This window comes from Mesoplodon bidens, assembly GCF_964165515.1.
Source record: "Mesoplodon bidens genome assembly, chromosome: 2".
In the NCBI taxonomy this organism is placed as follows: domain Eukaryota; kingdom Metazoa; phylum Chordata; class Mammalia; order Artiodactyla; family Ziphiidae; genus Mesoplodon; species Mesoplodon bidens.
Genome location: NC_138177.1, coordinates 89,158,029 through 89,286,576, shown reverse-complemented (window position 1 = coordinate 89,286,576; position 128,548 = coordinate 89,158,029). Strand labels below are relative to the sequence as shown.

Here is a 128,548-nt window from a genome sequence, read left to right as displayed (position 1 = left end):
TAAAATTCAGGGCTCCTCACTTACACAGTCCCCTTATAAGACCCTGTACCTAATTCTTTTCCTTAAAAAATGCCTCCAAAGTTATGTAAGCTTCAGCCCCCCCATACCTGTACCCATCTCTGAAGTTGTCTCCATGTGTTCTGATTTAACAATGTATCTGTTAATATTGTTCAGAAGTAATACCGTTTCTATTTTGTTAAATTGGTCCCAAACAATGTTGATGTTTTCAGTGCAATTCTGTGAGGTTTTATCCATGCACATAAATCCAAATTTAAGACAAACTTCACATTGCCTAATCAGAGATTTAACCTTTTTTTTTTAACTGTTTCCTGAATCTGATAACTTTATAGTTATAAAAAGTTAATCTCTTATGATGGGGAAATATCTTGAAGTTAAATATTTGAATATAAAGAATTTAAAAGAACTGTTGACCCTATAGTTTTATAAATTTTTCAAGGTGTTTTTTATTGCCTACCATGTGCTAGGATCTGTTTTAGGTATTTGGGATACATCAGTGAAAACCAAGATCTCTTCCTTTGTGGAATTACATAAAACCTCAACAAGACTCAGCCTTCCCCTTCCCCTTTTTCCTTTACCCACAATTCCACCATTAGATGGGGAAGGCATCCACATGGGTTCCCAGCCTGGTGTGTGTGGGTAGGAGCTGGGGGTGTGGCCTAGTGCTGGAAGTCATCCTACACTTGGGATGGGGAGGGCATCCACGCAGGGGAGGGATGGCAATGGTGGATTGGGTAGGAACAGGAAACTTGATTAAATAAGCAGAAATATTAAGGATAATGGAAGCCAGCTTTCTCATTTTTAGAGGAGATGTTACACATCAGAAATGGAAAAGACTAGAATAAACTCTGGTATTGGGTTTGAATATAAGGGGTGTTGGGTTGGTGTGAACTCATGAATTTCAACATAAAGAAATACAGGGGAGCACTATCTACTAAGTGAGCCGTGGAGCAGCAGTTCCCCTCTTCCTCCAGTGCAGTGCATACACCTAGCATCCAGATTCAGGCACTACATTCTCCACTTAAAGGAGCCAGGAGTCTTTGGAGAAATGGCTGATTCCATGGCTGGGCAGGAAAAGTACAAGATGAGCAAGAAAGCAAGGAAGTACTCAAATAATTGCATGTCACAAGGACACAGAAACCAGCCTTAAGGGACTTACTGGGCAAATCTGGAACAATCTGAGCGTCCAAATAATGGCTTATAAATCAATGAATAAAAGAAAACTATGAGTCTATACTGATATGAATGAATGAATAGTTTAATGAAGAATGGGATATGTAAGTAATTTCAAAGTACCTCTCCATAAAATATTTTTTAAGTACAATGGGAAAAAGAGGAGTTTTAAAATGGAGAAGCCTGTCAGAGTTCACCTTAAGTGAACAAAATGGGAGAAATCTAAGTCTTCCACCACTTGATAGGATGCACTGAGAAGAATACAGCATCCCTTCTGTGATATTTCTGCCAAAGATGCAAAACCTGAATGTAATCATGAGGAAGTATAAGATAAATCCAAATTGAAAATTGTTATTTTACAAAATAACAGGCCGATAATCTTCAAAAGTGCCAAGGCTACCAAGGTCAAAGAACAAAGAACTGAAGACATACATTAACTGAACGAACTGAAGTGGATCATTTTGCTATCAAGAACGTTATTAGAACAGTTGGTGAAACTAGTCTGAGGACTATGTGGTAGTAACGTCATTGTTAATTTCCTGATGAAGTATTGGGGTGATGGGTCATCAGGTCAACGACTCTCAGATGGGTTAGGAGAAGATTATAATGTACTAACGTTTTTGTAAGTTTGATTATTGCAAAGATTTTAAAAAAAATTTAATAGTTCCAAAATCAAAAAAAAAATCAGACTTTGGCTTTATCGATTTAGAAAATGTTTTAAATCTGTTTGCTCCATTTAGGAACGTCTTAGACCAGATAGTACTAATAAAGGTATTAAGCCTTCTGGGTTAGCAAAGGAAAAGAAAGCAACAGAAAAACTATATTTTACACGCCTGCACAAAACAAAGTATTTCACTTGACAAGCTCAATGAAAGTAATACGTAGACCTGGATGGTTCAACAGGAAGGTGGGGATAAGGGGTGCGGCTCCACTCCGAAGTGCTCCCTGAACAGAATCTTACCTGCCAAATAACTTCTGAATGTGGGAAATCCCAGAGAAGTCTGAATTTTAAAAGAATGTACAATAAGAATTGACATCACTGCTTAACTGGTTGTGAAACCCTGAGTTAGAGCAGGCATCAGCAAACTATAGCCCTCCCATTGTTACCAAGTCCAAGCTCACTCTACTTGCCACATGACAGGCCAGTAAATCGAGAGAGAAGGTGTTGAGGCAAGGAATAGCGACTTTATTTGGAAATCCAGCAGACCGAGAAGATGGTGGACTAGGGTCCCCAAAAAACCATCGTATCGGGGTCTCGATGCCAGTTTCTTTTGTAGAACAGGGGGAGGAGGTGAGGAAGTAAGGTAAAAAGACCATTTATCTTGCAAAATAGGAGGGGATGGGGACTTACTGGTGGTCCAGTGGTAAAGAATCCACCTTACAGTGCAAGGGACTCGGGTTAGATCCCTGCTCAGGGAACTAAGATCCCACATGCTGCAGGGCAACTAAGCCTGTGTGCCACAACTACTGAGCTCACGTGCCTCAACTAGAGAGCCTGTGTGCCACAAACTATAGAGCCCACACGCTCTGGAGCCTGTGTGCCACAACTAGAGAGAAGCCCGCGTGCCGCAACAAAGAGCCTGCATGCCGCAACTAAGACCTGACACAGCCAAAAATAAATAAATAAATCTTTTTAAAAAAATAGGAGCGGGTGTGTTAATTTCTTCTTTTATGCAGCCATTCACAGGTGGGCAGGGTCAATGTCTCTCTATGAGCTGAACAAAAGCCTTTTAGTTTAACAGGCAGAGGGGCATCGTTCCCTGTGTCAGGCCATTATGTATGCTTACAGCTATAGACTGTAATTTGATTACAATATCAAAAGCAACAAAAAGCAAAGCTTAAAGTAAAAGAAACAGATCCAACATGGAGTCAGAATGGGCTCTTCCCTGTTACACCATGAGCCAAATCTGGCCCACTGCCTGTGTTTGCACATCTCACAAGCTAAGAATAGTTTTTACATTTTAAAATGGTTTTTAAAAATCATGACTAATATTTGTGACTTGTGAAAATTATATGAAATTTAAATTTCAGTGTCCATAAATGAAGTTTTGTACACAAGCCACCCTGATTCATTTATGTAATGTCTATGACTGCTTTCATTCCACAATGGCAGAGTTGAGTAGGTGCAACCACATGGCCCACAAAGTCCAAACTGGCCCTTAACAGAAGAAGTTTGCTGACCCCAGGCATAAAGGTTGTGTTAGGTATAAAGGGAAAGGTGTCCAAAGGCATTTGATTTGCATTCTATTAGGTAAGAAGAGGAAGTCTCAGAGGAGAAAGTGAGAAGGAAAGCATTGGAAAGTAAAGAATATCAAAGAGTATTCTAGTCTAAGTAGCACATGCTAAATCCACCTGCATCCTGGCTAGGAGTCACTCTGGGATTAGCAAACCTCAGCAAACTGATAAAGCAATTTAAAAATACTTTAGGGCTTCCCTGGTGGCGCAGTGGTTGAGAGTCCGCCTGCCGATGCAGGGGACACGGGTTCGTGCCCCGGTCTGGGAAGATCCCACATGCCGCAGAGCGGCTAGGCCCGTGAGCCATGGCTGCTGAGCCTGCGCATCCGGAGCCTGTGCTCTGCAAGGGGAGAGGCCACAACAGTGAGAGGCCCGCCTACCGCAAAAAAAAAAAAAAAAAAAAAATACTTTAAAATTTATGATTCCAATTTAGAGTCTGTAATCAATTTAGACTTAATAATCAATTTTAAGTTACAATCAATTTTTTGTATATATACAGTATTGGAAGCTCTACATTATTGGAACTTTTAATAATGGCATTTTGTTTATTTTATTTGTTTTATTGTTTTTGTTTGTTCTCCACTGCAACCACCAGATGGCGAGTTTTCTCACAATCGTTGTCACACAGGGTCTCTGGCCAACAAAGGATAATAAAATACAGGTTCACACTCCCTTCTCTGAAACTCCTGTGTTTTGAAATTGAGAACATTTCAGATTTTTAGGAAATACACAAATATACAATTTATTATGTTACACCTATTCTGGGGCTGCGGAGCAGCATTCCATAATCAAACATGTTGATATTTTTTAAGTTTATTAATACAGAGTAAGGGATAAATACAGACTAACAATAGCCTCCCGTCAGTTAGATCAGGTTTTGCTGCCAAATTAATTTGTGCCAAACTTTAGGGGAAGACTTTTTGATTTTTAGTATTCTTTTAATTTTGGAGTTGTAGATAAAGGTTTGTAGATCTAGAATAAGAATAACAGTGTTTGCTGTGTAAGTGGCTTCATTTAAAATGCTTTACATAATTAGCATACTTGAGATCACCTCACAATAACCCCATGGGATAGGTACGACCTTTATCGCCATTTTATGGATAGGGAAATTGAGACAGTGAGGTGAAGTAACTTGCCCAAGAGTATACAACTCCTAAATTGGTGGAGCTGAAATTAACCCAGGCAGTCTGGCTCCAGGGTTCATGCTTGTCTCTAGGTACTACCAATTCTAGGAAACAGCCCCAAACCAGGATTCTAGTATCAGTCATATGCTGGGCTGGTTAAAAATAGAGATTCCTAGATCCTGTCTCAGACCTACTGAAACAAACTCTCAGGGCTATAAGGAAGTCAAATATCTCTCCAGAGTCACAGTGCAGTTGATAGGTAGAGCTAGGATTTGACCTTGGTCTTTCTGGCTTCCTGTGGCCCTTCTCTGGAGTCACCGTGGGACTCCCCAAGGGTACTTTCAGGCAGTAATACCCTGGTACTCATATCTCAGCAGAAGAAACTTAGCATGGGCATGAAGACCCAAACTGCAGGTGCCATGACTTCCCTAATACTTCCTGAATGCAAGCCCTGAACACCTAAGGAACCTGCTGCATCCTAGTGCACCAGCCTCTGCTTCTCGAAGCTAGAGCCAAATTGGGGCAGAGTTACCTACTCTTGGGGCCCCAAAGATTCACTGATGAACATTTGGGCCCTTGTGCTCTGGTTGTTTTTAAGTCACGAAAGTTACCACACATTTCATTACTGATTCCTCTATTTCAGTGCTTAAACACCAAACAAAATGCCCTTCTCTTCAATGATTCTCTTGCCTTTGTATTTCTATCTGGGCAAATTACTTCCCAAGGGCCATTTAGAAGTGTTTTTTAGTCAGTGGAAGTGTGATTCGGAGCTAAAGGTCAACTGAGAAGCCTTCTCTGAGGTGCACTAGCTCTCACTGCTTGCTCTTACGCAAATTTGTCAACAGAGGTGATTGGTTTGTGTAAACTTGTTTTCAAGGAAAGACTAATTTATCTCAAGTGTAATGGTAAGATATGAGAAGGAGAAACCTCTCACACATACAATGGGGAGCAAACCAGCACTTGCGGCTTTTTCCTATCTGTGCTGTGGGTTTCCTAATGTCCAGCAAACAAGCTCTTTGCTCTTTTCTAATTTTCCTCTCAAAATCAAATGAAACAGGGACTTCCCTGCTGGTCCAGTAGCTAAGATCCACACTCCCAATACAGGACGCCCGGGTTTGATCCCTGGTCAGGGAACTAGATCCCACATGCTGCAAGTAAGAGTTCACATGCTGCAACTAAGACCTGGCACAGCCAAATAAATAAATAAATTTTAAAAATTAAAAATAATAAAAGCACCTTTTAAAAAATCAGATGAAGGGGCTTCCCTGGTGGCACAGTGGTTGAGAGTCTGCTTGCCGATGCAGGGGACACAGTTTCGTGCCCCGGGCCGGGAGGATTCCACATGCCGCGGGGCAGCTGAGCCCGTGAGCCATGGCCACTGGGCCTGCGCATCCGGAGCCTGTGCTCCACAACGGGAGAGGCCACAGCAGTGAGAGGCCCGCGTATCGCAAAAAAAACCAAAACATGAAAATATCACTAAATAATACGAAAATGAAGATGCTGCAACCCCTACCACTTTTTCCCAGAAATATTTATAATATTTATATTCAACTGATTTTTTAATTAAGTCTTCCTTTTTCATTGTGGAAAAATACACATAACAAAGTTTACCACCTTAACCATTTTTAAGTGCACAGTTCAGTGATATATATATTCACATTGTCGTGGAACCATCACCACCATTCATACCCATAACTCTTCATCTTGTGAAACTGAAACTCTATACCTATTAAACAATAACTCCCCATTCCCGCCTCTCCCCAGCCCCTGGAAAGCACCATTATACTTCTGTCTCTAAGAATTAGACTTCTCTAAGTACCTCATATAAGTGTAATAATACGAATTTGCATTTTTGTGATTGGCTTATTTCACGTATAATGTCTTCAAGGTTCATCCATGTAGTAACATGTATCAGAATTTCCTTCCTTTTTTATTTACTTATTTATTTTTGGCTGCATTGGGTCTTCGCTGTTGCGCGCAGGCTTCCTCTAGTTGCGGCGAGCGGGGGCTGCTCTTCGTTGCGGTGCGCAGGCTTCTCATTGCGGTGGCTTCTCTTGTTGCAGAACACAGGCTCTGGTGCACGGGCTTTCGTAGTTGTGGCACACAGGCTCAGTAGCTGTGGCTCACGGACTCTAGAGCACAAGCTCAGTAGTTGTGGCGCACAGGCTTAGTTTCTCCACGGCATGTGGGATCTTCCCAGACCAGGGCTCGAACCTGTGTCCCCTGAATTGGCAGGCGGATTCTTAACCACTGCACCACCAGGGAAGCCCAGAATTCCCTTCCTTTATAAGACTGAATACTATCCCATTGTATGTATGTACCATATTTCGCTCATGCATACACCACAATTTACCTTCCAAGTTTTCCCCTGGAAGTTGTAAGCGTTCAACAGACTCCAGAGTTCCAAAATAATTATATCAGACTATTCTACCAGTGCAAATGTTGTCTAGGTGGGGAGCCAGATTCCTGGGGCTTCCTACTCCACTGTATCTTCCCAGAATCCTCTCCCACAATTCCTACCATTTTACCACTTAAATATCATTTGAATATGTTCCACCATCTCCCCCCTTCCCAAGTCAAGCCTCCAGAGAAGACCACAACCTTGGCCAATAGCTTGACTCTGTAACTTCAGGAGAGGCCTTGACAAAGACTCTCCACTTAAACAAACTCTAGTCAGGCTCTCTGACCCTTCTTCTTGTCTAAGCCTTGACCTTGGCCCCCATCCTTGCTAGGTCTGCATAGCCCAGTTGTAGCAAGAATCCTGCTAAGTCACTTTAACAAGAGTCCCCTTACCCTTGATATCTGATCATATTCCTCATCCCCTACCCATGATATCTGATCATCCTGGCCTGCCTTCAGCAGGAATCTTATTAAGTCAGCTTAGCAAGAATCCCCCTACCCTTGATGTCTCCTCTTAAGTAATTTTTCATCCACTGACCCCTTCATTCCACTTGTTGGCTACAAATTTCCACTTGTCTTTGTCGTATTTGGAGTTGAGCCCAATCTCTCTCACCTATTGTGATAGCATTGACACCTATCACAATTGTCCTGGATAAAGTCTTCCTTACCATTTTAACAAGTGTCAGAGTAATTTTTTCTTTAACAGCCTTGAGCTAGAGGCACCCAGATAAGCCACCCCCAGATTCTTGACCCATAGAAACTATGAGATAATAAATGTTCTTTGTTTTTTGGGTTTTTTTGTTTTGTTTTGTTTTGTGGTACACGGGCCTCTCACTGTTGTGGCCTCTCCCATTGCAGAGCACAGGCTCCGGATGCGCAGGCTCAGCGGCCATGGCTCATGGGCCCAGCTGCTCCACGACATGTGGGATCTTCCCGGACCGGGGCATGAACCCTCATCCCCTGCATCGGCAGGTGGACTCTCAACCACTGAGCCACCAGGGAAGCCCTGTTTGGTTTAAAAAAAAAAAAAAACTCCAAGTGTTTTTATCTTTTTATTATTTATTGATTTATTTATTGGCTGCGTTGGGTCTTCATTGCTGCGTGTGGGCTTTCTCTAGCTGTAGAGAGCAGGGGCTACTCTTCGTTGTGGTGCGTGGGCTTCTCAGAGCACAGTCTCAGTAGTTGTGGCGCATGGGCTTTGTTGCTCCACGGCATGTGGGATCCTCTGGGACCAGGGCTCAAACCCATGTCCCCTGCATTGGCAGGCGGGTTCTTAACCACTGCGCCACCAGGGAAGTCCTAATAAATGTTTGTTTTTTTAATCCTGTAAGTATTAGGGTAATTTGCTCCACAAACTAGAAACAAATGCATGATGTATCCTGGATACTATGATGCACTGCTCAAATTCCCCGTCCAGGGCTGGGGCTCTCATTCTTCTACTGCCAGGAAAGCTGGATGCTGGTAGTTCGCAGCTAAGTCCTTCTCCAGTTATTGCCCTTGGTAAAGAAAGCTACCATGTATAAAGATAAGCACGCCCCTTCCCTAGGGACAGTCTGCCATCCATGGATCTGTCCGTGCAAGTATATAAAGGCCTGGCCCCTTAGCCTCCAGTGCGGGACAACTCTGAGGGATCATCTCAGTTCTAGAGTGCCCTGAAGGACACACTGAGACCTCTGTTGCAGCTGTGCCACAGTTCAACTTCTCCCTCCATCCAATCCTGTTTCTTTCACCTCCTGGTAGGTGTTATTACCAGGAGCACAGGGACGGTCCCCAAAACATCTCCGAACTGCAGATCTCTGCCTGAGAACCTGCTTTCTGGGGACCGTGACCCAAGACACTATGTGACCTGGAGCAAATACTTTAACTCTATGTGCCTTGGTTTCTTCATCTCCATATGGGAGAAATACCAGTGTCCGTCCTATAGGGTTGTTGTAAGGATTCAATGAGGTTAAGTCCTTGGCATGGTTCCTGCCATACAGTAAGCACACATAAATATGTGTGCATGCTGTTATTATTACTATCTGTACAAAGACATTCCAGGCTTCTCCTTCCCCCACCCCTGCTGTCACCCTCAGAAAGCCAGCAGGTGCAAAGGTTGTGAGGTAGTAGCAAGCTTGGCATGCTAGGGAGATAGGATGGAGGGCATGAGGCTAAAGGAGAAGAGTGGTAGGAGATGAGGTCAGAGAAGAAGGCAGATCCCTGTTGGCCCCATGTGGGCCTTGCATGTTAAGGTAAAGAGTTAGGATTTAAATCTAAGTGAGGTGGGAAACCATGGCAGATTGAGAGCAAGTGAGTGACACGAGTTGGTCCGTGGCTCTAAAAGCTCTGGCTTCAGGGATAACCAGTTATAGGGCAGCAGGAGGGTAAGTGAGAAAGGCTAGCGTGACAACGATCATGAATAGGGAGCTCCAGGATATGTTTTGGTAAGAGAGTCATGGGTGGACTAGATGTGAGAGGTGAAGAAGAGAGGAATTAAGGATGTCTCCTTGGGGACTCCCCTGGTAGTGCAGTGGATAAGAATCCTCCTGCCAATGCAGGGGACATGGGTTCGATCCCTGGTTCAGGAAGATCCCACATGCAGCGGAGCAACTAAGCCCACGTGCCACAACTACTGAGCCCTGTGCCACAACTACTGAGCCCGTGTGCCACAACTACTGAAGCCCACTTGCCTAGAGCCCGTGCTTGGCAATAAAAGAAGTCACCGCTCACAACCACAGCGTTGTGAGAAGCCCACACACTGCAACGAAGAGTAGCCCCGCTGGCCGCAGCTAGAGAAAGCCTGCGTGCAATAACGAAGACCCAACGTAGCCAAAAATTAATGAATTAATTTTAAAAAAAGATGCCTCTTTAGTTTTGGCTTGAGGAAAAAATGGGTGGTTGGTAATACCATTGATTTAGATAAGGAAAAACAGGAGAACAGCAGGCTTGGGGCAAGAAAGGGAGAATCCAGAGTTCTGTTTGTAACATGTTGAGTTTGAAATGCTAATGGACATCCAAGTGAGATGTCAAATCAGCCCTTTGATGTATGTTTGGATCCTCTTCTGACCAAGCCATACTGTATGTAAGAGGCTAGGAGATTATAAACTAATCTGACCTGAGACAGAGTTAGGCTAACTGATTCCTTTGGAAGACAGGATTAATATTATTTGCCTTATTTATTAATTTACGAACTAACTAAAACATTATTAATCTTTTCCTCTTCTCATAGCCATTAATGAAGGGAACTCCATGTGGCACTGCAACTAGAGGTTAAGACCTGGACCATAGATGCTCCAGGGGTCATGACTTTAACATTGAGCACTTCAGAGACTAGCAATATCTTGGCCAGAGCTAAGATGGAAATTGCCAGAAATAGGCTCACTTTGCCTCCCATCATGCACTTAGGGGTGGATGGATGTGAAGCATCTTGCCCAGTACCTGACACCCTATAGACACACAGTATATGCCAGTTTCCTTCTACAGAGCCCAGCTGGAAAAACTACCATGTTTTTGTTTTGTTTTTTTCTCCAAACTTGTAATGCATTTATTTATGAATTAGATACATATAATTTTATGTACTCCATGTAACATAAATGAAATTAGGATCTGAAACAATAAGGTTAAAAATAAACATTCTAAAATTTTATTTTTACATCTTTAATGGCTTTTCTTGCACAGCCCACTTGAATCCTGCTCTAAGGGAGCCTAACGAAACAAACAAAAAAATGACGAATAGGAAATTAAAAAACACCACTGATGGGGAAATAAAAGTGGAAAGCCTTGAAAAAGTTATTAAAACTACATCTCAAATGGAAATGAACCGAAGCCAACCACAAATAATTCTTGAAGTCACTTCTGGAAAGTTTTCTCTGAAAGTGAATTTGGAATATTTTCACTGTGATGAAAGAAAAATGAAAATGTTGGTTCTACACATTTCAGGTAACGTATGTTTTTGCTTTTATCTTCAAATTGTCCTCTTTTATGTTAATATTATAAGCCATTAAAAATCCTCTTAAATGTTTGTAAGACATAAATTCTCTCTAAAATTTTAGAGATTTTAGAAAAGCCATGTAAAATGGGTCCTATTTTCCATTTTTCTTACTACAAAATTTGAGTTATTATCACAAAATTAAAGATGTTTGCAGGAGGAGGATAGGTTGCATGCCAAATGCTTTAATGGTGAGAGTTCTTAGAAAGTACACTCAGAAGTTCTCAAGTCATTCATTTTCAATATATTTTCCAAGCATAAAATTTTTCCTCCAATTTCACATTCTTGGTTCTATTCTGGAAAAGTACTTATGTCACCTTCCTTTTACAATATATTTAAAATACAAAGAGATAATGAGCTATAATTTGTTATTGACAATTAGTCCATACAACTTATTAAAATGAGAAAGATTTTTATCAAATTAGTATGCTAAAGACAAAAATTTTGTGTGGAAGAATTAAAAGTGCTGAAAACTTTTATTAACAAAAATCCACTCTGATGACTACATCATTAAAGAAATAAGACTTACTAGGATAACGGCTTAGCAGTACAGGTAGAACATCATTTTATTAAAAATAAGTCAAGAGACCTCCCTGGTTGCGCAGTGGTCAGGAATCCGCTTGCCAATGCAGGGGACACAGGTTTGAGCCCTGGTCCAGGAAAATCCCACAGGCGCGAAGCAGCTAAGCCCGTGCGTGCACCACAACTACTGAGCCTGTGCTCTCAAGTTTGTGAGCCACAAATACCGAGCCTACATGCCACAACTAGTGAAGCCCACGCGCCTAGAGCCCATGCTCCGTGACAAGAGAAGCCAACGCAGTGAGAAGCCCGCACACTGCAACGAAGAGTAGTCCCTGCTCACCACAACTAGAAGAAGCCTGAGCACAGCAAGAAAGACCCAACGCCGCCAAAAATAAATAAATTTAAAAATAATAAAAATAAGTCAAAAAAGGGGAAGTTTGCCACAAATATGACAAAATTTTCATTATCGATATAAAAATTCAAAAACTGATTTAAAATATACTAAGTTGCCAATAGAAAAATAGGCAATAGGTATAGACAAGTCATAGAAGATAGTAGGTAACTAATAAACATATATTCCAAGTTTAATATCAAGAAAAATCCAAGAAGTGGAAACCAAAAATATTGGCACAGTATGAAAAGGCACTCACATGCTGCTCATGGAAATGTAAATTGGGATCACCTTTCTGGAAAAAAAATTGGCAATATGCTTTGATCTAATAATTACATTAGGAAATTATTTCAAAATTCAGAGAAAGATTTGTGTAGGAAAATGACATGACATTATTTTCTTTCTGCACAGAAATATACTGGATAAAAATGTTCTTTATGTTAACAGCAGTTGTCTCTGGGTGGTAGACTATGGATGATGTTTACTTTCTTCTTTATAACAAGCAAGTTAACTTTGGTCCAAAAAAAATTAAATTTACTTTTTAAAATTCCTTTAAACAAATATCACCCAGCTCTTTTTATAGAAACAAATAATAAATGTTTGCTATTTCTAGTCCAAATGGACAGGGCTCCTATTTTAATTCTGGATTTTTACCTCCCACTCACCAAAAACCCCCCATAGGAGCACAACCAGTAAGGCCCTCTAGTCAGAGAGAGATCTAAGTTCAAATCCTAGAAACACCATTTATGGCTGTGTTACTTTGGGCAATTTTTCTAAATCTCAGTGCATTCTTAAATAAGACTACACAATTTTAGAGATTAAGGTAGCTCCAATACCACAGAGGGCAGCTCAGAAAGGGTATAAAGATGAAGGTTCAATTTTGCAGGGAGGGAATAGGCTTGGAGTGTAAAATGAAATTATAAGAATACAGTTTGGGATGCATCCCAAAGAGAGTCATGGGGACATATAATCTGACATGATAAGCATGAGACTAAAAGAGTAAGTTTTTATTCATTCTTCTGTACTGAACACTTCCTATGTGTTGTACACTAGGGACACAGCAGTGAACAGTATAAGCAGCAAACAGTATAAACAAGATCCCTGATTCCTGACCATACATTCTATGGTGTCAGGGATGGAGGGTAAGGTGGGGGTGGAAACCAGGCAGAAATAGACAAATCCAATTAGTGATATGTGCCATAAATAAAAAAAGGTAATAAGATAGATGGGGGAGGGGTGCTTTTTAAATAGGGTGGTCAGGGAAGGCTCCCTGCAAAAGGTGAACTGAGAATTGAAGGAAGGGGAGCCATGGAAGATCTTGGGTCTGAGGGCAGAGCAAGTGCAAAGTCAAAGATGGGAACAAATCTGACAGCGTTTACAGACAGCAAGAAGACCACTGTAGAAGGAGATGAGACTGAAGCTAGGAGGGATCAGATTTTATGGGACTGTATGATGAAAAGGAGTTTGGATTTTATTTTCATCGTGACAAGAACCCATCGATGTTTTCAGCAGAGTAGCATGATCTGGTTGCGTTTTAAAAATTACTTCGGGGAGTTCCCTGATCGTCTAGTGGTTAGGATTCAGTGATTTCACTGCAGAGGCCCAGGTTCAATCCCTGGTCAGGGAACTGAGATCCTGCAAGCTGTGCCGCACAGCCAAAATAAGAAAATAAAAATAAAAATTACTTTGACTGATCTGTGGTGAGAGAATGCTAACAACACGTTGCTACATACCTTGAACTAGTTAGGGGTAATAGCACTAGTGGTGGCAGAATCAAGCAGAATTCCCACAGAGGTTGACTTCAGCTCTTTCTTTCAAACCAAGCATAAAGGTCTCTTGTAAAACCGTCCGTGGTTCCCCCAGCTCCACTGTGCCACCACTGAACTTCATACACAATCCTAATCAAGTACTGCAATCATGTATTTACATAGCTGTCTTTCCTGATGGACACATTCTAGGAATGGAGGCAGGAAGCATGTCTTATTTATCTTTGATACACCTAGCCAAGTGCCTGGCACATAAAGAGCGCTCCTTTAACATCTGGTGATTGCAGTAGCGAACAAATACATTTAAAACATTTGAAGCCATTTGTATTAGTCTCCTAGGGCTGCTGTAACAAAGCACCACCAGCTGGGTGGCTTAAAACAACAGTTATTTATTCTCTCTCAGTTCTGGAGACTAGAAGTCCAAAATCAAGGTGTCGGCTGCGCTGTGCTCTTTCTGAATGAAGGCTTTAGGGAAGAATCCTTCCTTGCATCTTGGTAGTTTCTGGTGTATCCCAGCAATCTTTGGGGTTCCTGGCTTGTAGCTGCATCACTCCAATCTCTGCTCCCTCTTCAAATGGCCTTCTTTCTTGTGTGTGTCAGAGGTTCTGTGTGTCCTCTCCTCTTCTTAGACAGACTTCAGTCATTGGACTTAGGGCTTGCCCTAATCCATATGACCTCATCTTGATTGCATTTGCAAAGATCCTCATTCCAAATGAGGTCACATTCTGAGGTTCCAAGTAGACATGAATTTTTGGTGGACACTATTCAACCCATTACAGCTTTCAACACCGAAATGGATTGCCTTCTAAAGTGGTAATCTTCTCATTCCAAAAATGGTCAAGCAAAAACTGAGTAGACAAAATCAGGATGTTCAAGAGAAGAGACTTCTGGATTACCCAGTGTGTCCTTTAACCTCCTTGGTTTCAGTTTACTTATCTGGATGTTGAGGAGGCTGACTTCCACAGACTCTTCTAACATTGATGTTCTATGATTCCAGGTCATAAATATTAGAGCAGAAAGCGTATCTTCTCAGCTCTGAAATAGGCAAAGTATTTTTTGTAAACAATCTGCCTCCAAACTCACTTCATTGTTCCATTAAAAATGCAGTGCATTCCTCCACTATAATTCCATTTTAATAAACCACTTTGAATACCTACTATGTGCCAGTGAATAACTCTTTCTGACCAACGTATAATAAATTATTAGCTAACTAGACCTAAGTTTTTCATAATTTTATTTCTACTTAAATAATATTCCACCTGAGAATGTAAGTTACTTTTTTTTTTAACATCTTTATTGGGGCATAATTGCTTTACAATGGTGTGTTAGTTTCTGCTTTATAACAAAGTGAATCAGCTATACATATATATATATATATCCCCATATCTCCTCCCTCTTGCGTCTCCCTCCCACCCTCGCTATCCCACCACTCTAGGTGGTCACAAAGCACCGAGCTGATCTCCCTGTGCTATGTGGCTGCTTCCCACTAGCTATCTATTTTACATTTGGTAGTGTATATGTGTCCATGCCACTATCTCACTTCGTCCCAGCTTACCCTTCCCCCTCCCCGTGTCCTCAAGTCCATTCTCTACGTCTGTGCCTTTATTCCTGTCCTGCACCTATGTTCTTCAGAACCATTTTTTTAGATTCCATGTATATGTGTTAGCATACGGTATTTGTTTTTCTCTTTCTGACTTACTTCACTCTGTATGACAGACTCTAGGTCCAACCACCTCACTACAAATAACTCAATTTCGTCTCTTTTTATGGCTAAGTAATATTCCCTTGTATATATGTGCCACATCTTCTTTATCCATTCATCTATCAATGGACACTTAGGTTGCTTCTATGTCCTGGCTATTGTAAATAGAGTTGCAATGAATATTGTGGTACATGACTCTTTTTGAATTACGGTTTTCTCAGGGTATATGCCCAGTAGTGGGATTCTGGGTCGTATGGTAGTTCTATTTTTAGTTTTTTAGGGAACTTCCATACTGTTCTCCATAGTGGCTGTATCAATTTACATTCCCACCAGTAGTGCAAGAGGGTTCGCTTTTCTCCAACCGTCTCCAGCATTTATTGTTTGTAGATTTTTTGATGACAGCCATTCTGACTGGTGTGAGGTGATACCTCACTGTAGTTTTGATTCGCATTTCTCTAATGATTAGTGATGTTGAGCATCCTTTCATGTGTTTGTTGGCAATCTGTATATCTTCTTTGGAGAAATGTGTATTTAGGTCTTCTGCCCATTTTTGGATTGGGTTTTTTGTTTTTTGATATTGAGCTGCATGTAAATTTTGGAGATTAATCCTTTGTCAGGTGCTTCATTTGCAAATATTTTCTCCCATTCTGAGGGTTGTCTATTCATCTTGTTTATGGTTTCCTTTGCTATGCAAAAGCTTTTAAGTTTCATTAGGTCCCATTTGTTTATTTTTGTCTTTATTTCCATTTCTCTAAGAGGTGCGTCAAAAAGGATCTTGCTGTGATTTATGTCATAAAGTGTTCTGCCTATGTTTTCCTCTAAGAGTTTTATAGTGTCTGGGCTTACATTTATGTCTTTAATCCATTTTGAGTTTATTTTTGTGTATGGTGTTAGGGAGTGTTCTAATTTCATTCTTTTACATGTAGCTGTCCAGTTTTCCCAACACCCCTTATTGAAGAGGCTGTCTTTTCTCCATTGTATATTCTTGCCTCCTTTATCAAATATAAGGTGACCATATGTGCATGGGTTTACCTCTGGGTTTTCTATCCTGTTCCATTGATCTATATTTCTGTTTTTGTGCCAGTACCATACTGTCTTGATTACTGTAGCTTCGTAGTATAGTCTGAAGTCTGGGAGCCTGATTCCTCCAGCTCTGTTTTTCTTTCTCAAGATTGCTTTGGCTATTCGGGGTCTTTTGTGTTTCCATACAAATTGTGCAATTTTTTGTTCTAGTTCAGTGAAAAATGCCATTGGTAGTTTGATAGGGATTGCATTGAATCTGTAGATTGCTTTGGGTACTAGAGTCATTTTCATAATGTTGATTCTTCCAATCCAAGAACATGGTATATCTCTCCATCTGTTTGTATCAAATTTAATTCCTTTCATCAGTGTCTTATAGTTTTCTGCATGCAGATCTTTTGTCTCCTTAGGTGTTGGGCTTATTCTTAGGTATTTTATTCTTTTTGTTGCAGTGGTAAATGGGAGTGTTTCCTTAATTTCTGTTTCAGATTTTTCATCATTAGTGTATAGGAATGCAAGATTTCTGTGCATAAATTTTGTATCCTGATACTTTACCAAATTCATTGATTAGCTCTAGTAGCTTTCTGGTGGCATTTTTAGTATTCTCTATGTATAGTATCATGTCATCTGCAAACAGTGACAGCTTTACTTCTTCTTTTCTGGTTTGGATTCCTTTTACTTCTTTTTTGTCTTTGCTTGCTGTGGCTAAAACTTCCAAAACTATGTTGAATAATAGTAGTGAAAGTGGACAACCTTGTCTTGTTCCTGATCTTAGAGGAAATGCTTTCAGTTTTTCACCATTGAGAACGATGTTGGCTGTGGGTTTGTCATATATGGCCTTTATTATGTTGAGGCAAGCTCCCTCTGTGCCTACTTTCTGGAGGGTTTTTATCATAAACGGGTGTTGATTTTTGTCGAAAGCTTTCTCTGCATATATTGAGATGATCATATGTTTTTCTCCTTCAATTTGTTAACATGGTGTATCACATTGATTGATTTGCATATATTGAAGAATCCTTGCATTCCTGGGATAAATACCACTTGATCATGGTGTATGATCCTTTTAATGTGCTGCTGGATTCTGTTTGCTAGTATTTTATTGAGGATTTTTGCATCTATGTTCATCAGTGATATTGGCCTGTAGTTTTCTTTCTCTGTGACATCTTTGTCTGGTTTTGGTAACAGGGTGATGGTGGCCTCGTAGAATGAGTTTGAGAGTGTTCCTCCATCTGCTATATTTTGGAAGAGTTTGAGAAGGATAGGTGTTAGCTCTTCTCTAATTGTTTGAAAGAATTCGCCTGTGAAGCCATCTTGTCCTGGGCTTTTGTTTGTTGGAAGATTTTTAATCACAGTCTCAATTTCAGTGCTTGTGATTGGTCTGTTTATATTTTCTATTTCTTCCTGGTTCAGTCTCAGAGCATGGTGCTTTTCTAAGAATTTGTCTATTTCTTCCAGGTTGTCCATTTTATTGGCATATAGTTGCTTATAGTAATCCCTCATGATCCTTTGTATTTCTGCAGTGTCATTTGTTACTTCTCCTTTTTCATTTCTAATTCTATTGATTTGAATTTTCTCACTTTTTTTCTTGATGAGTCTGGCTAATGGTGTATCAATTTTGTTTATCTTCTCAAAGAACCAGCTTTTAGTTTCATTGATCTTTCCTATTGTTTCCTTCATTTCTTTTTCATTTACTTCTGATCTGATCTTTATGATTTCTTTCCTTTTGCTAACTTTGGGGTTTTTTTGTTCTTCTTTCTCTTTTGTTCTTCTTTCTTTAGGTGTTTAATTACATGAATTGCTTTAGGTGTAAGGTTATGTTGTTTATTTGAGATATTTCTTGAGGTAGGATTGTATTGCTATAAACTTCCCTCTGAGAACTGCTTTTGCTGCATCCCATAGGTTTTGGGTTGTCGTGTTTCCATTGTCATTTGTTACTAGGTATTTTTTGATTTCCTCTTTGATTTCTTCAGTCATCTCTTAGTTATTTAGTAGTGTGTTTTTTAGCCTCTATGTGTTTGTATTTTTTACAGATTTTTTCCTCTAATTGATATCTAGTCTCATAGCATTGTAGTTGGAAAAGATAATTGATATGATTTCAATTTTCTTAAATTTACCAAGGCTTGATTTGTGACCCAAGACATCATCATCCTGGAGAATGTTCCATGAGCACTTGAGAAGAAAGTGTATTCTGTTGTTTTTGGATGGAATGTCCTATAAATATCAATTAAGTCCACCTTGTTTAATGTATTGTTTAAAGCTTGTGTTTCCTTATTTATTTTCATTTTCAATGATCTGTCCATTGGTGAAAGTGGGGTGTTAAAGTGCCCTACTATGATTGTGTTACTGTCGATTTCCCCTTTTATGGCTGTTAGCATTTGCCTTATGTATTGAGATGCTCCTATGTTGGGTGCATAAATATTTACAATTGTTATATCTTCTTCTTGGATTGATCCTTTGATCATTATGTAGTGTCCTTCTTGGTCTCTTGTAATAGTCTTTATTTTAAAGTCTATTTTGTCTGATATGAGAATTGCTACTCCAGCTTTCTTTTGACTTCCATTTGCATGGAATGTCTTTTTCCATCCCCTCACTTTCAGTCTGTATGTGTCCTTAGGTCTGAAGTGCGTCTCTTGTAGACAGCATATATACGAGTCTTATTTTTGTATCTATTCAGCCAGTCTATGTGTTTTGGTGGGAGCATTTAATCCATTTACATTTAAGGTAGTTACCGATATGTATGTTCCTATTATCATTTTCTTAATTGTTTTGGGTTTGTTATTGTAGGTCTTTTCTTTCTCTTGTGTTTCCTGCCTAGAGAAGTTCCTTTAGCGTTTGTTGTAAAGCTGGTTTGATGGTGCTGAATTCTCTTAGCTTTTGCTTGTCTTTAAAGGCTTTAATTTCTCCATCAAATCTGAATGAGATCCTTGCTGGGTAGAGTAATATTGGTTGTAGGTTTTTCCCTTTTGTCACTTTAAATATGTCCTGCCACTCCCTTCTGGCTTGCAGAGTTTCTACTGAAAGATCAGCTGCTAACCTTATGGGGATTCCCTTTCATGTTATTTGTTGTTTTTCCTTTGCTGCTTTTAATATTTTTTTCTTTGTATTTAATTATTGATTGTTTGATTAATGTGTGTCTTGCATGTTTCTCCTTGGATTTATCCTGTAAGGGACTCTCTGCACTTCCTGGACCTGACTATTTCCTTTCCCATAGTAGGGAAGTTTTCAACTGTAATCTCTTCAAATATTTTCTCAGTCCCTTTCTTTTTCCCTTCTTCTTCTGGAACCCCTATAATTCGAATGTTGGTGCGTTTAATGTTGTCCCAGAGGTCTCCGAGACTGTCCTCAATTCTTTTCATTCTTTTTTCTTTATTCTGCTCTGTGGTAGTTATTTCCGCTATTTTATCTTCCAGGTCACTTATCTGTTCTTCTGCCTCAGTTATTCTGCTATTGATTCCTCCTAGAGAATTTTAAATTTCATTTATTTTGTTGTTCATCATTGTTTCTTTGCTCTTTAGTTCTTCTAGGTCCTTGTTAAATGTTTCTTTTATTTTCTCCATTCTATTTCCAAGATTTTGGATCATCTTTACTATCACTACTCTGAATTCTTTTTCAGGTAGATTGCCTATTTCCTGTTCATTTGTTTCATCTGGTGGGTTTTTACCTTGCTCCTTCATCTGCTGTGTTTCTCTGTCTTTTCATTTTGCTTAACTTCTGTGTTTGAGGTCTCCTTTTTGCAGGCTGCAGGTTCGTAGTTCCCGTTGTTTTTGGTGTATGCCCCCAGTGGCTAAGGTTTGTTCAGTGGGTTGTGTAGGATTCCTGGTGGAGGGGACTGGTGCCTGTGTTCTAGTAGATGAGGCTGGATTTTGTCTTTCTGGTGGGCAGGACCACATCTGGTGGTGTGTTTTGGGGTGTCTGTGACCTTATTATGATTTTAGGCAGCCTCTCTGCTAATGGGTGGTGTTGTGTTCCTGTCTTGCTAGTTGTTTGGCATAGGGTGTCCAGCACTGTAGCTTGCTGGTTGTTGAGTGGAGCTGGGTTTTAGCATTGAGATGGAGATCTCTGGAAGAGCTTTTGCCATTTGACATTACATGGAGCTGGGAGGTCTCTGGTGGACCAATGTCCTGAACTCGGCTCTCCCACCTCAGAGGCACAGACCTGACACCCAGTCAGAGCACCACGACCCTGTCAGCCACATGGCTGTGAGAGCTGCCATGCATTGGGGCAGCCGAAAAGCACAGAGCTGGAGCTGAAGGTGGTGACTCCTTGGCGGCTGAAGACGTGTTCTCTACCATGTTTTTAATACAGCCCCTGCAATGCTATGGTGACCCAAATATGAAATTTCATTTCCTCTGGTCTCTTTTTTGTTTTTTGGCTGCGAAGCTTGTGGCATTCTAGTTCGCCTACCAGGGATCGAACCTGGGTCCCCTGAAGTGGAAGCACAAAGTCCTAAGCACTGGACCACCAGGGAATTCCCTTCCTCTGGTCCCTCTCTCTCTCTTTTTAAAAAAATATTTATTTATTTATTTATTTTATTTGGCTGCGCCGGGTCTTAGTTGCGGCAGGAGGAATCTTTAGTTGTGGTTTGCGGGATCTAGTTCCCTGACAAGGGATATAACCCGGGCCCCCTGCATTGGGAATGCAAAGTCTTAACCATTGGGACACCATCTAAGTCCCCCCTTCCTCTGGTCTCTTGAACCATGTTTGCTTCTGGCAAAGGAAGGGCCTTCTCATCATAGGCTTCACCTCTTGGTAATAATAATAATTCTCTTTTTGAAAACAGTGATTTATAGTTTTTAAAATGATTTCCCATAAATTAGCTTACTTGATCCATAGCCTCAAAGAGAGGTGGGATTATCCTCATTTTACAGGTGAGGAAAGAAGAAAGAAAAGAGAAATGCATGAAGGCACTTCTACAACTTCCACCTTCTACTGGGTTGTAATTTTCTGAAAGTTTCTTAGCCACTGTGGGGAGGAGGAGGGTGGGGAGTGGGGAGGTGGGGAGTGAGTTCTCCAGCTGTGCTTCAGCTCCCTCACATCTGGGACTCCTTTTCCTACCAGGTGCCACATGGAATACAGTCCAAGGAGTTTTTGCCAGGGTGAAGTGAGGACTCTCTGGAGCTCAGAAGTGGTGCCAATTTAAGCAGCTCTCCTATTTAGAATTCTTGAGCTGGTCACAGCTTGGAGACCTTGCATTTCATTCAGGAAAGATTTCCACACAAGCAGAGACAATTCTTATAAAAAAGGCATGTTACTCCTTTTTTTTTTTTTTTTTTTGCGGTACGTGGGCTTCTCACTGTTGTGGCCTCTCCCGTTGCGGAGCACAGGCTCCGGATGCGCAGGCTCAGCGGCCATGGCTCACGGGCCCAGCCGCTCCGCGGCATGTGGGATCTTCCAGGACCGGGGCACGAACCCGTGTCCCCTGCATCGGCAGGTGGACTCTCAACCACTGCGCCACCAGGGAAGCCCCGGCATGTTACTTCTTGATATTAAGTTTGAACAAGTGAGGACAACTGGAAACAACCCACATGTCTATCAACAGGTAACTAGATAAACAATGGAATACTATTTCTGTACTATTTTTTTAATAAATTTTTTTATTTTATTTTTGGCTGTGTTGGGTGATAGAACTTGTGGTAGTCAGTCTTAGAACTTGACCAAATCTTCTAAGCTTTTGGTCAGCCTTAGAACTTGACCAAACTGTGGTCACTGAAACTAGATGTCAGATGTTGGGCTGTGTGGGATTTGCAGGTATTATCTAAAAAGCCTCTCAGCATTGGTCCTTTTCCTGCAAATTCCTTAGTTTTTCCTATCAGCTTGACCCAGCCCAGCTTGGATGAAATGCTAATTTATAAAGTGTATTATTGGATTTGAGAAGGAACAGGGGCAAAAGATAGGAAGATAGGTAGGAGGAAGTGCCAGCACAGCAGCTTTGGGCTTATTCATTATTTTGCAACAAAGACTTTTAAAGCACCTACTAGGTGGAACCTTGGCAGAAATCATGCAAGAGTTGCATCACAATGACTTTACAAGAATTGAGCTGGGGGTGTGGAGCAGCCAAAATGTAGTTCTGGAGAGAGAAAGATGAATAAAATGCCTTTAAGGATTTCACAACATAGTGACAGGTAATTATTACACATCACCTCTAAGATGTCAAATGGACATCTCAAACATGACACGTCCAAAACAGACATCTTGATCTTCCCCCTAAACCCATTTTTCTTTCTCCCAGACTTCTCTGTTTTAATAAGCAATACAACCACCCACCCAGTGCTCAAGCCAAAAATCTAGGACTCATTCTTTATTCCTTTCTATCCTGCTGATAGGATTCCAGTCTTTCAGCAAATCCTGTTGAATCTACCTACACAATATAGAAATACCATATCAACCCAATGATCTGCCCCGGTGTAAACCACCATCATTTCTACCTATACAGTCCCTTAACCTGTCTACCCTCACCTATTCTTGCACCTACTCTCCCAATCCCGTCTCCAAAAGCAGCCAGATTGGCCTTTTAAACATCAGACCATTACACCTGCCTGCTTAACACCTTTTGCTGGTTTTCCATTTCACTTAGAATAAAATCCAAACTCCCATCCATGCCTTTCAAGCCTCTGTATTTATCTGGCCCCTGCATTTACATGGCCCTCATCTCCTACTATTCTTTCCCTGGCTCATTCAGTTCCTGCCACGGCACCTCGGAGCTTCTGCAGTTAGCTGGTCCTTCTGCCTGTGTTGCTTCCATGGATCTTGGTGTGGCCCTCCCTCACTTCTTTGAGAACTCATTCAAAATCGCACTCTCAGGCATGCCTTCCCTGAGCAGCCTATCTAATATTGCCCTGCCGCACCTCCCCCGCCCCCATCACTGTCACCTTCCAATCCCTTACACTTCTTTTCATTTCTTCTCAGCACTTATTTGTCTAATTGTGACCGCATTGTCTGTCTCTCCCACTAGGCTCTATGTTATGTACCATTAGTGCAGGAACTTGATTTTGTCCCCCATTCTATCGCACTGCCTCGAGCCTAGGAGGCATTCATTAAATGTTTGTTGAATGAATGATTAATTAATGTTAAAACTGTGGGGGCTTCCCTGGTGGTGCAGTGGTTGAGAATCTGCCTGCTAATGCAGGGGATACGGGTTCGGGCCCTGGTCTGGGAGGATCCCACATGCCGCGGAGCAACTGGGCCCGTGAGCCACAGCGACTGAGCCTGCGCGTCTGGAGCCTGTGCTCCAGCAACAAAAGAGGCCTCGATAGTGAGAGGCCCACGCACCGTGATGAAGAGTGACCCCCGCTTGCCACAACTAGAGAAAGCCCTCGCACAGAAATGAAGAACCAACACAGCCAAAAATAAATAAATAAACAAATGTGGGTTAAAAAAAAAAAATTAAAAAAAACAAAAAAACAAAAAACTGTAATTGTTTCATTGATTTACTCATTTGTTTCCCACATCACCCCCACGTGAATGTAATCTTCGTGAAGACTGGGATCTTGTCCATTTTGTTCACTACAATACCCCCAACCTTTGGACAGGGCTGTAAAAGTGACAAGTGCAAAGCGATGTTAAAGGAAGGGGAGGGGCACTAAAACTGACTGAAGGGGCTAAGGGAACCTTCACAGATAAAACGACCTCTAAACTGGAAAAGAAACAGGGTAGAAACTAAAAAGACGTAGAAGGACTAGATTTCAAACAGAGGAAATCTCGCGAGGTGTTGGGCAGCCAAGATGGCTCGCCACTTGCTGCCACACTTAATATGGCTACCAGGGAGCGTTCCAGGAGGAAATCACGCGAGAGTTGCATCACTGCTACAGTCTGTGAATTGCGCCGGGGGTGTGGAGCAGCCAAGATGGAGCCGGCGGTCGGCAGTCCCGGCCTGCTGATCATGAACAACAAGCAGCCCCAGCCGCCGCCACCTCCGCCGCCCGCAACGGCGCAGCCTCCAACTGGGGCACCGCGGACCGCCGGGAGCCTCCTGCCCGGGGGCAAAGCCCGAGAGTTCAACCGCAACCAGCGCAAAGACTCGGAGGTCAGGAGCTTCGGGGGGCGAGGCTAACACCAGGCAGGCGGCGGTGGGGGGTCCGGGCCCAGGGCCACTTTCGGGTCCAGGCTGGGTTTCCCGGAGGGTTCGGCACGGGAGTTGTCATTTACAGCGAAAGGAGCAGGAAGCAAGGCTGGCATTCCCCGAGGCCGGAGGCGTGAAGGCGGAGTCCCCGCCCGGAGCTTCGCAGACCGGGAGAACCTCCCCGAGCCGGTGTCCGCTCGTTCGCTCCTCTGCGGCCGGGGCTGTGAGCGCGACCTCCGGGTCCCAGCCCCTGGGGAATCCGCCCCCTGCCTCAGTTCAGGGGTGAAGAGTCAGTGGTCTGCGTGCGCTCCAGAGGGCGGGGCGGCTGCACCCCCAGACCCGCTAGTCATCTCCGGCTTCTGGTCGCGTGGGTTCCGCGGCGGACGGCGTTGTGGGCAGGGAAGGGACTGGCGAGGGTTGCGAAGGCACCTGGAAGACGGACGGAGCTAATTAGCACTAATAGTATACACTGTGCGCCTCGAGGTTGCGAGAGTAGGAGGGGGAGCAGTCCTGTTCCCTCTGACCTTAGCCACTGCAGGTTCAGGCCACGGTTTGACAGTGCCCGGTGGTTGGTGTGCCCAGTGCGCCCGATGCTGAACTGTTAAAGATTAGAAATATATATTTAAACATGCGTTAGGGCTCAGCATCCCTCTTCTCTTGCTAGTGGGCTGTTCCTCCCATTCCGGAGACACAGTAGTCTGGAGCTGACTAGTCACCTCACCCCGAGTTAAAGAATTACTCCCACTGCCTCCGTTGTAGAATTCATGAATGAAGACACGCACGTCGCAGCGCTTCTTAGGGCTTTCTTAATCACCATGTTCCCAGAGCGCTTACTGTGAGGTTTTCTTCACCTGAGAGGACGCCGAGGCTGATTAGCAGTCAGGTGCTTATTAATGAGAGGGAATTCCTCATTGTCCAGACATAAGGTACCAGGTCATACCAAAGAGTGATGATGCTATCTTTAGACATGTGAAATCAGTTCCCCTCAAGCTTTTGGTTTTTGTCGGCAAGAGCAAACCTCTGATAAAACATCAAAATTTGGCAAGTTCCAATCAGATACACTTTGAGCTTGAAGTGAATTATTTGAAAAAGCAATGAAACTGACTTTGTAGTAGCCCTTGCATGGTGGGCTTATTGCACATCAGTGGCGACTTCTTAATAATTTTTCAAGTATGGAGGATTATGAAAGTGGTAGGGGTGAATCCACTTTCATCATGAGAGGAGTCCTAGTTTTAAAATAGTTAAAAAGTTTCCTAAGTGGCCATTAAATGCACTTGCTCTTTCTGCCCTTTAATTTCTATATAGACCCAACACGTGGAAGGTCAGTCAGAGAACACATTTAAGCTGAGAGACCTACCCAAATCTGTTTTCTTACAGATACTGATGTGGCTCTTTTTTGAGTCATAGCTGAAATCAGTAGGCTGGGAGCATGAGGAATGCCTGCAGGACAGGGAGGCAGATATTTGATGAGAGTCCACTGTGTGCTACACGGTTTTGATGAGTCCTTATAAACCTTCAAGATAGATTTTGGTCATCCTCATTCCATAAACGAAGAAACTGAAGCTCAGGAACTTATGAAAGTGTGCACTCTGCCGCGTCGACTAAGGAGTAGAGTTCTTCCTGTTCTTCACTGTTTGTGGGTGTATCATTTTATGGGTGGTCTTTGTCTTCCCAAGTAGATTGTAATTAAGTTCGAGGACTACCTTTCTCTTCGCCTCTTCTCTTTTCCCAGAACAAGGCTTCCAAGATGGTGTGTTCTCAGTACTCACCTAGCCCCAGCCGTAGAAAGATTCTCTTTGTCGTAGCCTCTCCTCTGTGTGGGAGGGAACCCATTTCTGTTCGGCCCCTGCATTCTCTGTCAGTTCTCACTGAAATTTGAGAGAAGGGCAGGAAGGCTGAGGGTGTCAATACTCATTTTGTTCTGAGCTATTAATAGCCCACTAGCCAGAAGGAAATGAGGCTTCCAAGATCTTAGCACCATGTGGAATGGTCATTTCACTGCACAGAAAACATGGAAGCTTTAGTGTTCATTCATCCAACAAGTATTTATTTGAGTATAAGCTATTCATTCATTCAGTCAGTCAGTCATTCATTCATGCCATGTAGTGTGCTGGGCATTGTGGAATCATTGGTGAGCAAAATGGACAAAATTCCCACTCTCAGGAAACTTGACAGTCTCTTGGAGAGGCAGACACTAAACAGATACACCTGCACATACATGATTATGAATTATGATAAGTGCTGTGAAGGAGCAGTGCACAGTGCTCTGAGAGGGCTTATTAGGGAGACCTGAACTTCCCAGGAGACAACATACTGTGATACAACATCAGAAAAGTGGATGCAAGGACGTCCTGTAACACAACAGTGTCTCTGGAAGCATATGTGTTTGTTCCTTTGGAAAACACAGTGATCTTTTGCATAACTCTCCTTTTCTCAACAGGGCTATTCCGAGTCTCCAGACCTGGAGTTTGAGTATGCTGACACAGACAAGTGGGCTGCAGAGCTCTCAGGTAAAGCACAGGCCTTCCTATTATTTGGGGGTGCTTTTTTGCCTTATTGGTCTTTAATAAAATTAGGAGTGAGTGTCATTTTGGAGTTCATTTTTTCCCCCTAGATAGTCCTAGTAGTGATGTGTGTATGTAAATCATGTTAATTGTTGGATTCAAGCCCTTTGTATCTCATAACTTCGGCTTGTCCTTTATTTTTATGAAGCGTCTCTGCATGATCCGCTTACTTGGCTGTGGCCCAATCCCAGTGTGGACATTGATGTTCCTTGGCCATATGCAATCCCCGACAGTGCTCTCTCCTAGAACAGGGGTCCTGAGGAGTGCCAGCAAGTGTGCCTGCATCTGTGCCCATCTGTCGCTGCCACTGCTGCTCACGTGTAATATGAAGTCAGCCTGAGCTGATTCTCATGCCTCCGTAGCACAGGCCCTATTCTCAAGCCACTTGAGAGACACACTTTCACGGTGGCGGTCAGCCTCTGGCATGGCATGGTGGGGTTGATGCACGTCAGACTGGAAATGCCTGGCTTTATGCCTAACTGGCATGTGGTTATTGGCTGCAAGGGAAGTCAGCATTCTCTCCTTTGTGCACATCAGAGCACTAAGACCCCGTTAGTAATTAGATAGCATAGTCCAGGAGTCGCTGTGACTCAGGGACAGAGCTGGGCCTAGAAGCATACCTTCTCTGCTACATGTGACACCTGCTGCAGGACGTGGACATAGAGATGATGACACTTTGTTCTTGACAGAGCTTTACAGCTATACAGAAGGGCCAGAATTCCTGATGAATCGAAAATGCTTTGAGGAGGACTTCCGGATGCACGGTGAGATGATTCCCCCCACTTCTTGGCTCTTTCAACTTGCATCATGAGAGCTCTGCAGGGCTTCTCTTAGTCATCTGAATGACTTAAGTCATTCCATTCCTGGAGTGGCCTAAGAAACCTGCTGAACCATGATTATTCAAGGCCAGATGTGACATTTAGGGTGGGCTTGCAGGTACTCTGGTGGGGCCTTTTCAGAATGTGAGTATTGGGGGGAAAAACCTTTATGTGATTAAAATTGCACCCAAAAAAGCAGTGTTTCAGTCTGGAAATTCAGATTCATAGGGCAGCAGTGTGACCTCATCCCTTATATAGAGAGTAATTTATCTTTGTGAGTGTTCTGGTTCTGTGGCAGTCCTGAATTTGATGGGTTAACATGGTGTCCATCCCACTGTGAGGATTTTTCTGGGCTCCAGTGTAAGTGGTCTCTTGCCCGGCAGTGACAGATAAGAAGTGGACCGAGCTGGACACCAACCAGCACCGCACCCACGCTATGAGGCTCCTGGACGGCTTGGAGGTCACTGCCAGGGAGAAGAGGCTGAAGGTGGCTCGAGCGATCCTCTACGTTGCCCAAGGTCTGAGTGGACACCCAGGACCCCTGGCACCCACTTCAGTGATGCTGCCCAGTGAGATATGGACAGGGGCTCAGTGAGCTGTGCCCTGTGTTTGCAGGCACCTTCGGGGAGTGTAGCTCGGAGGCAGAGGTGCAGTCCTGGATGCGCTACAACATCTTTCTGCTCCTGGAGGTGGGCACGTTCAACGCTTTGGTGGAGCTTCTGAACATGGAAATAGAGTGAGTTCTTCTGAGGGGCTTAAGTAGGGAAAGGGCGGCAGAGGGGCAGAGCTTGCAGAACTGGTTTTGAGAGGGTTATATGCACCACATGGGGTTCTGTTCTAACCAGCCAGGTTGAATAACGGGAGATACTCACCCAAACGTTGAAGACCAGTGAGGGGCCTCGCAGCCCGCTAACACCAGAGAGCTCGCCAGACACTGCAGCTTCTGCCCAGGCCCACGGTGCCCCACAGAAAAATAAAAAAGCCTTCTCATTTTGAACCTTCAGACTCCATTGTGTTTGCATCGCAAGTTTCCCCTCAGCAGGAAGCCAGGCACAAGTCTGACACATGGGCTCAAAGCCTGCTCTAGCCTGTGTCTCTACTAGTCCTTTGCTTGGTGGACAGGTCAGCTGCTGCTCATCTGAGGAAAACACTATCAATAATAAAAGCACTCATTGCGTACTTATACGTCCCAGGCATTGTTCTAAGGACACTACATGTACTAATTCATGTTAATGAATTAGCTACTATTACCATCCCCATTTTGCAGATGAGGAAACTATGGCACCGAGAAGTTGAGTGCCCAGGGGCACATAACTAGTAAGTGTTAGGGCCAAGATTCAAACTTTGGCAGTCTGGTCTTGGGCTTGAGTCCTCACCCACTGGGTCCTGTGGGTTCTTCTGCAATCTAAGCGCATAGCATAGGGTTTTATCCCCCTGTTGGGCAGCACTTGTCCGGGGAGCCACTTCTCTTCCTTCCTGGGGGAAGGCACTGACTCTCGCATCTCTCCTGCAGCAACAGTGCCGCCTGCAGCAGTGCGGTGAGGAAGCCGGCCATCTCCCTGGCTGATAGCACAGACCTGAGGTGAGGCGAGCAGCAAGCCTGGACTCCCTGAGCTCTAGCTGGAGAACGAGGGCAGGGCAGGGCATGGGCGGGCACCTTTGGGTTTCCTCGCTGTGTGTGCTCACCCTCTAATTTGCAGGCGTGATGGACTCAGTGTGATCGGTAGGCCCTACTGAGGGCTCTCCCTAGGTGGGGCCCTGGGTTGAGACTCCCAACGGAAATCCAGGGTGAAGATGCTTAACAGAGCCACAGTGAAATGTGGCCTCCTGCCCACACTGCTGCTGGGAAACTCGGTGGAGTGGCATTTTGTATTTGGACAAAGCACATGAGGTGGCTCCTTCTGCTTCTACCTTTCCGTGCACAGCTTGATGCCTGTCTGTGTGGGGTTAGTCCTGACAACTTCATGACGTTTCCTGGCTGTGCCGGAAGTAATAGCAACTGCTAAAGAACAAGATCACCTTCCCATTTTTGTAAGGATTAGAATCTGACTCTTTTTGTGAATTTGGAAGTTTTCAGATTAGATACTGGTGGGATTCCCCACTGTAGTTACGGTCCCTGGCCATCGCCCTGCTTGCTCCTGATTTCCCCTCCATCATGGTAAACACTTCCTTGCTCTCACCTTGATCATCCACTGCTTTGTCTGATCCAACACAGGCTCCCATAGCTCACGCCTGCCTCTGTGTTTTTCTCATTCCGGGAAGCTCAGGGTAGTAAATGCTTTTGGCCGTTCTTGTTCATATCCATCCATTCAGCAGCCACTTATTAAGCACCTGCTTTGAGCAAGCACTTTGCTAGAAACGGAAGACGATCCAGTCCCAACCTTAGCACCAGAGACAGAGAAGGAAGCACCTACCACAAGGTGCTCTGTAGGACTCTTGAGTTTTTAGTTTTTTCTACATTACAGCCCTCCCCCCGAGCCAGCCTTGGTGCGCAGGCCTTTCTCGTGTCATGTGGGATGTGAGGAAGCCAGGGGGTGCTCCCTTGACCCCCCATCCTGCTTCATTATAGCTGGCTCTTGTCGCCAGGGTCTTGCTAAACATCATGTACCTGATTGTGGAGACCGTTCACCAGGAATGTGAGGGTGATAAGGCCGAATGGAAGACAATGCGACAGACCTTCAGGGCTGAGCTGGGTAGGACTCTGGGGATCCTGGCTCAAGGCCCTGCCTGGGAATTGAGGGCTGGAGGGCTTTGGGAGGGTCCTGTTCCTGCCTGTGGTCCTGATACCTTTGTGTACCCCAGGTTCCCCTCTGTACAACAGCGAGCCATTTGCCATCATGCTATTTGGGATGGTGACCAAATTTTGCAGCGGCCATGCCCCTCACTTCCCCATGAAGAAGGTTCTCTTGCTGCTCTGGAAGACAGTATTGGTGAGTGCGTCCTTGAAGGGGAATTCCCGTGCTAGGCGACAGGGCAGGAGGGAGAGTTTTCACTGTATATCCTTTTGAATATTGAATTATATGAATATATAACTGCTTTGGTTAAAAAAAAAATTCTGAAAGAAGATTCCTGAAAGGTGATGACAAAAAAAGTGTCACTTTGGCCTCACTGCAGCCAAAGAGGACTTGGCCTTTGAATCAGAATAGATCGTTGGCTCCCTGGTTCCTGGAAGCTGTTTTCTGCAGTCATAGGACACGTCTCTCCAGGCAAGCTGCCCTTGAACCTGGAGTTTGCAGTGATTTGAGGCAAAATTAGAGCTGGTATAATTGGGGCCCCCTCAGTCAGATGTCACTTGAAAGAAGAAAGAGTGAGTCCCGTGCCTACATTTTCCTCAGGGTATGGTGTGAAAGCTGACTCTTTTTCTAGCTAGTGAAAGGGTGGGTCCAGGAGAGTGGGCTGGCTAGCACCCTTGGCTTGGGAGCCATTGTCAGCAGCCAGGCCCAGGCCAAACCAGGAGCCCTTCCCTCCAGGAGGAGCGACCTGGGAAGACAGCGGAGCTGGAGTCTGGACTCCTGCTCCTCCTGGGACTCACCTTCCCCGCTTTCAGAAGGGCCAGCTCTGCGGGTGCAGGGCTCAGCGAGGTTAGGCCTCTGTAGAGTGCTCTACACGTTGGATGTTGGCCAGATAAGCCTGCTGATTCCCCATGAAGCCTCACTGAAGCCAGAGAGGAAAGCTGAACTGCTCAGAGACAGTGAAACTGAGCAGCCTAAAGTTGCTGAACACTGCCGAGGTTTTGCTTCTAGGGGGATGTTTAGATGAAGGTGTGTTTTTTGCTTGTTTGTTTGTTTTTTAACTTGAACATCCAACAGTGTATTCCCAATTTGACTTTGAAAGACTGGCATGTACAGCTTTTGAAGCATTTGAGTCTCACCTACTTTTCTAGGAATGTGAAGGGTTAAGCTCTTCAGGTGGACTTTGTCTCACTCGAGGAGTCTGTTGTACACACAGAGCTAGGTGTGCCTCTGCACTAGGCTCAGTCCGCCTGCGCATCTCCACTCCTTGCCCCCTTTGCTCCTCCCCATGCTGATGTCGTTCGTTTCTCCTGGGGGTGCATTCAGTCCCTTGTTCAGAGGTTGTGTGGGTCTCTGTAAAGATACGGGTCACGGTGTCACAGATGCTTTTGAGCTTGACACGGACAGGGACCCGCTTACGGACATGTTGTCCCGGCTCTGCGCCTGTCTGTGACACAGTGCACACTGGGCGGCTTTGAGGAGCTGCAGAGCATGAAGGCCGAGAAGCGTGCCATCCTGGGCCTCCCCCCGCTGCCTGAGGACAGCATCAAAGTCATCCGCAACATGAGGGCCGCCTCTCCCCCAGCCTCTGCCTCTGACCTGATCGAGCAGCAGCAGAAACGGGGCCGTCGGGAGCACAAGGTGAGGGTGACAAGGTCCCTACGACTCCTGAGAGTTCTCCAGGTGCACGGGTGCAGTGGCATAGTCACCGGATGAGCCCCAGGTTGTTGGAAGGTTGTTGAAGTCCCCTCTGATCAGCAAGTCAGAATGAATGCCTTTAGGGCAGGGACACTGTGTCCCCAGCCCAGGGCCCAGTTTATAGTGGGCACTCAGAATGTGGCACTTTTGAGGGACTTGGGCAAGGACTGAGTTGTCACTTGGGCCCAACCTTGACTTCCTCTCAGGTTTTTCCATTGCTCCTGGCTCTCTTCCTACCACCTTTCTGTGTGATCACTTCTTTAGCCTCCATGCCCCTTTTTATCTAGTTCGTCAGTCGGCTCTTGTCTGCTCTCCCACCCCTCTGCTCTCAGGCTCTGATAAAGCAGGACAACTTGGATGCCTTCAACGAGCGGGATCCCTACAAGGCTGATGACTCTCGAGAGGAGGAAGAGGAGAATGATGACGACAGCAGTCTGGAGGGGGAGACATTCCCCCTTGAGCGGGATGAGGTGATGCCTCCCCCACTGCAGCACCCCCAGACTGACAGGCTTACCTGCCCAAAGGGGCTCCCGTGGGCTCCCAAGGTCAGGTGAGTCTCAGACCTCTGCAACACTCTTTGCTCCTGAAACCAGTGTAGTCATCCCCATACCGGACACTGGGCCTGAGTTGTCACATGAGGTCCTGTGCAGGGCCATACTGGCCTTGGCTCTGCGATGAGCCTCTCTTAAAATGCCCAGTGCTGGCCCTGGGGGTGTCAGCGTGCTGGCCTTGCACAGAGAGGCCCTTATATGGCTCTTGAGTCAGTAACATGGGTTAGCTCTTGGTTGGACATGATACTAGTGAAAGGGAATGGGAAAAAATTAAAACAAGGACATTTAAGTGAACCCATCTCCACCCACCCTGGGGTTGTATATGATTTTTGACAGAAAATTATAGATTAAGGAAGAATTTCTTTAGAACCATAATTAAGATGTTTGAGATATATGTGCATGAATCAGTGGATGTCAAGGTTCCTGGATGTATATACATGGTATCTGTTTGAAAGGGCACCAGCTTAAGAAATAGATGAACATGTGAAAAGATACAGGGGTCATTTTCTTGATCCAGGTTAAAGCCCCAGTTTTCAGTGATCTGTGATGGGAATACAAAACAAGTCATCAGAAAATGCAAGCTAGCCTGACTGTCTGAGACAGGACAGTTGTGACTCATACGAAAAAATCAGTAGCTTACAGCTCTAATTGTAAAAATTGTGAATATCTGAGAAATTCTGTTGTGACAAACGTTATTAATATCTGAATAAAAATGCTTTTAAGTTTGATGTATCACCTTAATTTTACGAATAAACTAGTTACACATAGTACGTTTTTAGATTATTGATCCAACAGCATTATGAAGGACCTTAAAATAGTCTGAAGATTTCAGTTCTTTGTTTTTTTATTTTCTTTTTTCCAAAAAGAAAAAACAATTGTGGGAGACTTTTTCTTTTGGCTCCACAGTTTCTGGACATTCTGTGTTTTCTGTGTTTTATTAACCATGATGCCTTGAGGTAACATTTAAGAAAGCTGCAGTCTTTTCCTTTGGCAGAGAGAAAGACATCGAGGTGTTCCTCGAGTCCAGCCGCAGCAAGTTCATAGGTTACACTCTGGGCAGGTGAGTGTGATCCGAGTTCCTTTTGAAGAAAGGTAGTGGGGTCACCCTCCCAGCCCTTGGTGTTTGGGGACCCAGGCCTAACACAGGGCCTCTGTTATTCTCCAGTGACACAAACACAGTGGTGGGGCTGCCCAGGCCAATCCACGAAAGCATCAAGACTCTGAAGCAGGTAGGTGGCTTTGGGTGAGCTTTTGGCCTAGGTTGGTCCCAAGTGAGTAAAGTGAGACCAGCCCTTTGGGAGAAGCCTTTCTAGACTTCTGTCTGCCTGAAGGAACTGGGGGTGGAGGAATAGGTGGACAGTGGCAGCATCCTTTAAAACAGTTTTTCATGCGTTTTACTTATTTTAACTGAGCTTTTGTTTGGGGCACTTACTGGGGGTTCATGAAAGATTATATTACCTGACAGTTGGGTTTTAAGGGGCTTCGTAAGTAGCCTGCCTTTTCCTTGCCCAAGTACTAAGGCAGTTGAGTTAGGGGAGTAGGCAGAGGGAGATTGAAATGCCAGCTTTATTGCCCGTGGAGTGATTGGAGAATGAGGCATGAGAACACAACAACAATAGGTGTCCAGATACTTCACTTCCAGAGTTAGGCAGACTCGCCTACCCAGACCAGGCAGTGCTAGAACCCTGCTGAGCCTGGTCAAGGAGCAGAAGAGTTCACAGCCTTTTCTTTTTTCTGAAGAGAGAAGAGAAAGAGGGGCTGAGACTGTCCTGTTCCTCCTCCTGTACTCACTAGACCGGGAGGGGAGGAGTGAGTGTGGGGGGAGGGGCGGGGGAGGGACCAGGAATGCTCCACCTGGGAGGAAGCAGCACGAGTGGGGAAGAGGTGTGGCCCCTAATAGCATGTCTGGAATGTAAATGTTTATATGTTTTTGAAATACATTTTTGAAATTTGTAGTACCAAGTGGGCTTCATGCAGGGGCTTTCTGAGCATTTGAGTACTTGATTCTGAGTACTTGGGTGCTTGATTCTGCTTTTGTTTTCCTGTCATTGTCACTATCTGAAAAACCCCTTTTCTCCTTTAATTTGCTTTTTTTCTGATCTACTGTGTGCTTTTTTACACTGGTTTTACACTGGTTTTAAGAGGTAGGTGCTCACTTAGAAAAATATTTCAGGTTTGGGAGTTTAGTTCGGGATCTGTATGGTGACTTAGCGCTCTTTGAGAAGATGGTGTTTGAGGAAAATTGTGTGGGGTCTTTGCCAGGTGTGGGCATTTGGCCAGAGAATGAGGGGTGTTTTCCCCGGTGCCTCGTTCCCTCTCTCTCCAGCACAAGTACACGTCGATTGCAGAGGTCCAGGCGCAGATGGAGGAGGAGTACCTTCGCTCTCCTCTCTCAGGGGTGAGTTGGAGGCCTTCCTCAGTCCGTAGGATCACAGCTGTTCCCAGCACTGTGCTGGGCCTAGACCGCAAAATGCCCCAGGCCTGCCCTCAAAAAGCTCCCAGTCTGGCTCCCGCTGCAGGGCTGGTGAGTGTCAGGTCCAGGGCTTAAGAGCACAGACTCTGGGCCAGCCACCTTCCTCTGAATCCTGGCTCCACCATTTAGTGGGTGGCGACCTAGGCAAGGTACTGGCTCTCCTTCTGCTTTCGTTTCCTAGCCTGTTAAATGGGAATGACAATAGTACCTTCTCCATAGAGTTGTAGTAAGGATTAAATGTGTTTTTACAAGTAAAGTGTCTGGTATGTTGTATTATTCAAGGTTTGCTATCATTATCATCATTTACATCCATACTTACAGATTCTCCTCCAGGCAGCCAGCAAGCTGGCTCAGGAGAGCATCGGCAGGACCGGGCTTTGTATTTGTACCCATTGTACCCATTTTGTTGAAAGGGAGAAGAGGAAGTCGAGCAAGTCCCTGCAGAAACCCTCTACCAAGGCTTGCTCCCCAGCCTGCCACAGTACATGGTGAGTGCACTTCTCGGAGTGCTCTCCCTGCAATGGGGTCCCCTCCCGACAACACTGGCCTTGAGAGCATGCCCGCCAGTGTCCTTTAACCCCTCCTTCTGCTGCCTGAGCACCTCCAGAAGGACCACCCCTCAGGGCCTAGTGCTGCCCCTGGCCCCCCTCGTCCACGTCGTCTGCTCCTCCCCAGATTGCGCTGCTGAAGATCCTGTTGGCCGCAGCTCCCACCTCAAAGGCCAAAACGGACTCAATCAACATCCTAGCAGATGTCCTGCCTGAGGAGATGCCGTGAGTATCAGGTCTTTTGAGTATTGAGTGTGTGTGGTTCCTGTGAATGGAGCAGGTCAGGGGCAGAAGGGTAGAGGGGAAAGGGGAAGTGTTTGCCTTTTGGTCCCACTGTTTGCTAGGTTGTTTGCTGTTGTCATTCTTTGTTTTTGTTGTTGTTGCTGCTGCTGTTGTTGTTTTGGCTCAGCTTCTCTGCAGATGAAGTTTAGGGTATTCCTGGCTCAGAAGAAAGAAAACGTATTGGGTGAAATATTCAGTTTTACTGCTTGGGGAGGTGGCTTAATCTGGTTGGCCTGGATTCTAGTGTAGACTCTGCCACTGAGTGAATATCTGAGTGAATTGGTGAAAGTCACTTCCTCCTCTGTAAAATGAATCGGACTGCGTTTGACATTTCCCCAAAGGCTCCTTTGAAAGCTATGTGATTGGAACATCCAGGACGTACAGTTTTAGCTTCTGGACAGAAATCAGCCAACAGCTGGACCTGAGCTGGGTGTAGATTCTTTCCTATTTGCCAGTGAACGGGCATGCAGAATATTTTTGAATGTCTCAGGGTGATAGTAAAATCCTTAGGGGTTCTACCTCCCTGGGGCACTGACCTCATCTTTTTGATGTGAGTACAAACCAAGATCACTTTGTGCTTTGAGAAGGACCTGGGCACTTGATCTCCTGCCTGCCTACCAGTACCACCCAGCTCTGAGGCCAGTTCCCTGGTGGGTGGGCCCCTTGCGTCTTGTGGTGACAGCCAAGTGAGGGAGGAGGCAGGGTTGGCTAACACCAAAGGGAATGTCATGGAGCACCAGTCCATCGTGATGGTCCTTGGGAAAAAGACTCCACAGTCAAATATTGATCTCCTCTTACAAAGATTTACAGTGAGAGCTCCTAAATTTGCGAGAAACTGATTTAAGTAAATGCTTCCTAAATTTATCTGACTCCAAAACCCCTTTTCCCCATAATATGAAACATCTCAATATACTGGTATTCCACAGAACACACTCTGAGGAACACAAGTTCATATGGTGGCAGAAGCTTAGGGGAGATCTTGAGATGAGAAGTTCATTTTTGGAGGAAAAGCAAAGAAATAGGCTAAGAATGTGTTTGGGGCATCACAAGGAAGAAATCAATTGTGCTGAGCTAGATTGCTTGGAAGGTGGGTGGGTGGGTGGGGCTGGGCCTAACCTCTGAGATGTCCGTAGGGTGGGGGTGAGGTGGGAGCTTCGCCCAGAGAAGGCTCAGGAATCCCATCTCTCCTGGGACCACCAGAGAGGAGGGTGCTGCACCTGCTGGGGGCCCACCCGGGTGATTGTGCTTCTAGCACCACAGTGTTACAGAGCATGAAGCTGGGAGTGGATGTGAACCGCCACAAAGAGGTCATTGTTAAGGCCATTTCTGCGGTCCTGCTGCTGCTGCTCAAGCACTTTAAGTTGAACCACGTCTACCAGGTACCTGCATCCCCTTCCTTCTGTCCACTGGGCCAGGGCCTCAGGCAGTGCTGCTCCTCTAGCCCCAAAGAACAGAGGCCTTGTCCTTCAAACCTCCTTGAGCTCTGCATGAATGTTCTAAGACACAGTCCTCCAACCAAGGCCTTTTATCACTGGAGGAAGGAGGGTGAGGTCCCACGGGGCATGCTTGTATTTTTTCCTGTTGCTTGCAGTTTGAGTACATGGCACAGCACCTGGTGTTTGCCAACTGCATCCCTTTGATCCTGAAATTCTTCAATCAAAACATTATGTCTTACATCACTGCCAAGAACAGGTGATAAGGACCAGGGGTCAGGAAGGGGTGGGTATGGCCGGACGGCAGGGCTCCCAGCTGGCCTCTCCCACTGAGCCCGTTCAGCACCCACAAGCCAGTGCTCTGCCAGGCGTCAGGACCCAAAGATGAATGAGACATGGTCCCTGCCTATAGAGAACGCCAGTTTGTCAAACCTGAGTCTAGCTAGTGTAGTGACAGGTGACTCAGTCTGTGTTCGCCTGGATGGGAGGGTTCTCATCCTGGGCTCCAATACCATCCTCACTGCCCTTCTGTGCCCCCCCCCTTTTTTTTTTTTGAGGAGACTGGCTGGGCACTTGCTCTCAAAGGAGTTTGGCCCCATGCACTGTAATGTCTTGTCCCCACCCCATCACCTGGCACCAGCTGTACTTGACATTGACGGCTCGTCAGTGTGATACACCACAAGCTGAGCTGTTAGCCAGACACAGTCTCCAGTGGGGGCTGGGCATAAATTAATTGCCTTGAGAAGTCCACCCCCTGCTCCAGATTTATTGCTGTGAGGGATAATGTGCTCTCTCCACCCCTTACAAGATTACGAGCTTGTCTCTGGCTACAGAGGGATCTTACAAGTTCACTTGTAGCAGGTATTTCCCCGTCTTAGAGCTGGGGAAAGTGGGGGTGGTGCGGACAAGGTCGATTACTGCTTCTGCTCCCACAAGTGAGGGAGGGAGGCCAGGAGCCAGCGGCTGCTCCTCCAGACCCCAGCCCTTGCTCAGGGCAGGTGCCTGGGCTCTCTTGCCCTGTGCAGCATCTCTGTCCTAGACTACCCTCAGTGCGTGGTGCATGAGCTGCCAGAGCTGACTGCCGAGAGTCTGGTGAGTAGCTAGCCTCTTCCCCGGCGGTCCCTTTGGTGTGAGGGTTGTGGTGGAGAGCCTGCCTCCCCCTCACAGGGGTAGAGGTTCTTCACGGGTGCGGTCACTGTTGAGTGCCTGGCTCTTGAAGCACTGTAATTGCATAGAAGGGCTGAGGGGCGGACCTTGCAGAGTGGGAAGATTTGGATTTAGGGCTTATTTCAGAAGTGTGGTCTTCAGGTGCTGCCGACCCAGAGCTCACCTGGTCGAGTTGTTTCCCTCTCCCCACACTCGAACTCTCTGGGGCCACAGCTCTGAGGGGGCCTGGGTGCCCCAGGTAGTGGGGGCTGAGGCCAGAGCCCCCAATATCATGCTCCATGTTTCCTGCAGGAAAATTCTAGGGAGCACCCCTTACCCTCTGCCAGCTTCTGGGATGGAGGTCCCCCTGGGCTGAGGGGAGGAGAGGGTTCCTGGTACACGCGTGGAGAGACTGAGCAGTGCTGACGTCACAGATGGGAGGACCTTGGAAACTGCGGAGCACCTGCTGCTGTGCAGGAGATGATTGTTCCTGGGTTTTCCCTGTAGGAAGCAGGTGACAATAACCAGTTTTGCTGGAGGAACCTCTTTTCTTGTATTAATCTGCTTCGGATCTTGAACAAGCTGACAAAGTGGAAGCATTCGAGGACGATGGTGAGTCAGCGCAGTCAGCAGGCATGACTCTTGGAGCTCAAAGCAGCGTGCCACCCGCTGTCCGGTCCCCGTCCCTTTGGAGGGCAGGGGTCCCCAGGGTGGGCTTGCTGCTGCAGCCGCGTCCTTCTCACCTAACTTTCCTGTAGCCACATCCTTGCATTTTAAGGGCTGATCTCTGGTGCCTTGATGAGTTGAACTGGAAGCTGGAAGAGGCTCAGTCATGTGCTGAAACAAATCTACATATATAGAAGGAATTTGCTGTATCCTCTGAATCGCCACTGGTTCTCTCCACCAAGGTTCTGAGAGTCTCCTTAACCCTGAGTCTGTGGATACCTTTGGGGTGGAGAGGTCCATGAATCCTCTGAAATTGTGTGTATGTGCACATAGGGATATTTCTGGTGAAGGAATTCATAGCTTTCTTCAGATTCCAGAATGACCCATAATTAGGATGACCAACCATCCAGCTTTGCCTGGGACTTTCCTGGTTTTAGCAGTGGAAGTGTCCCAAGTCCCAGGAAACCCTTCAGTCTGGAGAAAACTGCAACAGTTGGCCACCCTGCCCCTAACCGCAGAAGGGACAGCAGCATGGTGGTGGTGCAGGCGTTTATTTCTGCCCTCAACGTGGGCCTCCCTTGTAACCCTTCCCAGATGCTGGTGGTGTTCAAGTCAGCCCCCATCTTAAAGCGGGCCCTGAAGGTGAAACAGGCCATGATGCAGCTCTACGTGCTGAAGCTGCTCAAGGTGCAGACCAAGTATCTGGGGCGGCAGTGGCGAAAGAGCAACATGAAGACAATGTCTGCCATCTACCAGAAGGTGCGACATCGGCTGAACGATGACTGGGCTTACGGCAATGGTGAGGCTCCCCGTGAGGCGGGGCGGGGGTGGGGGCTCGCGGGGAGGTGACAGCCTTCCCTCTCAGCTTCCCTCTGAGTAACCTGGAAGAGCCCAGCTCCTACTTCTGTAGCATCAGGGTGGGAGCCCTGCGAAGGACTTGGGGAAGCAGCCAGGCTTGGCGTCTGTGACCATACCCATTCCTCTCTGTGCCTCCCCTTTCCTTTTCCAGAAATTGTCACAAGACTATCTCTGTCCTCTCGTCCTCTCCCCCCGCTGCAGCTGCCGTGGTTCTGGTCACTGAAGTTCTCACAGCTCCTGATGGATTCCCTGCCAGTTCCTTTCTCTCCATCAGTGCCTCAGACTTTGCTCTAGTGACCTTTTTAAAATACAGATCCAGTGGTGGTACCTCCCTGAGTAAAACCCTTCATTGGCTTCTGATTTCCCTAAGAGTTAGTGCCAGACTCTTAACGTATTTAAGGCCCACACTTTGTCCCGCCCTGTCCTCATCTAATCTGTTCCAGCTTCCCCTCAGCCCAGCTTCCATCACACCTAGGGCTCTGGGCACAGTCAGTGCACATTGGCCATGCTTTCCCCCAGTTTTGTACTCTCTCCCGGCAGGGTACCTCCCCCATACCCCCTAATTGTTCTGTATCTGCATGTGTTCCTCCCCTCCTGACCTTGGCCTCCCTGGCAGAGTGGGTCTTCCCGGTGTCCCCTGAGCATGCTACCGCACCCTTACAGTTCTTGGCCACAGCACCAGGACTATATGGCTGCATCTGCACTCCCAACGCCCTGAATTTGTGCAGAGCCAAGGTGGCCCACAGCACCTGGTCAGGGAATTGAGAGAACAAGCAGATGAGGGGATCTGCAGGTTCCTGCCTGTGATCCCAGAGAGCGCGTGACTTTGAGAGAAGCATGTTGTACCCCTGGCTTTCCCTCGCTGGATCCACATAAACTGCAGTGTAGCCTGTTTCTCCGTAGCTCTGGCTTTTCGCCTTTGCCCTGACTTACCTGTGTGTCTAGGAAAGAAGTCCTGTCAGTTTTGCCGAGGATGGGCCTCGGAGGTTTCCTGCTCCTGGTTGACAGTCAACATTCCAAGCCCAGCGGCATGGCCCTAAGCTGCAGTGAACCCCAGGGGAGCTGCCACAAGGGCTTGGCTCCTAACCGTGGCTTCCTGCTTTGTCCTAGACCTTGATGCCCGGCCTTGGGACTTCCAGGCAGAGGAGTGTGCCCTCCGTGCCAACATTGAGCGCTTCAACGCCCGGCGGTACGACCGGGTCCACAGCAACCCCGACTTCCTGCCTGTGGACAACTGCCTGCAAAGTGTCCTGGGCCAGCGAGTGGACCTCCCTGAGGACTTCCAGATGAACTACGACCTCTGGTTAGAAAGGGAGGTCTTCTCCAAGCCCATTTCCTGGGAGGAGCTGCTGCAGTGAGGCTCCTGGGCAAGAGACTGAAAATGAAAGAAGGGATGATCTCCAGGTACCCCAGGGGCTGTCCTGATTCCTTGCTGCAGTGCTCCCATCCCCCTCCAGGTGGCAGCACAGCCCCCACTGTGCCCTTCCCAGCCAGCGCTGGGTTGGCTGGGGAGTCTGCATCTGACCTCTCATTGATTCCCAGCGTCCTGCTCGGGAGTGGTCATCTCTCTGCTTGGGATCCTCTCTTCCTTCGCTCCTCCGGGCCCTCCTCTCTTGGACATAGTTGGTTGCAGCTCATTTGTCATTCCACCCAAGGCTGGGAAAACCTGGGATGGGCTGGGAACCCGCTGCATCTGAATTTCAGGGGTCATGCTGACTCTTCCTGAGACACACAAATCCTTGGCATGTCAGCTTCCCAAAGAGGAGGGCTTAGGATTAGAGCCAGGCCAGAAAGTCAGAATCTTGGTTTTGCTTTGGGGGGTTTCTGATGTCATTCCAGCCTCTTGCTAAGTTTCATCCAGAAGCAATTGCAGAGGCTCCTGCAGCTGCCTCAGCAATTTGGTTTTGGACGGGGTTGGGACAGGAAGAGAAGCTTCCCTTAACCAGAGGTGCCATTTTTTTTTTCTTGGTGTGCAAGGGTCTGTAAATATATATGAATCTGCGTGTGTTCTCTTGTGTCATGTTGGGGTTTTTAATGTGATTGTGTATTCTGTTTACATTAAAAGGAAGCAAAAACAATGCGCATTGCCTTGTCTGCAGGAAATATGGCTCCTGAATATCTCCTCCAGATCTAGAAAGAGTTTTCTTGCCAGCACTGATAGGTTACCCCCTTGTCCCCGCCAAGCTGCCCACCTTTCTCATCTGAGGGGGAAGAGGAGGGGGAGTTGGCACTTATCCCAAGTGTTCTTTCCCCACATCAGTCTGGTTTTGCTCCAGGGCTCCCAGCCCCAGGGCTCTGGGTTGCTGGAGCTGTAAGTTGTCTGCAACCCTGGATTAGAGGTATTACAGTAGGTGCCCCAGGTTTCTCTGGATCACACCCCTGAGCTGGATGCAGCCAAACCAATTTCAGTATTAGGGAGGGAGGGGCCAGGTCAGAGAGGGGGTCGACTGTGCTGGACCCTCACTGGGGCAGATGGGAACTGAGAGGAAACTTAAGTGCCCAGAGCCTGGGGCAGCAGACCATCAGGAGTCCTGGGAAAGGGAGTGTCGGGAGGCCCAGGAGCCTGCGTGGCTGAGGGAGAAGCAGAGAACACCTTTGTGGGTGGTGTCAGTTTGAGGCTTCTGGAGCCTGCATCTGGCCTTCAGATCCCTGGACATGTCTGCCTCCACCTTGCTCAATCTTGAGGCTCTGCTTCTGAGGATCTTACCATTCTGATGCTGAGAAAAGGAGTGTTCCCTTTTAGGAATTGCTTAAAGTTCCCTTATCTTACCTGTAGGCCACCTATAGGGGGTTTTAAAAGAAAAGTCTTGACTAATAAAAGAAACGTACTCTGGGGGAAATCTCCCCTTTGTTGCTCTTCCGTTCAGTACGTGTCCACTGAGCCTCAGTCCAGGCCCTGAGCTGGGATTCTAGGACAGGCCTTTATGCGCCAGTGTGATTATGAGCAGCCCGGTAGGAGCCAGCTGTGTGTCCGTATGTAAGTCACACGGCCTAGGAGATGGGAAGTCCCTGTGATTGGCCTTTGCCACAAAGTAACTTGCACAGGACAAGGGACTTTGACACAATTTATGTGTGCACAGTGGATTCTCTGCTGTTTCTTACTAGGGTCAGTAGGAAGTACGCATCTTGAGGTGGCAGTTTGAGTAAGTTGGATTTTCACATTCTTGTTTGACCACGCAGCCTGGCTTACTGAAGCCGTCTGGCTGAGGCTTTGACCTCCTTCCCATTTTTTGATTGCCCCAAATCTCTCCTCTGAAGCTTCTCTGAAGCTTCACCTTAACTTAGAGGTGCCATTTTCTCTCTTGGTTTGCAAATGTCTGTAAATATCTCTATATAAATCTGTGCAAAAAGAACACAGAATATCAAAGCTGCAAGGGCTGTAAAGCTTGGGCAGGTGGATACTGCATCTGTGGGCCCAGGGGCTGGCCCAGGAGGGGAAGTGCCTTACCATGGTCACCGAGTGTGCTCTGGGCAGAATGGCTGTTTGAAGCCTGGTCTTTGTAGAGAAGTATCTCTGGAGCATCAGCCCTGCCATCATACCTTGGAGGCCTGTTCTGGCGGTCCCCGTTCTGGGTGCCCTGAGTGTCGAGGTGAATAGGACACCACACTCTTACTTTCCTTGACAAGCTCACAGTTGATGGGGAGCTGGCCATAAAAGCAAGTAAGAGAAGTAGTGTGCTAGGTACTGAGACAGACATCTTCAGGGCTCCACAGGACCCATTGCTCCCAGCTGGTGCCCACCTACTGGAGAAGGGACAAGGCGAGGGGAGGCTGCAGTTGTTGAGGGGAAGGCAAGGGGGCTCCAGCATCGGGAACAAGGGCTCCAAGAGTGGACGCTTTGTGCTCATGGCTGGGATGAGCCCGTAGCCAAGGCTGGAGCAGGGGTGAGGTATGTTCTCCCTCTGCGGGATACAGGAAATGCCCAGTTCCTGGGGATACTGGGCTCTGTTCCCGTCTGTGGCTGCAGAGGGTCTGCACTTTGGGGTTGTAATTCAGGTTGATGTGTAAAGGATTGGGGGAGGCCAGGGACGAAGACTGAATGCCTCTAATGAGAAGCATTTCCTGATGCTGGACTGAGGCTAGAAGCTGGGACTGAAGGGCGATCTGGCTAGGGCCCTCCCCTCCGGGCCTGGTGTCCGGGCCCCTGCCAGGACCAAGATTTAGGGCTTCTCTGGGTGGGCCTCACAGGAGCAGAGAGTAGCCTTAGCAAAGGGAGACCGAGCCTAGCACCTCTCTTGAGATTCCAAGTGGGGTCACTTCCCTTTTCTTTTTCACAGGGGCCAACCAGAGCCCCAGCCTGGCCTTGGGAAAACATCGGGCCTAGGCTGAGGGCTGAGGTTGCCTCTGGAGTGAGGCCATGGGGGCAGGGGCGTCTGGAGACCTGGGGGCTGTCTTAGGGGTGAGACGCCTAGGGTGTGGAGGAGGAGGGGAAGATGGAAGGACGGCTAATGGGAAGCAGGTGGAAGGGCTGCCTGAGTCCCAGCCAGGGGACAGGCTGGCTGGGATGGCCCAGTCAGTGGGAGAACCCGTCAACTCACAGATAATCCTAGGGAACAGGCTCCGAGATGCCCATTCATATTCATTATGTGTGAAGTGGGCGGTTGTAAAGTTAGCTTTCTCTTCATTTAGCTGTCACTAGACAGAAAAATATGAGCTGTGGGCAGATGCCCCTGGATGGGAGCCAGTAGCTGGTCTCTGGCCTCCCTGTGCCCTCCCCAACCAGGGCCTCCCTCCCGCACAGGGCCCGCTCTGGCCTCTGCCTGCCTCTCCTGCCGTTGCTGCATTGATCTCTGACTCAACTTTATTTTCTTTTCTTGCCTGTCTCTTCCCCATTTCTGCTTCCTTGCTTTCACAGATTCTTTCCTCTTCCCTCTTACTAAGCTGTGAGAGAGGGAATCATGGTTTTTCTTGACCATCACTCTGTCTCTGGCACCCAGCACAAGTGAGCACTCAGTATTTCTAGAACAAACTAATCTTTCTCTCTGCATCTCTCTTAACTTTTGTGAGACAAAAAGTCCAAAATTTTGCTGGCCACTCCTTGGGTGAAGAAACTTCTAGTGCAGTTCTCTTAGCCCTGGAATTAGAAGTGTGGGTTTGTACCCCGGTTCATTATTGACCAGCTGGGCGAAGGTGGTTCTGTTCATGAGCAGTAGCTGGGGCTGCCTCTCCTTACTGCCCAGACTCTTCCCTTCCTGATGCACATGGGGCTCGCACCTGGACCTCAGAAGCCAGGCCCTCAAATGAAGGGAAGGGAAGAGAAGGAGGACACTGGTTTCCTCTGGGTGATGCTTGGACCTTGTTGCAGTGACTGTCTTGGCCGGCAAATCTGATCTGATGGATTTGCACTCTCCTTGGGAAGAAGCACGGCCCTGGCCACTGGAATCTTTGTGTGCTTGGGTTTCTCTGGGCCTGGAGGAGGAGGCCCGGGGTCGGGGGAGCTGGGCTGCTAGCTGAGGCTGAGCTGCTCTGAGCAATGTGGTTGTGTTTACTGGGAGGGTGGGAGGGCCAGGCCTGCTTTTTTCCTGCCTTCCAGGAAGATAAGGCAGAAAGCGGGGATGAAGGATAGAATGGGTAATACTCTCAAACCACAAGAAAGAGTCCTGGCTTTCGTCTCTGCCCTACAGCTCAGACATGCTCCTGGGAGTCTGGGAGCAGGGAATGGCCACACCCCCGCTACTCTGGGGTCCCAGCCTAGGGGAGCTCAGAACCCTCGGTGGGTTCCCTGGACTTCCGTTCCATCTCCACTCCAGTGTCCGTTCAGGCACAAGCTTATTTCAGCTCTCTCCCCTTCCCATGCCAAATTTTCCCTTCCAGATGAGCCCAGCAACCCTAGAGCCGGGCTTTTCCCCCTTCCTCCTTGTACCAGCCGAAGCCACAGGGACCCCGCGCAGGTGACAGAGCCAGGCATGGCACACATTGAGGGCTGGCCGCAGGCCCATCTTCCCCTATCCTCTAGGATCCCTGCTTGGACCCCGGGCACAGACCAGCCTTAGAGCAGCCAAGTGCCAAACCCTGAGGATACACAATCATCTGGTATAAAAAATACTGCCACCTTTATTATTATGCTGGGCAGCACATTTTTTTACAAAAGTACCTTTACAGAAGTGGGGTTTGGAATCTGAGGGGTTGAGTCTGTGGAAATGTTTTATTGTTACCAACAGCCAATGAGTAAACCAAGGGAGCCTAAGGTTTCTATGGCATTGCTCTGGCCTGATCTCATGGAAGAGAATCCAAATATTTGGTGGTTTCTGGTGAATTTCTGCCCCTTGGAGGGGGAAGAGGACTCCATAGCATGTTGCAGGAGGGGGCACATGTTGCAGGTCAAGAGTAGAGATGGCTGAGCAGGGGAGAACGGGTACCTTTTACACTGACCTCCAGTTTACAGGCCCTTGTCAGCGCCAGACGCTGGGTGCACGCCCCCTTGTGGTGGGAGGGGGAAGTGAGGCCGGCCCTAGGTTGTCATACAAGACTGGTTTCCCCTAAGAGGCAGGGAGCGCCGCCCAGTTCAACCTGTTTCGTCCTCCCATTTTCCTGCATTCCCTGAATGAAGTGCCAGTTAAGTTGTTTCAGCTGGAGGGATGACAGTTAAACTCAGACAAAGTCTGAAGGAAGCAGGGCAGTATCTTTTTCCCTCTGGCCCAGGGTTTGGGGGAGGGGACCCAGTGTGTGGTAGGAAGAGTCCTACCTGCTTTGAAGCCCCTTTTCTCCTGGGCAGCCTCACCTTATTCTAACAGAAAAGATTCTGTAGCTTGTTTCCTGCGGAAGCCTGAGGGTCCCAGCTGCTCTGCCAGGGCCTCCAGGAACCATCTGGGCCTTGGAGGCAGAGGTGTGTCCTCTCTGGCATCCAGGCCGGGGTGGGGTGGGAGCAGCTGGAAACAGAAACGGGGTTGGGCAGCTCAGTCTGCATGTCCACGTGACAGATCATGTGGTCCAGTTCAGCAGGCTGGGTGGCTCCTTGGACTTCACCCTGAGTGAGATGAGGCTTGGAGACTTATAGTCGCCATCCGGGGAGGGCTCAAAGCTGGGGCCCCCTAGGGCAGGGGAAAAGCCATGGATGGAGTAGATGCCAGGGTGGGCTCCAGGAGAGGCTGGTACCCCCATGAAGCCAGCCACATTCCCATGAGAGTGGGAGTATGGAGACATGCATGGGGAGGGGATGCCCTCTGGAGACATGAGGCAGGGCCCCCTGGGGCTCCCAGACCCTGGACTGGGCCACAGGGAGTTCTGCAGCTGAAAAGAGAGAGAGAAAAAGAAAGCCCGTGAATCAGGAGCCTGGGGGGCCTCCTTACCTAGGGACTCTCTCTTTGCCCTTACGGCTCCAGAAACTTTACAAGAAAACTCCACTTGGTCCAGGTCTAGAATATGCTCCCTCCTGCCCCCCAGCACTTGCAGTGGCATCTCAGAAGGCCCCTGCCATTACATCTCAAAATGAGATTTCCTCTAGTGATTGCTTTGTACCAACTGCTCTGCATACATCATTCATGAGACTGGTAAGAGCCCATTTTGCAGAGGAAGAAGTGATTTACCTACAATCACTTGGAGCCCTAATGCTGCTCCAGGTCTCCCTGGGGCCACAGTTCACACTCTTGCTGGCTTCCCCACGAAATTGTCAGGCCCCAAGTCTGGGTGGGGAGGGGTCTCACCTGGGGATGGCTGTCGGTTCGGGGCAGCATGGAGATGTCATAGGCAGACGTGAAGGGGTTCCGCCCCTCCTGGATCTTCCCATAACGCTCACGCTTCCGCCACTTGGCTCTGCGGTTCTGAAACCAGACCTGGGGGCAGGTTGGGAGAGGTTGAGGGGGTAATAAAGCAGCCCTGAGGCGTGGAGCCCACCAGGGAGAGAGTTGATGGTTGCATCCTCCTGTGGGGCGGTGGGGAGCTGGCTCCAGGCTGGAGGATCTTGAGTTGCAGGAACTTATAAATTCACATCATCCTCAGGGCCAGCGAGGGAGCTGGGATGGGGCCTAAGAGAGGCCCAAGCCCAGAGCGGGTTTATTGGCCCCATAGGCCCTCCCCCGCTCCCCGGGCTGAGTCACTCTCTGGTTCTCCAGCCTGGCTATGTCTGGTATCGTTGGGGTCCGTGGCCTCAGAGGGCCTGGACCAGTACACGTATGTTGGGTGTCTAGCACCCCTGCCTCATCTCTTTCCCAGTGTTCCCACCTTACCGCATCTGAGAAATCTTAAAGATATTTCTGTTTGGGTCCTGCTTCTGCTTAAACTCTCAGTGGTTCCCTGGAGACCTCGGCCTAGAGCCCAGCTCCTTCACAAGGCCCCTTGGCACTGACCCCTGCCCCTCCCCACAGCCTCATCTCCTGTCAGGCAACAACACTCAGTTCTTCTCAATTCTTCTTAGCTGCCTCTCACCCCAGCTCGCCTTTAAAACACTCTGCTCTCTTACTCCTCCTGCCTTTGCCCACGTTTTCCCTGCCTGCGCTACCCATCCCCTCCACACACATACATCTGAGCTGGGCATCCTCCACTGGACTTCCTAAATACGCCAGCGTTGCTCTCATTATACTTACCACATCCCACTACCATTATCTGTTTTGGAATCCGCCTTTCCCATTCATTGGTGAGCTCTTCGAGGGTGGGGTGGCATACCTGTGTGCTGTGCACATATCTGGGGTGGGTTTGTCATCTGGTATGTGCCCTATGTGTATTGGTGCATGTACTGTATATTTCTATCATTTAGTAAACTTTTATGTGTCAGGCTCTAGGCTGGACATTGGCAATATCAAAACCAAACCAAACCCCAAAAATCCTCCTGCTTTCCAGGGATTTAGCTGGGAGCCACAACAAAAGAAGCTGCGAGTGTGTAAAAGTAACCCTACCTGAGTCCCTCACTCCCCACACCGCCTCTCATGCAGGCAGGGTCCCAGAGCAGGCCTGGGGCAAGGCTGAGGAAGGACCCGCAACCGGCTCTCCTTTCCCTACTCTCCCTTCCCTGCCGGAGATGAAAGAGCCTGGAGTTGCTGATCACTTCTCTGGGAATTCTTCCCTGTCACCACCCGCTCTCCCCTCCTCCCTCTGAACCTGCCCCCTGCACTGTCCCGTGTGTGGTCCCCTTATTCCTCCCAATGGGGTGAGGTCTATGGGTGGTGTCATGCGTCTGCCAAGCATCCCTACTCTTGGGCTTCACGGAAGCTTCTAGACTAGGTCTGGGGGGCCTTGTGGCCACGCCTCCATACTTTTAGGGTTGAAAAGGCCTAGAAGAGCAGTGGGGGAAGTGTGCTCCGCTTCCCCAAAGCGGTTGCACCGGGGCAGCTATTCAGGGTCCCCCCACACCCACTAAGGCCTGCTGGGGTGTCTGGATAGGTGACATTTGGACTTCTACGGCTTATGCGGTCTGGGGTTACCTTGAATGCTGGGCCTCTTACCCTGATGGCCCCAGGCCCTGAGGAGCCCTGGGGAACAGTTCTGGAAGTCTGTTTTGGGTTCCACCTGGTAGGAACGTGGAAGCAGGAAGACCCAGCAGAGGAGGGGAAACAGCCCAACTCCCTCTGATCCTATGTTGAATCCAGCTGTAGGGCCTTCTCTGCTAGGCTGCAGCTGGCCTCTTTATAGACTGACTGCTGGTTCCCATATTCTGCCAGAGCTGGTCCCTGCCCCAGTGCCCTCGGAGCCTCTGGAGGGGCCCCACCCAGATTGTGATAAGCGTGAGCTCTGCCCCTACTGAGTCTCCTCTGCCGGGAGAGGGACTGTCCTCTGCTTAGAGGTCACCTCCTCACCTTTCCCAAAAGGCCCAAACCCAACCCTTCTCCCGGTGTCTCTTATTTGGCATCAGGGAGCCTGCTGCATATCAAGCAGGTTCAGAGCAAGGCAGCAGTGACCATCTTCCTCTTGGGCCAGACTCTTACTGAAGCCTCCTTTTCCATCCCCACCTCCTGTCTGCCACCTTCATGTTCTTGCTCACTTCCAGCATCCTTGGACATGGATCCCCTTCCCTTCCTCCTTTCCCAGCATTCCTCCATCCTCCCACCCCATCCACACAGGCTGGGCCCCACCCTAGTGAAGCTGGCAACAGCCCCATCCCGCCCCGGGGCCTGATTTCTGTTGGGGAAGAGTTTGTTGTGGGCAGGGGCTCCCGGACAGGCTCTCCCAACCACAGTCTGGGAGTTGTCAGGACTGAGGTCACTGGTTCAGGATGGCTTTAAGCAGCACCGATCCTGAGACCCCCGGCAGGGACCCTCCCCACTCTGGGCAGCTACCTTGGGAGAAGCCCTGATTCGTGTTTTAACATTTCACGTCTTCCAAAATGCACACATCTGTGATCCTCAAAGATACTCCTTATGTAGGTAGTACTATCATTCCCTTTTCTTAAATTGGGAAACCAAGACAGAGATTCAGTGACATGCCCCCAAGTCACCTGGTCAGCTAGAAGTGGCAGAGTTAGGACTCCCATACAGGTCTTTTGACTCCAGGAGCCTGTCACCCCCATCCCATGCAGGAGCCTCAACTTGGGCCGCAAGCCTGTGGCTGCAGCAGAGCAGGGCGTGGAGGGGAGCCCAGGAGGGCCGACGGAGGCAGGCCGACTCTGTGTGGTGCCAGCGTCCACCTCTCCCAGCCCCTCCGTGGCCCGGCTTATGGTCTGGATGGTTGAGGCAGCCAGAGAGCCCTGTGGCCGGGGTGCCCTCACCTGTACCCGGGCCTCGGTGAGGTCCGTGCGCAGAGCCAGCTGCTCCCGGGCATACACATCAGGGTAGTGGGTTTTCTGGAAGACTTTCTCCAGCTCCTCCAGCTGGAACGTGCTGAAGGTCGTGCGGTTACGGCGCTTCTTGCTCTTGTTCTTGGCCAACTCCATGGAGTCAGGGAGTCCCGGGGACAGAGGGACACGCAGGCTGGCCAGGCAGGGGCCTGGGGAGCCTGGCAAGTTAGAGGGCCCGTCTCGGGGGCCCCCTCGGCAGTCCAAGGGCAGCTGGGGGAAGCTGGCAGCTTTGGAGGCCTTCTCCTCAGCTGCAATGGAAAACACAAAAAGGAGGATGGAAACCGAACCGGGGGGTTTTGTGGGTGGAATAGAGGGAGGGGGAAGAACGTTGACGCTTCAGTCCCCGCCTCCCCCTTCCTTTTTCCTCCCGTCCTCCTGGCAGCCACCCTTCAAGGGAGCCTGGCATTCAGAGGCCTGCCTGCTGAGCCTCCAGCTGGGGAGGGGGCCCTGGGGAGCCATGTGCTCTGTGGTCTGGGTGGATCTGCTGGGGACAGAGTGGGGTTCATTTGGGGGAAGTATTCTGTGGTGGCACGTCCCACAGGGTGTGGAGGTGCCAGGATGGATGCCATGGCAGGGCCTAGCACAGGGGCGGGAAGAGGGGGTGGCCTCCTTGACCCTGACTCTGCAGGCCTTGGCTCCCATGCCCATGCCTCTGCTCCAGGACTGGATAGGGACAGGGATGCTCAGACCACCTTTGGCTGATCTCGCTGGGCCTTATTCTCTGAACCCCAAGTCTCAGGACAATGTCAAATTCCCCTGCCCTGGGGTATGAAAGGCAAGATGGGGCAAAGAAGCTTCAAGGAGGATTGTCAAATTCCTCTGAAAATACTGATGTTTGGGCAAGGACTTAAAGCTCCAGCATTAGAGAGCGGGAGATAGGAGACAGGCTATGATCGGACAAGGATAGGTAGGGGACAGTAGAAACCGGGCACAGTTCCATAGCTCATCATTCTTGTCATTGTCTGCCCCTCCCCTCCCCAGGAGTTTCTGACGGCTCCCCCATTGCCCACGATTAACAAGCAGCCCCACTCTGACGTGCTAGCCCTCACTCAGGAAACTTGATGGAGCTCTACCACGACTGGGGCACGGTGAAAAATAGGTCACCCTGATCACCCCGCCCTCTCCCTCTGGCAAGGACCCCCAGCAGCGTCGCCATGAAATCTCTTCTTAACAGTCCTCTGGGATGGCAGAAGCAGCGCCACAAAGATGCCCCACTGATTCACACAGCCTCTTCCCTGGCCCCAGGCCCATCCCCAGTGGGGGCCTGGCCCCCAGGAGGCCCAGTGAGCTGGCACCAAGAGGCAGTTTCTTTCCCAGGACTTAGTGTTGGGATCACAGCTTGGGGGGTGGGGGGCGGGGTGGGGATAGAACTGGAGAGATGGGCTCTGGGGTTCTGGGTCTGACGAGTCCCTGTCTGCCTGTGGAGGACAAGTTGGGCAAGGTCCCCCCCAGCTGGAAGGTGGTGGGTGACCTCCCAGGACCACCCAGGCCGTGAAATAAGCTACGCTTCATGAGTGTGTCCTGGAGGCCAGGGAGAGTCAGGTAGGGCCTGCCCTCAGGCCAGTGCATAGTGACAGCCCAGACACCAGGCTTCTTTCATAATTCAGGTGGAGCATAGGTGGGGAAAATGCTTCAGTCCCTGACTTCTATTCCTGGGCAACACATTTTGGTTCTGGGGTAGTTCCACCTGGTAGGACCTGAGGAAGGAGGACTCAATGGAAGTTGAACCAAATAATTTTAAATGGTCAGGAAGACCAGGGAGACTGGGAGGGGGAACTGTACACACAGCAGGCCTGAGAGGGAGGGGTCTCGGTATCTTGGATTCAGAGGGAGGGACAGCTGGACTCCAGGCAGAAAAGGGTGAGGGTGGCTCAGGGACGGGGTCAGAGGAGCACTGATGTCACTGCAGAGGGCTCCCCAAAGCTCTGGGGCTTGCTCATCTGCCTCTTGGGCCCTCAGTGACTGTCTCAGTAGGATCTGCCCAGATTGGAAGTGATCAGACCTGGAGGTCTGGGACTTGTCTTCTTGACCTTAAACCACCCAGCTACCAGGGTAAAGGATGAAAATGCAGCAGGCCGTCTCAGAATAGCTATCCAAAAAAAGAGCCAAGCCTGCCGGCCTCTGCTGGCCTCCTGGGACGTGGCCTCCCAGGACTGCCCATTCTGCAGCCCTCTCAGAGGACCACAGAACTTCTTCCCTTTTCATTGCCATTGTCCTGGAACCTCCATCCGCCTGGAGGACTCCAGTGTAAGGGCAGCAATCCCCCACTTTGGAGACAGGGGCATGCCTCATGGAACACCAAGCAGCCTCCTGAGGAGCAAGGCCCAGAAGAGAAAAGAGATGGAGGTGGGCTAAATGAAGGGCAGCGATCAAAGAAAGGCAGAGCAGGAATAGAAGCCAGCAGTTTGAATCTAAGCTTATCAGGGGAAAGGTGCACTGTAAGCCCGGTGCATGTTAAAGATGTGCACAGGCTCTGTACAGGAGTCACTTGCACCTGGTGGGCACACTGGGTGATTAAGAGGGTAGTGCTCCTGTTGGAGATAGGAAGCCTTGGAGCTCAGCACTGGGGTGTCCGTGGCCTGCACAACCGCAGAACCACAGCAGCAGTCTGTTGGGCCTGAAAGACAAGAGTCAGGAGGAGCACCAGCAGAGCTCTGTCCCTGACTCGGCTCTCACACCCCGGGCACTCCCCCACGCGGGGGGCTGCCAGAGCCCCTACTAGCGGCTGCCTCGAAGCCTTGGCAGCTCGGGAGCCGCACGGCTCGGGCTGCCTACCGGGAGCCCCACTGGCCCCATGGATGGCGTCCATCGACGCCGCAGGACCAGCCATCCGGCTTTCAGCTTTCGCGGCAGCCTTGCTCCGCGCGCGCCCTTTCCCAAGCGACCGGCAGAGCTCTCTGAAGCCTGGGCTTCCGCTGCTCCGGCTGAATATCCGAAGCTGGTGTGCACCTACACGCCGTTTGTAAACCCCCAGTGGGGCCTTGGTGCTCTCCCTCGAGGTTCCCAGCCTTGCCCTAGAGGCCTCAGCCGGGGCTAACGGCTGAGGACTCTTCTCGAAGTCCGCGGCCGGCCCGGAGACCGCGGTCAGCCTGGTCATCCGGCTCAGGGCCTCAGCGGCGGCGGCGGGCGCGTTCCGAGATCAAGAAGCCAAGCTAGGGGACAGACCCCGGCAGAGCAGGAAGGAACAGCCAGGCACTTCTCCGTCCCTCTGAGCAGCCACTAGCTGAGGGCGCGAAGATGGCTGGCGCCGCCAGGACGCGACCGCGGTGCAGACCAGGGCTGGGCGCTCTCCGCACAGGGCGGCCAAGGGCTGGAGGGGAGCGCCTTTCCAGGCTCTCGAGCGCGCAATTGCCCGGCCTCGCAAGGATCGCGCAGCAGATGGGCGCAGCTGCGCGCTCACTGGTCTGAACTGGAAACGCTCGGAGCTCGTTATTTTAAAAGCCAAGAAATTAAGCGGGCTACCCCTTTGACCAACATTTCCCACCAAGCAGACCGCGCGGCCCCAGTCCCCGGGGCTGTCCCTCCCTAGCAGCCCATCTCTGCCACAGGGACGCAGGCCACCCGCCCGCCTGCCGAGTTCAGGCCAGGGCACTGGGGAGGCCAGGGCACTGAGGAATCCAGGGGCGGCCGGGGTCTCTACCCAGTCTCGGCTCGCACCCGCCGCGCCTCCTTTTCGTTTGGTCTGTCCCCTGCTCAACTGGAATCGTTAATTTCCTTCTCCCACTTGTTCCCATTTTGCTATTTTCTACTCTTTTAGGATGTCCTTTTTTTTTCTTTCGTATTGTCTGCTGCTTCTCTCTTCCTCCGTTCCCTCCTTCTCCATTTACCCGCTTCGTTCGATCCTCCCCTTGCTTTCTTTTTTTCATTCGTTCATTTATTCCTTTCCGTTCTGCCCAGTTCGCCGACCGCCTTTAGCTCTCCTTCTTTCCTCTCTCGTCTGTTGTTTTGTCCAATTTCCTTTTCCCTCTTTTTGGTGGTGGTTTACACTTTTCGGTTTTCTTTCCACGCATTTCGTTGTGAACACCCTCGCCGTCGCTAGATTCCTCCTCGCCGCTCGTTCTGCTCCAGCGCTCTCCGTAGTTTGCTCGGCGCCGGGGCCGGGGCCGGTCGCGATCCTGGCGGTCCGTGCGGGATCCGTCGCGCCCAGCAGGGACTCGGACCTGCAGGGTGGGTCCTGCCGGACGCGGCGCACCAAGCCAGGCCGGGTACCTGTCCCCGGCGGTGCTCACGGCGCTGCGCGGCCGCCGCCGTCTGTCTGGGATCAGAGGAGCCAGGCCAACTGCTTCTCATTAAGTCCCAACTGTGGTTTTTATCAGGAGAGCCTCTTTCAAAGGGCACAGACACGAAGCTCCGCGGACTCGCTCATTTCCTCCGCTGACCCCCACACACCTCCCAGCCCTCCCCTACACATTCCCACCGCCCCGACTGGGCGAAGGCCCGAGCTGCCTGGACTCTCCGAGGAGGCCCGCGAGGCGCCAGCGAGGCGGAGGCGGGTTGCAGCCGATCTCGGAGGATCCAGCTCTGGGCCTAAGCTGCGGGATGTGGCAGCAAAGATGAGGCGGGCGCGGGCACCGACATTTCCACAGGTCAGCCGGTGCAGCGGGCGGCGGCGGGGTTGCGAACCCGCCCGCCAGGCCCCGTAGTTCAGGCGCGTTCTTGGGAGACGGCGCGGTCCAACTGGCCTTAGTGAATAGGGCACCGGCCCAGGAGCCGGAGGCACCCAGGGGTTAGGCCCGCTCCCGACGGCCCCGCGGTGACGATCCAGTGCGAGGAAGCCAAGACTGCGAGAAGGGCGGCCATCGCCGTGCATAACGACGGGGAGGCCAGGTTAGTCTGGGAAATAAGAACACAGTTATTCCGTATTGAGAACGGCCCCGGCACTGCGGCACTAGCCGCGGCCACTGCGCCGAGCGCCTAAGGCGCAGGCAGCAGCGCCTTTCCCGGGGAGGCCAGGCCGCAGCCCTCGGCTGAGTCCCGGCTTGGCCACCGTAGGTCGGGGCCAGCCCCAGGGCCCTCAGCGGGCGCCAGACACAAAAGCCGCGCTTCTCTCCCCGCATGGGGGCCAAGAGTTAAGTGTGGCGCCCGGGCCCTGGGCCCGGTCCGGGCTTCTGGGTCGGTGTCAGTTCCAGCCCAACTCTGGCCAAGCACGATCTCTCTTTCCCGGTTCCGGCCGCCTTCGGGCCCGAGTGGGCCCCGGGCCGTCGACACTCCACCCTCTCTCGACCTCCCGCCTCCCATTCCCGCCACCAGAGGCACGCGTGGCTCTGCCTCCCGCACTGCGCTGGCTTTCGCCCGGCCGGGACCAGCGCCGGTCCGGCTTCAGAGGGAGCCGTGGCGAAGGGCGAGAGAGGTAAAAAGTTAAGAATAGGCGAGCGGGAGAGGGAAGCGGGGAGGCCCCTGCGGGCCCGGGGATGGAAGACGGAGAGCTGGTAGGGGCTGCGCGCTACGCCCCGCGCCGCGCTTTACCTTCCGCGGGGCCCTCGTAGAAGTGGCCGCCGTTGAGCGCCGGGCTGGGGCCGAGGTCCTGCAGGTACTTGGCGGGCGGCTTGGCCGGCTCCGGGAGGTAGGGCTCCAGGGGCCCGCAGGCCGGAAAGCGGGTCAGCCGCGGGCCGCGGGGTGGCGCGGGATGCAGGTGAGGCGCGGCGGCCGGAGTTCCCTGGGGGCCCGGAGGCTCATCCCCGGCGGCCGCGTAGGGGCGAGGCCCGGGCCCCACGCCGAAAGGCGCGCAGCTCTCCGGGTCCATGCCGGCTCGGGGCGCACAGGCCGCCGGGGGCTCCGGGGCTCGCGCTGCCCGCGCGGCCTGTGAGCGCCCGCCAAGGGGGAGGGACCTGGGCGCGGGGGCGCGGAGCCCCCGGGAGCGGCGCGCGCCGCGGGGGGCGGGGGACAGGGGAGGGGGCCGCACTCTGACTTAATGCTGGAACCATCCACGTCACGTGCGGCCCCGCGCGGGTTAACCCCTCGGAGCCCGGGAGCCCCCTGATTCACTCCAGTCGCGGTATCAGGAGCAGTTGGAGAGGGGGAGGAAACCACCCCCTCTCGAGGGCAGGGTCCCTTTTGTCTGCCCATCTTGGTGAGTCCCTTGTTTAGAGCAGCACCCTTGGCCCTGATATCTGGCCAGGAGGCTCTTGACCCTGGAGGGGTGAGGCAGTTCGGGGGTAGATACCACCTCCACCCACAACAAATACTTTTAGGCCTGGTCTCCTGACATTAGCCTGGGATAATGGCCAGGCAACAGGTAGGGGCTGGGCTGGGACTTTATCTAACTCTCTTTACTGGGAGTTGGAAAAACTTGCCTCCAGCAAAAACACCTCCGTTAGAGATCTCTTGTTTCGGGGAGAGGAGTCATTGGGAGTGTTGTGTGGAAACAGCTCTTATCTGGCAATGGGGGCTGGGAGCTGGGCACGATCATTACTTAGCTGTGGAGCCTTGAACTAGCCACTTAGCGTCCTCATCTGACTGTGGAGGTTGGACAGAGTCAATCCGCATAGTCTTTCTGTATATTCATGGTGGGTTTCAGAAGCAGAGGCAGGGCCACAGCAGACAGGGGGGCTCCCAGAGGCAGCTCAGGACTGAACAGAGTCCAGCAGAGGTTACCTTAGGAGCAGGTGGAGGAACACCTAGAGGGTTTTGTGTTTGAACAGCAGGCAGGGAGTGAATGCCTTTTAGTGGGCAAATGATCTGGAAGTGCCTGGGGAACCACTGGAGAGAGGCTGTCTGAAGTTTAGACCTTGGGGCTCTGCTGCCCCAGGCCTGCCACTTTGGAAGGAGGCCAAGGTAGGAACTCCATCTCCTAAGAGTTGGGTCTCCCTAGCCAAAAGGAAGCAGAGGACTAAAGCAGTAGCTTAGAATTTCCAAAAAGTGAAACAACCTCCACCCTACCTAAGATCTGGGAAGAAATACCCAAGGGCCCTAGGACCCTGCTTACTTCAGTGGATTGAGGAGTCCCTAGGTCTGGTTACACCGATTTTTATTTTCAACGCCTCCAGAGGCTAGCAAGAGGGGTGGGGAGTCAAACATCATTTGTATTTCATTTGAATTCTCAATTTTTAAAGGAATCCAAGGGCCCTGGTGTGAACACCTCCCTCTTCCGCTGGGGGCTTAGAGGGGGTTTCTTGGCTGTCCTCAGCCAGAGTTGGGCTGTAAATCAAGGCCAAACAGGAACCAGAAGCCTTGCATCTCACAAGTAGTCATTAAGCCATTATTAAACGTACCGTAACTTCTCTGAAGCCTTATTGGTTTAAACACCACATTGGAGGCATTGTGGCCATTAGGGCCCCTAATCACAGACTGCAGACTTGGGGTAGTGAGATGGCAGCACCTGGGGCTGCTATTTCCAGCCAACAGGGAGGCTTAGCTTGGAATTAAGCTTCCTCTCTGGCCTCACCAGGGAGATCCATTCTCTAGGATCCAGTGGATCCCAGCTCTGGGCAACCAACTTGTATTGATCACTTTTGCCCATTAATAAGGGTTTTTCAATAGTTATTGTGTTAGTAAGTCAACTATACCTCAACTTAAAAAATAACAGATATTGGGGTAGGGCTGTAGATATTGTTGACTTTTTTAGGAGCATGTTAATATCAATTCAGGACACCTCTTCTGTTTAACAAAGTAGTCAAGCAGCTTACTGTGGAAGATGCAAGTATGACACAGGAAAAACATCATCAACAGTCTAAACAAGGCAGCTTAGCTTAAATGCCAAGTGTTTTGCCTCCTGTGATAACCGTTCTGAGGCTCAGTTTACTCCTCATAAAAATGGGCCACACACGTGGACAAGGGATATTTGAGAAGCACTTATTTTGATGGCTGTGATGAACTGTGTTCATTTAAGAGATTATTATTATCATAAAGAGATCCAGAAACCGCAGCCCAGATTTCTGGGTTACATCACTGAATTGGTGGAAGGCTCCTGACCCCAAATGGAAGGGGCCAGAATCTGGGGCTGAACAGAGAGACCTAGGGAGCCGCACCCCTTCCCGAGCCCAGAAGCTCCTCCTGCCATTCTCCCGCTCTTTGAACAGAACCAATTTCCATGCTGAGATGGTGTTGCCAATTGAACTGAGGTGGCGGGAAATCACAGATTACATTTAAGTTGGGTCAGGTAGATGGGGTTGCCCCTCTGGGAGGGTTTTCTTCCAGGACCATGCAAAACAGAGTACTGAGAGGAGGCTTTCCTTCTCTCCTTTTAAACCACTAGTGCAAACTCTTACCTTTATCCGTATATGGTCTGGGCAGGTGCATAGAAAAAACAAAAATGCAACCAACCTCAGAGTTATTAAGTTTTCCCTTCTTAGGAGGGCTGAGAGATCATGAAGTATAGGGGCCCTCATTTTGCAGATAAAAACAACAGCTAAACACATAGTATGTACAGTGTGCCAGGCACTATCTAATGTATTCTCTCTATATTGATTTACTTAACCCTCACAACAACCCCAGGAAGGAGGCACAGTTATTATCCCCATTTTACAGAGAGAGACTGAGGCCACAGAAGGGAGCCATCTGTCTAGCGTGGATACAGCCACTTAGTGGCAGAACCAAAATTTACGCTCAGATCCATGGTTTCCCACCTGACACCAGCTGTCTCTCAGTCGTTCTTCAGCTAACGTAACAAAGCTGGAATCATTGGATGCACACCCTCCTTCTCCCAGAGGAAGAGCAGAACTTCTTCCTGAGAGGGAATTTGAGGCCAGAGTGGATGGGGACAGTTGGTCCAAGATGGAGCCATACTGCTGCCTTTCTGATCACCAAGTGACAGTTTATTGAGACTTGCCATACCCAGCTGTGGTGGCCAGGACAGTAGGTGGAAGGTGGTTTCTGCTAAGCTGAGACCAAATGAAACAGAGCATCTAACACCTGAGAGGTTTTACGACCCACCAACACAGCCAGATGTGGGGCAGAGTTTTAAGAGAATTTGTGAGTTCACCATTCGTGCTATTTAATAACCAGCTGAATTACAATAGCATCTTGTCACTGATGTAGTGTCCAAAGACTCAGTGAGATGAGCTGATAGGATGATCCAGACAATTCTGGGTCCTATCATGTAAAAAAAAATGTCTCCACCTGCCGAGGAAAACCTACTTTTAAAATGGGAATGAAGGACTTCCCTGGTGGTGCAGTGGTTAAGAATCCACCTGCCAATGCAGGGGACATGGGTTTGAGCCCCGGCCCGGGAAGATCCTACATGCCGCAGAGCAACTAAGCCCCTGCACAACTACTGAGCCTGTGCTCTAGGGCCTGCGAGCCACAACTACTGAGCCTGTGTGCCACAACTACTGAAGCCCACATGCCTAGAGCCCGTGCTCCGCAGCAAGAGAAGCGACCGAAATGAGAAGCCCGTGTACTGCAACAAAGACCCAATGCAGCCAAAGAGTAAATTAAAAAAAAAAAAGGAAATGATACTTATTGGCTGTTTCTAGGCAACTGTTTTACAGTGACTGATTGTTTCATTCATTCATTCATTTAATAGGAGGACCTATTATGTGACAGGCATCTGCTGGCAGTGGGATACAGCAGAGAGCAAGACAGACATGACCCCTGCTTTCATGGAGTGTAAACTTTGCTGGAATGGAAATGTCTCCTCCACAATGAAAAAAAAAAATCGTCATTTGGATGTGAATGAGAATGGAATCTGGTCTCCAGAGCAAAGTTCCTGGCTTCTAGGCTCAACTGTAAGGTCAGTTCTTGAATTAGGGAAACATCAGTTCCAACTTCAGCTTTCCTTTCCTTTTCGACTTCTCTCAGCCTACACCACACGAAGGCGAATGTGCTCCTTTCTCTCCCAGTGGATGTCCAAAAGCGGTCAGAACAACGGGAAAGATGGAACCTCAGATCTGACATTTGTTTGACATATACAAAACTTCCTTCCAGACAGGAAAAACTCAGTTGCTTTTTTTTTTTTTTTTCTTTGAAGGCAAGACAGTCAGTATTACCCTTGTCCTGTTTAGACTTTGAAATCCTAAATTGATCCCTATGAAAATTCTGGGTCGGGGAGCACAAGTAGATTGTTTCTCATTAGTGACATTCTTCCTGGAAGGTCAGGCTAAGGAATGGTAAATAAACCTTCAGATCCGGTACTTCCTCCTCATCCATGATATTTAAAAGAAAGAAAGGAAGGGTGGGGGGAAGAAAGCAGCAGCTTTGTGCTGTGGATACCCAGAATCCTTGGCTTTCATTTGGACAATCCAGGCTGAAGTCTGTGCTTTGGAGTAAAATTTCTGGGAAGTTAGGGAGCTATTTTTTCTCTTCTGTTGATTTGATCTCCTTCATTGGGAGAGCCAGTTAACCTGTCTGTACCTCAGTTTCTCCCCTGGAAAATCGAGAGGGATGATTCTGTAGTTCAGCTTTTCTGGAATGAATGAAACAGTATTCATAGAGATGTTTCCTGAGCCTGAGTCCCCCTGGACCTGTATTTGTCTGCTCATTTTCTCCACCCACCTCCCTTGGGTTGGCTTGGAATTGGGGCAGGGGCCAGAGAGGTGGAGCTATGTCTGGGATGTGGCAGTGTCCCAAGGGTCTGGTTTGCCCTGATGTGTGCCTTACTGCCTTTGAGTGAAGGTGAATGTGTTCTGAGGCAAGTGCCGGCACGGACCAGGGGAAGTCATTTTGTGAGGGTGTTTTTGATGAACTCTTTCTTGGTGTGAAACAGAGGGGGGCAGGTTTAGACTTCTTGGCAATTTTCACACTTTGATCAGTCGGTTTTATGTATTCGTTTAGTCATCAAGCATTTGTTGAATGCCTGCCATGTGCCAGACAGTGGGGCTGTGCGGTCGGGATAGACTCAGAGACACAGACCACTTTTTCTCAGGGCTTTTCCACACCAGCAGGAGAGACACAGAGCGACAGACATGTATATAGCAGGGTATGTTGTGCTGAGGCAGGAGAGCACAGGGGACTGTGGGGGCCATGAGACGGGCACTGTCCCAGCCTTGGGCTGGGGGCAGCTGGCCATGGAACACTTCCAGGTTGAACCCTGAAAGTTGAGTGAGGGTCAACCAGGGGAAGGTGTATGGAGATGGCAGGGAGAGGGGGCATTCCAGAGAGAACAGTCCAGAGGTGAGAAAGAGGAAGCCAAGTTTGGGGAACTTGGATTTGTTGACTATTGCTGGGGCCTGGGCAGGCAGAGAGTTTGGGGAGGGGGGGTGGGAGGAAGACAGACAAAGGCAGAGGAGTCCACAGGAATCAAGGGAAGGTCTGGGGGCAGGGCAGGCTGGCACCTCAGGTGTCAGTCCCTGGCATCTGCCAAGCCCAGCTGCAAGTGCTGGATTAGCTAGTGGGAGGCGTAGAGGAGGAAGCCCCAGTCCCTAAAGGCCTCCCTAAGCTAAGGCGGGAATGCAGGAGCCACACCCAGAGGGCGGATATCAAGAAAACATGAAAACAACAGCAACAAAAAAGCACACCTGCTCCCTGGAGCCATGAGGTGGAGAGCTGAGGGGAGGGGCAGAGGAGCTGAGGGACGTGGGCGGACAGGTAGGTGTGCGAGGCCTTGCGGGGCAGGGCTCTTACCGGGAGTGCTGGTCAGGGCACCCCTTGAACTCATTTCAGCAGGAAATCCATTGGTTCCAGAGTGTAGATTCCAGATTTGTTATTTTACAGGGCTAACAAGTATGTAATTATCACATTTGGGGCCCTTCAAAGGAAATGCAAACACGCACCACTGAACACCCTTAGAAATGTGAGCAGAACCCACCCCAGAGTTCTGGATGGAGCTCACCACCATGTCACACATACATCCACTCCAGCCCAGGGTCTGCTTCTGCGTTGGAGGAAGAGAGAATATGAAGGCCGGGCCTGAACCTTACAAGGGACTGGGAGAAAAGCAAGTGAAGAGGGTGGAAGGGCCTCTGCTCAGCCTCTTTTGGAGTCCCCTGGGAAGGAGAGGGAGCAGGATTGGTAACAATAATAGTATCCACCACTCAGAGAGCAGCTACAGTGTGCCAGGCACACGCCATCTCCTATCCTCTCTAACTGTGTTACAAAGTCGGTATTAATATTCCCGTTTTACAGAATGAAGAAGCTGAGATTGGTCTGTGTATTAGTTATCGGATGCTGCATAACAAATCACTCCAAAACTTAGTGGCTTAAAACAGCAATAGTCAGTGACTCTGGGTCAGGGATTCAGGAGCATCTTGGCTGAGTGGTCTGTCTTGGGGTGCCTCATGACCCCATGTCAGACATTGGCCAGGCTACGGAGGATTTGCCTCCAAGGTGGCTGGCTCACATTGTTGGCAGATTGGTGTTGACTGTTGACGGGAGGCCTCGATTCCGCCCCATGTGGGCCTTTCCACGTGGCTGCTTGCGTGTCCTCATAACCTGGCATCTGGCTTGCCCCACAGAGAATGAGCCAAGACACCAAGGTAGAAGCTGAGATGCCGTTTATGGCCCAGCCTCGGAACTCACACCCCATTACTGCTGCCGTGTTCTACTGGCCGCACAAATCAGTCCTGATCTTGTGTAGGAGAGGAGCCCACACTGCGGCTCCTTGGGTGCCACTGTGTACCCCACTATTGCTGAGTGCTGCTCGGATTCCAACCCAAGTTTCCTGACCCCGAAGGCAAGGCTCTAATGCCAGATGTTGGGTCAGGAGGAGTGGCTGCACTGATGGGTTAAGAAGGGGACTTCAAGGGGCATGATGGGGTGCCTGGCAGGCAAGTGGCAAAGCCCACTGGGCAGTGAGAGCCACGTTGCCTGTCCTGAGGGAGACTGGGGAGATCCCCAAATGGGACCATACACGTTTTGTGTACTCTGAGTGTTCGGCTGTTACAGCAGGCAAACTCCTAGTGGGCTCCCTCAGTACAGTGAGCTGACATCAGGGCTCCACAGGGGGCTCTTCGTTCACATGGGTGAAGGAAGGAAGCAGACTCACCTTTCACCTGAGAAGGGTATTCAGATTCCCTGTTTGCCTTGCTGTCAGCTTAGCAGAGGGAACACTGGCCTTAGAGCTTGAGCTGAGCACTGGGGAGGGGAAATAGTGTTGAGAGCCCATTGTGAGGTCGGTCTGAATTAGGCACTCTACATTTTAAAATTTCATATAATCTGCTCTGGAGGTAGCTATGATTACTCCTACTTTACAGATGACAAACTAGAACTCAGAGAAATGAAGTAAGTTGCCCAAGGTGTCACATACTTCCTAAATGACAGGACCAGGAGGCCCCCAGACAGGTGGCCTGGTCAGCTTGCACCATCTCCAGCAGGCACACTGCCTGAGTCTTCAAAGACAGACAAGGGCTGCACCGGCCCCAGCCACTCAGTGGATCTGAGCATTCGGTGAGGCAGAGACCGTGCTGGGCAGAATTGTGGGCCAGGGGGATGCAGGGGGATGCACCCCGACTCCAAAGCCGGAGTGGGTCCTTCTTCTGAGATTTTTTCTCCTGGGGAGATGAGATTTGGACACGTGAGCAGTAGTCCTCTAAGATAACTGCTACGGGTGAGACAGGCTGCCCTTGCTGAGGAACAGATGTGAGCAGGGAGGGGCTGCTGCACTCCCAGGTCACTTCCAGGTGCAGAAGGACACCACTCGGTGGTCATGAGCACATAAGCACTGAGCCCTGAACTCCCAGCTGCACACCCTGAGGACCAAGGCAAAGGATCATTCCCCCTCTCAGGGAATCCTGGGAGACCTCTGAGCAGCCCAGGAAAATGGGGGCCGATGGAGAGGAGGGGGTAGCAACTGAGCGTGGGTCAAGTGGGCAGGGCGCGTCTGGGCACAGGGAGCTCAACTGCCTCCTGCAGGGGGTTTTGTGAAGGAGTAGCAGACATGACCACACATAGGCTGGGCAGCACTAGAAGGTGGCCCGTGCAGAATATGGAGCCTACTTTCTTCTGGGCAGTGGGGAGGGTATTGAGAGGCACTTGGAGCAGGGCCTGGCCCATAATAAGTGTTCAATAAGTGTTAGTATTATTACCGTTGTCATCGTTGTTTTTGTTATTTAGCAGGAGAATGAGAGCTGTGCTTTGGGAATATGATTTTGGTAGCTTAGCAGAATAATAACAGTAACGATGGTACCTGACATTTATTGAACACTTACTGTGAGCCAGGTCTTTTAAGTACATTGTCTTATGTAATTCCTTATGAGGCAGGTCCCACTATTTCTCCAGATGAGAAAACTGGGGCACACAGAGCGTAAGTAACTTGCCCAAAGTAGCCAGGGGACGTACGAGAAAGGGACATAGTCAGCGTATAGGAAAGTGGTCCAGGCATGAGGTGACTAAGGCCCGACTGGGGTGTGGCCGAGGAAATGAAGAAGGAAGGCTGAAAGGAAGAGGTAGTTAGTGGGAAGGAGTGACCAGACTTATTGCCACATGGGTGGTGGGGTGTATGGATGACCCACAGCCCAGAGAATGGGGGCTGCAGAGACAGGGCACAGAGACATGGCTTCAGGGGACATGTTGAACCTCTGAGCCGGATTTCCATCCTGAAAGGGGTCCTTCACTCAGTCAGTACACATTGTCAACTGTAAAGCCAGTGCATCTACAAAGCCCCAGGCTACCCACTGGACGTTGGGGATCTCCTTAAGGGGCAGAGGGAGGAGGGCACCGAGTGGACTTTCTGGGCTCTGGAACCCTGTGATCAGTGCCATCCTGGTGACAGCATGGGGCATCCCAGCTGCTGAGTGAGAGTGGGCCTGGCTACTGACTCTTCAAAGAGCCCTGGCTACGAGGCTGCAGGGGCTGTTGGAGGTAGGGAGCCCAACCCTGGGGATGATTCCTGGGAAGCAAGCAGGATGCTTGAGGTGGGGGGAGAGCAGCGGAGGAGACCTTGTTCTGAGTCGAAACCTTGGTCCCTTTAAGTGGGTGGAGAGGGCCTGCGCCCTCAGCTGCGGCAGAGGTGGTTCCCTCCACCAAGCTCGCAAACCTCAGGACTGAGATGACAGTGATGGTTTTAGAAGCAGCTCTGTCCTTTGGGGCTGGGGGCGCTCTGCCAGGCCTGGTGAGGGGGCACGGGGGCGAGGTGCCGGGTTGTTAGTCTGCTGTGGGCGCCTGAGGCTCTGCTGGTGGAGTGTGAGCATAGTGCGTGCACGTGTGGAGTACGGGTGGCTGGGTCTCCCTGTTCGGGAAGATGCCGCGAAGCCCTGCGTTTGCTCTGGGGGACTCTTGCAGCATAAGTAGGCAAGCCCTGGATTTTGTGGGGTCCTCAGAGGGAAGGGTATCTATAACCACACACAGACCCCAGGGCATCTGGGGAAAGGCAGCTCTGTAGGCACATTCACACCAGATCCATTGGACAAAGAGACCGGATATTTTGCTGTTTGATAAACTTCGTAAAACAGTGGAGCTGAGTGATTTTGCTGCTGCCTGAATGGAAGTATTCTAAGAACCCATGCCAAGAAGATAAATAAGGCCGTGGCTCCAGGAGAGGAGCTGAAACAAATGTGCGGCGAGAGGTACATCAAAGTAAAACTAGTTCTCCTGACGACCGGGGTTCTCTGTGTGACTGAGTGTGCGCATGTGTGTGTCGGGCCAAGTGTTTGGCAGATACTAGGCTACATCGAGGGGCCTGAAGATGTACCCTGGGCTCTTGCCAACCCCTCTGAAGGCCTGCTTGAGATTTAGCTAGGATTAGGCCCAGCCCTGCTTGGTACAAAGGGAAAGAAGCATTAGCCACTATTGGAGATTCAGGCCCCGCAGTCAGCCAGCTGGGGTTAATTCAAACTGGAATATGTGTACTGAGAGGGCAGGGATTCCTCAGTGGGCAGGGTGACCAGTCCCTATTGGCCAGCAAAAGATTTATCCTGCACTGATGACAGGGGATACAAGCTTGAGTGTGAAAGCATCAGCTCTCTCTTATGTGGCTCCAAACACCTCAAGGGATGAGGGGGAGATACAGGGGCATGGAGATAGAAGAGAGGGTTAGATCTGTATGGGAGTTTAAACATCATCTAGCCCAAAGGTTATCAAAGTATGGTCCTCAGGCCAGCAGCAGTAGCATCTAGGACCTTGTGAGAGAGGCAGATTATTGGTGCTCCCTGAGACCTACTAAGTCAGAAACTCTTGGGGTGGAGCCAGCAATTTTTGTTTTAACAATTTTTTTCTGGGTGATACAGATGCAGATTAAAGCTTGAGAATCACTGATCTAGGTTGTCATCTTCATTTAGAAATGAGGGAACTGAGGCCTGAAGAGGGAACTTTTGCCAGGAACAGAGAGCTAATTAGGACACAGCCACTTTTCCCCTCACCCATATGGTCTCAGCTATTTATCTTGCAAATAACACGGGGGGATTTTAATAAGTTTTTTCTTAGAGGCAATTGTTATGTGTTTATATATTTTCCATTTGTTAATAAACTATTTAGATCAGCAGTGTCGCTGGGGCCCAAACCTTGGAGTTATTGGTTGTAAAGTTTAGGCTCGGGGAAATGGACTCTCCTTCCAGTTTGGCCCCAAGTCCAGGCAGCCAGGTCCCATTCCTGCAGCTGCCCCCAAGTCACCAGCACCTTCTTCCCCTGTCTATCCCCAGTTGCTTTCTCTGTAACTGCACCACCAGCCCCATAGGCTCCCTCTATGTGCGGATGTTTTGGTCAATAATCCCTCCCTCAATTTGCAGGGCCAAGCAAGGGTGGACGTGGTGGGATTAGTTTCGCCCACTGGCCTTCTCTGCCTTCCTGAGAAGACCTGCCTCTGCTTCCGGCTCTCACAGTGGGCCCAGCATGTTTCCAATATTGCATCAGTGTTTTCCCCAACAGAGTAACGCTTTAATGGGGCAGATTTGTTCTCTGTACGGGAAACATGTGGGCCCTTGTCAGACGCCGTGGGAGCGAGTTGCCCTCCACCATGGCCATCGGGTCACCTCTTGGGACTCCCGTACCTGTGCTCAGGAGAAGGGCAATTTCCTAGATCCGGTGGTGTGAGGAGGATGAGGGGCCCTTCAAGACTTTGGGGTGAGTAACTCCTCTAAAAGAGCAGAACCATGATAGATAGCCTGTTTACATCAGCCCAGATTCCTGGGAAATTCATACAAAAATTCTGTTGTGGTCTAAATTTCCTAGCAAAAGAGGAAGGAACCACTTTGCTTTGTCCAGTGTAAACTGGACCTTACTGAAGGATTTTAAATGGGAGTGGGGTGGGGTAGGAAGGGAGAAACGCACTCCCTTCCTCCTCCAAAGGTCTAGATGGAGATGGTTTGCAAGAGGGTGAGGGGAGGAAGCCCTGGGGAAGGACAGAGTCCCTGACCTCTCTTGTTAGAGAGCCCTCCCGGGCCCCAAACGTTAATGGGAACTTGACTTTCTTTTCCCGAGCCTGGGATTCTTTCCTGAGCCCTGAAATCTCTGAAGCTGGCATTTCTCACCTTCAGGGAGCTGTGACACCAGGGATGTGCTCCTCTGCTTTTCCTGCCAATCAGGGGTCCGTAACCTGCAGTTAAATAATTAAAGTTAATTAAAGTTTATTTCATTTTGAGCATTTCACAAAGCCCTGGAGATAATTGGAGTTTCCCTAGAGTGCTGCAAAACCAGGTTTGGAAATCTCAGATCAAGAGGACATTGGGCAATGGATGATGGAGACAAAGGAGGAGAAAAGAGAGCAAGAGGTGGCGGGGGGCGGCGGGGGGAGAGGCAGAACCTTTTGTTTCCACTGGGTCTCCTGTGTGGGCTGGAGGGCTCTAGTTAGTTAAACAGTGATTCAGTCCAAAAATGGTTGATTCCGTTCTGATGTACCGGGAACGGAGACAGAAAAGACACAGCCAAGGAGCGACGGAAAGAGACAAAGAGAGGGGGCTCTCCGGGTCCCCCAACACAGCCACTGGCAGTATCATCCCAGGAAGAGACCTCTATTCTCCACTCCCTCGTGTCCCCCAACCGTAGGGATTTTAGGGAAGCCCCCTCTTTACAAATGAGAAGTCTGCTGATTTGAATTAGGCCCCTGAAAACTTGCCTCCTGCCCCGGAAGATTTATTTTATTAAGTGGTCCACACCTGAAAGTAATTGAGTGTCTTGGTATGGGTACAGGGGCTGCGGAGGGAGAACGGAGTGGCGGCGGCGGCGGGGGCGGCGGCTCCCAGTTCCTCTCCGGCCCCAGGCTCTGCGCCTCTCCGAGCCCCGGTCTCTCCGCCGCGCCTCAACCCTCCTCTGCCTCCCGCGCCGGCGTTGCGGAGAGAGCGGCCTGGCGCGCGAGTAGGAGTAAGGAGGGATACGTGGGGCGATCGGGAGTTGCGTGTGAAGGTGGGTAGGTGGCTGCGCCCAGCGTCGCCCTCGCGCCGACATACCATCGGGCCCGCTGACCCCGGTGCCCTAGTCCCAACCGCGCGCCCTCGCCAGCCCTTAGACATTGTCGCGCTGGCACAGGAGTCCCCGCCCAAAGTAGGAATAAGAGAGAGATTGAAATAGATAAAAGCATTCGAAGTTTAATGTCAGCATCAAATCTCTATAAAACCAGATCAAAGAGAACAGGCGCTTGGTTTCTTCCGGGATCGCCGGGGGCCTTGGGGCTCAGGGGGCCCCGGGGGTTGAGTCCGCGGCCGCCCGGCGCGTTCTTCTCTCCACCCGGGGCCGAGGATTCCAGCACCGCAGCCCGGGGCCTGAGCCCGGCCGGGGCGCACGCGAGCGGAACCGAGGCGGCGCCCGTGAACTTGGGGCCTGGTGAATTAAGAGCGGCCCGCAGGTTGCCCGCCGCGCGTCGAGGTTCTCCGAGAGCCGAGCTGGAGGAGGCGGGCAGAGGAAACGCGCGAGCCGGGAGCGCGGCGCGCGGGGCCCGCGACCCGCGACGGGCAGACGGCACGACGGGAGGGTGGCAGACAGGAGGGCGGGTGCCGGCTGCTCCGAACCCGCCGCTGCAGCTCGCGTCCCGCTCTCTTCCGGGCCGCAGGCCGCAGGCCGTGGCGAGCGGCCCGGCAGCTAATTGCCACTGTCCGTCGGTTGTGCGCGCCGAGCCGCGCCGGCTCCCGCGCCTTCCCTGGGTTCCTGCGGCGCGGACTGTGCGTTTGCTTTCGTTTTCTCCGTTCCGTTCTTCCATAAACATACGTGTGTTTCCCTTTGCGTCCCCAAAACGGTTCTTCTAAGGTGAATGACCAAATGGAGCTTTCTTCTTCTCGTGCTTAGTCACCGACAACTTTTGCAGGGTGGAATGAAACTCCCCGGTGTTTCCAGTGAGACGTGCAAATTGAGCTCTTTTCTAATTATAAACCTGCAATCTCACAGAGGCTTCAAAGTTACGACCACAAGAAATATGAATGAAGATAAACCCTCACATCTTGAGGATAAATATGGAGAACTTTATTAGTAGCAAAATTATAGTCTCTTTCTCTCACTCCACATAAAAAAGAATTGTAAATTACCGACGTTCTCTGCCTGTATCAATTTTATGTGCTGTAGCATTCCACCCCTCCGGACATAAATTTACATGTCTGCAGAGCCTGCTCATAGGTAAAACCACATGTCTATTTTGTGTGCCTGTGTATGCTGGCACAGTAATCTTGCCGCCATGGACAGTTCATGGCGATGGACGTTGGGACAAGAGTCATTCGATGAGCATGCATGGAGCACTCTTTGTGTTTAGACACCCGGGAGAAATACCCAGGACTCATAATGGTAAATACACCAGCCAAAGAGGATTTCCTCTCATACACAGCCTGAAATGACAGGAAATCCACAAGCAGAAAAAGGGCAGAAAAATTAAAGAGAGGCTGAAGAAAAGAGGTTGTTGCTGTGAAAAAGAAAACGGAAGAGAGAGAGACAGAGAAAGAGAGAGAGAAAGAAAGAGAATGAGAGACAGAGAGAGAGAGAAGGAGAGAAAGAAAAGACAAAATGTAAAGAGACAGATGCAGTGCTGAAAGACAAAAGGGATAGAAATTCACAACAAAGGGATGGAAATGTCACAAAAAGATTTTGAGAGGGGAACAGAGGGGAAAAGGAGAGAGGCAGAACACTGTTAGGACAAGAAATATATAAAGAGAGATGGAAGGAGAACAGGGACAGATGGAAGGAGAAAGAATAGGCACAAAAAGATGTAGAAGAAAGGCATCAAGAAGGATGGAGAGACAAAGAGCGGAGCCCAGAATGGGGGTGGGGTGGGCTGGAGAGGAGAAGATAGAAGCCTTGGAAGCTGGGAGCCTTCCCAGGGCTAGGCGCCTCCCCAGGGCCTCACTTCTCAGATTTCCTCAATGCAAGGGAAATCCAGGGAAGCCTTTGTGGGCGCCGTTTGTTTGCTCCAGACCCAGATCTGATGATGCTGTTGATTTGGTTTTTAAACAGTGGGTTTGCAGCCTTCTGGGCTGGGGCAGGGGTCTGCTAGCCATCCTTAAACCTGCAGATTGGATTGAATTTCGACCACTTTGATGGTCCTGTAATCGTCTCCCAGTTTTCCAATTTCCAATCCCCTCCACCCGGCTGGGGGTTGAAAAGGAACTTTAAAGACGCCTTTGATAACGTCTCACGGTTACATATTTCCATAACAATTTTCTTTACCAGATCGTTATGTCTGATGCAGCCCCAGATGTTCTGGGGGAGAAAAGGGAACCAGTCCCCCTGTCCCAGCCTGTCAGGCACTGGAGACGGGCGTGGGGAGGCGAACTCAAGTGCCTCAGGACCCAGGACGCTCCAGCCCTTCTCTCCTCTTGTGGCCCCTTCCTCCAGCTCTTCCTTGGCCACATTTTTCGAATCTCTCTCAGGGCCAGGGACCCATCCTCTGCACACAGCTCAGGCACTAGTGCGGCTCTAGGTGTCTCTTTTCCACCCAAACTTGCCTGTTTTGGATCTCCTTCCATGCTCTCTGCTTGGTGACGGTTTGTGAAGTGGAGAAACCACTCCATGCTCGTGTCTCAGTAGGTCAAATTGATTCCAGGTGCCTTTCTTGAGAACTTTAACGGGCCTTTCTGGAGACACAGTGTCCTTAGGAGTATCAGGAGACTTCCTTCTTCCTCAGACAAATCTATTGAATATTACTGTTTGAAGGCACTGCGATGGAAGCAAATGTCAATCAAACGTGTCCTACCCTTAAGGAGTGCAGCATCTGCACTGTTGGGGAAAGGAGACATGTATGCAAATAACTTGGGCTGAGGGCTGAGTGACTGTGAAGAATGCAGGAAAGAGGTGTAATAAAGTGGCCCCAGCGTTCAGAGGCAGCAAGATGACTCTGGCTGGAGACATCTGGGAAGGCTTCACGGAGGAGGTAGCATCTGCTCTGGGTCCTGGAGGACATGCAGGGTTAGACTGCGTGGTAATGCGGAACAGTAGGCACTGTGGTAGGCTGATGGGGGAGACATCTGGAGGCAGAGGCACTTTTTGGTGCCCTCCCTCCAAATCAGACCTGGGCAGTTATTAGAGCAAGCTTCTCTCATTCAATTCATTTCACTCAACATTTGTTGAAACCAGGCACCAAGCTGGGCATGTGCTGGGCACTGGGGCATAGGAATGAAGGAGACAGGTTTCTGCTGTCCTGGCATAGATCGATCATGTTGCTATAGATCATGTTCCACAGAATTCTAAGGGGCTACTCAGGGCCGTTGGGGCAGTGAAAAGGAGGCCAAGCAGCCAGCAGCCAGCCCCTACTGCAGCCAGGGCAGTTCCACTTTTTATATACCGAGGTTCCTGTGAAATTTCCTTTAGAAGAAAAGCGGGGCTCTACCGCTTGAAAAGAAAGAAAGAAAATCCCTAGTTCATAGGTACTTATGAATTATGAAAAATAACTAAGTGAATAGTTAACTAAATGAAAGCATGAGTGTGTGTTTGCCAAAGACTGTGATAATCCAATTCTGGACACCTAAGTTTTGATTTAAAAGATCCAAGGTCCCTTCTGTGCTTTCACTGTCTGTCTGTGGTCTGTGGATAGAGTGTGCATCAGGTCCCAGGCTGCTGTTTTCTCTGAAGTTGTCTTCCCACATCCTGCTCTTTTCTCCCACTCCTCAGATGGTTGGGAGTGGCTAGGTTCCAGCTATTCCTAGAACACTCAGAGGGTCTTATCCTAATGATATCCCAAGACCCAAATGGGGGGTACAGTGGGCTGAACTCAGCCAGTCAGAAATCTTACCCCTTGCTTTTTGTTGTATCTCATGAGTTGCAATATGATAAAACGCCACCAGGGGGCAGGACAGAAACGTGGGGTGCCGCTCTCTAAGGGCATTGTCCATGGACAGTGTGGAGAGTCCATAACCCATCTAAGCACTGCCCTTCAGGGTAGACTAAGATGAGCGCACATAGCCCCTGCCTGCAAGAAACTTACAGTCCCATGGTGACTTCAGGAATATAGTTCCCTACTTCTTAAGTGGGCAGAGGAATCAGTCGGAGTTGTAGCTGGAACCCCTAGCCTCTTCCTGTACCGCCCCCTACCCCAGCAGTCCCAGCTGTGCCCCAGAGGCCTAGCCTCCACTCAGGGTCCCCACTGGTTTCTCCAGCTGCAGGAACCAAGGCCAAGGGAGCCTCGGCTTGGCTCTGCCTTCCTGCGATGACCCCAGACATACGTGGGGTACATTGACTATTGTGGGCTCCTTGCAGGTGGGACCCCTGAGGGAACAGGATGCTGGAGCCCGAGGCTAAGACCTCGCAGCTAGGGGCAAACAAGCCAGCTCTGGTCCCCCTCATCTAGGGGACCACCTTCCCCTAACCTAGGCTGGCGTCTGCCTACAGGCCTGCCGTGAGGCCTCTTCCCCCTTCCCAGCTGAGAGGGGTGTGTGCCCACTGTGCTGGGTCAGGAAGAATGTCACTCAAAGACTAGGTGGGCCCGTGTGCATAGGTGTGTGTGCTTGTGGGCTGGTGTGGGTGAGAGGCTGTGGGCACCCACCGATCGCTGAGGTGTCCCCACTTCCAGCCTGCCCTCGGCGCCTTAGCCCCTCAAGCCAAAGACATGTATTCAGCACCTGTCCCGCTCAGGGCCCAGGGCCAGCTCAGTGGCAGATGGAGACATGAACTAGACGCAGTCCCCACGTTCGGGGGCCTGAGCTGTAAGGGAGGCCCAGTCTGCGGGCTTCAATGGCCAGGTCATGCCCGTCCTTTCACTGCTGAGCCCCCTGTGCCTGGCAGCAGGCCTGGCACAGAAGGGACATTTCATTATTTGTTGCGTGGATAAAGGGAGGAGGAGAAGTAAGAAGGCATTCCAACAGGGTGGCATGGTGAGTCCCTAGGCAGGACTGCTCCTCGGGGGACCAACCATACAGCTTTTAAACCTGGAAGTCTTGTCTCTCAGGAAGCCCTTCGGTCGCAGGCAAACTGGAGGGTTGGCCACCCTAGCTTCTGCCCCCCCAACCCCTCAGGAAAGGGCCAAGCAGCTGGTTCCTCCTTGGCCCTCCTCTAGTCTCCCACCCCTTTCTCCTTTTCCCCCCACCCAGCAGGGTCTCCTCTGAGGTCTCCTGGGTCTTACCCTGCCCCAGCCATGACCCCCCAGCCTGACCTCCAGGGCTACCCACTTCCCTTTCCCTCGGCCATTCCTGATAAGGAGACTAGAAGCAGGTTTGCCCTTTCACCTCTGCATATCTCTCCACGGAGCCCCCGGGTCCCCACATCCTATGTCACATCCTCCAAGTCCTGCAGCTCCCCCAGGCTGCAGGTTTTAGGTGGGAGAGGACTGCGGGGATGAGGGGGCTGCAAAGGCCACAGCCCTTGGGACACGAGCCTCTCCCTATCCTGGCCGAGGACGGTCCGGGCGCCTGCTCCCAGGACACAAGAGCTGCTGGGCAGGATGGCTGAGCTGACCGAGTCCTGCGCTGCATTTTGACTGACATTCTTGGTGGAATTGGCCGGATGTTTCTCCTTCACAAGAGACACAGCCTCGGGCAAGACAGCTGTGCCTCCCTCAGCCCAGCCGCGCAGCTGGGGGTGCTGAGAACCCAGGACCCACAATTCCTACTTTTGGGATAACATCACTGGGCCAAGAGGTCTCCAGGGAAGGGGTGTGGTGGCTTCTTTGGGGTCCTAAGAGGTCAGCAGGACTCGCATCTGAATATCTTCTGTTCTTGTTCTTCCCGAGCTCTGTTCTCTACCTGGGTCTATGGACTGCACGTGGGCACTGTCATCTGACTTGGGCAGGCAATGCGGTGCAGGGACCACCTGATACACAGAGTTACCTGAGGTCTGGCCTAGGCCAGGCCCTGCTCAAGGCCCTGAGTCATGCCCAAACCCACTCCTTATTTTTGGTAAGTGCATCATTTGGGGACATTTTGGTCCAGAGCTTCCATCCCCATGAATTAGAAGTGTGATCAGATGCAGCTGTTATTTAAAGGGCACATAATAATCTTTGCTGATTCAGAAGGCATTTCGTAAGTTTGCAGCGTTTGGGGAAATAACATTGGTAACATCGAATTTGTGGCCTTGAGATGGTGAGAATTCCATATGCGGAGAATTTTTGCCTTTGGTGAAATCTAGCCACAGCAAATACCAAAAGCAACACGGAAGAGAAAAAGTTATCCACCTGCAGCCTGACAGGGCTATAAAGGGAAAGGAAAATGCTCTCGCCCTTGTTCTTGGGTGATTTGGGTGATTATGAGCTTTGTGTATGAATATGAGGCTCAGGGCTCTTTTTTCCATTTCTTTTTTTAAAAATAAACTTATTTTATTTATTTATTGGCTGCATTGGGTCTTCATTGCTGCGCACAGGCTTTCTCTAGTTGCGGTGAGCGGGGGCTACTCTTCATAGCGGTGCCTGGGCTTCTCATTGTGGTGGCTTCTCTTGTTGCGGAGCACGGGCTCTAGGCGCGCGGGTTCCAGTAGTTGTGGTGCACCGGTTCAGTAGTTGTGGCTCGTGGGCTCTAGAGTGCAGGCTCTGCAGTTGTGGCGCACGGGCCTAGTTGCTCCGCGGCATGTGGGATCTTCCCGGACCAGGGCTCGAACCCGTGTCCCTTGCATTGGCAGGCGGATTCTTAACCACTGCACCATCAGGGCAGCCCTCTTATTTCCATTTCTGCATCTTTTATAGCCATGGTTTTTCAGGCTGTAGTCATATGAGTAGCACCTTCGTGATTTTGGTCACATATGAGTGCCACTTGTACTGTTAACATTTTTCTTTAAATCAACTGACTACACACACACACACACACACACAGACACACACACACACACACATGCATGCACACGTACACACGAATATCTTTCAAAAGGACATTGTACATTCTTAACTCCAAATGGGACACCAGTAGCACTTGTCTTAAACAGAGGGTAGCCAGAAAAATAAATAAAACTAAAGCATAGAATGTGATTACTTTGTAGCTAGAGTTGCCTTTGGAAGGCTTTGAGTCTAAGATTTGCTTTCTTCCCTTAAACAGGAATGTCAGCAAGCATTAGAGGCAGTTAAAGTCCCATCAGCCACAGTTTTAGTGACCAGATGCAGCTATTATTCACAGGTCATATTGTGATCAGGTCCGAGAGAGAATTGGGCCGGAATGATTATTTCACTGTCTCTTCAGGGCACCGTCTAAGATGGTCTCCAGTTCTGCCCAGAGCCCTGAGTGGTTCTGCCCAGGCGGTATTTTTCTCTGGCCACTGGCCCAAAGCATCCCTCTGAGCTGATTTCCTGAGCACACCTTTCCTGGAGCTCCTGCCATCACAGGTCTGCTCACCCGCCCACAGGGAGAGGACTGATGGAGCTGCTGGAGACAAGGGGTGCCTGTCTCCCCTTCTCTGACGTTGCGCAGAATATTCCAACCTTAATGAGACAACCTTAGAAAGAATGTTTCCACTTTTCTGAGCAGAGCTACAGGCAGTTTTCCATGACTATGAGAAAACCCCAAGCGGGAGGACAGGCAGGACGTTTGAACTCGACGTCCTGCTGCTGTCGATTCCCAGTGGGATTTTCCACTCTTCCCGCCCCCTTGAGTTCTAGACTGCTATGTCCAGCTGTCCGTGCGTCCCCTCCACTTGCAGGCCTAAAAGGCATCTCAACAAAGCAGAACTCTACACTCCGCCGCAAACCAGCTTCTCTTGCAGGCGCCCCCGCCTCAGCTACAGGCACTGCCCCTCCCCGGTTGCTCAGGCCAAAGACCCACGTGACCCCTTTCCTCACACCCCAGGTCCAGTCCATCCCTCATCCTGTTGGCTCCACGTCCCCAAAGTACCCAGAAGCCAATGACTCTCCCCACCCGCTCTGCCCCGTACCTGGTCTCCCTGCTCCTGCCCGTTCTCCACACACCAAGGCCAAGAGTGATCTTTGGAAGTGAGAAGCCTGATTGTGTCACCACTCAGCTCAGACTCCTCTGGTGGCTTCTCCTGGCACTCAGAACCAAACTCAAACTCCTCCCGGGACCCGGGCCCTGGGTCCTTCCTTCTTCACTGCACCCTCCGCCCTGGGCTCGTCATGCTCCCGCGGTGCTGGCTTCATTCTACTTCTCCAACAGCCCACCAACCTCGGGGCCTTGGCGCCCGCTGTTCTCTCTGCCAGGCGCGCTCATTCCTCATCCTCACAGGGCTCCTGCTTTGCTCCTTCCCTTCATTCAGGTCTCCACGGAAATGGCACCTCCTTTGGGAGATGCCCTGACCTCTCTGAGACAGCGCCTTCCATTTCCACTGCTTTGTTTTTCCTCACAGCATTTACCACTGTTGACATCGCCTGCCTGAGAAAGTCTATTTCTCTTTCACTTTTCAGAGATAATTTCACGGGGTACAGAATTCTTTCAGCACGTTAAATATTTCACTTCCCTTTCATCTTGTTTGTATGATGAAGAGTCTGAGGAGAAGTCTGATGTAATTCTTACCTTGTTCCTCTGTGGGTAAAGCATTTTTTTCCTTCTGACTTCTTTCAAGATTTGCTATTTGTCTTGATTTTCTGCCATTTCAGTGTGGTGTGGCTTTGTGTAGATTTTTTGGTATTTATCCTGCTTGGTGTCCTCTGTTGATGCTGTATTATATATTTATTTGATTATTTCTGTCCTGTCTCCCACATGAGAATGTAAATTCATGAGGACAGGGACTTTGTCTAATTCACTGCTTTATTCCTCTGTCTGGAATAGTTTTGGAAGCTAGTGTCATTCAATAAATATTTCTTGAGTAATGAATGAGTAATCAAATATAGAGCCTCTAATAGGTTTGTGTAAGAAAGCAGTACCATGTAATGTAACTCATACTATAAAATGTCACTTTATGTTTTCTTAATTTGAGGTTGTTTAATCTATTTTTATATTTCAGCATGAAGTTGGCAGCTGCACTTTCCTGGAATAATATTAATAAAATGACTAGCACTTACCGAGCGATTACTACATGGCAAACACTTTGATGGGCTTCACATGTATTAACTCAGTTAACCCTCACAGGAACTCTTTAAAGGAAGTATAATTATTATCCTCATTTAGAGATGAGGAAACTGAGGCACAGAGAGGTTAAGTAACTTGTTCAAAGTCACACAGATACCAAGAAGTGGAGCTAGAATTTGAACTCATGAAGCGTGGCCCCAAGTCCATGAGCTTCCATGAACCTAATGTCTCTATTTGCTCTTTTCATTGAGGTATAACTTATGTGGGCCAAGTGCACTAACCAAGAGTACAAATCAACAAATTTCCATGTACTCCCAGATCTGGAACTAGTACTTGCCGAGTGCCCCCCAGGCCTCCTGGTGTCCCTTTGATTCAGTTCCCCACAAAGTAACCCTTAGTCTAACCTCTATCACTCACTGATATTGGGGAAAACTGTCTTTTATCCTCTTTAGTTTTTTAAAAAAGTGTTAAAATACTTTTCTTTTGTCTGTTCTTTAATATCCTTAGTTGATTAAATGACAAGTAAGAACATTGAATAATTTCAAGCAAGTTAGACACCACCCCCTGCCTTCCCCCGCCCGGCACTGCTCTCAGGTGCCTTCCTGAGTCTCCTAGATTGAGGGGGAGAGAGGCCTTTTCGAGAAAATTCTGCGTGTTTGTCACTGTGTCAGGCCCATGGCAGGTATTTAAAACACCTGCTGATGGGTGGACAGATGGATTGGTCATCTGCAGAGATGCTCTATCCCTGCCCTTGAGGGTTCCTGGAGAGAGACCTGTCTTTGTCTGGGGTGAAGGCTCCAAGCTGCCAGCCGGTAAGGTCGGAGGCTGCCAGCCTGGTACCAGGACCTGTCCATCACCTTCTGGGGTCCCCTGGCTGGACTCGCACACTTCCACCCTGTACTCACATGGCTAGAATCCCCCTCAGACCTAGAGCTGACTCCCCTGCTCCAGCCCCATCTAATGCCTGCTCAGAACTCACCGACTTCACAATCCCTAGCCTCCCCACTCCCGGGGCCCTTCCCTGAGTGTCAGCAGCAATTTCCTGGCAGGCCTGGTGACAGTAGCCTGAGCCAGCCCAGGGGAAACCCAATGCCATGGTGTCAGCAGCGGGTGTCCCTTGGTGTCTGGGGAATGGGGCTGAGACTGTGCAGAGCTGAGCCGCCCGAGGGCGTGGAAGGGCTACGACCACCCTGCCCCCACGGCTCCCTGTTCCTTCCATACTCAGTGCAGGCATCTGTGCCCACTTGCCCTGCACCCAAGGACCCTGGCAAAGACACCTCTTTCCTGCTTCACAACTGGATCAGGGCTAAAAAGTCACCCACACGCTGGAGACAGTGCCTGGGGTGACAGTGCCTGGCTCTGGGCCGGCACACGTCCTTTCTAATCTTGCTCCGCATTCAGAGAGATGGCTGCATCCCAGGCCCCGTGGATGGCCAACAGTCCATGCCTTCTGCCTCTGCTTTTACCTTGTTGCTGGGTCTATGCACGACACCCACCTTTTCTGTTGTCCAGAATTCTCGTTAGGGGAGGACTGGGTCTCCTCTCTCCTCTGTATCCCCCTCAGGTCAGTAGAGTTATTTTCCGAGGACTGGTCCTTGAGTGTGGAGACTGCTCGTATTTTGTTTAGTCTAATTGCCTCTTAACACACTTGGATACTTATGAATTCTTCTATTCTAAATTTAACTGACGTGTCACTACTGTATGCACCGTTTTCCTGGATAACGTGTGTGTCCCCTGCCCTTGGCACAGAGCAGGGGCTAAGTGGAGGCAGGCTGCATTGGACTAGATCCACTTGACCTACAGAGGGGTGGGGAGACTCACGGTGGAAGGACGGCTCTCAGCCTGGTCCCAGCCTGGCGGGGCTGGGAGATGCATCCAAAGGAGTGGGCCAGTGGGCCAGGGGGCATTCATTTGGTTTGGGCCTAAGTCTTGGCTGCTGTCCAGTTAAGCTCTTGTCTCATGGCCAGCAGACCCTTGGTTGTTGTTACTAGAACTCCTCTCATGTGGGCTGACTGAACGGGTGCCTCTCTCCGACCCCCTTCAGGCCTCTGCCTGGAGTGGAGCTGCAGACTCAGTACTTGAGACTGGCCAGTCTCTCTCCCGGGAGCTCAGTCACCCTTCTCGGAGCTGTGGAATGTTGCCCTTGGGATTCATCTTAGAGGCTGCCTGAAAGTCCTGTCTCCTTCTCTGTCTCTTCCTCCAGAAGAGTAAACTGAGGCTGAAAGTGCAGTAATTTGCTCAGGCTTGCCCAGCCATTTGAGATTCTATGGCCCAAATCTCCCCACCCGAAGTCCCTGCTGACCCAGGCTGTAATATGTCCCGTGCTCCACATGTATTAAGCACTCGCAGCGTGCAGAGGTCTGAACTGTGCCTCAGGCTAGGTAAGAACGTCTCCAAATAAAATGATAACAGTTGTTCCCAAACTTGTGGATTTTATGGACCAATTAAAAATTAAGGGGCTTCCCTGGTGGCGCAGTGGTTGAGAGTCCGCCTGCCGATGCAGGGGACACGGGTTCGTGCCCCTATCCCGGAAGATCCCACATGCCACGCAGCGGCTGGGCCCGCGAGCCATGGCCGCGGAGCCTGTGTGTCCGGAGCCTGTGCTCCGCAACGGGAGAGGCCACAGCAGTGAGAGGCCCGCGTACAGCAAAAAAAAAAAAAAAAAAAAAAAAAAAAAAAAAATTAAGGGGATGGACATAGGTTTGACAATTATAATTTTGCCAAGAATAGGTTTTCCAGAAGTCCTACTCTCATCATGTTTTGTAACAAGAAAGAAGAACATTTTAATTCAGAAAAGGGACGATATTTCAAATTTAAAAGCTGACTAAATGTTACCATATACAGAATTCATTATCGATTTTTCTCTTTCACCTCTGACTGGTAAAAGCATCATCGTGGACAAAAGCCCTTCCTTGGACCTGAATTAGAAGACCCAGTTCTGTGTGAAGGAGCCCATGCTTTGGTCTAAGGGGGAGTGGGGACGGGCCCAGAGGTCCAGCTATCACCTCATAGTCGCCTCCGGGCAAGGGTGGCCCAAAGTGTTGGAGTGTGACTGGGGCGTGGGCAGAGCCAGTCCAGGCCTTTCTCCTGGTGCTCGGAAGGCCGGGGAGCAGGAGGGTTCTGGGAAGGGCCTCTGGGGGTTCTGCCCTTAACTGTCTGATGTTATTGCTTCCATCTAGAGGCTTTGACCTGAGAACTAGCCGAGGCTGTTCCACTCTGGGGGTTGGAGCACTGGCTAGATATCCTGGGCCTTCGGTGATTGTACCAGCTTCTTCTCTCCTTGGCTGTGTGACCTTGGACCAGTCCCTGAACCTCTCTGGGCCGCTTTCCTTGGCTCACAGGGCAAATGTGAGGATAGCCACTCTGATAGCAACTGTACAGCCGTGTAGCCACAGGGGCTTTTTAAAAAGCCGTTGCTCCAGGATCCCAGAGCACCCACTGGCTCGACTTCAGAGCCCTTCCTCTACACCCCACAGCCTCCAGGTCTTCATCAAACCTGAGATCTGCCCGGGGATGGCATTATTTTTCCAGCCTCTTGCTCCTTCAGGCCTTGATTCCCTCACCCTGACCCTGACACCTCGCAATTTCCACTGGGTTCTGCGTGTTTGACTCACTGTCAGCACCTGTCCCCTCTGGTGCTGGCACGTCTGGCATGAAGCTTGAGTCCAGACACCATTGCTCAGACTCCGTGGTGGCCCCTGGCAGGGGTTTTTCCTGCCATTGGGTGGTGGAGACCACGGTTGACTCTCCCTCACCTCTTTCCCATCATCCCTCATTCCAAAGGCCAGGAGGAAGCCTCTTCTCTGGAAAAAATGACTCCCCGTTGGCTCTTCTGGGCTCCAGGGGGCTCCCCCAGCCTCACAGCATCCTCCCCTCCTGCCTCACAGCAGTGCCAGTGCGGGAACTGTAGGCCGCCAGCCCTCTGCACTCTTAGGGAAAACCTGTGTCTTTCCCTCCCTCCTTCCTATCCTTTTCATCCTCCCTCAGCCCCCAGCCCCCTGGCCCCCCAGGTCCTCTCCCTCTCAGGCCTTATCTGCCCCAGGATCTGACCTGCAGATGCACTCACTGCTCGGCGTGCTCCTGACCCTGGGATGGCATCACCGCCCAGCCTGCCTGCCCCCGGGGCCAGCTCCGGCCTGCTCTCCTTCCCTTTAAAAGCCCCCATGTCTTGAAGCTGATTAAAACAAACACAGCTCATATTTTTGTTCTTAATCCAATTGTGCGCTGGGCTAGGGTCGGGGAGGGAGGATAGGATGACAAAAGCACATTCCTCGCCATGCCAGGGTGGGAGAGCCAGACCAGGTACCCGCCAAGAAGTCCCCAGCAGCTGGGGAGGCCGTGCGTCCAAGTGGGGTGCTGTCCAACAATAGTGGATGGACCCCTCCCTGAGCAGGATTCAGCTGCTGCTCCCCGGGCAGGTCAGGAGGAGGGACAAGTTCCTCAGGCCTTCCCAGAAGGGGAACGAGAGGCCCTTCTGGGAGCAGAGTGGCCAGCTGGGGGGCAAGGGCTCCAAATAGAGGCCTTTATTCTCTCTAGTCTGGAAATGAGACATAATCCTCTTGTCTCAGCCGACCCCTGTGACATCCCTGCTCAGCACTTGGCCTTGGAGTTCCTCAGGACACACAGACCCAGACACACACTGTGGACACCTTCCCCTGGTAGGCTAGGCCCACAGGCCCCTAAGAACTCTGTTACTGTCTGAGCCAGAGGTGATGCCTCCATCACCCTGAACTTCCTGATGAAGGGACCACTTGCTGTAGAGCATGGAGAGGAGGGGGGCCCAGTGATGGTGCAGATGGTGCGTACAGAGTCTGGAGGCCAGGTGCCCGGGCTTGACTCTTACTCTGCTACTTACTAGTTACGTAGGCAAGTTATTTCATCTCTTTGCACTTCAGTTTCATCATTTGTAAAACGGGGTAGTAACAGCAGTACCTACCTCGTAGGGGTGTGAGCTGGGAAAACAAACACTCAGAACAGGATCTGGCCCTGTATTGTATACTATACTAAATATACCATCTGTAGTTGGCATATACTATACTATATTCTGGCACTCTACTATATACTGCTACCATAAGAAATCTTGATCATTGTTATTATTGAAGACAGGTGGAGGTAATCCTAGATCAGTCATCTAATAGCTGGGTGGTTCTAAGCAAATCATGCCTGTTTTCTGAGCCTCGGTTTGGCACCTATAAAATGGGAACAGACTCATCCTCAGAGAATGATGGTGAAGTTTAAATGTAACAATAATCACGAAAGTGCTGTGTTTATTGAATCTTAAAAATTACGTGATTTCATTGTTAAATGAGACCTTAAGGGACAGTCTTGTCCAAGAGAGGAGGGAATAAGATGGTTAGATCAAATAAAAAAGATAGAAAGGGAAAGAGGAGAAAGAAGAGGTAAATACAAAGTGGAATGGTCCAGAGAATGAGCATAGGGGTGAGACTAATGAAAAGGAAAAGGAGAGAATGAGGAGGGAGAGGGAAAACCAACAACAGCAGCCACAAAAATATCAGAGAAGGAGCTTGATAGAGAATACGGTCAAGAAAGGAGGGGCAGTGAGCAGGATGGAGAGGGACACAGGCAGACCTCAGTGAGGGGTCTCGGGGTCTGCCTTGGGATCCTGTAGGGCTGGGCTTCCTCCTTGGCTGAGGTCTCCAGGCAGGAGAAGCAGGGAGACCCTGGGAGCAGGTGGAGACCCTGGCCGCTTCTTCCTCTCCACCAGGCTTCTGTCAGCTCCCAGGCTGCCCCACCCCATCCCCACTGCCCATGCACTGAGCCAGAGAGATCTCTGCACCGAGTAGGGTCAGAGGCCCAGGTGGGGAAAACTCTCCTGGGCTCTTCTGTGAGGCTGCTGGGATGAAGCCCTAGCTCTACACTGGAGAGATGCTTAATCATCTTTCCCCCCAGTCCTTAGATGCCTATAGCTTCAGTCTTTCAGGGCTAAACAAGATCTTAAAAATCCATTGTTTGAATGCTAGTCTGAACAGCTCGCCTGCCTGGCCAACTCCAGAATGGGCTGAATACCTCTTAGGACAAGGCCCTCCCTGTCCTTCAGAGGAGTTTGCTGGGCCCCTTCCAAGACTGATCCACAGTTACTGTGACTGCAAATCAGTCAGTTGATCAATACCAACTTTGTGCGACCTTATTTTGAGCCCTATCTGAAGGACAGAGGGGCCAATCAGAGGGACACACTGGCAGGCTGCCTGGTACATTGAGGGTGGGTGGCAAGGTTGGCCTTGCTGAGGCATCCTCGCCTCCCACGTTCAGGGCTCTCTCATTCTCCTTCCCTGCCCCATGATCACTTGCCTTGGGCTGTGACAATTCCCCACACCACAGCTAGAAACCACGATGTATCAGTAGGTCAGGGAGAGGAGGACTAGAAATGGCCCGTAAAAGTCTCGGGCTCCCCATAAATGCAGAGCAGGCCTTTGAAAGCCCAAAGCACTTTTATGTGCTAGTTAAAGGGCCTTCCTGTTGTGTCGCCAGGATTTACAGGGAGGTGGGTGGGGGAACGGGGTGAGGTGAGGCCAAGTACAGCCTCCACCTACTGACACTCCCCAGGCTTTTCGGAGCTTCAACCCTCTGGGTCCCAGAGGAGAAGGGAGGAAGGGGAGGGCTTAGCGACTTCTCAGCTGTCACACTCCACTTACCAAGCAGGGACTGTGAGGCTCTTCCTCGGTTCTTTGAGATCCTGAACCAGCTCGCTGGGGCAGTGGTGACCAAGGCAGGGACATATTCCAGGCCAGCAATGCCCACAGCCAGGGGGAAGGAAGCCTTGGAAACATAGGCAGAGGCCGGGCTACCCGTGTGGTTTTCAAACACGTAGCAGTAGGACAATCCAAATGGCTTCATTTGGAGAGTTTGTTCCATGGCCCATCTTGCCATGCCCTATGTCTGATGCCAGCATTATGGGATTATGGGGAGAGCACTGGGCATCTGCCCCCATCTCAACTCTGTGAGTTAGGGATGCCCGTCCATCAACCTGTCTCCACAGGGCACCCTGTAGGAATGCGATGTCCATGAATTTAAACTTCAAAAAATAAAAATAAAAAAGGGAAAGTCCCCATAAAGTGAGTGTGCTCTTCTGGCCACTGTCCCTCATGTCCCTTTCCTCTCTGGGAGAGCTGAGAAGGACCCTCCCTGACCCGTGTGGAGGGGCAAGCTGCCCCTCCCTGTTCTTCCACAGCATCCTGTGCTCACACCCCTACGCGGACCGCCAGCATCATGTAAAGACCCAGTGTGCTCTGAAGGAAAGAACCAAAGAGTCTGGCCACCCCTGGAGCCAGGCACTGTGCCGGGTGATTCACTCACATCGTCCCATTTCAACCTCCCACTGCCCTGCGCAGGGGACACCAGCATCCTCCGCACTTTATAGTTCAGGACAGAGAACTAGCATTTGCCAAGCTCTTCTCCTTTATCAGACCCTTTTGAGAAACAGTACATTCATTCTCCCCTTTAATCTTCCCGGCCTCCCGGCTGAATAGTATCAACCTGATTTGTATATGAGGAAACTGAGGCCCATAGAAGTTCAGTGAGTCAGGGGAGGTCCAGGTGGGTAGTGCCCAGCCCAGACCTCTTTCCCCATACCTTTGTTTCATTTGAGCCGTAAGTCTCGCGCAGTCCTCGTGCTCAGAGGCCAGGGTGCGGGGGCGGGGAGGAAAGCCCTGCTGATGTCTGAGGTGTCTCAGCCTTTGGCTCTCAGGCCTGACTTGTTTTTGTCTTTCTAACAGCCCCATTCCCTGGCTCCAGCCACCCTCTCTGGATCGCTTCATCCCTCCTGGGGAGCAGCCGCTGGAGCACATTCAGCCTCCTAGGCTTGGGGCCCTGGGGCCCTGTACCCAGGCAGGGGGATTTCTGCATTGACTTCGCTCTGACCCCTGTCCCTGGCCTGCTGGCCCCAGGTGCCCATTGTGGCCTCAGGCCTCTGGCATTCTTCCCTGACGCTGCAGCTCCCCTCTGCTTCTCTGCGACCCTATTGAGTTTCCCCAGGTCTGGCCAACCAAACACTGCCATATGGGGGAGAGTTACATTTCCTGTATATGTGTCAAAATATCTGAGAGGATGTGAAATAGATCAGACATGTATAAAAATAAACTTTTACGGGGTGACTGACTACTCCCCTCCAGGGGGAACCAGCGATTCACTCTTCATCTGGGGCCCAGAAGCTTGGCTGGGGCCTTGGGGACCATTCCCCACACCCAGCTCCCCGTGGCTGTCCTCCCTCATTTTCTTGGGCTGGGCTTCAGCTCCTCTCCTGGAAGGCATTCTCCCAGGGGCCCATGGGCATGGAAACCCCTCCAAAATAGGGCTGAAAATAGCAAGTTACCCCTCTGGTCCCAGTTTCTTGATAGGGGTAGCAGGTCTTGTTCTTTGAGCTCCCCTTTCTCTCTGGCAATCTATGATTCTATCACCCAGGGGTCCCCAGGCTAGGCCACAGCAGGACAGTCTCATCACCTCTTCTACTGAGCAGAACACAAGGATTACATCTCAGTTGTTCTTTTCCTGTTGCATTAGGCTGAGGCCTGGTGGACTGGAGTGCAGGGGTCTTTCTGTCCTGGCACCCCTGCTTGAGTTTACCATGAAGGCTTGTCACGGGCATCTGCTTGTCAAGGTCATCTGCGTCTCCATCCTCCTGCTTCTGGCTAAATGGTTCGATTAAACAGGGCTTGTTCTCTTTATTGCTAAAAGTTTACACGAAGCAGCATCCCAGTTTCATATCAGAAATTTCTCCCTAAATGTTACCTTAAATCCTTCTGAACCCAGATCCCCTTTTACCCTTCTCCCCAGCCATGAGCTGGAGAGGGTGCACTGAGGTTTTGGACAGCTCAGGCGATTCCTGCACTGACCACTCTGTGACCCCTCAAGCAGCTGCGTGAGAAGAGCCGATCTGCCAACCCACGGGATTCCCACCAGACCCTGTTCTTGGGCCATTGGTTCCTGTCTGGCAAAGAACCCAGCTCGGTCGCTTCTGCCTTTCCTCAGCCAAGGGGCCAGAGGGTCTCAGGGCTGAAGACCAGATCCCCAGCACCTAAGCTTAGTCAGAAGCCATAGCCCAGGGCCTTGTTTCCATTTCCCCACAACTCTCCAGGCTGGAGCCTTCCTCTTCTCGTCTTGGCTCCCACACCCCGCTTCCTGGCCCCAGGGCTGTCACTGAAGACACACCACTCCTGACAGACACTGGCGTCTGATGGGCAGCTGCCATCCTGCCAGGAAGCCGGTGTCCAGAGCTAGGGCTGCAGGACCATCTCTCAGCCTCTATTCAGCCTGGCCCTCCCATCACCCAGCCACCTGCCCGCTGCCTCCCAGGCCTCTTTTGAGCACCTTGTGTCCAAACCAACTGAAAATGCCAGACACAGCCTCAAGCCGTCAGTTACTGAATCTGAGATACAGAGTTCTGCTGGGTGGGAAGACACAGGTATATTAAGGGTGTCAATGGGGTACAGTATTTTGGAGAGGCCAAGGGAGGGGCAGGGCTGACAGCTGGCTTGTGGCTCCCTGGACATTCTCTACTTCTCTCCAAGGCAAAGAGCCCCTGCCACCCTCGGATCTGGTCCTGCTGCTGTGTGCTCCCTGCCTGACCCTGAGTCCTGCTATCCCTGACACTTAACTCTTAATCAGTCCCCTGTGAATGAGAATAATGGGTTGACTTGTCTAGGAGTCCCAGGAGCATTTGTTAGGAAATGGACTTAATGTCCAAAATGTCCAGGGTGATATTCTTACAGCTGAGAGGCTCTTGAGCCCATGTTGGTGACCCTGGGAAGGCCATCAGCTGGGATCTCAGGCTGCTGGTCTCTTGGGTTTCCATACCAGGACTGACTCAGTTGAAGAAATTCTGATATCTCCTAGGAAGGGTGAGGCAGCTCCTGACTGGGCCCAAGTTTTTCCATTGGTTGATACGGCCCATGCTGCTGCCTGGAACATCCAACCAGCTGTTGGTTGGATTAGAAGTTTTCCCTCTTGTTTTTGGCTACAGCCTTTTCTAATGACTGGCTGCATGTGGTTAGTACTGCCAGCTGGAAGAGCAGGAAGTCAACCACTACAGGATCAGCAGTCTGCCCAGCCCAATGCCCCACCTGCCAGCTGGACGTCCTTGTGGTTGTCCAAGCCCAAATCAAATCCAAGTTCACTAGCTCCTTTGTCAGCTGTAATTCGGTCCCTCTTCTCCTGACAGAGGCCTGCCTGCCAGGTAATTCAGTTCCCCCAAGCCCAGCCTCACCTGGTCTGTTCCCAGCTTTCTTTCCTCTTTTCTCTCTGGACCTCCATTTTCGTGTCAGCGTCTCTGGGGCAACGGTCTTGTGGCTGGTTACATGCCGTTTTCCCTGGCTGGAGACTGCCTTTAGATCAGTTCAGGGAAGGGGGCTGGTGGGCAAGAATCTCAACCAAAGGCTGGCCTGAGCATCCTTAGAGCAACAGCCAGGCTGAGATGGTGGAACAAGCTGCCCTGTTGGAGGGCCAGCCTTGGCGCTGGTCACCAGGAGCGACAAGGGGCCCCTTTGGTCCTGCAGAATCAGTGTGGCAGCATATGATGGCCACTGACTTCTCCGTCCAGACCCAGTGGTGGACTCGCAAGACCAGCAAGAGCAGGAGTTTGTTCAGGGCAGGGCTCTGTGGGCGCCTCCTCTGTCCTCAGTTTTAGTGCATCATGTTTGATCTTTGCTGCATGGTGGAGGGTTCCTGCCCCTCTGATTGATGACACAGATCTTCAAAGAGCAGTCATCCCTGGAGGGAGGGGATGATTAATCAAAGCTGTTCCCAGGGGGGTACCCGCCAATGCTAGGCCCTCCAGGACCACTCTGGCCCTCAGCTGGATCTATGGACCCAGCTACCACCATTCTGCCTGACCCAGGAGCTCCTTTGCTTCTCCATTTAATCTGGCTTAGATGTGAATAAATCTTTTTTTCTTATTGTTGCAGCCAAGACAAAACTATAGATTTTTTTTCTTTTTTTAGGAAGCGAAGGGGGAAATAGTACTCAGGAACTGAAGGACACATGATGGGTTACAGAGCATCAGTCCTAATGGAACCAGAATCTGCCCCATAATGCTCCATGCGGCCTGGCATATCAGGCCCTGCCTCAGCCGCCAGGACCCTGTAGCTATCCCCACTCCCTGGCCCCAAGTGAGGAAGGCAGTTTCCTATTTCGCCCCACTGATCCCTCCCCGGATCTCTGACACTATCTGATTGTTTGCTGCTCACAGCCTCCTGGAGGACTTTAAATTAAAGTTGGCCTGGAACAAGGCTTTTCACAGTTAGCACCCCGCCCCCCCCCCATGCTGCCCTGATGGATATTGAGAAGCTGGTAATGGCTGGTTCTGCCTTAGCTTTCTTCCCAGAGCCTCATGCCTGTCCCTTTTTCTAGGAAAGAAGAAAACTGCTTCTCTCCCTCTCACCTGCCCCTCTGGTGCCCCACCTGCCAAGTCGGAGTCCAGCCCGAGCCCCACCTTTTGTCCCTGCTAGATTTGCAGAGCAGAGATTCCTCCTCACCGTCTAGCGCAAACGTCTGGCACGGATTTAGTGTGTGAGGAATGTTTGTGGAACGCAGGCGTGGATGCAGCATGAATAACCGGCCCTGGCTCGGGCAGCTGAGCACCCCCCTCACTCCCAGGGCCCACTGACGGTTCCTTCTCCGAGGAGTCATCTTGCTGACTTCCGAGGGTTTATAATACACCCCTTTAAAGTTCAGAGCACATTTAGTATGTTTAAATGAACGTCAGATACCGTGGCTACAGGCTAAAGCAGACTATCTTTTATCATCTGAAATCACGCAGCCCCGGGGTGCAGATGGGCTGAGAGGACACCCAGTGGGATCACAGTTGAAGCACCCCCAACTGAGATGACAGGCCACCAGCCGCGCCATGGGCAGCGTCTCCACCAGGGCCCACCGGGGAAGGCCCTGGGGAGGAGGGAACTCCCTCTCGGCAGCAGTGCTGGGTGGGCGTTCCTGCAGCCCTGGTAGAGCACAAAGATGGCGTGGGAAAGAAAGCCTCTTTGCAGATCCTAGCTTAGGTTGGCAGCGTGTGTGTGTGCGTGCGTGTGAGAGCTGGGGGCTGCTCCTTTGGGGCTCCTACATGCACTGCAGGGATTTAGGGTGAGACGTGGATAATTCAGAGAAGTTTTAGCTGCAGTGAACACTTGTATGAAGGTGACTGGCCTCTGCCTGGTTATCCTGCCCCATCTCTCACCCCCGCCCACCATGCTCCACCTACACTGAGTCCCACACTCTTTTACACGTGGGCTTGTGCATGCTGGACCCTCAGGGTGCCCTTCTTGCCTTTTTCACGGAGGGAAGCTCCTGCTTCTCCTTCAGACCCACCCAGGTCCCTCCCTGGTAAAGCTTTCCTGGCCTGGCCCCCGCCTCCTCTTGGAGCTGGGAGTTCCTTCCCCTCCATTGTCAAGATAATGCCCAGTGCTAAAATGACAGGTTTATGTGTATGTGTCCCCCACACAGGGACGTGTCTTTCTATCCTTTCTTCCTGCCTCAGCACCTGGCACAGTGCCCAGCTCAGGGTGGGCACTGATGTCTGTGCTCAGAGCATGGCTGCCTGGAGAATGACCCGTGACGGTCGGGGGGCAGGGAGGACGGGCAGTCTGTGGGAGGACGGGGCTCATCTCCTGATGAGGCTCTGGGCCCAGTCCCAGTCCTGTGCGCCCGGGCCCCAAGGGGGCGGAGGACCTAGACCCACTCCTTTGGGGCTGCTGGAGCCACCCAGGGAGGTCACCAGTGACATCTAGTGGTCACAGCAGGCTGCAGCCCCACAAGGTTTTCCGGAAGGCGTGAGTCTGAGTTGCACGTGTCTGCTCTGGGCTGGGCTTCTGAGCGGTTCCCAGCCAAGGGCCAGCAGGCCAGCAGCGCAGGACAGGACCTAGGTGGTTGGGTGCAAGGACCGAGGCCTGGAGAGAGGCTGGGCAACCCACAGTCAGAGACTGCAGTCCACGTCCGCTGGGCTCCGAGGCCTCCTGCCATCTCCCTCCCTCCTGCTCCAGTTCCCTCTCCCTGCCTGCCCAGGCTCGGGCCCATCTGCCTCAGCCTCAGCCCCTTAAGACCATGTCGGGGGGCTTTGAGGTCCCCACTGGAGCAGCCACAGACCCACTTTGGTACAGCTGCTGAGACAACCAGTGCCAGCCAGTGGATGAGGGACGAACGATGGGCCTCGTTTACCTACCAAACACCTACCCTGGAGGGCACCCAGGGTACGGGCCACCTAAAGAGCTGCCTGCCCTGTCCTGGGCCAGCCCTCACTGGCCTGCACAGAGCAGCTCTGGGAGACCCCTCCTCAAAGGGGCAGGGGGTCCCTGGTCACAGCTACAGGCGGTGGCACAGGCTGAATGGGGTGCTGAGCAGCGCGGTGGCAGACCTGAGGGCAGCCTTTGCAGCAGGGCTGTGTCGGGCGGGGGCTTGCCTGTGTCCCACCTGCCTGCCGCTCAGCACTCTCTCCTGCAGGCCTCGTAGAGTGCGCCCTGTGTGCTCAGGAAGTGCTGGATGAGGGGCTGCCGTGGGGTGAAGGAGGCATGGGGTGCCGGATCCAGGATTTCAGGCTTTCCACGCCCGGACTCCACTTTCTCTGCCAAAGTTTTCCCGTGAACCATTTCCAGACTATAAGGAGAGGGGAAGAAGGATGCTGTTCTCAGCAGGGAGGCCTGCAGAGGTATTTATTGTCCTTTTTTGCAGTAACAATTCCTTCCTGTTTCTTCTGCTCCCCCTCTTTCCTTTTCTGGCACAAGTGTCCTTTTGTACCTTCTCCCTGCTGCCTCTGTGTGGCTCCTCCGCCCTGCCCCTCACTCCTACCCCCTTCCTCTAACCCCTCCGGACTTCTCCCCTTTCTAAGCATCTCCTGTGCTCAGCCCTCTTGTTCTCCGCCCCTCTCCCCTCTCCACTGTTTCTGTGGCTCTATCTGCCTTTCTTCTGCTCGCTTTGTCTCCATCCCCGTTTCTCAGCGTCTCTTAGTCCCCCTCCACCCAGCCTTTCCCCCGCCCCCACCTCCCCTGGAAGGTCAGTTTGACATTATTAAAGTGTAATAATAACTTGATAACTTGCCCAGGGAGTGAGGTGGGCAGAAGCATAGCGTACCATTTTCATGAGCCGTTTGCAGGGCACCTCTGCCACCAGCTGTCAGCCAGCATCTCTCAGCCCCTTCCTCCCTTGGCCTGCTAGGTCTGCAGAGGCTGCTCTGTCCGCCTACCTGCGCCAGCAGGAGAGCTCAGCCCGCCTGTGGGGAATCACACTTGGGCATGTATCTTCATGCAACGGGGTCTTCCTTGACAACTGGGGGTGAGAGCTCACATTTCCAAGTTTTTATAAATACTCACTGAGTGTCTTTATGGGTCAGACACTGTGCTAAGGTCCTGGGGGCATGACCTGCCTCTTGTGACCTTTACAAGAGAGGGGAGGCGTTAGACAGGGGACACAAATGAGACGCAAGGAGCAGGCTGCTCAAGGCGGCCCCAGCCTGGCAGCTGGACCCTTGGCTCTTATCCTACAGAGTTCAAGCCCTTTGGGTACCAATGCCCAGGAGTCCTGCCAAGGGCTCCAGGCATGTAAGGGTTCACAGACCTGTCCCAAAGCACCCTCCCCCTGCCCACTCTTCCCCTCTTGCAGACTTTGTGCTGGTTTCACAGTGACACAATTACATTTATAGTTGTTTGTGAGAGCGGTTGGGACCCACCACTGACCAGCGTTCTCTCTGTACACATTTGTTCCTTTCCCTCAAGTCGCAAAACCCACTCATTCCCATTAATCTTCCCCCCTAATTATGACAATCATTGTCTGATTGCCTGTTCTGATTACACAACTACATTTTCTCATGCTAACTGCATAATGAAGACAAGCAATTGCATGGGAAAAAATTATGAAATTTCCAAGCTCCAAATACAATTTGAGGGCCCAGCAATGTGCCTCCACTGTCCCCCTTGGGCAATGGGGGCTCCAACACAGAGGCAGAAGTCAGTGGTGACCGTCTCTCAGCTTCCGGGGACACTGCTAATTCTAAAGCTTCTGCCCTCATGGCCCACTAGCACACTGAGACTCTCTAGACCAGGAAGCCTGATTTGGAAAGTGTGACCCAGCATCTGTGGCCCTTGAAGCCCCTGTCGCAGAGGTGTCAGCCTGCAAGTGGCCACTAGCCTTGGGGAGATGGAGCCTGAGCTGTAGTCTTACCTGCTTCTAGAGGCCCAGGCCCCAACATTTTTCCCCCAGTGGCTGCCAGTGTCCCGGGCAGATGCATCTAGGAGGGCAGGCTGAGGCAGGTGGCTGGTTCTCATCTTCCTCCAAGCTCAGGACTCTGGCCCCTGCCACTTTCCTGAGATGTCCCATAGCCTGGGAGAGAGATTTCAGGCCACTCCCCTCCCCAGTTCACCTTCCTTTCATCTCCTGCAGAAGACGACGCAAACCTTGGCCCCCAGGAAGCCTTCCTATGTTAGCTCTGCTCAGGGTGACTCACACCGAAGCTCCCCTCCCTCCGATCCTGTCCATCCCACAGTTTGTCCACCACAGGGTCCTCCCATCCGGGGGTTGGGAACTCCCAGATGGCCGAGGAGAAACCTCATCCACCCTTTGCTCCCTCAGCACAGACAGACGCTCTGCCATCACGGGGTCCATGGGGGCCACCACACACTGTATGTACATCTGCAAATTCTATCTTATTCCAAATGCATCAAGGGAGGTGGTTATTTAAAGAATACTATAGAAGATCCTTGGGTAAAGACTGGAATCATTTTCTGATTTATTTTCTATGTAATTTCAGATTGTCGTCTCTCCAGGGAAGAAGGAGAGGCTGCAGGCAGGTTCATAGCCTTCCACAGCCTGCCGTACTGGACACTGCATCCTCCTGCATGGCTCGGCCTGTTTAAATTTTGTCGTCTTCATTCAGCAAACATGCATGCGAGGCCTTCTGCATACCAGGCTCTGTGTGCTGGAGGCAGGGGATACGAAGACAGATGAAACCTGTTCCTGCCCCCGCGAGTCACTGAGGGAGACACAGACACATGTAGATGCATCAACACAGGGAGCCTTCAAGGCGGGTAATTGTTGCACAGAGGGAGGTAGGATTACCTCCACCCAGGACTGGGGAAAGCAGGGAAGTATTCATGGAAGAGGGAGGGGTTTTTTTTTTGTTTTTTTTTTTAACATCTTTACTGGAGTATAATTGCTTTACAATGGTGTGTTCGTTTCTGCTTTATAACCAAGTGAATCAGTTATACGTATACATATGTTCCCATATCTCTTCCCTCTTGCGTCTCCCTCCCACCCTCCCTATCCCACCTCTCTAGGTGGTCACAAAGCACTGAGCTGATCTCCCTGTGCCATGAGGCTGCTTCCCACTAGCTATCTGTTTTACATTTGGTAGTGTATATATGTCCATGCCACTCTCTCACTTCGTCCCAGCTTACCCTTCCCCCTCCTGTGTCCTCAGATCCATTCTCTACATCTGCTTCCTTATGAGGAAGGAGTTTTTAACCAGCGTTTTGAAGGATGAGTTGAAGAGTTCAAATGAAACAGGCAAGTTGAAGAAAAGGCGGGTTGACGTGGCTGGAGTGGAGGATGCAGAGTGAGGTAGGCTGGGTGGAAGCAGAGCCAGGTCGTGACGCCCTTGGATGCCAGGCTGTGACGCCCTTGGATGCCAGGCTGAGGAGCTAGTTTTGATTCCAAAAGTAAAAGGATGAAACCTGATGGTGTCACTCACAGGAGTGCCACCCAGTCAGCTGCCCCTTCCCTGCCTCCCTCCTCGTCTCCTCTCCCCGACCAAATGAGCCCTCTTATTTTTTCTGTCCACTCCTCCTCTGCATCTCCACTGACCTCAACCCAGTTCAGACTGTCACCGTTCTCCAGCCTGTGGCTTGGAACTCATAGTGCATCTCCTCCTCCAGTCCCGTCCCCTTGGGGCCATTCATTCTTGGGGGAGATTCCTGACTTTTGAGCTTCGTTTGTTTATGGACTAGAATTTGGTCACCTGCCAAGAGTGAGAACATGGGGTTAGGAGGAGAGGGGAGGGCAGCTGAGTTTGTGGCCTCCATGGGTGTTTTCTTCCACTGCCCAAGGCTGCCAGAGCCAGAAGAGAGAGGTGGAGGCAGGAGTGACCAGGCGGGGAATCGGCCCAGGGCTATGGAAGGGCAAAGTCTGGAAAGTCCGGGGACATTGGCAACAGTGTCAATCAAGTGTAGCCCAGGCTGGAGCAAAAGGAAGGAAAGGAGGAGGGAGAGAGGAGGCGAGGAAAGAAGTAGGTGCTTGCCGAGCACAGCCCTGGAGCATGGAGGGCTAGGGGAAGGTGAAGCCGTCCCTGACAGTATCCCCCCACCAGCTGTGGACATCAGCCAGGCCTTCACGCTCACTCACTTCCAAAATGAGGTGATCAGCTTCCTCACGGGCTGAAATGTGCCAGCAGTTACAAAGGGCTTCGCCCAGGAGAGCTAAAAGTTGAACTGAAAACTCCCAAGGCAGCAGCAGTGGCTGACACTTGTGGAGGCCCCGTCATGCCCCTTCCTTACTGGCCTTGGAGCCCTGGGCGCCTGCACCATGCCTGGCACACAGAGGGCACTGAGCAGGCTCTGAGGGAGGCAGGACTCGGTAGTGGCAAAGACGTGAGCTCTGCCGCCTGCTGGCCGTGTGAGCCCAGCCCCATTGTCTCCTCTGGCAGGTGGAGGAAAGGACAGTACCCGCCCCGGAGGTTGGGAGGGGTGGCTAAGGCCACGCCCGTGCTGCGGACCCTGCTGGTGGCCCAGCCTGAGCCCCTCAGTGCTCCCGTTCCTTAAGATGGGCTCTGGTGGATTCATTTCAGCAAAAGGGGCTGAGCTGGGGTGGGGTTAGTTGACTTTGGAATTCAAAGGTCATGAGGGATTTTTTAAGTTCTAGGGTTTTGTCTTGTTTCAAGAGTGGGATCCAACCCATGAGAGGACAGGGTGTCATCCCTGGCAACCCTCCGGGGGGTAGTCTGTCACTGGGATGGGAGTGGCCAGCTGCCATCACCATGCTTCATAGCTACTTATTTGTCCTGGCATCTCCCTCGGGTTGTCCCATTCTTTTGGATGAGTAGGTTTTAACTGGGACAAGAGAGAATTATTTTTGAGTGGGGGCTGGGGGGTGGAATGGGGAGAGCTGAAGTTGCTGCCAGCACCTGCAAGTCTCTGCCCAAGGGTCTTCTCTGGTCACGGGAGCATGCTCTGCACGCATTCAGACCACAAGTGCCAAGGAGTTAGTACCCCACTGACCAAAGTCAGGACCGAGAACACATGGATCCATCCTCTTTGCTTCCCCAGCAGCATGGCAGGTGTATTCCATGAGGCCTCCCAGAGCGCCTGGCGGGACTGAGGGCTCTCAGGTGACCGCAAAGGCAATCTGCTCACTGATGCAATGGGGGCTGCCCTGCCCCTCATCGTCTTGCTTTCTCGCCCACCTACTGACGCATCCTGGGGTCACCTCCCAACTAAATACATGCACGGGAATTCCTGTCTTTGTGTTTGGGAAACCCAATCCAAGAGAGCATGTCAAGTGCGTGATAGAAAGACACTGGATAAATTAGGGCAGAAAGTATCTATTGTGATACGATCTCTCCCCAGGGATGGGTCCGGTAGAGAGGGCACCCAATATATAGTGCTGAATGAGTCAATATGGACACGTTTCCTTCTGCCACCCTGTCCTTTGGGCCCTCCCATTCCCCCTCCTGCTCTCCTTTCTCCTAGCCTTATGTTTTCTCTCCTGACCCTCCTTTTCTCCTCTTCTCTCCTCCTTTCTCCTCTCATGGAGGAAGGATGTTCTGTGTCCCAAATGCCCCTCTGATTTCCCTGACATCCCGCTCTGGAAATGAGCCTTCTGGCAGACAGCATTGTGACATCACCGTGCATTGGCCAATGGCTGTCTTCCTGGGCCGGGCCCTCCTGGGACCATCGCCCTCCATTGATAAGGATAAACCACCTTCTCCTGCAGAGCCCCTTAACCCTCAGGGCAGCCGCTGGAGCATGAATCCCTCCTGATTCCGTCAGCCCGATATTCCTCACAGTCAAGCTGCTCCTGGGCGGGAGATGTAGCCTGAAGGTGTCGGGGCGAGAGAGTGTGGCCATGCTGAAGAAGCTGGTGTCCGAGCGGCTGCGGGTGCCCGAGGAGCAGCAGCACCTGCTCTTCCGCGGCCAGCTTCTGGCGGATGACAGGCATCTCTCCGACTACTGCGTTGGGCCCAACGCCTCCATCAATGTCATTGTGCGGCCCCTGGAGAAGACGGTGCCCGAGGAGGCCCACCAGCCCCAGCCCCTGTGGCACCATCTGGGCCAGGTCCTAGCCAACCACTTTGGGCCCCAGGACACTGAGGCAGTGCTGCAGCTGCTGAGGCGGGAGCACAAGGAACGCCTGCAGAGGATAAGCCTAGGGGAGCTGGAGCAGCTGGCGCGCTACCTCCTGAGCAAGGAGCCGCTCGCGGAGCCCACGGGGGAGAGGGAGCCTGAGGCTCAGCGACCCAGAGACAAGGAGGAAGAGGAGCAGGCCGAGCAGTAAACCAGCCATCCTACTCGTCTGCGTGCTCAAATTCGTCCAGCCTCATCCTTAAGTGTTCCCTGGTGACTCCCCACTAGTTCCTGCTGATGTGGGTGCATCTTCACCCCTTTCTGAAATTTCAAAGTAACTGCAGGGATTTTGGACCCCTCTCTCCTCTCTTGGGCCTGTGGTTTCCCCTCTGAAACACAGAATGATCCCCTCCACATCACCATCCCCTAGAAGGGGCTCTGATTGCCCCATGGGCAGCCTGAAAGGGGGCGGTCAAAGGCCGCTTCCCCCTTGTAGGCTGGGCACTGCCTCCTGGGCAGCTGTATGCCCAGCAGCAAGCCAGGCTGTCAGCACACCTCCATGGCTTTAAACAGACCCTCTTTCTCCTTGGAGACAGAAAGACAGATAATGTGAGTTCATTTCTTCCATCCCCAGGCCACGGCGCCCACCCGCCAGGCCTCCTGACAGCCAAGGGTAGAGAAGTGCCGAGTAGCTGCCCCTTGCTCTTTGGGTGAGGCTCTCCCTGCTGTCTGCCTGCTTGTGCTTCCACAGTTTAAGGGGCAGGGGCAGGGGCAGCAGAGGTAGGAGTGGGGGGAGAGCACCTACTGTGTGCCAGGCCTGGAGCTCTCAGGGAGACACACACAGACCAGGAAGAGCAGGAAGCTTAGGCAGAAAAGGCGGTTGCATCGTCGCACATTCATCGTGGCCAGTGTGAACGGAGCCGTGCCCCAACCTCTCCCTGCCCCAAGTCTCATCAATCACCAGGTCTCACTGAGCACCCCCCATTTCCCACCCACCACTGCCCAGGCTTCCCGGGATCAAAACTGGTACCAGCCGGGATCCTTGCCCTCACAGAGCGTGCAGCTTAGATGGAGAGAGAGGTCATAAATGTGACAAGTAAAGCAGCAACATAAAACCAGAGTACAGCCTGCGTGACTAAATGCCCAGGCGCCAGCTGCAGCCTTGCAGGGCCCTGGGCTCAGTGTGGAGGGGCCGGTGCCCATAGACTACAGGAAAGCCAGGCCCCCTTCTCTGTTCTCGGTGTGAGAGAATGGCCCTTGCCAAGGGCTGAGGAGCCCCTACACCCCGTGTGTGAGGGGGCAGGGAACTCACTGACAGCCTGGTCCCCCAAAGTCCCAGAAGTGCTGTTACCACGGTTGGTCCATCCTGGGGGATGGAGATAGAAGGAAGGGGATGAAGGCACAGTCTAGAAAGGAACAATCAGGGCCCCGGTCCCTGGGAGGCATCCTGTCCTTGGCCTATGGGGCCCTGCATCCTATTAACTGGGGCGTGTTATAATAGTATTTACTTCCCCCCCCCCAGGTGTTTGTGAGGGTAAGGCATGAAGACTCTACAGTGAAGAGTGGGGTGGGGCAGTGGCAGTGGCGGGGAGAGACTCCTGAAACCGTGTCTCTGCCTCCATTGGGGCTGCCGGAGCCCCTGCCCCTGGTTCCTGTCTCTGCAGGTCCTGGTCCTGCTCTCAGGTCCCCCGGCCTCCATAGGAGAGACCTCCTGACGGGTCTTCAAGTGTGTTCATGCTGGGGCTGTGCCATCTACCAAGGGGGACGAGCCTATTATTTTTACATTAGGGGAACTAATAGACCATTTCCCGGGAAATCTGTGAGTGATAAAAATAAGTGGGCCGTTTTATTCCTTTTGCTGAGAAGCTGGCACGAGGGACGGGGAAGCCTTTGTTGTCTCTGGTTAGCGGGAGTGTCAGGGCTTGCTGGGAGCAGCCACCTCTACTGCTTGTCCCCGAGGTTGCAGGGGAGGGTGACTCCAGGCCCAAAATGGGGGGAAGGAGAGTTGTTCTGCCCTCTGTGCCCGTGATTGCTTCTCACTACTGACTCCACCCTTCCCAGGGGGGCCCTGCGCCTGACCCTCCCCACAAAAGCTGAGCCTGGGAAAGGATGCACCACCACATGGAACTGAGCAAGAACTTGCCTCCGTCTGTTCCCCCTCCCAGGGATATTTTACTCAATGCTGCGTTTCTCACTGCGGGGTGACAGGCTTTGTCCCCTAATGGATGAGCTTACAGGTATTACGGAATATTGGGAGGCTGGGGGCAGAGTGGCCCCTTATACTCCAGCAATGGGTTAGAATCCTACTCTGTGTGGAGAGCCCTAGCTCCTGGACTGCCTGCCCTGGAGATCCTTCCCTGTCCCTGTTTCATCTTATTTCAAAGGCGAATTGAAACCTGTGCCAGCAAACCCGCTGAAACCTGTGCCAGCAAACCCCCTGTCCCCTCCTCTGCCCCACCACTTGAAGGATGGTGGGAATGAGGGGGGCACTCTTTTTAAACTGCAGCCTTGGGCATGTAGCTCTGCCGCTTAGTTCACCACAGCACCTCTCTCCTGCCATGAAAGGACACAAGGTCCCTAAAGGTAACAACCTTGCTCAAGTAGGAGGCATCTTAGGATGGCAACCACATCCAGGTTTCCAGCTTTGTGTTCTTCTCCACAGAGAAGTCTGGCTTCTCCTCCTAGCTCCTTCCTGCAACACTGCAGGCCAGCGCTCTTGGTCCCCTGGTCCCTGGTGAAATCGTCTTTCTGAGAGAAACAGACACAGCACTCTAGTTTGTGTGCTATTTCATAAGTCCTTTATTCTTTGATGAATAAAGATTGATGGTGATCCTACTTTGTGCCAGGCTTTGTGCTAGGGACTTAGGTTGGTGGACAAGGAGCCCTATCTCCCTGAGAAGGCCGTTTAGAGAGAAGTGCACCCCCTGCTGTCCCTTGCTGCATAGTGCAGCAGAGGGGCCTTGGGAAGCCCAGCCACAGCCCAGGCTAGAGATTTGGGGATGTGTGGAGAGCTCACTGCATGGTTTTTACCCATAGCCCTGAATGATGGGGCAGGGAATGGTCTGTCATGATGAAAATTCTGGTAGATGTTGGAGAAGGAGAGAGCTTACAATGTCCAGGGGTTCCAGAGACTCTGGATGCCTGATGCTGCAGTTAGAAGCAAATCACAGGTCCTGCCCAAGCTCAGAGGGAGGGGATCTCACAAAGGGCCAGACACCAATGAAGGATAGGAAGGGGGGGCAGTTAAAGGGCCCCTGAGGGACTTTTCCTGACACCCAGGGGTCCACACGTCACACTTGGAGCACTGTCGCTTGGCTCAGCACACCCAGCCTCCAACCTGGCTGGGCGCCCCATGACACCCCGAGTCACATGACGCACCAAAGGTGCACACCCACCAACACAGACACCCAACACCTCACACCCATGGGGTGGGTTCTATAGTGGCAGAGCCAGGTTTGCAGAAATGAGCTCTAGGTTCTGTGCCACTTGCAGTGTCTGGGTCCACACCCGGCCTTTTGGGGTTCAGGCTGCTAGAGCCCAGGCAGTCCAGCCAGAAGATCCCTCACAGTCAATGTAAGGACAGAAAGGGGAGACTTTGCAGAGCCAAGCCTAGGAATTGTTGGGGCTGCAGGAAGAGGTGGCCTGGACCAACTTTGCTCTGTTTAAGTGATACATCGTAGTCAGGACCCGAGCGCTCACAGGACACGTGGGAATATGGAGATGGACATGTAGGTGCACACACTTTTGTGTTGGGTGGCGATTGGGCCTTGCAAGGGTGCCATACATGCATGTCGGCATCAGCCCCCGTATGTCCGAGGGCAGAGACTCCCTTCTCTGTGTGAACTCTCCAAGGTGGCGCGCTTGCTTCCCATCTTGGCCCCAGCCTGGATCACTCTCTTTGTGCTCTGAGCTGGGCCTGGGTGGCTGCCAGCCTGTGGCAGGGGACTGGCCGGAGGGCAGGTTGCCCTGTGTTCAGATCCAGCTGCAGAACCAGCTGTCGCTGGTGGAGATGGCTGAGGCGAGAAAGCTGCAAAGCCGGGCCCCCGGAGCAGATGATGCTCCCACTGGCTGCCTTGCCCCACTCCTCCCTCTTGGGTCACCTTCCTCCTCTCCTTGTCATTTCTGCTTTTCTTCCTGTACTTCTTCTCCACCCCTTCCCTCCTGTTCTCTCCGACCATGTTTGGGGCCGAGTTGGCTGCATTGTGTGGACATCTGGGCACTTCCTTTGAGCTCTCTCGCTAATCCTTCTGTCTCTTTCCACCCACCCCTGCCCACCTTCTCTTTCCTCCCATTCCTTGCATCTGTAGTTGCCCTTCTATTAAACCCCACCAGCTCTTCTCCCTGTCCTCCTAGTGTCCTCTCTCTTGTATTCTTGTATTTGCAGACTCACCCAGTAGGCGGGTGGGGACAAGGACCCAGAACCCACTGCCTTTGATGATGTCCCATCCTCCACCCCACCTGCACACTCGTGCGATACTAATTCATAGGCACAACTATCCAGCCCGGTGCTCGAGAATGATAGGAAATGGCCTCATTGTACGCATGCACCTTTTTTGGCTGATATAAACCCCGACACAGACACACACCCAGAGAAAGGGCACAGGTATCTGCACACAGAGGGTTGCGGCGAACAGCCTTGCTCACAGATGGACGTGCCTCCGGGAGGGTGGCACCGCCCAGGCAGTGCTGGCCAAGGTGGCAGGCTGCCCTCTCACAGGCACGGCGGCCAGCAGGTTGGGTGCTGGGTCCCTGTGCTCCCTCTCATGGCTCTGTCTGGGCCAATCCAGCTGCACTGGCACCCTCATTCTCGTTCAGCTCTTGTGGTCCCTATTGTCTCCCACTGGGGGGCTTCGTGGCTCCTCAGGGGGCTTCGTGGCTCCTCTGGGCTCCAGGGCTATAAATCCCCGTCTGGAAAGGACTGTAAGCCAAGGAGCCAGCAGGAAGCCCAGGCCCCCAGGGTGGCTCCTACCTGCCTGCCCGCCGCTGCCTCTGACAGTGTTTCCCATCACAGTGATTTAAGGGCTCCCTGGCAGCCTTTAGCGGCTCCCCCTGCCCTCGTAGAAGGGTGATAAATCTGAGGTAACTACTGTTGGTTGCTGGCCATAAACCCGTCACGGCCCACTGCAGTGGGGCTAGGCCTGACCGCGAGGCCTGCCCAAGTTGGCCTTGTCAGCCAGCCGCCCTTGGAGAAGTCCCAGGGCACCCGTGCCTGGGACGTTATTTATGAGCCTCAGACCCCAGGATCAAAGCTGCTGTCCATCAGAAAGGGCCGGGGGGAGGCCCTCGGAGCCCCCCTCCCCAGCCCCTCCTCTCATCCAGACAACCTCAGGCCACTGCTGCTACTTAAACTTGAATGACCACACGTTGGAGAAAGCCTCAGTCCTCTCAGCCCTCCCCTGGGCCCCCTTCCACTTTATTTCCCTGACCAACTCCAAGTGCACCCCCCTTACACACACACACACACACACACACACACACACACACACACACGAACAGGGACCCTGCAGAGGCTTTGGTGACAGAGTTGGGGCGACAGAGTGGGCTTTAGCCTGAATGGCCGTTTTTCCTGACCACCGCTGCCCCTCCCTCCAGCGCAGCCTGGCTGAAAGGAGAAGAGTGTCGGGGTGCTCAGACCCCAGGACTTTGTCCAAGCGACCCTGTCGCTGACATCACCAGGCAGAGAGGTTTGAGGAGGATGCATGTTCATCTGACGCAAAGTGAGACATCTTTCTATAGCTTCTACCATCTCTCTGCGCTGCCTTATTTCCTGGGGCCATCTTAGCCCCAGACACCCCTCATCTGTGCTGTGAGTCTGACAGCCCATGAGGAGAGGGAGGCGGCTGGTGAGAGAGAACGGTGTGAAAGCTGGAATCTGAAGATTTGAGATTGAGTCTTGAGATACTGCTTAACTGGGAGATTCGGTTGCTTGGTCTGACTCATCTGTTCAGTGCCCTCCTTGTGGGGGTAGTTAAGAGCACCCAATGTATGTGAAAGTGTTTTATAAACCCTAAAGTGCTGTGCAGCGTTAAGGCTTATTCTACGCCCCCCACCCCACACTGATTTCTACTGCAGTCAGCAGAATGCGCTCTGACCAGTTCACACCTAAAGGGATTTATTGCATGGAGAGGGGTGGCTTACAGGATCCCTGGGAGGGCCAAGGGACCAGGCTTGGACACTTAGCCAGGAGCACTGCAGCCAAGAGGGACACCCAGACTGCCACCCCACCTGCCACTTGGTTCCTCGGGTTCCACGGAGGAGAACCCAGAGTCCCCACCATGGGTGCCCCCAGGGACTCTGCTGCCTCCAGCCCCACCCTGAAGAGCTGCCTCTTCTTACCTGGCTCACTTCCACCTACAAGTTCCATGTGGGTGGTCTGCCTGGGAGAAGCCAGGTTGTGATGAAACCTTAGCTGAAAGAGAGTCTTGGAAATGTGGTTTTTAACTTTCCAACAAGCGAGATGGGAGGGGTTGGTCTGCGGGAAATTTTATGGAACAAATGACCCAATTTTTTCAACAGGAAGAAAAAAATAAAAAGAGCGAGAGAAAGAGGGAGGGAAATGTATAGATTAAAAGAAACTTAGATGTATCAACTAATGGCAGTGTATAGAGTTATTTGGATCCTGATTTGAACAAACTGTTAAAAAACAAAAGGCAAGACAATGGGGAAATATGAACATTGACTGAATATTTGATGATATTAAGGAATTAGTGTTAACTTCTAAAATGTGAGATAATATTATCGTGGTTATGTTTTTAAAAGTCACCTTTTAGAGAAGTACGCTGAAGTACTTCTGGGTGAAATGTTATATTAGATTTGCTTCGGAACGATCCAGTGAATTGGGACAGAGGAAGTTCCTGCAGTGACAATGATAGGGGGATGACTGTAGAAACTGGGTGCATGAGGGTTGATCATGCAACTCTATTTTAGTGTTGGTTTGAAATTTTTCACAATAAAAGTTTATTTTAGAGGTTTATCTCAGCAGCTGCCAAATTGCTGAAGCCTTGCCTTCCACAGACACCATATTGTGGAGACCTCAGAGTGATAGCAGTAGCTGTTTCACCAGGAAACCGTCCACCGCTAAAATCCTGTCTTCTGATGCTAACCAGCTCTCTGTTGTCTGGAAATGCAACTCGTTCAGAAACCAGTCCCAGATTCTCATATCCTCGAGGGTTTCTTGCTTGGAATCTCTTCCAATACCAGTCTGGGAGAACAGATTCCACTCTGGCTGATTTAAGCAGAAAGGAATTTATTAGAGGACATTAGGTAGTTTATAGAACCTTGGAGAGGGCCAAGACATCACACAGCCAGGAGAATTCCCCGAGCATCCCACGAGGCTGCTCCGGTGGAGACCCAGCTCTGCTGCCCTCTACCCAGGGAGCAGGCGCTGGCAACCTCCCGCAGCTCACCCAGGAGGCTTTACCTTCCCTGGCCCAGCTGCTGCCTGTTGCTTCTTTCTACTTCCACGCCTCCCCTCCCCACCCCCGTCCAAGTCTCATGTACGAATTTTCTTAGTGGAACTCGGTCACATGTGGGCCCTAGCTGCAAAGAGGTCTGGGAAATGTAGTTCTATGCTTTCCAGCATCTTTAGCACAGGAAAGCAAACTCTCTGTCTCTCTGCCTTAGTCTCTAAGGGAATTTCTTGCTTGGTCTCCTAGCTTCCAGCACAATGACCTAACCTTGGCACGGGGCTGTCTTTCGTTTGGGGCTGCCAAGGCTGAGGTTATTACGCCCAGGCGCTGGAGAGGCACATGTTCTGCCCCACGCCCTTAACGTGGAACATCTACAGAATTCAGAGTTTACAAAGAGCTCTCACATACGTCTTCTCTTTTTGTCCTCTCATCAAGCTTGGAAGGTTGGGATCATCATCCTTATTTTATAATGGAGATAATGGAGGAGATTGACACTCAAAGAGGATAAGTCAGGGAGTTGGTCGATAGTAGAACCAACATCTGAATCCTTTACTCCCCTTCCCTACTCCCCACCCATCTGGGTGGGGTAATTTATTGCAATTTTAGTTTGTGACTTGATTTTGCTTCTGTAGCTAATTGTCCTTCCTCCATCCCAAGAACACAGGCAGGCTTTTGTGCCACCTTGCCTTACACCGATTTTGGGGAGAAATAGCACAGAGCAGTGTTAGAGTGCAGGCCCTGGAGTCAGAATGCTGGGAGGCGCTTGTGAGCTGGGCTGACCTTGGACATGTGACTTCAGTCCTCTGTCTGTTTTCCTTGTATGTAAAAGTGGTTAAGAATAATAGCACCTTATTAACAGGATTAAATGAAGGAACAGAAGTGAAGTGATTAGTATACAATAAATGTTCAGTAAGTTTTGTCATTGTTACTGCTGTTTTGGGATGGTAAGGCCAAAAACACCAGTTAGTTGTCAGGCACCTAGAAGACCAGTCTTACCATTTCCTGGATTTTGTTTTGTAAAAATATAGGTTCATTGAGGGGATTACACTGGATTGTCTTGTATGGGGAGATGGTGGGAGGGAAGTGTGGAGGAAAACAGGCTAAAGGGCAAGGGATGGGGGTTCCAAGGATGTTGGGAGGGGCCACGGTTCATTGTCGTGCTCCAGGGAGGTGGCAGGTGCTGAGGACAATGGCAGGAGGGTGGCCTGAGAAGGCTGACTCTCAGCAGAGGCCAAATGAGGATTGGTCATGAGCGTAGCTGGTGGACAGTGGGCACAGAGGCCAGTGGACCCTTTCCTGAAGGTGCTGTGATGTGGGAGGCCCCAGAGCCTTTGCTGCCCTCTGATGGATAGTGGACAAGGAAGCTCCAATAATTGCACCTTGAATTCCCCTCTGGACAGGTAGGATAGAGTCTTGGAACAGATTAAATTTAATTGGGGGAAAGAAATGGTACCCTTTTAGCACCAAATGCAGGAGAGTAAAATCCCCTAATCATGACATCTTATCTTGTTATCATCCAGAATAGATCCCAGCAAAACCAAAATGTAGGCAAAGATTGTCTTGCAAACCTGGGTCTCTATTCCTTTGTCCTTCTCTAAAATGCATCCAGAAACCAAAGCTTTTCTCTCCTCCCTTCCCTTATCCGACTCACCCTCTGGTGAGGATGAGAATGAATCAGGTCAGCAGAGGCTCAAGTCCCAACTCTGTCACTTAGCAGCTGTGTGTGAGGTTGGGTAAGTCACCAGTAAAATAAAATAATTAAATTTCCTTCAGAGAGCTGTCAGGAGGATTATGTGAGACGATGGAATTTAAATGTGCTTTGTAAACTGTGACTGTATGTTGACTAGTGTGCCTTTATGCAGACTTAAGCCCATGGGGTATGTGATGGCTTCCTGGTAGCCTGGCTTGGCTAGAATTCCCATGTGCTCTCTCATGGAGTTGGAGAACAGAAAGGAAGCAGCAGCTATTTTGTAGCATACACTCCCCATCTCCCAGTTATTCAATCAAACACTAACCCAGGTGCTGCTGTAAAGGGATTTTGCACAGGTGATTAAAGTCCCTAATCAGTTGACTTTAAATTATGGAGATTATCCTAGCTGGGCCTGGCTCACTCTGTTGGAAGCCCTTTCAGAGAAGGCTTGGGTCTTCCCTGAGAGGGACTCAGGCCTGTGGCCAACAGCTTCAGCTGGTGCCTGTGGGTTTCAGCCTGCCCATGATCTTCCCTTCCTGCCTGCTTGCCTGTCCCACAGACCTTGGACCCGCTTAGCCAGCCCCACACTCATGTAAGCCAATTCCATGTGATAAACTCATATAAATCTCCTACTGGGTCTGATTCATTGGTTGATACGGGGTGCTCCTGCTGACACACAGCATGGCAGGAAGCATCGGTGAACGAGTGGGGAGGTGTGTTTGGTGGAAGAGGCCCCCGTGGAAGCTCTGCAGTGGTACCAGGGTGTCACGAAGGTGTGGTAGTGGGAGTTCTTCCTCTGCCTGCACTGCAGCATTTGTGGTGCTCCTGCCAGCCAGCCCCCGGCCCGGTGGTACACACAGGGTCACATCACGACCTTTAAACAGTGGGTGAGACAAGCATTGTTATTCTCACCTTTCAGATAAAGAGTCATAATTGGAGACTCAGAGAACTCAAGTGACTCAACCAATAAGTGGCAGAAGTGAGATCTGGCTGGTCCCCAGGGGCCCTCCCAGCCCCCTCCCAGCAGCACTACCCATTGTCTTGCTAGCTGCCTTTGCAACTGTTCAGCATCTATGTGTCAAGTGCCTCTTCGGGGCCAGGCCCCAGGGCTGGGGATGGAGACCTAATAGTGAATGATCAGGTTTTTCCCCTGCCCTCATGGAGCTCCTAGTCCAGGCATCTCTCTGGGGCCTACGGCTGTTTGAGGGCTGATGCTGGGCCTTCAGAAAGCTGTGGTTTGGACCTGGCTTTCCTGCCTGGACCTGGTTTTCCTGAGCAGTACCCAGGCTCACAGCCTGCAGGAGAAGCCATTGCAGAGGTAGGTGCTCTGGGCCTGCAGACAGAGTGGAGAGCTATCAGGGCACGAGCAGAAACCCTGGTGGCAGTCTCCCAGGGTTCCCTGGGCCTTGTTGGAGGCACTGGTAAGGGCACTGGAAAACGCCATCCAGAGGGAGATGCGGAAGGAGATGCACAGGGGCATGAGGGACTGCCTTTCATCTCCCTCCCACACACTGCCTCCCAGGGCCGAAGCCCTCCTATCCATCCAGCCTGAAGGAGCCCTCCACTGATGTGGGGAAACTGAGGCAGGTAGGTCCGCACCATCAGCCAGAGTGACAGCTCTCTGACTGTGTGTCCTAGCACCTTGGGAAATGAAAGCCGACAAGAGAATATCCCCCGATCTGGGTGTTTTAGTCACGTAGTGATCTTGTGAGTATAACTTTTTAGTCGGTTCATCTGTTCTGGTTGTCTACACAAATCAGAGACGGGCTCCTTTCTACTTCCTATGGTATGTGTAGATCAGCCTCTTCCTCATGGATTCAATAAATATCATTTGAGGGCCTGCTATGTGCCCCAACATCCTCCATCCCGACCCTGCAAGGACTATGGCTGGTTGAGGAACTTGCTGAGGGCGAAGGGAACAAGGACCGTCCAGTGGAGGAAGGGAATTATCAATACTCTGCCAGTTGTAGACACTAGGACAGGATTTCCTTATGAATATGTTTATATGTATATTTCTATTAAGCAAATATTTTACTTTTTTTCCTCTCTCATTCTCACCATCTAACATAACATAACATAAAATAATAGGTAACTTTATATCTCAGAATTTAAGTTACAGGATATTAAAGGGAGGAGTGTGAATCAACTAGGAGAAGAATGAGAATCAAACAGATAAAAGTTCCTGCTCTGACTGAGTCTCCATTCTAGTGGGGGAGAGAAATAATAAACAAACAAATAAAATATATAGGTATCAGTGGTGATAAATGATAAGAAAGCAGGAAAGAGGTAGAGGGAACATGATTGTGTGTATGTGTGCATGTGTGTGGTTTCAGATAGGCTGATCAGGGAAGGCCTCCCTAGAGGTGACACTTGAGCCATGGGACCGAGCAGGTGCAAAGGTCCTGAGGTGGGTGCTGGAGGAGACCTGCTGTGGCTGGAACAGGAAGGAGGAGGCAGAGCACAGCATGAGACAGGGTAAGAGGTAATGGGGACCCGATCACACAGGGCTTTTGGGTTTTGCTAAGGACTTTGGTTTTTACCCCAAGTGAGGTGAGGAACAAGGGCAGGACTTTGAGCTGAAGGATATGCTCTGACTTAGGTTTTCATGCAAACGTCTCTGCTTCCCACCCAGTGCCACCCAGGATTGTCAGAGCCCTGAGGTTCAGGGCTTTGTGGACCGGCAACCAGAGAAGGGGAGTCTGACGACACCTCCAACTCCCAGCCTAGGGCTCCAGCCCTTGGTTGTCTTTTTAGGGTCTTTGTGAGGATAACATACAAATGAACCCTGTTTGGTTAGATTCCGTGAACGTGAGCCAAGCCCTCCTGGCTGGATTGAGCTGAACCCTGATGGTTGCAGAGAGGACCAAGGCACCTCTTTGCCCTGGAGGAGCCCTGCAGGAGGAGACAGACATATGTGTGACACACTAAGACGCAGTGTGAGGAGGTCCATCTGTGGAGAAGCTCAGAGGAGAGAGCGGTTTGTCCTGGAGGGGTTGGGCTGCTGGGGGCAGGGAATGAGGTGGGGGCATTCAGAGAGTAGGCAACACCGGAGCTGGGGTGCTAAAAAGAGAGGTCGGAGGGGCAGACCAGAAGAGGGAACAAGACACAGGGATAGGAAAGTGTGTAGAAGGTAAGAATCTGAATCTCCAACTCAGGGGTGAGATGAATCAAATTTTCTTACAACAGCTCAAATTCTCTTTTGACTCTGTTGCCATGATGTGGTGAAAATGTAACTGTGGTCACTTTGGTGGGGAACCCCTGTCACTTTCCCTGGGACTGCTTTAATTCTTGGGGGCTTATGGAGAGCCAAGACGGGTAGGGGCAGGGATGTCTGCCTTTGGCAGCGCTGGCCCTGAGGGCCCGTGGCTGGTTGTCCCAGGAAGCCCCAACCCCGTGACCAGCCCTCAAGGCCCGGGGCTCCCCTGCTCCTTTCACACCAGTCTGAGGGGGACGCTTGGGCACCTGAGGGCAGTGGGATGTCTGGTCTCTGAGAGCCTCATACTGCAGAGGATTCTGGGCCCTCCCTGACACGAACTGCCTGTGGTGGGGTGGACACCAGGCCACCCAGTGCATCTCTGGACCTCAGTTTCTCCTATTTAAAGGGGCAACTCTTATGTACTTGTGAGGGCGGGTGGGTGGAGAAAATGGGGTGGGAAGACAGGCTCGCTGGGCAGGCTGCATGTCAGAGCTTAGTGCCATCAGGGACCTTGACCTCCACACCAAGGCACTAGCCCTGGCTCTCTGAAACCTCTGGGTGCGGTTTGGGAGGTTGTGTCACCCACTACACCACAGCTTAGCCAGAGATGCCCTGGGCAGGGGTGGGTGTGGGGGAGGCGGCCAGGACCACCCCTAGATTCCCTTGGTGGCCCTCGGTTCTCAGGGCATTGGCTGCTCTCAGGAATGCGGGCGGTTGCAGATGCCCTGGCCCCTGAATGGGACACTGGGAATCGCTGAGACCTCTCAACAGGCAGTCTAGAGGCTAGCAACGCCTGCTGTTTGGAGCCTCTAAAGAGCTGGGATTTATGTCCCTTCCCCACCGCCCATGTCTCTGGCTGAGTAGAGTGGCTCATTTTTTCCCTGTGCTGCGTGACTTTCCAAACTATATTTTCAGCCTCGGTTTGACGTCAGTCTCTCTCTCTCGGTCCCTAGGGATCGGCTTTGTGCATTTCCAGGCTGTCCGGGCCAGAGCCTCCCCATCCTCTTGGGCCTCTCATGCTGCCCCTGCAGTCCCTACTGCCATCTTTGGCCGCACTCCCTGGACAACAGCAGGTGGGGCTCCCTGGGCCCCCTGGGAGGCCCATGGATGTGGAAGCAGGGAGGGGAGTTGATGGTCAGCTGGAGAGAAGGCCAGGTGGACTGGTCTCCGATGTGGTGGGCTGTCCTGTGTGGCGTGTGAGTGTGTGTGTCGGGGGTGGAGAGCCAGAGGCAGGAGGAGGGAGCTAGGCTGGTGGAGATGTGAGGCTGCACGTTTGTTTCTAGGCTGCTTATCTGCAGACACTCCCTGGAACAGGCTCTGTCCCAAGGCCTAAAAAGAGGGGGGAAAAGATGAGAAAATGGGAGGGTGGAGTGGGGGAGAGAGAGGAAGATGGAGGAGGAGGGAAAGGGTGAGGGAGTAGTGGCAGAAGCAGAAGAATGGAATAATAGCACAATCACAGATTACATTGCATGGCTCATGGCTTTCCTATTTATTTAACCTCATTTAATCTTCAAAACAACTTTGCTGTGGATATCGTTCTCTTTTTACAGATGGAGAAAACCGTTGCAGAGACTGTTTTGGCTCAGCCCAGCTCTGCCCTCAGTTTTCGTTTCGGAGTTGAAGGGGCCCAGTCTGCTCTGAGAGCTGAGCGTGTAGGCACTGCCTGAACCCGCATCAAACAGTGGCCCCTAAATACTGGTCATGACTTGTGTTCTGGGGTGTCTCCATCCCCACCCCATCTTTGAACCTAGACCAGGGCTCTATCTGTGCCAGGCACCCCAGACACAGTCAAGAGACTTCAGTTCCAGTTTTTGCCCTGACACCTACCTTCTGTGTGACTCCAGTGTAGTTACTTAACCTCTCTGGGCCCCAATTGCCTCATGGTCTTGTACCTGATAAGTTGAGCATGTCCTGGACTAGGTGCCTCTTCTCTCCAGTCCCTCACACCTGGGGCCCAGATGCCCTGCAGCTCATTGTCCCCAGTGATCTGTGGTTAATGTGGCCCTCAGCCACCCCAAACCAGAACCGTCGGGTCCTCCTTCACTCCATGTGCAGTCGACCACTGCACCCCGCTGACTGTGCCTCCTAAATACCTCGAGGATTGCTGTGCTCCCTGCCTGGTGTTTGGTAGATGCTGAAGAAATGCTAGTTCTTTTTCCTCTGAGCCCCTCTTCCTGCTTTGAAAATACCAAGTGATCTGAAAATGTGTCACCGTGGTACAGCCTCCCTTCTCACTTCTCTGCCAGTCACGGTGTCCCAACCCCTAGGGACCCAAGGGGCTGGGGCTTCAAGACAGCTTCTGACTGCCACTACAGGGCCTGGGTTTGGGCTCTCATGGCCGCCAGGAGTGGCCGTATGTCACAGTGGTTAAGCATGTGGGCCTTAGACTCTAACCTCAAGTCTGCCACTAACTAGCTGTGTGACCTAGACAAGTGACCTAACCTCTCTGTGCTGCCATCTCCTCACCTGGAGAGGATGGAAATGATACTAGATACTACACCTTGTTATGAGAATTAAACGAATGTATATACACAAAATACTTAGAACAGTGCCTGGCAAAAACAAGCATTCAACAAATATTAACTTCTGTAATTATTGCCTGGAATATAATCACCTCCTCAATGGCCTGTGCTTCCAGTTTTATCCCCTACAATACATTCTGCACTCAGTGGCCAGAGAGCTTTCTCTGTCACTCCATGCAGGGTTGCCAGATAAAATACAAGATGCCTAGTTTAAATTTAAATAGATGTCTGGTATTTGCTAAATCTGGCAACTCTTCTCCCATGCTTAAAATTTCCCCCTGGTTCTCCATTACCTTTAAAATAAAATCTAAGCTTTTTAGCATGACATTCAAGGGTGATTCAGACCTCTGCCCTTTCCATTTAATCTCTCACCTCCTTATTTCTTACCATCCCCAGCCCCCTCCTCTTACACTCCAGCCATCTCCATCTGCCTACTTGGAATCCCAGAGAATGACTCTTAGCATTTTGGAGCTAGGATGGACCATTTGTCACATTTTTAGGTGAGGAAATTATGGTCCAGAGAGACTAAAGACCTGCCCAAAGCCACGCAGAGGTTAAGTGAAACTCACATCCCCTATGTTCTTGATAGGACCTCAAACCTTGGTTCTGCAACACTGAAAGCCAGGCTCAGGCCAGAGAAAGATCCTCTTGGAACAACAAACATACTAGGTTTAAAATTCCTGGCCTCAGAGGACCAGCCATGTGCTTCTCTTAGGGTTTGAGAGTTAGGGAAAGCTGTATCTGCTGGCCTGGAGCAGTTCCCAGGGGCCAGCCTCCGCAAGCTGTGATGCGTGAGAGGTTCTGGGGAGTTCTGGGGGGCAGAGAGCTGACCTGGAGGTGTTCCAGGCTCAGGTAAGGAGCTCCTCGGGGTATAGGGAAGTGCTTCTGAGACTCAGGGCTAGGGAAGCAAGACCCAGTTTGCAGCTCTGTACTTGGGGTTTCCCCAAGTCCAGGCAGCTGAGAGTGAGGCTGGGGATTATAAAATAGGCAGAATAATCCTGGCTGTGAATAATCCTGCCCAGAAGACTTGTGGTGGCCTCAGGGCAAACAGAGTGCAGGCCATTAGAATGGAAACGGGGGACCTTTCCCACTGGGCTCCTGGGGCAGGTCTCAGCACTCTGCAGTCACCCCCAGCATCAAACCTGAAGTCGACCAGCTTCCCAGCCAGGTCCCTGGGAGGCTGTGGCTCTGTTTTAGGCACTCAATGCAAATCTCTGCTCAGTGCTGAGAACTTGGTCTCAGTAATTGACTTGTATGATGTCCAAAGACTCCGTGCATATAACAAGCTCAAAGTGAAGCATCATCTTTAGCAAAAAGATTTATCATGGAAACTGCGACAGCTTCCCATTTGTCTGGAGCAGAAGTAGGAGCGACTCTCCTTGCCAGGAATCATCTTTTGTCTTCAAAGCAGATTTCTCCCAGGTTGGAGTCGTCCTGGGCCCAGGCTGAGACCTGTGGCCGACTTCCTGGCCAAGGTCCCAGAGTCCTGGTGTCTCCATCTCAAGAATCTCAGTCACAGGCAGCAGGGATGAGGGAGAAAGTGGAGCCCTGGGTTTAGGAGCCCCGAGTTCCAGAACTGACTCTCTTAGGAGCTGGCTGTGACCTTGGGCAAGTCACTTGATACCTCAGGCTTTTACTGCTCTATCTGTAAAATGGAATTTGTGATTCCTGTTTAACTATCTTACAGCAGTAATGGAAGAAGAATCATCCATCACCTACTTCTCAGGGAAGCAGTGTGGCCAGTCCTCAGTGTGGGCAGAGTCTACCCGAGGAACATCCTGTGGGTGATCAGGTGTGACGGCAGGGAGGAGTGACACTGAGATGGGGCTTTGAAGGACAGAAAATCTTCTGATGAGGGGAGCCAAGGGGGAGGACCTTCTAGGCAGAAGAGATGATGCTGGGGGAAAGACTCAGGAGAATGCTGGGGCCCGTGAGCATGGAAGCTGGAACCCATGAGGAGATGCTTCCATTCATCCGCCCACTGTAGTAGAGTCGACTGCTTTTTAAAATCGCTTTCTGTGTGCCGGACACTTTGTAATCACTCTAACTTTCACAACTTTCTTCAAAGTAGATAACATTATCCCTTTCACAAATAAGCAGCTGAGGCCCAGAGAGTCTAAGTAAGCTCTCCAAGGGAGTCACAAGTGAGTGACAGAGCCAGGACTCAGATTCAGGTCTGTCTCCCCAGGGTGCTGTGACACCCTGCCATGCTAACTACCAACCAGCGCTGAATGAATGTGTGCCTCCACCCCTCACCCCCTGCTAGGAGCCAGGGGAGGATTTTCTAGAAACAGGTTGGGCACTGGTTCTGCACTCCAGCAGCTGGTGGCCTTGGTAAAGGAAACACACACAGCTTGGGTGCTCGGCTGGCGGTGAAGCACAGAGGAAGCGTGGCCTGCATGGCACGGCCTCCCGGATCAGAGTAACTGCTCTCCACAACCCCCACCGTGAGCTTGGGCATGGGCTGGTATGGTCAGTCCACTGTTAGGCCGGCTAAGAGCCGGTGGGACGGGGACAGGTGGGGCAATCTGTCCTGAGCGCCACGGAGACTGCACAGGTGAAGAGAGTTAGGGAGACAGAGGCTCGCCCTGAGCCACTTTGGCTGGTACTGGCCTCCAGCCCGGTGGATTTTAACCTCTGTGGAGCCTGCTGGACACCCGTCCAAGGCCAGGTGGTGACAGAGCCCATGGCTGATGCTGACAGAGGCAGCCCTGTGATGACGTTTGTTTTTCTCTTCTGTCTCCTTCAAGAACACGTCAATGGGGCTTCCCTGGTGGCGCAGTGGTTGAGAGTCCGCCTGCCGATGCAGGGGACACGGGTTCGTGCCCCTATCCCGGAAGATCCCACATGCCGCGCAGCGGCTGGGCCCGCGAGCCATGGCCGCGGAGCCTGTGTGTCCGGAGCCTGTGCTCCGCAACGGGAGAGGCCACAGCAGTGAGAGGCCCGCGTACAGAAAAAAAAAAAAAAAAAAAAAAAGAATACGTCAATGCACGAGTTTCTTTGTCTTCTCTGAATCCACCTCCCCCTGGACCCTCCACTGCTGGCAGCTTGAGCTCACGGGATTGAACCATGTGAATCAGGTCTGTGGTCGCAGTGTCCTATCCCAAGACTTGGCTAGTGTTTCCTCCTCAGCCCACCTCAGTCTGAACACTGTCCCCCTCCCCAGGTCCTATCCCAGCACCCAGTATCCCCTGGGAATGCTCCTCCCCATCTGCCTGCCTGGCTGTGTTCTCCCTTCTCATCCTCCAGGAAGCCTTCCCTGACTTCTGTGGCCCAACCCTACTTCCAGACCCAAATGTCCCCAGAGCGCAGCTAATGGTTAACAAGATTCTCTTCTATTCACTTATCCATATGTACCTAAAGCAGGGCAGCTCTGTAAGGGCAGGAAGAGTCCTTTCCTGCCTTTTCATCTCAGCCTCAGCACCAATCAAAGAAGGGCAAAGGACTTGGTGATATTTAAGGGATTCAGCTGGATGGGGGCAGACCTAGGACATTCTGATCAAAAAAAGATTTCCATAGATTACCATGGATGACATCTGGCTTTGCTCGACACTGCAGGACTTCTCATGATATATTAGCCACTCTCTCCACATGTATCAGCCAAGGGGCCAGGGCCGAGTCTCGGCACAGAATAATTAAGCTCTGTTCTCCTCCTTCCTTGGAGGACCTTTGACTCCAGCCAGGTGGGATAACCCGGGAGCCAAGGTACCGAAATCCCCACTCACCAGAGTCACACTTATATCTCAGTGGCCCCTCGCAATCCCCAGTCCAGAGTGGGGCCCCAGTGAGGTGGGGGGGGAGCCTGCTAAGGACACGCATGCTGATTCTTGCCCCAGTTTTCAACTGACTCGCCGCGTGACCTTGGACAAGTCCCTCGACCTTTCCGGGCCTGGTTACCTTCATCTGACAACAAGGGGATTGTAACAGTCCTCGAGGGTTGTTAAGGTGCTTTATGGCTCTGAACTTTTGCTTCTCTGACTCAGAGGCAAAGATGTCTATTGCTTCTCAAAAAAAAATATTCCTCTCCTGACAGCCAGCTTGGGAGATCAATAATTCTGTCAGAGCATCCTTGCAGTAAGGCTGGAACTCTGCAGTTTTCCCCAAGACTAGACACTTTATCTTTATTCATTGTTCATCCCTTTTCTTCTTCTCCTTAGCCCTCCCTCCAGCCCCCTTCATCACCCCACCCCCAACCCCGGATTCGGCAACCTGCCTTGAATGAAGAGTGGCTGGTCACATGGCCTGGTCACCATGGAGACGGATCCCCGCAGACGAGGTAGGCATCAAAGTCACATGAGAACCCCAGAAAACTGGCTGAGGTATTTATAGAAGCAGGCTGGTGCTTTTACGGAAATGGGTCTATATTTGACTCTGGTCCTGAAAACTTCATGCTGGCTCTGGGGCGAGGCAGGTTTTGCACCAGATTCTCCCTCCCCAGGTCGGGTGAGGCAGATAGCCCCCTGCCTTCCTATTGTCTCCTGGCACATTCCCCTCCCCACCTCACGCCCAGCTGATGCTGCTCCTAGTAGAGCAGAGCCCCGCTCCCTTCTGTTTACATGGAACAAGGCTTCTTCCCAGGCTGGGGGTTTGGGGCTCCAGGATGCTGGGCATGTGGGCAGATTGGGACACCCTCTTTCACTACCGCCCCCACCCTAAGTACAAACCAGAAGAATGTCCTTGCTGCTCTTCATAAATTTTAAAAGATACTGTCATTGCTCAAAGCCTTTGCCACTTCTTTCTTCCTTCAAAGTTTGGAGACAGCTGCCAAAGGGAGGAGGGCTTCAGCTACCCAGCCCTTCGTGGATGTTACAGTCGTGTTCCAGAAAAGCAAGTTCATGCTAGCGGGAACCATTATTTATTGAGCACTCACCTTATACATGTTATCTCATATACGCCCGCCTCACACGCCCTAGAACATAGATACTGCCGTTATCCCCATTTCACAGATGCGGACGAGGAATCTCCAAGTCAGGATGAGAACCCCAACCTATCTGATTCCACAGTCCCCGCCCTTCCCACCGTGCCCCGCTGTGGAGAAGGCAGAGCAAGCCTGAGCGGAATGGATAGGAGGGGAGGAAGGGGCCAAGGAAAGCGCGGCAGACAGTTGCAGTCTAGGGGAGCAAGGAGAAATTCATTTTGCTATTTTAATGATCAGGTAATACATGCCCACGGTCAAGAAAAATTACAACAAAACTCAGTAAGTTCAATGCCAAATTTCTGTTCCCAGGGCCCTCCAGCCCCCAGTTTCCTTCTGCAGGGGAAGTCACCATGGCCAGTTTCAGATGTCCCTTTCTAGAGATCTCACGTGCACTATAGAAGCAGATATGGATATACTGAATCGACATGGTACGGACATAAGGTATACAATTCAAACGGTGAAAAATAAATCTTTCTCCCATGCCTGCCCACAGACATGCTCACCCTAGAGGCATGCACTATTATCAGTATCTTATGTATCATTCCAGAAATATTTTATGCCTCTACAAGTATGTGCAGCATACACAAATGGTCACACCCTCTCCAAGCTATCCTGCATCTTTTTATCATTTAACAACACATTTTGCAGATGTTTCCAAATCAGAACATGGAGCAGACTTGTTCATTTTAATGGCTGCAAGAAGTTTGATTGTGTGATGGTACCATAAATTATGTAAACAGTTTCTTGTTGATAGACAGCTAAATAGTTTCCATTTTAAAATTACAAATACTGCTGAAGGAGAATCTTTAGATGAATGTCTTTAAACAAACACATATGCAAAATGAGTGTGTGCTTCCATAATTTTGACAGATGTGGCCTAATGGGCAATGGGATGCACCTTTGTAATTTTGAAAAATATAGTCTAATTATCTTCCACAGAGATTGTACAATTTAACTCTTCTCCCACTAGCAACATGTGTGTTATCAACCTTCTTTTACTAAAAACAAAACATTTGCCAACATACTAGGTAAAATACATATCTCATTTTTCAGTGTGCATTTCTTCTATTATGAATGAAACTAAACATCTTTTTATATATGTAGGAGCCACTTGTATTTTATTTTCCATGAACTTTCTATTCACATCATTTTCTCTTTTTCTTACTGATTTTTAGGCACTCTTTATATATTAAAAAAATACCACCTCCACTTTTTAAACAGTCACTCCACAGATATCCCTCAACACCCACTATATGGCAGGGCTGTTCTAGGCTCTGTTCTAGGGAATACAGAGTTCATCTGTCTAGTTGGGAGCAGACAACAAGTAAATAAACATGAATGTGAATTGAGTGCCAGATGTGAGAAGTGATATGGAGAACCATAAAGCAGAAGGAGGTAAAGGGAGTACCAGTCATTATATCAGACTTAGAAAGGTCTTCCCCACTCCACATTGTGACAATTTTTTTTCCCATGCTTTCTTTTAGTACTTTTAGGTTTCATTAAAAAAAAAAATTAGACTTTTAAAAGGACAAACTTCTGACTTTGATGATCCTATTGTATGTTTACTTTCCTAGTTCATCAGTTTCTACCTTGTCTTTATCATTTACTTTCTTTGGGTCTATTTTCCTAAGTTCTTGAGATGGTTGGTTGATTCATTGATTTTCCCTCTTTCTTCTTTTCTAATATATCTATTTAAGGCTGTAAATAGCCCTCTAAGTACTGCTTTTGATGCCGCCTGTGGATTATTTTTTTCTTTCATTTATTATCTCAATACATCTACAATGTATGTGGGTATAAGCAGTAAGGCAGGGATTCAAATTTACTTTTTTTCAGATGGCCAAACCAATACTGTCTATTAAAAATCCATCTTCCCCCTACTCATTTGAAATGTAATCTTTATTATATTTATTATATTTTAAATGACTGAATCTGGGTTTATTTCTGGACTATGTTCTGCTTCATGTATTTCTCATAACTAGGACTACATTAATTTAAACATGTAGCTTTATACTATGTTTTACCACCTGGTAAATTCCCACACCACACCCATTCTCTCCTTTAATTTCCCTGGATGTTTTTGCTGGTTTCTTTTTTCAGATGAAGCTTAGTATCAGCTTGCTTAGTTAAAAAGAAAAATAAAACCCCTTTGTTATTTTCACAGAGGTCATTTTAAAACATAGATTAATTTAGAGAGAATTAACATGTTCATTATGTTTTGTCTTCATCTAAGAACATGTTTCTTTTCTTATGGTCAAATGTCCTTTTGGAGCTCTCAGTGGCATTCAGGAGCTTTCTACATATCTTTTAAAGTTTATTTCTAAGTATTTTTCTTTTTTTTTTTGTTGCTATTGCAAATGAAGCACTTCTTACGTTTTCTTACTGGTTGTTGTAGATCTGAAGGCTATAGATATCCTACGTGTTAATTTTGCAAACAATCACTTACTGAATTATATTGTTTAAGATTTTTAGTTCTGAGTTATTTTTTAAATGAAGTTTTCAGCTTTTAAGGAAAGAAAGCACATTATATTTTAAAACTTCCAGGGTAAACGGCTATTTAATCATTCAATGAGTTAATAGGTGTAAGATGCTTAGAGTAGCATTGGGCACATCTTAAGAGCTAATAGCAACAGTGGGAATATGCCTTGAGTTTTCACAGGGTTTTATCTCATTTAATTCTTACAATGACCCCATGAGGTTAGAGAACACATTATTTCTATTTTCCAGATAAAGAATCTGAAGGTCACAGATATTAAGCAATTTGTCAAAGGTCACCTGGCAAGGCAGTGTTGGATTGGCACCTGAGTTTATCTGACTGTATACATAACACTGTCTCAGAGAAAGAGAACAAGGCAAGTCCTTTTGTCACGTGAAGGGTCTGTTAGAATCGCTCATCCCACAGGTGGGTTTTGATTTGTGTTTTGGACGTTTACGAAGGGGTGTGTTTAGTCGGGGCACCCACCGTGCTTGATAAGGGCCCTATGGAGTCAGATGCCCCGGGGCCAGCATTCTAGGCCACTGAGTCCCAATAAGCAGAAGGTTGGGCTGCCTTTGGAGTTGGACAGTGGGGCCTGGTCTGCCTTTGCATGGCGCCTCTTGTTCCTGTGAAGAGCTGTCCATTCCTCTCCTCCAGCACAGCACATGACCACCTCGCGATGCTGATGCCGGGGGGCGGGGGGACGTGAGGAACCAAGTGGTTCACAGGCTCACCTGAGTCACACGTGGGGAAAATCAGGTGGAGGTGCAGGAAGAAATCTGGAGGTCCCCTCGGTCCTCCTGGGCCTCTGACCTCTCACTGCTTCTCTCTCTCCTCATATTTCCCCAACCCTGCTCACCTCTGGGGTTCTCTCAGGCCCGGAAGTGAGGCTTCCACTTTACAGCCTGGGGAGTTAAGGTCAAGAACGAAGAGACTCTCAGAGCTGCTGTGAGGTGGGACCTGGGAATAGAAATTGCAGTCTCCTTCCAGGGAGCAGTGATGCTTCTGAAGGGCTCTGGGGTTGCCACCTCCCATTTAAGTCTAGATAGGAAGTCATCCCTATAATGTCACTATCATGATGTAAAACTTTCAGTGGCTCCCTATTACCTTCTGAAATAAATAGAGGCTTTTTTATCCTGGCATGTCAGGCCTCCACATTAGCAAATCCAACTTGCCTTCTGGCTTTATTTCTCACTTGTCCCCTAAGCCCACAGCTTCTAAATGTCCTGGCTGGATCCAGACCTAGGTCTGTGAGGCTGGGGACATGGTAAATTCCTTCACAAGCTGAGGAGGAATGGTTGCTCTCTACTCCTTTAGAGTGGTCCTCTAGCTCCAGAGAGGAAGCTAGATAGACTGGTTATATCCATCCTTTCATCTGAAAATGATAATTCTATTAGTGCAGCTCAAACTTAACATTAGCTACTTTAGCAGCATTTCACATGGCTGGCTTCATATTTATAGCTTAAAATAAAACTCCAGTTATTTTTCATATAAACTCTGATGGAACTGAGAAGGATGGATTTTGAGAAGAAACATGAAACAGAAATGTAAAAGGGAATGAAATCATCTGTGCTGTTTCTACAAAGATTCTTACATGAATCATATATATATTGCACATGCCCAAGCAGAGACAGAGAAGGTTGGGGGTGGGGGAAGAGATAGAGTCTTGTTCCCTTTTCCAAACAACATAATACTCAGAGCAAAAACTGAACTCAACACAAACCCCTAGGTGCTAACAAAGTCCCTTTCTCACTGCTTCAGGAAACATTTGCTTCCTCTTATGGACATAAGATGAATTTCATAGTTGTCTTCTCCCATCTGGGGCTGCTTTGGGGCTTTCGTTAGGCTCTGGCCTAGGCAGAGGAAAGTTGTTTAGCTCCTAACACCTTCCAAGTTGTCCTTGACTGGCTGTATAAAACCTGCCTCTGAATTCAGCCATGAGCTACTGAGTTTAGTACAGTGCCCGACATGGACTAGCTCTCCCCACATATGATGTCATTGGATTGGAACACCAGATCACTGCCTGTAGACAGGAGCAGGTGTGCTCAGAGCTACATGAAGGGCTGACGTCCTCCAAGGTTGGCACCAGGGGAGGCAGGAGAGGAGGGACAGCTGCCTGCATGTCCTGACTCTGCCCAGGGAAATCCCTTCCCCATTCAGGTTCTCGCTGCTCCCTCAACACATGACTCATTTGGACAGGTGACCTCCTGGATGGCCTGGTTTGCAAGGCAAAGCTCCAGGCGCTGTTGCATCTGCATGGGACCCCAGGACAAAGGGATCTGGCTTGAAGCCCCCCTTCCAAGCCCCTGGCCCAGCTCCTCACTGTGTATCTTCACACCATCATCACCATCATCATCATCATCAACACAGCAGCAGATACGTGTACTGAGTCCTCCTATGGTCCAGGCTGCTCCTAGAAACGTGTTACTTGGGGAAAAAATCTCATTTAACACTCAATATCCCGTGAAGGGGTACTATTATTCTCCCTATTTCACAGATGAGGAGGCTCGGCCCTGAGAGTCCCCAAGCTGGTCATAATGGGGTGAACTATGAATGCTGGCACCTCGACTGCGGGGACCAAGTTTTTAGGCTCAAATGTCTTTCTTCTGTGATAGACGTTGTCATCTCACCTCTTGACTCCTCCTCTCTGTCTTCTTTCTTGACCCTTCTTGCTTCTCCTGCCCCTTAGAAGTGAGCACCGCCCTGCATCCCCAAAATTCTATCTTCTTGACCGCCTTCTATGTACTTCCTCTGCCATCTTTTCCTCCGCTTAACGACCCCTTTTATGCTTATGACTCCCCAGTCTGCATCTCTACCCTCTTGCCTGGACTTTATGCCCATATTCCTAACCACACTTTATTTTTTCAGCAAATTTTTATGGAGTGTCTGCTCTGTGTTGAAGATGGTCTCTGCCCCATGAAGCTTACACCCCAGCCAAGGAGACCGTCACTCAGCCACCAGTCACACCACTAAGTCCTCAGTTACAATCATGATGAGGGCCACAAAGGAGAAGGCATGTCTACCTGGGAAGTGGACTGAATTCTTCTCCAGGTCAGGGGAGGCATGAAGAAGTAGGATTTGAGGTGAACGCTGTGGGGGAGTGGATGGGGAACAGGGGAAGAGGAGTGGGACGTAGCAGCTTGGGGTGGAGAAGGCACAGGGACTGAAGGCTGAGTCAGGAAGGAGTGGGTGAGCAGGAGAGCTGAGAAGGTCGTGTAGGTAGTGGGCTGCAGGGAAGGCTGAGGGGAGAGGGGTGTGAAATGAGGCTGGAGATGACGAGGGGCCTTGAAGGACATGTTAAAGATGTGGGCAAAAGTCTGCAATCTGGAGAAGGGTGTGAGCATATCTGTGCTTCTAAAAGATCACGCTCGCTGCTACGTGGAGAAAAGGTGACGGGACTGAAGTCTGAGTCAGGAGGCGATTGTGAGAGTTCACACGGGTGGTGATTATTGCCTAGACTAGGGTTGTGGCAGCAGAATTAAACAGAACTGGCCAGATTCTAGAGGTACTTAGGAGATAAAATCTCCAGGATTTAGTGATAGATTTTGTGAGGGAGTAAGAAAGGGTTACGGTTAGAAAGAGCAGGGTGGGTGTTCGAGGACCGTGGAGAGGGTTGGAGTGACCTTCATCAGAGTAGGGAAGTAAGTCGACCAGGGAGTCATAGAAAGGTCATGGAAGGTCATAGGAAGGCAGCAGGAGCAGCCCACCTGAGGTTGGAAACCATGAAGTCAGAGGGAGACCCATGTACCCCCATAGTGTGTTTTTCTCTAGAGAACTTGGTCTAGAGAAACCAGGTATCGAGTTCACTCAAGGTTGGGGTTTTACTGGATAGACGTGATACAAAGGCAGAGAGGCAAGGACACCTGCTTATGTCTTGATATCCCTGGATACTTCATTCTCAATATGCCTCAAATCCATTATTTCATTACTTTCTTCCCCAATGCTCCCCAAATCTGCTCCTCTTTCTAGATTCCTTACCTTGGTTAACAACAATACAATTACCCAATAATATCAGTAATAACAGTAATTTATTAAGCAGGTGATATCAGATGTGACACCAGATGTTTTAAAAGAATCATCTCCTCTGATCACCATAATAACTTTATGGAATATGTGTTACCCATTTTACAGATGTGGAAACTGAGGCTCAGAGAGGTTACATAACTTCCTCAAGGTTTCTAGTAAATGGCAGTCAGGATGAAAAGTTAGGCCTGTATGAATCCAAAGTCCTTCCCCTTTCTCCTCACTGCACCACCTTCAAGTTCCCCACCTTATAACCACCTATCTTGGATTCTTTCCTTTTTCTCCCTCCTACACAGGGTCAGTCATCACGTTCCGTTTGGTTTACGTCCATCAAGCCTCCTGTATCACTTGTTACTGCCTGCCATGCCCCTCCACCCCGCTCTGCATCGCTGGCTAGATCCACCAGAGTGGAAGCTCCACAAGGGCAGGGATCATTATCTGTCTTGTTTTCTGCCGTATCCTCAGGGCCTAAAACAGTGTAGGCAAACACTAGGCAAACACTAAGTAGTGGTTGAGTCAAGAGATAAATGTCTATCAGAAGATAATTCTCCATGGGTGACTCAAGTTTCCACGTCTCATGGGTAGAGGCATTGATGGCTTTTTGTTCCAGACTATCTTTTTGAGGCGGTTTGCATGGCAAACAGCCTTGAAAGACAGAGATAGTGTCTTCCCCATTGGAGGCCAGGTATATTTGCCATCCAGTATAATAATGTCTCCCTCAGGAGCAAAGGTTGGCAGGTTTGCTTGCATTATAAAAAGACTGGGGTTTCCTAAGCTTGGAGCTCCTCAGCATGTGCAGTATCACCTGGGCCCAGCCGCACATCCCTCCCATGGGACTTGGGGGTTAGAGAAACTGATCTGAATGCTAAGCTCATGCTACCTGCTGTGCTATGAGTACGGGAGTCCTTTGTCTCTGGCCCAGGAGTCCTTTGTCTCTGGCCCAGGAGTGAGGTGCAAGGGTAAAATCTCAGGGCCTTCAGAATTCATGACAATGGTCCTACTGCCTTTCAGTAGAGCAACTGATACAGCCTCCACCTCCCATCCCTCCCAGACACCTGCCTCTAATGCCAAGGTCCCCTTAGTGTCCCCTAGTGCCGAGATAATTCATCCAGACTCCCCACACAGCCCTCCCAGGCCCTGAGGGATGGCTCCTACCTCCCTAACTGCACCTCCGCTCAGCCCACCCCTGCTCCAGCTCAGGCAGTCATCCCAGCTGCACACCTTCTCCACTCTCTTGCACCTTTGCCCTTATCATGCTGTTCCCTCCACCAGGGTCATCCTTCACCCTTTCCATTGAAATCCTGTCCACCCTTTGCGGCCAGGATCCTGTCTCACCTCCTCCATAAGGCCTGCCCAGAGCTCAGTCACTCTCCGAGCTTCACTCACTTTACTCATCTTGTAGGGTCCTCCCATCCTTCTGTCTTGAATTGTGGCCTCCTGGGTAAATCCCACTCTGCCTCTCCCCGAGGTTCCATGCCTTCATCTCCCAGAGCGGTGATCTTCGCAACTCCTGCAGCCCCTGGCATACAGGAGGAGCTCAATAGATGGGCGATGTATAGAGGAGTTGAACGGCACAGGGAAGGGTCTTGCAGAATGGTAGGAGGGAAGGACAGTGGAGTGGAAAAGTGTGAAGAGAGTGAACAAAGGCATTGAGGTGGAAGTGGCTAGGGCAGGGGAATAACCACTTTGTCGGGGGTTGAGTTCATACCAGGAGGCCGAAAGAGATGCGCCTTGAAAGATGAAGGAAGTGAGGCCCAGGGCTCAGGAGGGCTTCGGCTATGGGGCTCCCATTCCTCTTTGAGGTTAGAACCTGGTAATGCTCCAGAATCTGGGTCCCTTGGTCAGGGGCCTCCAGAGGCTGCTCCCGGGGCAGCCCCCTGGCTCTCCCTGCCCACCCGCCTCTGTCTGCGTCGTCCATCAGAGCCTCGCTCACGGCCCCAGAGCCTCGCATTGACGCGGGCCCGTGCGTGAGTCAAGCCTGCGTCACGGCGCCCCGCCGCCAGGGTGGCCTTTCGCAAAGCGAGGTAACAGTGCGCGCTGCGCTCCGCCCTGCTCCGTTCCGCTCCGCAGAGCCGGCGCGGCCAGGGCGCAGGGAGGGTGGCCCTCGGTCCCGGTGCCTGCAGCCTCACGCACTACCTCCGCCGCGGGACCTGGGTTCCCGGACCGCTCCCCCGAGGCCCGAGCGCGCCGCGGGAGGGAGACGGGCAGGGACAAGCGGCGAGGAGAGGGAGAGAGGAGCGAGCAGAGTCTCGTGCGCCGGCGCGCGGCCCCGGGTCCCCTCCCAGCCCTGGCCGGGGCCCATCGCCGCCACACTCAGACTGCCCGTCGTGGGAGGGGCTGTGCGCCCGCGACCCGTCGGGGACCGCAGCTGCTCGGTCGGAGTGCAGCGGCCGAGACCGCGCGACGGCCACGCGGGACAGGTGAGTCGCCGGCCGCGCCCCGTCTGGCTTTATGGGACCAGCCACCGCAACTTCAGTTATTCCGGCCCTGCCCCAGCCAGGGAGGCCTAAGGACCGAGGTGCGAGGCGGCGCTGCCGGGGTATCGACCCAGCCTTGCGAGGGCCCCGGGCTCCTCCCGCCACTCCAGCCGCCGTTACCTGGCGACGGAGCCCCGGGGCCCGCGCTTCTCGGGCGCTCCGGGGGAGCCCTGCGCTGCGCTCACGGTTGGACACCGGACTCCCGTTTCCGGGGCTAAGAGGGCCCAAGAACTCCGGAGGTAATCGGGCAGAGCTGCAGAGGCAAGCGCCCGCGGAGGACCGGGGAGGAGGCCCGGCCAGAATCGCCACCTGGAGCTGCGCGCCCAGGGCGCAGTTCCCTCGGGGAGGCTCCTGCGCGGCAGGAGACCCCAGCCCCAGCCGCTCGGCTTCAGGCCTGTGACCTTGACAGTAACATTGGCAAGAGAAGCAGAGCGCTCACGCGCGAGATGAATATTTAATTCCCAGTCTTGGGGCTGGTCCTCTCTGAATTCGGAGCTAGCGGGGAGCCCATCCTCCCTCGAGGAAAGCGCATCTGGGAACCGAATGGCGGAGATGGGGGGCGTGCGCGGGGTGCAGGTCTGGAGGGGGCACCGCCTCGGGAGAGAGGCCTCTGCCACGTTTATACCTGTGCGCACCGTGCTCTCTAGCGATGCTAGTGTGTCTAGCGCACAGTGCTCTGGGGAGGGCCGCTCCCGCAGGGGCGCGGTCTCCTGCTCTATCCTTTTAAAGCTCAAACAGCCCTGTCAGGGCTGCAAGTGTTCAGAAAGCCGGAGGCCACTCACCTTACAGGACCCAGTCGCTGTGACGCGGAGTTAAAAAAAATTTGTTCCCACCCCTCTTTCGTTCTTTGAGAAAAAATTTAACGGACCCTTTGGATTAGGAAATTTCTAACCAGAGCTACCTTTGGGGCAATTCTGCTGTGAGTATGAGGCAGGTGGGGTTGGGTTGGGGAGAGAAGTCAGGGGTGTAGAGAAGGAAGATTCTTTTGAGGGCACTGCCCCTGCCTGTTAACAGGAACTTTCAGGAACTAAGAAAATCCTGTAATGGCTCGCCCCAAAATTCAACCAAAACTTTAGTTATGCTGTGCTGGACCTACCGACTGATGTCTGAAGAACAAGGCCAGAGTGTGTGGAGGTTAACAGAGGGCTTCTTCCGTCTCATGTTGTGCTTGCATTATCCCATGGTCTGGTGAGGTGGACCCATCACCTGGGCAGGAAGAGCTTTGAGGTCACACCTGCTTGTCCTTGGCCATGGCCCATCCATGGGACCGTGAGAAGCTCAGCTCCTCTGCTGGCTTTTTGTCTAATAGAGCAGCTGTGGCTAAGTAGGTGGTGAATTTCAGCAAATCCCTGCATCTCAGCCTGGAGGGTGACTCAGTGTAGAAGGCAAATCGTGCCCACCAGCTCTGATTGGAGTGAGTGTGTTTGGCCTGAGTCACACACAGAGTCATGTGTCAGCTGTTTGTGAGTTGAATGGAGTTTACCAGGACTTGTGAGTGGCAGTGACCCAAGCTCTCAGTGTTTTGGAGTCACTGACCAAAGGTGAGCAAGTCTCTAGAATGAGATAAGCAGAGCTCAGGCTGCCTGGCTGCTGGGCAAGGGTCCTGGAGCTCTGACCCCATGGGGAAAGTGAGCAGGGCCGGGTTGGGGGGGGTGTGCTGGAGGAGAGGCTTGGCGGGGGGGCCCTGTAATTTCAGTGAGAACTTGGCCCAGTGCTCTGCCATGTGCCAGCATGGGGTGACCTTGGGCAAGTCCCTTTACCTCCCGAGCCTTGGTTTCCTCAGCTGTGAAGCAGGGATGCCAGTGGTACCTTTTCTTTTCTTCTTCTTTTTTTTTTTTTTTTGCGGTACGTGGGCCTCTCACTGTTGTGGCCTCTCCCGTTGCGGAGCACAGGCTCTGGACGCACAGGCTCAGCGGCCATGGCTCACGGGCCCAGCCGCTCCGCGGCATGTGGGATCTTCCCGGACCGGGGTATGAACCCGTGTCCCCTGCATCGGCAGGCGGACTCTCAACCACTGCGCCACCAGGGAAGCCCCACAGTGGCACCTTTTCTGCAGGCTTATTTTTGAAACCAGTGCTAGACATGTAGCAGATGCTCGTTAAATGTTAGTTCCCCACCCCTTTCCTTATGGGCCTTAATCAGAAGTGATTCTTTCTCTTCCTGTCCTTGTTTCTTGGTGTGAGAGGGGACGTGGAGACAAATGAAAGTGGCAGGGCTTTCCATGTGGTTAAGAAGGACGCATAACTCAGCTTCAAACTGACCTATTTCCAACCCTCAGGTCTCCCCTGGGGGACCCTGAATGGGGAAGCCTGAGTAAGAGCAGTGCTATGGTGGGTGGAGTGGAAGGTGGGGGGTGAGAGGGGCTGTGCTGGGTCTGCTGGGTGCCCTTGGTTGCCTGCAGTTGCTTCAGGGTGAGACTCTAGCACAGACTTTGACTCCTGAGGATTGTTCATGGCTGTGGCCTACACCCAAGTTGCAGCACTCGCTAAACTTCAGGGGTCCCTGCTCTTTGATCAGGTCTTGCCATCCCCCTCCGCACCTGTCCTGTCCATAATGGAGTTGGGAGCTGCAGAAGAACAGTCCAGGAGAGGCTAGGCTGGCCTTCTTGGAGAGGAAAGGAGTATATCTC

General features: G+C 50.8%; 3 protein-coding genes and 1 long non-coding RNA gene across 4 annotated transcripts; 3 read left to right on the top strand and 1 right to left on the bottom strand.

Moving 5' to 3' along the window:
- Nucleotides 1-24,147: 24,147 nt before the first annotated feature.
- STRIP1 (striatin interacting protein 1) lies at nt 24,148-42,224 on the top strand. Its single transcript, XM_081224338.1, has 21 exons — nt 24,148-24,341; nt 26,818-26,887; nt 27,631-27,705; nt 28,143-28,277; nt 28,375-28,495; nt 29,273-29,341; nt 30,346-30,452; nt 30,562-30,689; nt 31,950-32,132; nt 32,522-32,739; nt 33,735-33,800; nt 33,906-33,969; nt 35,067-35,138; nt 35,627-35,701; nt 35,889-35,986; nt 37,296-37,422; nt 37,635-37,735; nt 38,502-38,568; nt 39,130-39,234; nt 39,883-40,087; nt 41,257-42,224. Exons 1-21 carry the CDS (start codon nt 24,162-24,164, stop codon nt 41,502-41,504), a joined length of 2,514 nt encoding a protein of 837 aa, XP_081080464.1. The 5' UTR covers nt 24,148-24,161; the 3' UTR covers nt 41,505-42,224.
- Nucleotides 42,225-46,855: 4,631 nt separating this feature from the next.
- On the bottom strand, nt 46,856-56,594 carry ALX3 (ALX homeobox 3; the record flags this gene model as incomplete). The annotated part of the gene is made up of 4 exons (XM_081220065.1): nt 46,856-47,376; nt 47,790-47,918; nt 50,783-51,099; nt 56,318-56,594. 4 exons carry the CDS (start codon nt 56,592-56,594, stop codon nt 47,068-47,070), a joined length of 1,032 nt encoding a protein of 343 aa, XP_081076191.1. The 3' UTR covers nt 46,856-47,067.
- LOC308607804 lies at nt 55,293-94,461 on the top strand. Its single transcript, XR_014014050.1, has 5 exons — nt 55,293-55,678; nt 60,315-60,521; nt 91,387-91,591; nt 93,686-93,899; nt 94,355-94,461. It is a non-coding gene; the product is annotated as an uncharacterized lncRNA (long non-coding RNA).
- Nucleotides 94,462-96,868: 2,407 nt separating this feature from the next.
- UBL4B (ubiquitin like 4B) lies at nt 96,869-100,000 on the top strand. Its single transcript, XM_081225064.1, has one exon. The coding sequence runs from the start codon at nt 96,994-96,996 to the stop codon at nt 97,420-97,422; it is 429 nt and encodes a 142-aa protein (XP_081081190.1). The 5' UTR covers nt 96,869-96,993; the 3' UTR covers nt 97,423-100,000.
- The last annotated feature ends 28,548 nt before the right edge of the window (nt 100,001-128,548 follow it).

Coding starts and splice junctions, on each gene's coding strand:
- STRIP1 (XM_081224338.1), top strand. CDS start 24,162: ATGGAGCCGGCGGTCGGCAGTCCCGGCCTGCTGATCATGAACAACAAG. Junction 33,970..35,066: donor GCATCAAGACTCTGAAGCAG/GTAGGTGGCTTT, acceptor CTCTCTCTCCAG/CACAAGTACACGTCGATTGC. Junction 37,736..38,501: donor TACATCACTGCCAAGAACAG/GTGATAAGGACC, acceptor TGCCCTGTGCAG/CATCTCTGTCCTAGACTACC.
- UBL4B (XM_081225064.1), top strand. CDS start 96,994: ATGCTGAAGAAGCTGGTGTCCGAGCGGCTGCGGGTGCCCGAGGAGCAG.